The 144,179-nt window shown below is 42.5% G+C and overlaps 2 protein-coding genes across 10 annotated transcripts in view; both read left to right on the top strand.

Annotated features, from left to right (window-relative positions):
* DNAJB4 (DnaJ heat shock protein family (Hsp40) member B4) overlaps positions 1-24,151 on the top strand; it is a 36,723-nt gene extending 12,572 nt beyond the window's left edge. For 2 of the 6 annotated variants that reach the window (XM_053247976.1, XM_053247972.1), the window contains exons 2-4: positions 12,758-13,034; positions 19,962-20,536; positions 22,472-24,151. In XM_053247976.1, coding sequence (XP_053103951.1) covers positions 12,824-13,034; positions 19,962-20,536; positions 22,472-22,705 — 1,020 coding nt within the window. In that variant the 5' untranslated portion in view covers positions 12,758-12,823 and the 3' untranslated portion in view covers positions 22,706-24,151. Of the gene's footprint in view, positions 1-11,576; positions 11,790-11,823; positions 11,968-12,485; positions 13,035-19,961; positions 20,537-21,113; positions 21,257-22,471 lie in introns of those variants that run through there. The other 4 variants (XM_053247975.1, XM_053247973.1, XM_053247974.1 and 1 more) reach the window with 4 other exon arrangements.
* A 13,957-nt stretch (positions 24,152-38,108) lies between these two features.
* On the top strand, positions 38,109-99,660 carry GIPC2 (GIPC PDZ domain containing family member 2). 4 transcript variants are annotated; one of them, XM_053247616.1, is made up of 7 exons: positions 44,762-44,815; positions 76,775-76,922; positions 79,349-79,534; positions 83,824-84,004; positions 84,927-85,036; positions 89,433-89,514; positions 95,720-99,660. In XM_053247616.1, exons 3-7 carry the CDS (start codon positions 79,352-79,354, stop codon positions 95,869-95,871), a joined length of 708 nt encoding a protein of 235 aa, XP_053103591.1. In that variant the 5' UTR covers positions 44,762-44,815; positions 76,775-76,922; positions 79,349-79,351; the 3' UTR covers positions 95,872-99,660. The 4 variants fall into 4 exon arrangements, with proteins under 4 accessions (XP_053103592.1, XP_053103590.1, XP_053103591.1 ...); XM_053247617.1 differs by lacking the exons at positions 44,762-44,815; positions 76,775-76,922 and adding an exon at positions 38,109-38,542; XM_053247615.1 differs by lacking the exon at positions 76,775-76,922 and having other exon boundaries at positions 44,110-44,815.
* Positions 99,661-144,179: the final 44,519 nt, after the last annotated feature.

The following is a 144,179-nucleotide window of genomic DNA, read 5'->3' on the forward strand; positions in this document are numbered from 1 at the left end:
TCTGATTTAAATCAAAAAAATTGGATTTTTTTAATTTAAATCGGATTTTTTTTATTTTTATCCACCCTGCTAGTGATTTAAATTGTGATTTAAATTGTGATTTAAATCAGTTTGATTTAAATCAAATCCACCCTGGCTTGGGGGTACTACTGGACCCAGCTCTGCTTTTGGAAGCTCAGGTGGAGGGGGTGGCCAGGGATGCCTTAGCACGGCTTCGGCTAGTGCACCAGCTGCGTCCCTTTCTTGAGAAGGCAGATCTGGCCATGGTTACCCATGCCTTAGTCACATCACAGCTGGATTACTTTAATGCGCTCGATGTGGGGCTGCCCTTGAAGAATATCCGGAAACTGCAGCTAGTGCAAAATGTGGCAGCTAGGGTTTTATCGAGAGCTGCCCAGTGGGAGCACATCACACCCATTTTGAAAGAGTTGCACTGGCTGCCAGTTCGTTTCCGGGTCCAATTCAAGGTGCTGGTTTTGACCTTTAAAGCCCTTAACAGTTTAGGCCCGGGGTACATGAGGGACCACCTGCTCCCAAGGGTTGCTGCCCGCTTGACAAGGTCATCTGAGGGGGCTCTGCTCCGGGTGCAGACAATAAGGGAGGCTCGGCTGTCGTGCACGTGGGACAGGGCCTTCTCTGTTGCTGCCCCTAGATTTTAGAATGCTCTCCCAGTGGCCATTCGCTCCTCTGACTCCATCACAGTTTTTAGAAAGCTTGTAAAATCTTGGCTTTTTCTCCAGGCCTTTACATGATTGTTTTATTGGTGCTTCTATGTGTTTTACTCATGTATAGTTTTTTATAGATTTTAAATTAGATTGGTTTTATATTTTTAGCTTAATATTTTTATTGTCATTTTTATTGTAAGTTTTTAAACTTTTGTATACAGCCTTGGGATTGTTTTTAATGAAAGGAAGTATATAAATGTAACAATAAATAAAACAAATAAAATTCTTCTATATTTTCCCTCTTCTGCACTGTTGTTTCAGTTACTCTTCTCCTAGTGCAGCTGACTTCCAGTATTGAAGACAGCATGGGGGTGGATGGGAGGGAAGGGGGCTGCAGTGATGGTCCAAAGCCTCTTTTCCATCTTTGGCCTCTGACCTAAGCAAGGCTGAACAGACCCAGTGCATAGACAGGCACTTTACACCAGGAGGGGAGCAAGCCTCCAGGAGTTAAAATGTTGTGGCATGCATAGCTGAGCTGGTGCAATGCTACCTAGGAAAAAGGAAAGCACCCATCCTGAATTCTTTGCAAAGGCCAGATTTCCAAGTAAAGCAATCAAACAAGTCAGGCGTCAGTCAAAACAAACACTCAAGCAGTTAATTAAATTTGGCACAATAGAGTGGTTTTGTTCTAAGATCAATCCGAATAAAGACCCATTCACACATCTCCTCTAGATCCTATGCTGGAACATTTCCCTTTGAAGTTGGAACTGTTCTATGGGGGAAACCCTGTAAAAGCCTCAAACCTGAGTTGGGAGTTTTGTCATGAGAGATTGATGGCACAAGCTATGTTCTATTCCCCAGAAGCCTGCCTGTCCAAATGTCTGTGGTATGCTCTCACCTTTTTCCCTTGAGCCCCCTGACTGCAGAGTCCAGATTTATAGAGGTCACTATCCTTGAGTTGTCCTTGTGTGAGCTTGCTGTTGGGGAAACTTACACAAGACTGCCCTGGACACGCTTGGAACTAGACTCTAGAGAGAGTTTTGGGCCACTCTCTGTGTGCACTTGCTACAGCCTACAGGTTTACCTTGAGCTTCCTGGGCTCTGTCGTGGAACCTCTGAGGCTGGGCCATTCAGTGTGATGCTGGGCCTGACTGCCTTGGATAGTTAGGAACATAGGAAACTGCCATATACTGAGTCAGACCATTGGCCTATCTAGCTCAGTATTGTCTTCACAGACTGGCAGCGGCTTCTCCAAGGTTGCAGGCAGGAATCTCTCTCAGCCCTATCTTGGAGAAGTCAAGGGGAATGTCTTGCAGTGCTCACACATCAAGTCTACTTAGCTATGGGGACAAGTCATGCTTGCTACCACAAGACCAGCTCTCCTAAGTTGTGGGCACACATGTGCCATAGCCTTGGGGCTTGGTGCCAGGCTGGCACCCTGCTGTCAGTCTCATTGTCTGCTGCTTTGGCAGAACTTATGTGGGTGGGACCCTGCATCTCCCTTGGGGATACAGTCATCCTTCGCTAACCACTAGGGTTCCATTCTGGCAAAACCTTGCTGTTGGCAAATTTGCAGTTGGTGAGGCATTAAAGTCTATTGGAAACAGGGTTAGGGGAACAGGGGGGAATTTTTTAAAAATGCTAAAAAATCCTGTAATGTCGCCAAGAGTCAACAAAAAGAATAAGCAGTCAAATCTCTATAAATACTTTGAAAACCCCACCCCACCCCTCATTAAAAGGCATTTTTGGTTGGCAAGGGTTGGCAAGGGTCACCAAGAGGAATGAGCAGATCGAATCGCTGAACTCCTCCATCACTAAAAAAAAACCCCTCGCCAACTACAGATAATTGGGTCGCAAGACCTTTCACAATTTCCCATTCACATATATCCCTATCCACCCCCAGCACAGTACCTCCAGTGACTGTTGCTGGTATCTATCTTATGTTTCTTTTTAGACTGTGAGCCCTTTGGGGACAGGGTTTTATCTTATTTGTTTATTTCTCTGTGTGAACCACTCTGAGCCATTTTTGGAAGGGCAGTATAGAAATCGAATTTGTTTATTTGTTTGTTTGTTTGTTTGTTTGTTTGTTTGAATTTTATACCGCCCTTCCAAAAATGGCTCAGAGTGGTTCACACAGAACCACACAGAGTGGTTCACACAGAAATAACAAATAAATAAGATAAACAAAATAGATCTCTGTTCCCAAAGGGCTCACAATCTAAAAAGAAACGTAAGATAGACACCAGCAACAATCACTGGAAGTACTGTGCTGGGGGTGGATAGGGCCAGTTACTCTCCCCCTGCTAAATAAAGAGAATCACCACATTAAAAGGTGCCTCTTTGCCAAGTTAGCAGGGGTAGTAATAATAATAATAATATACTCTAAACTGCGGTTGGTAAAACTGTGCTTGGCAAAGGATTACTGTATTCACTCTCCCTTTTTAGCTTTGCTCATGAAATAGATTAAAGACAGTTACTGGAGAGATAGTGTATTAAAACTGCTCTTTATCTCTCTGCCTCTTTCTGCCTTCATTGCAAAAGTCCTCCCCTTATTTGTGAATGGAGGATGCACATGAATCTTAGGCTTATGATAGTAATACAAAGCCATGGTTTAATCATGGTTTAGTGTTAATCCTGAGCCTGATTAATATCTTTGGAATAATTGCTTTTTAATGGACAAAAATTCGATCTGGGAAGTTGTGTTCACATCCTAGGATGAACTTTACATTTTATCTTCAGGGATTTATGATTGGATCAAATATACAGTGGTCTTGATAATTGTTTGGTGCCATATGAATAATCTCTGGCTTTGGGTACTGGCGACCAGAAACAACCCCCCCCCCATTTTTGTGCCCCCCCCCAGCCTTCACATTTCTACAAAGAATAAATGCTAATTGAGGTATTTCTTACGGTCCAGGCCTGATTTATATACCAAATATGCTCATTAGCTACCATACAAAATTAGGCCTGTCCCATAGTTTCCAAGTTCTTTTATATAGTGACCAAGTTTATATATATATTTACATATATATATATATATATATATATATATATATATATATATATATATAGATCAAGTTCTTTTATATAGTGACCATGTAGGATCTGGGTGCAAGGAAGAAAGGAGATCAAACCAATCCTAAAAGGATTCAATGGGCTTTATTGAGTATAAAAGAATAACATCAATCAAGCTGAGCAGGAAGCAGAACATCCTATCAGTATTACTAACAGTATTTAAGCAGAACATCCTATCAATATTACCAACAGTATTTATTTCAACCCTAGCCAGCACCAGTATTCACCCAGTGTTCCTAACTAACATACGTGTGTGTTTTAAATCTTCCTAAAGCCTAATATAATTCAGATATAGACAGAAAAGGGGGTGGGGGTAAGGAAGGCTGAGGGCTGGCATGGTTTGGGGGGGATCAGGAATTAGTAGAGGGACGAGGGGAAGGGACGAGGGGAAGTAGAGGGACGAGGGGAAGGGAGCAGAAGAAGGGGAAGGGAGGAAGGGATTCAAGGCTTGTGTAGGCAGCATATTACCCAGAATCAGAGGCTTTGAGAGCGGTGGATCTTTTCAGCTGAAGGAGCGAAGCTTCGGGCTGGAGACAGGATCTTCTGGATCAAGCATGCAGTTTGCTCAGAGCACTGAGAGTCAGAGCACCATGGCTGGGGAAGTCTTGACTTCCCACTGCGCAGTGGAAGTCACAGACAGCTCCTGTCCATGGACGGAGTTCCTGCTTGTTGCCCCGCGGCTTAGCAGCAAACTCTGGGATTGCTTGTGAGCAGACCTTGCATGTAGGCACAAGATTGCTTGTAGGCACAAGACTGTAGGCACAAGACTGCGCATCTTGTAGGCAGCTTGTAGGCACAAGACTGCGCATCTGCCATGTCCAGAGACTCCTTATAGTGGTTCCATCCTCTGATGTTCATTTGAGTCTTCTGGATCACAAAAGGCATCTATTCCTGCTATCCTCTGAATAATGTCTTTTAATTACCAAAATTAGCTCAGGATATTTGGTCAGTCCAGAGAGATCTTAATCCCATCTCCTGTTAGCTGCTATCTTGAGGAGGGGACATTGCCCAAAGCAAATCTGCATCTCTGAGTTGCAAATGGGCCCCTTCCCAAAAAGGTGTTAAAAGTCAGGGGTTAGTGAGAGAATTAGTTCTATTTGTGTGAGACAGCAATTACCTTATTTCTTGTGTACCTCTATCTAGTGTGTAATTATAACAAGAGAATATTCAAAGTAACATAAAAAAGGGGTGCATGTGTGAGACGAGTTAATCAATACATTTGACTGAGGCAGAAGCATCCTGTCAGTGAGGAAAAGGGATAATTTCAGCAGTGTGAGACTGGTAATTAAGCCTGACCCATTGTGTCTCAGTGAGTTTCTACAAACACTGATAAACAATGCTAGATTACCACTGCCTCTACAAATCATTTACCAGGCAGTCATGAGATCTGGGCATCATGTTCACCTCAAGTTCAGGCATTAATTCATTTCTTGATATAAAATGAAATCAGACACAGGCCTATATTCCACATACTTCTGGGCTGGTACCTCTGAGTCTAATATGTTGTGGTGCCCATAACATATTGGGGATCTAGAGCAGTTACATTTTATTAAAACCCTCCTGTTCCCAATCTCTACTAACTTATTCCCTCATCAAGAGCTGGAACCCAGATGCAGTCCGTTGTCACAATTCAGTAAAGATGTGACACAGTAGAATGCACATAGATGTGACACCTTTATTGAATTGTGACAATGGACTGCGTCTGGGCTCCAGCTCTTGATGAGGGTCAAGTTAGTAGAGATTGGGAACAGGAGGGTTTTAATAAAATCACAGTTGGGCAATACCTGTCATTAAATGAATTAATTTAATAGGACAAGTTGTTCCATGTTATAAAACATGGCTTCATAAAGGAAAAATGTTTGTTTATTTTCTCCTCACTTATTTCAAATTAGTCACACTTCTTGAATCTTTTTAAATATAATAGATTAACTATACTATATTGTAGCCATTAGGGATGGGGGATCTTTTTTATATCCCCAGCACATCCCTAGGGCTTACCTTGCTGTTGCTGAGAATAAGTTATTCAAGCCAGCTATAAATACACTTTGAACAAAAGGCTGGTTGCATTTTCATATTGTATTATATAAGGCAACAGAAGCAGCTGCACAGATACCATATTTTAGGAACATATCTACAAAGATGGTTTTTAGCTTCAAAAGCAAGTTGTGCTGATATGCATTGATGTTGATCAGCTGCTTTGACTATTTAATTCTCTTGGGACTTTAGTCAAAGATAGAAAACCAAATTCCTTTAAAATAAAAATAATATTTGTTTGTTAGCCACCCCATAACAAATTGTTCTCTGGGCGGCTTTTAGACAAAATGGTGTTCTAGGAACAAACGATGGGGGTTTCAGATCTATTTCTCCTTTGTTTGGGCTCTGACAACTTGCACTAATGAGATAATACTTGGGTTTTTAGCCTACTTTCCAGTAGGCTTATGAGATCACCTGGCATTCTGTGCCCCCCCCCCCGCCTCAACTCACAATTCCTGGACCAATATGAACCAAATTGGGTACAGTTGTAGGGACACCTCAACAGCATAATTTGATGATGTAATCCACTCCGATTCAAGATGGCAGACATGTAAACGTTTGAGGCACAAGTGGGCTAACTTTGTGAACCGCCTAACCAATTTGAACCAAATGAGGTACAGTTGTAGTGAGTGACACCTCAGTGGTGTAGTTTGTGATTATGTCATCCACCCTGATCCAAGATGGCAGACGAGTGAACCTTTGAGGCACAAGTGCACTAACTTGAGGACTGTCTAACCAATTTGAACCAAATTTGGTACAGTTGTAGTGAGTGACACACAGGGACACCTCAATGGTGTAATTTGCAATGATGTCATCCAACCTGATACAAGATGGTGGATGCGTGAACATTTGAGGCGCAAGAGATCTTAATTTTGGACTTCGATTTGAACCTAATTTAGTCCAGTTGCAGAGACAGTGCAAGGAAAGTTGGCAGATCAGTTCTTACTAGAACAACTTGTTTCTTTCTTCTTCAGTGAATGTATCTGTGGGCCAAGTTGACCACAAATGTGGGAAAGGCTCATAGAAGTTTTCGGCAAGTGCTCAAGGATAGTGGTCATCAAGCACGTAGTTTTGGGAGGCACAAATGGCTGTAGAGGAAATGAGAATTGGCCAAAAACCACACCTCTAAACCACACCCCTCTTCCAATATCAGAAAATTCTGGCTTATCATTATTATTATTATGAATTATTTAAAGTATTTCTATACTGCCCAAAACTTGCATCTCTGGGTGGTTGTCTGCTAGTGAATTCAGCCATATGAAGTTAGAAGTACTCACCATTTATTCTTGACATCAGCTTCCTTCTCAAGTTGTTGGTGGAGTGAGAAATAATAATTGTGAATGAAAGAGACTGAACGCGTACATTAGTGGGCTTTTTGCTTTAAAAAAGAAAAAGATGGGTTGTATCCTAAGGTTTCTACATCTGAAGGCAGAAACCTTAGGATACAACCCTTTGCAATTTTGCACGGCATGTGTATGTTTTCTTGGTTGTGGTTCCCTGGCCTGTTTTTAAAAGAGTAATGTGACCTCTGAACAAAAAAAAATCTTTTGGCAAGGAATTCTTTTTAAATAGTGCCGTATTGCATGCTTCATTGTTGAAATCTTAAGTATTTGGGTGAAAGTTGAACAAGTCTGGAAAAGAATGCCTTATGTATGCTGCAGGAAAGAGATAGTATCCACAAAGCAGAATGGTTTAGCAGTTTTCTGTGTTGTTTTAAATTTGAAACTTTTGATAACAGATACTGAAAAAATACAAGTGTGAAGTGTTAACAGATTGCCTAAGCAAGTGTAAGTAGAACTGTTATTATGAGCACAATTGTGCAAGAGCACCAGAACAATAATATTTCGGAGTGCTCTCCTGCATTCCTCTTAGAGTGCTCTGTAGAAGCAGAAACCTGTCCCTTAAGGCAGGGATGCTTCTACAGAGCACTTCCAAAGTGTGGTAGAGTGCCCTGAAATATCAGCAGTCTTGTGTAGTTTATGCTCAGAAACAATTCAGAAACAAGAGAATAATAATGTGTGGTCTCCACGTCTCTGCAAATGCTTGAAACATTGTGACTTTGTTAGGATGTCACTGTATTTGAGTTATGGGCCGTTTCATATTTAATTTTTTTAATTGTTAGTTTTGGTTTTATCATTGTGACACGAGTGTGGGGTGGTATAAAAGTGTAATAAATAAATATGTAGATGCCTGCCCACCCACCCCCCCGGCTTTTGTCCACCTGGGTTTAGTACTACAGAGCTGTGGTACATTTCTCTAAGTAATGCAAAGCTTTAAACCTAAAATTGAAACTGATGATGGAGCTAGTTGTGAGACACCCCAAGCTGATAATTACAAGGGACTTCCTTGACTATATCTGGATAATTTTGGAGGCTCACCCACAAAATGTGGGGAGAGAATGCAAGAAGCCCCTCAACCTGAGCGATACAGTGAGGAGAGGGGCAATCCCCTTCCTGTGCTATATTGCCAGACCCAGAATGGGTGCTATATTGGGGAGAGGTTTTGGGGCTGGGAGTGCAGCAACCTTCTTAGTCAGCATCAGAAAAAACATTTAACATTAGCCCTGTTGAGGCTGATTGTACAACAAGCTGGTCAGCTAGCCCCCAAGTTGAGCTATATAGCAGAGAGTGGGTTTACTCCTCTTCTTCTACAATGCATACTCTAGAGCTCTGCTCACCCCCGTACCCCTTTGGTCAGTCCTCTTCACTCTTTCATTATTGTTGGGCCTTTGACCTATTTCTGTGCTTCTGCTGCGAGAGAGCTTTATGCATCTTCAGCCCTCATCTAATTGGAGGGACCTTATGTCTCCCCCCCCCGCCGCCTGCCGCCCCCAGTACATTTTATGCATATTTTGCCTGGGAAATCTGTTGAATATGCAGAAGACACTAGTACCTTGTCTGTAGTGTTACTAGCTAGTATGGGCCTCCAGATTTGCTCAGTAGAACAATAATTAAGCACTACCTGGCTGACAACTGGTTTCATTTATGCAGGAGAGAGACATGTGGGATTTCCCATACTCATCTAAAGGTATTCCATTATGTATCTAGTGTGCTCTTTTGCTAATGTTTCTTCTTCTGTTCTTGTCATTCTGTCCCAGCCTTCAGCACTCAAGATTTACAGTGTACAGTATACTGTACCTAGGAGCTGTTTCTTTAGATCCTATGAAACAGCAATATTTTAATATCTGGCAATATTGCAAGTAAGAATTATAGACATTTTTCTGCCCTATGGATTTTGCTTCATTTCCTTGATATTTCTTGGTATCTAGATTTATGTGTGAGATCTTTTTAGAATTTGCCTTGTGGTTTGTTTTGCTTTTGATTCTGCTGTATAATAGAGTACTTTGTTCAGATTTTGATTTATTTTGAGGGCTTTTGGTTGTATGATGAAAAATAAGGTTTACTGTATTTGTAAGTTTTACTCTCTTGTACTTAAAAATACCTCCTAAATCAATGGTGTGTCTGCATATATTGTTTGTAGTACAGAGGAGAGCTGGTCTTGTGGTAGCCAGCATGACTTGTACCTTTAGCTAAGCAGGGCCCACCCTGGTTGCATATGAAAGGGAGACCAGAAGTGTGAGCACTGTAAGATATTCCCCTCAGGGGATGGTGCCGCTTTGGGAAGAGCAGAAGGTTTCAAGTTCCCTCCCTGGTAGCATCTCCAAGATAGGGCTGAGAGAGATTCCCACCTGCAACCTTGGAGAAGCTGCTGGCAGTTTGTGAAGACAATACTGAGCTAGATAGACCAACAGTCTGACTCAGTATATGGCAGCTTCCTATGTTCCTGTGTTTTACAATATCAGATGCTCAGTCTGGTTATAGGGTGTGCTTAACAATAACAATCTGAAGGTAATCCAAAGTCTGCCTTTTGTTTAAAAACAAAATGTTGAACTGACTCCATATCCTTTACATGAAAACCTGTCCTACATAAAAGTATTTGCTTAATCTCTAGAAATCTGCTCTGTGTTCAGAACTGGGAAGTAGTTTATGCACACACCCACACCCTTACACACCCTTCCCATTAGTATCTGACACATGGAGGACACAAGGTCCTTGTTGCCTTGCCAGTATAATGATGTGGAATGCTCAGTCTATAAAGTATGTCAGACCCAAACAGTTAGAACTTCAGAGAGAAGAACCAGCTTCTTGCGTTGTTGCCTGAAGGCTACAGAAAATGCTGATGCTGGAACTGTAGTGTAGTTTGCTGGTTGAAGCCTGCTGCTCTTCCCCAGGCCCCTGCAGACATTCCCCCCCTCTTACTCTTCTCAATAGCTGGTTTCCATCTCACTCTGCAGCCCCACTTGCATCCCTTTATGAGGTCAACTGCATACTGTAGAAGCTTGTGTGAGTTCAGTTGTTAGTTTTAGCAGAAAGAGAGTGCTATAATAAGTGTTTGCACAAAATGATTTGTTTCATAACATGTAGATAGTAATTGTAATAGATAGGCCAGTGCATCAGGGAAAAATGTCAGATGTGACCCAACCAAACAGGAAAATAATTGGAAGGACCAATAGAGCTACCCCAAACTGTTGGAGTTGGGTCAAATATTTTGTCTGACACCTCCTCTCCCTCTCCTCCCCTCCCCTCTCCCTGTTCCCTTTCCTTACCTGGACTTGAGGACCACAGTATGACATTCTCTTCTGAAGAATGAGCCAATAACCTCACTGGTGGCCACTTGCCCCTTCCCATGGCTTTACTTTCAAAATGCCCCTCTTCCCCCTTTAAGATATTTCAGAGGACCCTGGCCTCGTGCAGTGCATTGTGGGGTGTGCAGTTCTTTTAATGGATGCAGCTATGGCTTAAAGAACTACAGACTCCACAATGTACCGTATGAGACTGGGGTCCTCCAAAAGACTTTAAAGTAGGGGGAAAGGGCATTTTGAAAGTCAAGCCACAGGAAGGGATGAGTGGCTGCTAATGTGAGGCAAGTCTGGACTCTATTAGAATTCTAATAGAGAATTTTAGTTGGAGTTCCGACTGCCAGGGCTCTCCTGTCTTGGCAGAATTCATTTAGATAATGCTGGACGTTAACTGTGACATGACTACACAGCCCTAATAGACAGGTCAGATCTAACTAGAGAAGTACATATTCTTCACAGAGAGAAAGAAGCAGTTTAATGTCAGTTTCTAATGTCAGTTTCTACAATAAGATGCAAAGAAATATTTTTTATTAGTTTGGAGTTGCATGAACACAAGAATAGAAGGAAGGACGAATATATAGAGCTATAAAGGGATAAAAGGGCAGGGGGGAAATAAATGAATCTTTTCAAGGACCTTTATGTTATACAGGTCTGAATGAGCAAGCTGCCTCTTCTGGCATGGAACAGCTGCTAAGGGCTTGGTTCCCTGGGTGCTCTTAGGAATCCCAAACACTGGTGGAAAGAAATTCCAGACAGTATGTATTTCAGTGACAGTTCTATTAAGAGCAAATTTAAAAAGATAGTGGATGATCACAGAAGTTCACAGCTTCCTTTGACATTCTAATACTGTCTTGTCTCGAGACTGTGAAAATTATTGATGCATCAGCTTTAGTTGCATCTCTTTTAGCATGTAAGTTCTGAGAATATAAGACCGTTCTGGAGGTAGTGGAGGTCCACAGGTAGGAGCCTATGGTTTTCTTGAATAAACAAATAAATTAGAATGCTTAAATTTCACTCTGGTGGGTTCAGTAGAACAGGTGGGCTTGTCATAGTTTTCTAAAGTGTGTGTAATCCGTAATTCTAATATATCTTTGGAAAAGCGGTGTTTGAACTTGAACAGTTGCAAGCTTTAACAGTGATTCAATGCCATCAACATCACTCAGGTGGCCAGAGTAGTGCAGATGACTTCCTTTGCAAAAGGCACACCAGAATCCCAGCTGACCAAAAACACCCTGAAGAGAGAACATGTAGCCAGACTTCCTGTTAAGAGTTGTATGGACTGTTTCTTGGGAGAACAAAGGAACACCAGTGTAATAAATCTCAAGTTCACTGACTTCTTTAGCCTTTAACGGTAACAAATGTGAGCTAATTGGAAGGTAACTATTCAGTTTACCATGTTTCTTTTATAAGGTTTTTTTCTGGAAGTGGCCGCTATTGAGGACAATTCTCATGATTACCACTGCTACTGATTCTTGTACTGCCGTGGCACCACATGAAGGAGCAATTGGGAGCAGGAAAAAAAGAAATGCAAAACACAGCACAGGTTGACTTTTTGTATGCAATGTTGTGATGAGCTTTTTTGATGTTTTATATGTGACTTGAAATATTCAGTGTACATAGAGCTCTGCATGATCAGACAGCTTGCATTTGACCACTTCTGCAGTACCTAGAAGTGAATGGGAACAGTGGCAGTGACTTACCAAATTGTGCTGTTGCTATTGAAGCAAAATTAAATATTAATATTATTTATAGCTGGAATGCCAAGAAATCATTGTATGGGGAGTGAGAGGGAAGGAGTGGTCTGTGCTTTATGGATATATATTAGTGAATATCTTCTAGAGTCTTAATTTAGTTGCTGTTCATCTCTTTCTAAGATTTTGACTGTTCACACATGACAGAATCAATAGACTTTTATCAGAAACTAAGATTAGCCATAGATTTATTTTCATTGAATAATTCCTGTCATCTTAGATCTTCATCATATGGTCTGCCTTTTAGACCAATCGCTGTAATCTGCCAGTCTAAGTACAGGAGGAAATGCTACAGCATTTTTTGGGATTACAGTATATTCACTGCACTTCCAAGAGAGATGGACGTTGAACAGTTAACTGTACAGAGAAAGCACTGCAGAATTTTGGCTGCACATAGCTTGGGAAGTGACGTCTTGTAGCAGTTGCTGTTCTAGAAAGAGCGGAGACACGTAGTGTAATTGGGACGGCTCTGGGTGGCAGTGTCTCTGCCACTGTGTATATTTATCTGTATGAAGCAAGCAGAAAGTGACAAGCAGTCTGCCTGCTGCTTAGTGCAACCATAGCTCTTGTGACTTCTGTTAATGCTTTTTCAGCTGCACCACATTGTTGAGACACGGGACGCTTGTCTATCCGGGAAAGCAAACTTTTAAACATTCAAAATGGGAAAGGATTATTATTCTGTTCTTGGAATTGAAAAAGCGGCATCTGATGAAGACGTCAAGAAGGCTTACCGAAAGCAAGCCCTTAAATGGCATCCAGATAAGAACAAATCTCCTCATGCAGAAGACAAATTCAAAGAGATTGCAGAAGCCTACGAGGTCCTCAGTGATCCCAAAAAGAGAGAAATCTATGATCAATTTGGAGAGGAAGGTAAGAGCTTTTTCTGTACCTGGTTTTAAGCTTAAAATAGATATTTATGCCCAATGCAGAGAGACTGCTTAAGAAGCTGGTATGAAGGCATTTGGTGGTAGTGATCTAGTTTGATCTCAGCAATTATGCTTCAGGGTCTGTAGTATGTACTTATCTAGGATATGAATTTTGTTTTATGACCCTAGTCATCTTAAAATGCATTATTGCCTTCTAATCCTCTTCATTGCACAAACTTCTGCTGGTGTTTTTTTGCCCCACTCTTTCAGAGACTGACACCAAAAGTCATATGGATGGTGTTGTCTTGGTTTTTAAAATAAGCTTGTATTAAAAGATGGTCATTCTCAGCCAGAATCCAGGTATCCAGACTCCAGCTAATGTTGGCTTTTTGCCTGGAAAGGAAAGAATTTGCCTGATGTCATGAAATACCAGGACAAATTTTCAGCTTAATTGTAAACACTGCTAATGTGCCAAGGAATGAGGTCCAGAAACAGTGAATTTAGCCTAAAAGAGTTACTTAAACAAGATAGGGTTGTTTTTTTTTTTAAAGTCTAGTCAGTTTCTCAAAACTTGACTGAGCTCATGAAGTATTTTCTGCTACCCTGTTACAGCTCTGAGCTAGCTACTGTTCTGCTGACAAAGTTGGCTTTGTGTAGTTATAGGATATCTGTGTTCCAGTAACTGATTCCCTCAGTGGGACAGGACTGTTCATTTTAAGGGAATCTGTTAATGACAGAATGTGCTACTTGCAGGGGTGTAGCTATAATTGAGCGAAGGGTTCAAAGAACTCGGGCCCCCAGCTCCTGAGGGCCCTCCAGCTCTACCCCTCCCTATTTTCTGCATTATCTCCCTCACACTGGGGGGCCGTCAGAGAGAGTGCTGAACACTTGGGCCTCCTCTCCCCTAGCTATGCCCCTGGCTACTTGAAACGGATGGCCCTTTTTGTTTACTGCACTTTGTGATTACTGTCAGAAATCTACACTTCTCATGAACGCACAAATTATATAAATTCTAGTTCTACTTTAATTGATAATTCTGCAGCTCCAAGAGTTCTGGCTTGGGTTTTTTTGTACTCTTGGGAGAATAGAGGACTGTGGTAACAAATGTGTTCTTGCTCTTAAATTGAGGATTAATGTGTTTGAGATATTTGCATTTTCTTTCAACCTCTTACTTCTAGGATCTTTATTTTCCTTTCAGTTTGTGTTCTTGCTTTTGTAACCACTTCCTTCCCAGTGAACATGGACACTGATCTTGTACTCTCACTATTGGAAATTAAGGTGCAAGGGGTAGAAGTTGGTATCCTTAGCCTCAAATATGTTAATATGTATGTGAAGTTTTAGTAATGCCTAATGAGTTGATACAGCTTGGACTGGCAGATTAATGACTCAGTGGCCGCTACAACTCTTTTGCTGTCTAGAACATGGGCAGACTGTATTAAAGCTCTTTTTTTAAATAGCCATGGGACCTGGTGTCCTTTCAGCAAAACCTATCCATTATCTATTCTAGGAAGTGTCATTCCACTAAGCACATGGTATGGTTTGTCATCTGTCTTGGCATTACCAATTAGTTAGTCCTTCAACTGTATATTTGGATGTAAATGGAATCATGAGCGTCATCAGCTAAGACTAGAGTTAAATGCTAATGTTGTCATAACAGCATATTTGTACAATTACTATTTAATATCTTTCTGAATAGTGCGGAAGAGGGCTCAGTGTTTATGTTGGTGGTTATAAACTAATAAAAATCTTTGTTATTTTTAAAGGTAAAATACTTTTAAAGACTTATTGCAGACTTGTACTTAAATTAAATCCCACCCCAGTGTAAATTCTGCTGAAAAACAATTAAAGCATCAATTCCTGTAGGAGCCATATTCTCAGTTTTAAGGAAATCCAAAGATCTTCTACCAAACATGTTTTAGGCTGAACATGTATTGAAGAAAAAGTATGTTCTGCCCCTTCCAAATCAAAATTTTCTGGCATTTTGTATTACTTTGATGTCTATTTCTAAAAAAAAAAAGGGGGGGGGGGGAGGCCTTAAAATGTAACAAGTTTCTTCATAGTTTGTATAGATTGTGACAAACATCCAGCACAGTATTAGGACGGCGCATCCTTACAGAGAGGCTGTTTTGGAGCTAGCCATCATGTAGTTGAACAGTGGAGCACAAAAAGAGGCAGGAGTGATATTTGCTGATTTCTTCTCCCTCCAAAAGTACTTCTTGGTTTCCAAGAATATGTCCCTGAGCATAGCGCAGCCCTCCTAACACTGTGCTGGATGTTAGATATACAGTCCATTCACACGATCATGAAAAAATGGGTAGAAGGCAGTATACCTAAGGATTCGTGGTCATGTGAACCCACGGGAATCCCTCCAACCTAGCTCACTCAAATCTGGGTAACCCAGATCCTCTCTCCTGCTCTTTACCCAGGTAAGATAAAAAGTGGCTCCTACCATGTTGTTTGGGTTGTCTGGGAGCATTTACCTTTTGGTAGCAGCCATGATTGTAATAGAGCACTCGGGAGGCAGCAGCCATGATTGTAATAGAGCACTGTGGCTACAGGGGCTGGCATCTGTGAATGTGCTGCTCTGCAAAGCACACTCTATGATACTTTGCTTGCACTGCCTTCAGTAGGGTTGGTCCCACCTCCTGCCCTTTCATGGCCAATCAGGCAACTGATGATGTAATGAGGGTTGCCAGTCTCCTGGCAGTGTAATGCATGCTGGGATAGCTCTTTCTTTCCTCTGAAGACTCAGCTCTCATTTTTATTAATGGAGACTGCTGCTTCTGAATCGTTTCTGTGTTGAGTTTGCAGACCCAAGCAGAGATTCTGCTCATCTGTGGCTACCAGGGTAGGAGTTCTTTGTTCTCCACCCCCCACAACACACACACACACACACACACCAATCCCATGTCATCGTGTAAAAGGACTCATTATTGGTTTCTAACCATTGGCTATGGCTATCTTTGTCTTGCATAGATAATAGTTACTAGAAAGCATTCACAGCACCATAGCACAATGTGCCAGTGCAAGGTACCTTCCCCACCCACTTGTTCCTGAGTCAGAGGGAAACAACAGCATAGTGTGGCGAGAATAAACAGAAACTGCGAGTAGAGCGGTGCGTCCACTAGCAGTTCCCCTCCTAGTTTCTGGGCATTGCTCCTCACTATGCACAGCATCCCATCCCATTGCTGAAGATCCCCCAGCCAACAGCAACAGCTTTTCTGAGGGCTCAGGAAGCTTCAATATGGAGAAACAGGTAGGGGAAGGTATCTTGCCATGGTGCACTTTATGTCAGCATTATATTGGATGCTATTTGCTGCTTCCAATTTTATATGGCTAGTAATGGAGACCCCGAAGTACCTAGAGAAGAAAATTGGAGGATAATTACACATTCTTAAAGCTGGAAACGTTGACTGCTTAGGTGTGGCAGTTCTTTTGCACAGTTCCTTACAATTTACACAGTTTTGTAGGGACAGAGTGCTCTTTTAGGGGAAGTAACTAATAATAGTCTTTCTAGGGACTATCTTTCTTGGGGGTTATTTACATCAGACCACCTGCAGCATCAAATAAAACACCTGGGGTGGTACAAGGACTGTTGCCATCTTATGCAACCCCTGCCCTTTGCTACCACTTGGAGCTGCTGCAGAGAATAAGATATGGCAGCCAGGGGCCGCTCTTACATCTGTGACCCAATGGAGGAGAAGCACCAGCCCCTTCGATGTCCATCTGCTGCCATGTTCCTTCTAGGGACCATTTTCCCTAGAAAGAGCTCTTCTCTAGGGAGCTCTTTACAACAGTCTTGCTACAGCTTTAATAATCACCTGCAGCTGTAGCCAGAAGTGTGCACGTGCACATTTATTTATTCTGGCTTTTAAAAAATTGTATGTAAACTAGGATCCTACTTAAATTAGCCATGAATAAGTCCCATTGGAATTAATAGGACTTGAGTTAGTAATGTTTCACTTAGCTTCAGTGATACTTTGTCATGATTTAGTATGGATCCTGCCCAATATGTATAATCCTTCTGTTGGTGTATGTGTATCTTCTGTTCATATTATAAAGGATTTGGTGTTATCTTATATTTATCTGCCTGTATGGTTGTAGGATGAAGCAAACCTTTTTAAAAATATTCTAAATTATATTGGGAGACTTGATGGGTTCACAGGTCTGCTTAAGGTTCAAAAAATGCACAAAGAACAATCTAAGTGTCATCCTCTGGGTGTTAATGTGTGCTTTGCACGAAGAATCCCCTGTAGTTGCAGGAGCATTTAGAGGCTGTTCACACACACAGCCTGGGCTAGGCTTCATGTATAAAGAGCACGGATTGAGCACAATCCGGGCGCTGCACCATGCAAAGCCTGTGTTTTTAACATGGTGTTTAGCTATGGTTCACTTAACTTCGGCCAGTAATCATTTGGGTGATTGCCAGCAGGTTAAATGGCTCTTCCCCCCCGCTTCCATTTCCATCAACATGTCGGGGGGGGCGGGAGGAGCGGCCTCGTTGAGTGCGGCGGCTGTTTTAACAAGAGCAGCCACTGCTCTTGTGCCCTGGGATATCTTGGATTGTGGGAGGGGGAAAGTCCTCCCAGCTCCTGCGGTTGCCAAACTGCCACTCGTGTGAGTGTGGGGCATGGTGGAGGGGAGGGTGGTTGCTGCTTCTGCTTGCCTGCCTTCCCTGCAATGCACCCCCAGCGACCTCGAGATGGTGTGAAAGACCTCTTAGAGGCATTCTAAAGGTTTGTCCACACTACAAACTTAAATGGGCTTTCTGCTATTTTTAACTATCATGGCTGTTTCTAAGATCTTGGGAACAGTAGTTTGGAGAGGCTGTGGAGGCTTCCTGGTCTTATTTTATTTCAAATAGCTCTGTCACTCTTTCACTTTTGACATAAGTACAATCACTAGAAAATAAAAATTAAAACATTAGACTAATTCTCAGATTTCCAGGGCTCTCTGAGGAGAGGAAATGACCTAAAGTATTTTGTGTAGCTAAAGTCATTGACCTCAGTGTAATGAGCAAACTTAAATTCTGATATGTACAGATTACACTTTTATTCCTTCAATGGAAAAACATCTGAATTTTAATGAATAAATTTTTAAAGCAAGAAAGGCAAGAGTGGTTGTTCAGTAGCAGTGGCTTAAGGAACCTTAGCAGTCACCTTAATGACATCTATATTCCAGGCATTTCAAACATAAGGTAAAGTGTGCCGTCAAGTCAATTTCGACTCCTGACACCCACAGAACCCTGTGGTTTTCTTTGGTAGAATACCGGAGGGGTTTACCATTGCCTCCTCCCGAACAGTATGAGATGATGCCTTTCAGCATCTTCTTGTATCGCTGCTGCCCGATAGAGGTGTTTCCCATAGACTGGGAAACATACCAGCGGGAATTCGAACCGGCAACCTTCTGCTTGTTAGTCAAACATTTCCCCGCTGCACCACTTAAGGTGGCTACATTTCAAACATACATAACAGATAAATTAAGTATGCTCCTGTTGCTGAGAAACAGATTGAATTTAAAATTAAAGCCTGCAGGGTTAAGATGCCTTTGGCCCTTAAACAGTGTCTGATGAGGTGTGTTGAAGATGGAGGAGAAAGCAGATAAACTGTATAAATTTAGGAAGGATGAGTGGGTTGAATTAATCATGGAAAGTAGGTGGGTGGTGTCATGTAGGAAGAAATGGCAAGCTTGAAATAGTTGAGGTAACTGTCAGCATGAGTGTGATAGCATAACTTTGTAAGATTGCCTTATAAGGCTCATTTTGCATGATATACAATACTTTATTTGAACACTTTTAATTATCTCTTTGACTACAGTCTTTGGCATACTTACTTGGGTGTAAATCTCATTAACCCTTAAATATGTATAGGATGAGACTGTTATTTTTTGTATTTGACTGTATATTTCTGAACAAGTGATCTAAGGAGAGGGTATCCATCCTGTTCTGGAAGGGATAGTACTCCCTGAGGGTGTGCAGTCTTGATGCTCTTGGACTTTCGTCCCACATGCACAAGTGACGGGGATATCTTTTTATTTTGTGTTAGTTGGGCTGGTTCACCAGCTGTGTCCCCTCTTGAAGAAGGTGGATCTAACCACTTTCTTCCATGCCTTGGTTGTATTCTTGCTTGATCACTACAATGCATTCTATATATAGTTTCCTTTGGAAAACTCAGCTGCTGCAAAGTGCATCATCCAGTTTTATCAAAACTCTGGGATAGAACACATTTTTTCTAGCTTGTTCCTGGGTGCAATTTGTGGTGTTGGATACCTTTTTTCAAAGCTCTGAACTGTTTGACCAGCCTACCTGCTCCTTCTTAAATTATCCATTCCTTAAGACTTTCTGGAGAGACACTGTTTCATGTGCCAATGCCTTTGTTTGCAGCCTCAGTTTGTATACACATGGCAGGACCTTCTCGGTGGTCACACTCAGGGTTTGGAACTCTCCTCTCTGGATGCCCACCTTGTCCCATTGTTGCCAGTTTTTCAGCAGTTACTAAAAAAACTACCTTTTAGTTATTAGCAGTGGGGAAGTAACTTGCTTAGGGAGCAAGAGGTTGCTGGTTCGAATCCCTGCTGGTATGTTTCCCAGACTATGGGAAACACCTATATCGGGCAGCAGGGATATAGGAAGTTGCTGAAAGGTATCATCTTATACTGTGTGGGAGATGGCAATGGTAAACCCCTCTTGTATTCTACCAAAGAAAACCACATGTCTCTGTGGTCGCCAGAGTCGACATTGACTCGACGGCACAACTTTACTTTTACCTTTAAAAACATTTACCAGGCATTGGAGCCAGGAATTTTTGAGTAGTTGTAATTATGATTGTGTTTTCTTTGAGGCACAAGTGAAAAATGGCCTAAAAATTCAAAAATCAACAAGTGCCAATATTTAAAATAGGCATTGCTAAATATGTTTGTACTTTTTTCGTAGGACTGAAAGGAGGAGCTGGAGGATCAGATGGGCAAGGTGGCACATTCCGGTACTCTTTCCATGGAGACCCACATGCCACATTTGCAGCATTCTTTGGTGGTGCAAATCCTTTTGAAATCTTCTTTGGAAGAAGGATGCCTGGTGGTAGGGACACTGAAGACATGGAAGTGGATGGAGATCCGTTTGGTTCCTTTACTACTTTTAGTATGAATGGATTTCCAAGAGAGAGAAACACTCTTGGTAGCCAACAACGTCGTAAACAAGATCCTCCTGTTGTTCATGAACTCAAGGTATCCTTGGAAGAGATTTATCATGGCTGTACAAAAAGAATGAGGATTTCCCGAAAAAGGCTCAACCCAGATGGAAGAAGTGTCAGAACAGAGGACAAAATCCTTACCATTGATATCAAGAGAGGATGGAAAGAGGGTACCAAAATTACATTCCCAAAAGAGGGTGATGAAACGCCTAACACCATCCCAGCAGATATTGTGTTTGTTATTAAAGATAAAATTCATCCTCACTTCAAGAGGGATGGGTCAAATATTGTCTACCCTGTTAAGATCAGCTTAAGGGAGGTAAGCACTTTGTTAAGATTGAGAACTGTATTGTTAAAATTTTATGAAGACTGTGCTATGGGCATTGTTGGTTCTGTTTTACTGTGGTCAGATTAAACTTGATGTAGCCAGAGCTGATATGTGGTGTTTATACTTAAAAAAAAACAACAACAAAAAACCTCTGAGGAGTTGGATGGGCACCTATGCTGTGTTGGACAGTTAGATTGCACTCTTAAAAAGGGGGCCGCTGCGCCTTCTAGAACTTAGCATGACACTCAAAGGTGCAAGCTAACTGTGTACAGTCGTTCCTCTCCAACCGCAAGTGTTCTGTTCCGGGAAAACCTCATGGTTGGCAAATTTGCAGTTGGAGAGCAATAGAAATGCATTGGAGTTAGGGGGATCGTGGTCAGGAAAAGACCGAAAAATAAAGAAAAATGACTAAAAACTACCAAAAACACCCAGAATCAGCCATAGTTAGCAAGAGGAATGAGGGGGTATCCCCCCAAATCACCCCTGAATTCCCAGAAATCACTCCTAACCCCTGAAAACCATGGACACACACCCCCCTCCTGAATTGCCAAAATATCTTGTCAAACAGGTCGCAGGTACTTAAAACCGCAATTGGGATTCCCGCGGTTGGCGAGGGATGACTGTACTTGATCATCCTGGTTGCCATGTGAAGGCCCTCTCTTCATTTCCCCCCATTGCCATTGTTGATTCTGCCTGTCAAAGGATTATCGGGTGAGCCTGATTTCAATGTCCTTTTGAGTCTGCTCTGTTTTTAATTCTGTTGTTCCTTGCATTATTATGCAAATTTGAAGCATGAGAGCGTATGCTATTTTACAGCACATTATCCCTGTACAACTGCTGTTCTCAAAGGTTTTAAAAACACAAATGCAAAAGAGAGAGCATATTTATCAGAATGGTAAGCAAGCAGAACTCCCACTAGGAAAAGAAAAGCACACCAACAAGGCTTTTTGACAACAGTAAACCACTGATGTGAACAAAATATTTTCTTCTAATTTGGTAGCGGTTGAGCTACAAAATGGGTGCAGCCCTGAAAACCAGCACTGTGCTAATCTGAGAAGCAGTAAACTCTACTGAAATGGAATGGCTTTAATTTTAATATGAGTCGCTGACATACTGTGCAACATTAGAATGGCAGTGTAACATTGCGTTTGCGCAAGAGCATTCTTGTGCAAATGGAACACTGTGCTAACACAGTTGCGTAGCGTGATGGTGCCCCTAGTATTTGCAATGTGTGCAGCTATGTTAGTGCAACTTTTGCAAGAGCGTTCTTGTACAATGTCGGTCATTAAATAACTGCATTCCATAGATGGCTGTTGCAACACTTACACCTTACGTTGCATCTAGAACCACACAAACAAAATGGTAGCATCTGAGAGCTTGTTGACTGGAGTTAAGCAGATGTGGTCCATATTTCAATGTAATTAACTTAGTAATAATATGAAAGATAAGATGTAAATAATCTTGTCTCCATATAGCAAATCACAGGAAATGTTTTTCTTAACTGTGGTTTAAACATAGCGATGCTATTAACATAGTAATAAATCTTTTTTTTAAAAAGGCAATTTCTTTCATTAATACCAGTGAGTTTGGTCTTTGAAACTGGTGGAACACAGATTGAATCCCAAGATAATGGTCCAAAGTGCTATAGGACTCTGGGTGTACTGGAGTTCCTTGTATGCAACAGTTAGGGATTGCTGCACTTGTTCCTTTAATTTCAATGGGACTATTCTAAATAGTTTTTCTGTCCAGCCAATGTTTTTAGCATTACCACTTCACCAATATATAGTGCACATTCTGTTTATGCATGATAACCGTTTTTCCAAAGTGTGGTTAATAGAGTTGTATGTATCTTTTTGTATAGTGCTTAGTACCTGTGTTTAGATATTGTTGCTGCTCCTGATATAACGTATATTTAATATTTTTTAGGCTTTATGTGGCACCTCAATTAATGTACCAACAATAGAAGGTCGAACCATACCTATGACAGTAAATGAAGTTGTAAAGCCTGGAATGAGGAGAAGAATTATTGGATATGGCTTACCTTTCCCAAAAAATCCTGACCAACGAGGTGACTTAATTATAGAATTTGAAGTCCTCTTCCCAGACAGTATAGCTCCAGCATCAAAAGAAGTACTCAGGAGAAATCTTCCCGTTTCTTAAGGAAATTACTTTCATGAACTGTTCCAAGAGGACAATTGGAATTGAAAAATTTGAAAATGTGCAGGTTTATGCTGTAAAAGTGCAATATCTAACTGTGGAACTTTCTTCTTTGTGTGTGAATGGGGGTGGGATTATGCAGTGCTGCATGAGAATAGAAGAGAAATACAAAGGACTTGCAGTCTAGTATTAAGCTAAAACCACTTGCTGTGTATTGGATCTTCCTTTTCAAATTTTTATCCTGTATTTTGCTTACATGTAAAATGTAATGGAAGGGAGGGAAAGTGCATATTTCTGATGAAGTGCTTGAGTTTCAAAACACTTTGTTCCAGATGTTGGTTTATCATCTATGTGAAGTATTATTATATTGCACTATCAGTATTCATAATACAATTCTATGTAATTTTTTTTTTTTGCAATATTCATGTTGTGTGTGCAATATTCATCTTGCTCTGTTTACATTTCTCAAAGCAGAAGGCAGGAAATATCGCTTGAAATGTTCATGAGCCCAAAGAAGTAGCAGCTTTCCTGTACTGTTGTAGATGTTGATGGATTCCTTTTTTTGCTCAGTACTCTACTAATGAGCATGCTGAGGTTCAATATTTCAAGATGCACCCTTCTTGGCCTAGCAGATTTCCTGACAAAACACCTCTGAGAAGAACAGTTGCTTTAATATCTCTTACAGCATTCCCGCTTGATATAGTTGACAGAAAAAGGATCATTTGAACAGTTGTCTCAGGATAATTGGCCTACACTGAGTATATGAAACACAATATCAGTCTTTTACAGGTTGATCCCTCCTGCAAAAGCCCATTGCAACTGAAGAATCTGAAAGCCTGACATGAATTATCTGAGGGAGAGAAAGCAGTATTCTAGTTTTCTAAAAATCTCTACAGGGCTTGCAACCTTTCGGATGGCAAAATAAGATTACTAAATTTGCTTTCAGCATTTGTCTTGAAACATGCTGCAGTGTGTTAACGTTTGTGATTCCTCTTCTGTTTGTTTATAAGAAAGTATTTGATTTCATTTTACATTTGAATGTGCTAGATAGCTGCACTGTTAGCCACAAGGTGATAAACAGTTTTATATGGTTCTATGGGGAAAAAATTTCTACATGGAATGAGAAAAAAATTCTTGTTTTCTAAAAAGGAGAAAAAATTCTGTTTTCTAAGCACTGGCATGTTTAAAATCCAAAGTAATCCTCTATTTAAAAGCCCATCTAGAAATCAGATAAGTAAATTGACAACTTTTCATAAGATTCAATGAATGGGTATAAACTAATACGTACAGCCCAGAGCTGAAAAGGACCTTAGAACTCTGGTCCATGACATGAGAAGTAAGAGAGAAGATTGCTGCTTACTCCTTATGGATATTGTTGATGCACTTAAATATCCTTTATAGTCTCTATTGCATTTCATATGTTTTTTAATTAAATTTTTTTGTTTCTAACTCATTTCATTTTCTTCTTTATAGTAATTGGGTGGGTAGAACAAATGATCATCCTTGTTTAATAGTGTAGCCTATAGCTACAAGTTTAGTGTTGGCAAAATGTGTTTACTGTTTGCAGAAACAAAGTAAAAAGTTGATGTACAGATAAGACAAGAGATTATGGGGGAAGGAGAATTGGCCTTGTGGTAGCAAGAATGAATTCCCACTTTGATTATCAGGGTCTTTTTTGGTCTGCATTTGGATGGGAGGCTACCTATGAGTATTATAAGATATTTACCCTTAGGGGTAGGGTTACCAACAGTCCCTTATTATCTAGGACATATCTTATTTCAGCCCCAAATTGTCTGTCCCATATGGATGCCATTTGTCCCTTATTTTCAGCTCATGGAAACCTATAGCTCAAATCAAACCAGTTATTTTCACTAATAATGAAATAAAGGTCATGATCATGAGTTCCAACTCCTTTCCATTTTCCCTCCCCATCCAGAGTACTCTGTAATTCTGGTGGCCTGCAGCCTTAGGGTTGCCAAGAGTCCTGTATTAGGGACATTAATTAAAACATTAACAGCCATCATGATTTGCTAACTTGCCATTCTCCAGGTATTGGGATCATGAAAATCATGCAAGCGATGACTTGCACGATTGTTAACCAGTACTCATGTAGTGCTCATGTGTGAAACCTATCTTTACTGGCTAACAATGCTTCCCTTCCTAGAAAAAAAAATTACATCACATTCAATTTGGCTAACCATGGTTATATCGATAAGCAGAGGAGCAGCAATCTAAGTTGTAAGATATAGAAGCTTTTACCACGATCAGTGAGAAGAGCTTTGGAGCTAACTGCGGGGAAGGAGGGTTTACCTTACCTTCCCCGCAGACGATCATGGCAAGGTCCCTGGGCGGGCAGATTGGCCGCCCAGACAAGTGGCAACTCTTCTGCATGCCGCCCACACCTTGCCTGGCAGCTCCAGGGGGTCAGGTGCAGGGAAGTGCTACTGTGCTCTCCAGGGCCCCAATAACGCACCACGCAAGTGTGTGGTGTATTTCTAGGAGCTCCCCCCGACCCACCGAGTGTGCCCACCATGGCTGCTTACGCACGATAATTTAACCCAGTATTTGGGTCCACTCACGACCAAAACCTGGGTTGGGTGGTGGGCTACCTAAGAGGGCTCGCCAGTGGGAGCCGCACAGCTCCCAGCGTTTCTCACGAGCAGCAAAAACTGGGCTGGGCTTCCCTAGCCCAGTGTTTTCTGCTCATGAGAATCGCTTCATAGTTTAAGTTGAAAGTGGTAAAAACTCATACACTACTCAGGCTCCTGCATACTCCCCACCTCATGTCCCTTATTTGGGTAATGGAATGTTGGCAACCCTCCTTGGGGGATAGGGTCATCGCTCAGTGAAAGAGCATCTGAGACTCCAGGTTCATTCTCTGGCATCTCTAGGTAGGGCTGGGGGAGACTCCTGCCTGTAACCTTGCACAGCTGCCCAGGGCTTCCTGAACTGTGGGACTCCTGATGTGGCTGTACTACAACTCCTGTCACCCCCAACTACAGTTTATTGTGGCTGGGGATGATGGGAGTTGTCGTTCAGCAACATCTGGAATACCATAGGTTGGGAACCCCTGCTGTAGACAATACAGTACTGAACCTGATGGGCCAAAGGTCTGACTTGGTGTAAGGCAACTTCCTATTTCTTATGATAACAAATTTTTTGGTTCATATGTAAATGCCCTGTGAGTTTACCTATGACATTTACAAACAAAATGAAAATGCTTAATTTGCACAGGGCTCTATCAGCTATACCTCTTAACTCCTCAGGTGCTGTCTCCTACCTGATTCTTAGCCTACCTTCGAATAGGCTTATGAGATCACCCAGCATTCTGTGTTTGTGCCCCTCCCCCATCAACTTCACAGCACCTGGACCAATATGAACCAATTCAGGTGCAGTTGCAGGGATATCTCAACAGTGTAGTTTGTGATGATGTCATCCACCCTGATTCAAGATGGTGCATGTGTCAACTTTTGAGGCACAAATGGACAAACTTGTGGACTTTCTAACTAATTTAAACCAAATAAGGTACAGTTGTAGGGAGTGACACAAAGGGACACCTCCAAGCTGTAGTCTGTTATGATGCCATCCACCCCAATTCAAGATGACGGACATGTGAACATTTGAGGTGCCAGAGGTCTGACTTGTGTACCACCTGACTGATTTAAACCAAATTTAATCCATTTGTAGGGATAGTGAGAAGAAAGTAGTCAGATTGGTTTTTACTAGAACAACTTGTTAGAGTTTCATTAAGGCAGCAAAATGAGTTTTCTGAGCTGCTAGTTAGTTGCTGTTGTGGCCTGCTTTTGGTGTGAGAATATTATATAAGAGCTTTGAGTTCCAGCCAAAGGTCTATTTAGTGTAGAAGCACCCTGTTTCTAAGAAAAGCCACTCCAATTATTCTAGTGAGTTCTGCCCTTGCTTAACATCTTGCCACTAATGCACTGTAGAACAGAACTTTGCCGGGTGATATCTAGGAACAATAAGGAACATAAAAATGAAGTCCCCCCCCCCCAAGAAATGCTGGACCGGGTCTCATGATCAGTGAGACCCGGTTTAGGGCGCTGAGCAGGAAGAGCGGGCTAAGCCCGCTCTCCCCGCTCATGAGCGGGCAGGGAGCCCTGGGCGGCCGGATCAGCTGCCTACACGATGGTCGGCTCCGAGACGGAGCCGGCGGGTGGTGGGGGGAGCAGGGGCCACGCGGCCCCTGCAAGCCCCAGTATGCTCTGCGCAAGTGCGCAGGGCATACTGGGGAGACCCCCGAGCCGGGAGGCTGCTTTAAGCCGCCTGGCCGGGGGTCTTCTCGTGAGTAGGTGCGGTGCGAAGGCGCGCCGCGGCTACTCACGATCGCAAAAAGCAGGTTTGCAGGAGCGCTCGCTCCGCAAACCTGCTTTTTTCCAGGGGTTCTCGAGCGGGTTAGCCGCTCCAGAACCACCAGGCTCGGCTGCGAGCCCGGTGGTTCTGACGACCAACAAAAATCGGGCTAGCCTCTACTAGCCCGGTTTTTGTTGGTCGTGAGAATAGCCCTGCTATATGCTAAGAGATCACCACACTAAATCTGCCTGAAAGGAGATAGGTGGTAGAGCCAGCAGTGGAGACAGTGAGGCTGTTTTCATGAGCAACCAAGACTGGGCTAGGGCAGCTAAACCCAGACTGGGTTGTCTGTGGGAACTGCCGGGAGCTGACTGGCTCCCTGCAGCATCTTGGCAGCACACCTTGCTAAGAAGCTGGGCTCTTAAACAAGGTTAAAGGAATGCTCACTCCCGTAACTGCATTTACCTGACCGTGTGTCGGTGCTGGCTGCTTTCAGCCGATGCTGAAGCACTGACAGATGCCTGCCCATCATTGGGGAGATCCCACAAATGCACTGTGCACTTGCATGGTGCATTGTGGGATTCCAGGGGGTCAGGATGCACCCCCACACCTCCTTGCTGCCCATGGTAGCTGCAGAACATCTGGGTGTGTGAGCTGCACATCCAGACCCCCCTACCTGGATCGTCTGTGGGGAAGGCAAGTTTCTGCTGCCCTCCCCACTATCCTCCCTCAAGCTGCCTTATGTGAGCGTGAGAAAGGGCTCATTATTGGATTTATACCCACTGCAGCCTGCTCCTGAATTCCACCCTAGTTGCAGCTTCTGAATAGTTTTCAAAGCTTAATGTCGGTCACACTACAGTGGTTGCTAAAGTGTAGATGATAGGTGCTAAATTCTGATGTGAGGGATGTGATACTATATGTGGGCCTGCCTTTGTACGTAGTCTGGAAACTGCAGTTGGCTCAGAACATGGCAGCCAGGTTGGTCTCTGGGTCATCTAGGAGAAACCATATTACTCCTGTGTTGAAGGAATTGCACTGGCTGCCGATATGTTTCCAGGCAAAATACAAGGTGCTGGTCATTCCCTATAAAGCCCTGAATAGCTTAAAGGTAAAGTGTGCTGTCAAGTCGATTTCAGCGCCTGGTGCCCACAGAGACCTGTGGTTTTCTTTGGTAGAAGTCAGGAGTGGTTTACCATTGCCTCCTCTCATGCAGTATGAGATGATGCCTTTCAGCATCTTCCTATATCACTGCTGCCCGATATAATACCAGCAGGGATTCGAACCGGCAACCTTCTGCTTGTTAGTCAAGCATTTCCCCGCTGCACCACTTAAGGTGCCTAAACAGCATAGACCCTGGGTATTTAAGATAACATCGTCTTTGCCATGAGCCCCCCCACCTGCTTATGTCATCTGGAGAGGTTCACCTGCAGCTGTCGCCAACCCATCTGGCAGCTACTCGGGAATGGGCCTTCTCCGTTGCAGCCCCTGGACTTTGCAATGCGCTCTCTGTTGAAATAAGAGCCTCTCCATCTCTGGCAACTTTTAAAAAGGCACTGAAGACACATTTATTCATCAAGGCTTTTAATTATATTTATAGTTTTAAATAATTTTAATACTAGGTTTTAAATGTTTTTAATCTTTTAAATCATTTTAATTGTTAATTTATTTAATGTTTTAAATGATTTTAATTGTAAACTGCCCAGAGATGCAAGTTTTGGTCAGTATAGAAATATTTTAAATAAATAAACAAATAATAAATAATAGTGCCCTTTTGTTCTGTACTTCTACTGAATATCCACCACCATATCCACACTTTCCAAGTCAGGGACCTGGCAATCCCCCTTGGACCTTTTTGTAGTTTAGAATCTTTCCTGCTTTGGGATTTTACACCAGAGCAAACCCTATATAATAGGTTTGCTTTTGAACTTCTGTGTGTATCCTGTTACTTCTTGCATAGGAGCTTAGCAGCAAGCACTGCCTTCTGCTGTCCAGAAGCCTATCTGCCTGAGCACCAACAGTGTGCTCAAACCCTTTTTCCTGAGCTAAATCACTGGACCTCAGGATCTATAACTGCACAAGCTGAAATAAATGTCCTTGAGTGCTCCTTGCATGAGCTTGTTAAGGGGAGACCTGTGCTGGACTGCCCTGGACACTTGTGGAATCCAGAGTCTTTGCGTCGCTTTCTGTGTAGGCTTGCCAAAGGATCATCCTTGTGCCTGATTGCCTGAAAGACTCTAGGGATGTGCACGGACATCAGGGCCTGCAAACCAGTTCGATCAGTGGGCGGTTCTGCCGGTTCAACGACAGGGGTGTGTACATCTTTAAGGGTGGGGGAGGGTGCATTTATCCCTCCCGCCGCATTCCCCCTGCCGGCACTCCATTTTGTTAAAGCTCCTCGGGGCAGCAGCGTACCTCCCTACCGCCTCATCGCTGCCTCTCCTGGAAGTGACCGGAAGTAAGAGACGTGATTGCGCGCACTGGGCATGGGTACGGGCATGCCGTGTGTGCACGCGCTGGCAACGTGCGTGTGCCCATGTCCGGCGTGAGCAGGTGCACCTGTTACTTCCGGTTGCTTCGGGGAGACACAGTGACGGGGCGGCAGGAAGGTACGCTATCGCCCTGAGGGGCTTTAACAAAATGGACCGCTGACGGAGGAAATGCGGTGGGAGGGGTAAGTGCATGCTTAAAGATGCATTCCCCCCCCCCACCGTCGAACCCCCCCCCCACCTGGTTCTGTGCACATCCCTAAAAGCCTCTAGACTCCTGAGCAAAACTTAGAGCACCTAAGGCTGGGCCATTCCCTGTGTGGACCTGCTACAAGCTAACTCTTGTGCTTGGTAGGGGTGTGTCCGAACCGGTCCGGAGGCCATTCTAAAGGCCTCCGAACTGTCCGGACCGGTTCGTACCTGGCCGGTCCGGGTCCGGGCGGGGAGGGCTTACTTACCCCTCCCGCCTCTTTGTTCCCTCCAGCACCCGTATTTTACCGAGTAATTGGGGCGCTGGAAAGCAGCCGCCCCCGCCGCCCCCCCGGGAGCAGATTAGGGCCAAAGCTACTACTGCCGCTGTCACCCACCCGCCCTCCCTCCCAGCAGCCCGTCCTCCCTCCCTCCCAGCCGCCCGCCGCGGTTCCCATTGCAGCACACGAGCAGCAGAAACTGGGCTGGTCTCTCTTAGCCTGGTTTCTGCTGCTCGTGAGAATAGCCTCTACATATTACAACAATTACATATTACAAGTGTGGTAGCACCATCCCTGTGGATAGGGATGAGCACGTTTGGTAGCACCATCCCCATGGATGGCCTGAAAAGGAAGGAAAGGAAAGCCAAAATAGAAAGGAAAGCAAAATATCACACCGCTTTCCCTCTTCCTAACGAAAAAGTAAGGAAGTGACTGAGAGTGTGATTTTAATAGTGGGGCGGAGGGGGGGGGAGGCATGGGAAGAAGAGGGGGCTATCTAATATTCCAGCTTCAGGCAACACAATGTATTCCCCATCAAATATGAACCAATTTGGAAATCTCAGGAGAAACAGCTATTTTTACACCAGAACATTCTGTATTGCTGGTGGTAATCAAGCATGAGGGAGAGATTACTTATAACTTAAAAAACACCGCTGGGAGATGCGGACTCCTCATACCACAGAAACCCTCTTAGGCAACATTGTTCAGCTGAGTTGTGTTCTCACGGCTGTCATGACAGCATCTTGGCCTAACTAAACACCATGGGGAATATATGGATGCTTCTCTGACCAACATAATAACATTTATATAGAGCTTGTTGGGTGTGCAAAGCACTTTATATGCAGTATCTTGGTGTAATCTTTACAACACGGTAAGGTTGGTAATTATTATCTTCCACATTGCAGCTGAGGCTGAGAGGGAGTGTTTTGTCTAAGGCCACTTAAAAACACCATTCATAAAAGAGTCGAACCAGGACAGTCCGATTTGTGGCATGTCTCTTACAAGTGGTAAAACCTCTAGTCCCCTGCTAACTGAGCAAATAGGCACCTTTTAAAGTGGTGATTCTCTTCTATTTATCAGGGGGACAGCTATGGTCCCTATCCAACCCCAGTTCATCATCCATCCCGTGGCTGTTGCTACCGGTGTTTACCTTTTGTTTCTTTTTAGTTTGTGAGTCCTTTGGGAACAGGGAACCATCTTATTTATTATTTGTTTTTCTGTGTAAACTGAAGACGTTTTCTGAAAAGTCGTGTATATATATTGGTAGTCTCAGGAGAAGGAAAAGAAATGCAACATAATCTAATTGTGTTCAGTGTTCTACACCTTCTGCAAGCAGCAGCTAGTGAGTTGGGATGGGAATGGAGAAGCACAGAGTATGGTTACATCATCTCATACATTTATTATATTAGGCATTAGTTTTTGGCAACTGGGGAAGATATGGGTTGTTGGTAGCCACTTTACATTCCCTATAATGGACTTTAAAGGCAGTGAAAACAGAACCTACTCAGGCTATGCTGTCTTCAAATCTATCTGTAATGTGAACACCAAGCCACTGACGTGTGTGTGTGTGTGTGTGTGTGTGTGTGTGTGTGTGTGTGTGTGTGTGTGTGTGTGAAGGGTGGGGTGCCTGTGCCTCCCTGCCACCCACCCGCTCTTTGCCACTACTACAAGAAGGCTGGCCTTGGATGTCTCAGTGGAGATGCTCTAGGTCAGCCTTCTGCTGGCCTCAATATACTTCGGCTTCAGTTGTTGATTTTTACCCACAATAGGAAAAACAGCAGAGCACTAAGGAATGAGCACACACTCCAGTTACAGAGTAGGTAGCAGAGGATGGTTCGGATATTGCAGCTATTTAAAGAAAAGACATGGAGATCCTTGTATGACTAAACACTAAATATTTATTGGTTAAATACACTTAGATAGGAAAGACCTATCTCTAATCTAAAGGACTACATAGCGGATAGGTAAGGAGAGAGAGAGAGATGTTTCCATCTGCTCTCTAGGAGGAAAAGAAGGATTGTGACTCAGCACAGGAAGTGCTGCAGAGTCAGTTCAGGGGTCATAGAGTAGGGACAGATAGGGAGACCCTGACTCAATGTCTCTACTCCCAGTGGCCCTAGTGGTCATTAGGAAAGTTGGTGCAAAAGGTCGATGCACTCGAAGTTCATCTCCAACACCCCTTCTCATCGCCTGTCGCACCTGGTCACGACTCCCATCTTCTCACGAAGCACCTGGAATCTGTCTCTGGATAATGGCTTGGTTAATCCATCTGCCAGCATCTCTTCTGTGGGGCAGTACCTCAGCTGGACCACCCCTTTTTCTTGTAAGTCCCGAACATAGTGGTACTTTATGGGAATATGCTTAGTTCGAGATTTCATCTTCTCCATTTGGGAAATCTGGATACAACTTTGGTGGTCCTCAAACATCACTGTGGGCTTTGGTTCCTCGATGCCAAAGTCCAATAGTAGTTGGTGTATCCATACTGCTTCCCTGCATGCTTCACTTGCTGAAACGTACTCCGCTTCTGTGGATGATTGCCCAGCGAGTGACTGCTTGCGGCTACTCCAAGTTATGGCCCCACCTCCATACAGGAACAGGTGTCCACTTGTGGACTTGCGGTCTGTTCTGTCCTCGCCCCAGTCTGCATCCACATATCCCACGAGTTTGGGATTGCTGTTTGCTGGGATCTCCAATACATAATGTGCTGTGCCTTTCAGGTACCTTCCTAGTCTTTTGACCGCTATCCAGTCCTTGTTTGTTGGCACACTCACTTTTCTGCTCAGGATTCCCACTGCTGAGGCAATGTCTGGCCTTGTCACTGTGGCTATGTACAAGAGTTTTCCAATTGCCTTTCTGTATTGATTGTTGGCTGGTAGAAGCTGGCTGTCCTCATCTTGCTTCCAGAAATCTGCATCCATTGGCGTGCTGACTTCATTGGCATCTATCAGTCCCAGGCATTCTAGAAGATCTTTTATCTTCTGTTTTTGGTTGAGAAGGAACGTTCCATTCTCTTCTCTTTCTATTTGGATGCCAAGGTAATATGAGATGTTTCCGAGTTCCTTCACCTCTATTTCCTTGTTCAAGTGTTGAACAATTTCATGACTGTCTTGCCTTTCCTCGTGTGCAAGAATCAAATCATCAACGTAAGTCAGAATGTAAGTCCACCTATTGTCTCTGAGTCTAGAATATAGGCAGGGGTCAGCTTTTCCTTGCGTGAACCCTTCCTTAAGTAGTAATTGATTAAGTTTTTCATTCCATGCTCTGGCTGCCTGCTTTAAGCCATATATGCTGTTTTGCAGTTTGCACACTAGCCCCTTCTTTCCAAGTTCCTCAAAGCCTGGTGGTTGTTGCATGTAGATGTCTGCCTCGATTTCCCCATGTAGGAAGGCAGTCTTTATATCCAAGTGTTCAACTTGCATCCCTTTGGCTGCTGCCACACTGAGCAATGTTCTAATTGACGTGTGTTTCACGACTGGTGCAAAAGTCTCATCATAGTCCTGACCATAGATTTGGGAGTATCCTTTGGCTACTAGTCTGGCTTTGTGGCGCTGTACATCCCCTTCTGCATCCTGCTTGACTTTGAAGACCCATTTGCATCCCACAGTCTTTCTTCCAGCAGGTAGTTCCACAAGTCTCCAAGTCTCATTTTTGTGCAAGGAATCAATTTCTTCCATTGCTGCTTTTCTCCACTTCCCAGCTTCATCAGCTGGCAACCTTTCTATATCTTGCCATGTAGTGGGTTCTTGCATCTCTCCTCCTTTAGCCATGAGTGAGAGTCTGTTAGGTGGAACCCCTTTGTTATGCCTCTGTGAGTGCCTCAGTTTGGGTTCTGGTTGTCCGGCCCCTTCTGAATCTGGCACTGATTTCTCAGTTAGTTCCCTCATTTGGGAGTCAGTTTCAAAGTTTAGGCTTCGGTGACCCAATTTTCTGTGCCATGAGAAATCACAATTTTTGTGTTGGCAACTACTTGCCATGTTTGCTTGTGCAGTAGCACAGTCTACTTCAAAAAGTTCATCATCCCGCATGTGGGCAGTCATGATTAACTCATCACCTTTAGAGATGTAGCATGCTTCATTTTCAAAAATTGCTTTACACCCCTTCTTGAGTCCATGCCCAATTGAAATCAAGTTGACTTGCATCTCTGGCATGAAAAGTGCATCAGTTATCTTAACCTCATAAGCTTCAGCAGCAGAGCCACAAAGTATCTTTGCTGTCCCCTTGCCAGCCACGCTTAGCTTCCTTGATTCTGCTAAGGTCACAACAAATCTGTGGCTTTTATCGAGTTTGATAAATAGATTGCGATCACAGATTATATTCTGCACCTGAGTCCACGATGAAAGTGTGACCCTTTGTTGGCTCTTTTAAGGTAATGTAACTTTTGGCATTGCTCTCCCTTTCAGATAAGCCACCTTGTCCGTGCTTCTCCTCCTCCCCTCTTTGTTTGTTGCCATGACTCATCCCTGTGTTTACTTTATTGCCATGGTGACCAGGTCTGTGCCCTCTGAGTTTCCCGCTCTTTGAATTATATGCTGATGAAATATATACTGAGGCTATATATACTGAGGCTACTTCGCTTGCTAATGCTGGAATCACTTTGCCTGCTGAAATGTGCCAGAGTGCCATCGCTTTCAAATTTCTCCTGCTGCAACTTTATATTAAAATTTCTCAGACTGGACATGACAGAATCAACCTTCAATTCACAGTCAGACAGTTCAAGTGTGACAATTAGGGGTTCAAAACTTTTAGGCAGGGATTGTAGGATTGCCCCAATTAGAATAATTTCATTCAATTCACATTGCTTACTCTTCAAAAGCCTGTTAATTTCTAAGATATTTGCTATGTGGGCTTCAAAGTCTCCCCCTTCCTGCAGTTTGCTTTCGCATAGCCTTTTATACAGGAGAAGAGCTGCATTTGTAGAGACTTGGCCACATTGCTTTTTCAGTCTACACTTCTGAGCCCACACTTCTGAGGCTAAATCAGTATCCCGCACATAGATCAATAAATCATCACTTATACTCAAAATTAAAAGGCCTCTTGCCTGTTGGTTTTTCTTGTCCCACGAGGCTTGAGCAGCTTCATCTTGGGCTGGCCGTCCCTCCGTGAGCACTGCAAAGATCCCTTTTGTCATGAAGATCGCTTTCATCTTGAGGGCCTAGGTTTTGTAGTTATTGCCATCCAGTTTGGGAAAAGAAGGAGCCATTGCTGAGTAGGCTGTAGTCACAGGATCCATGCTGCAGTTTCTAACTAACTCAGCTGCACTTGCAAAAATGAAAAATGAAAAATAAAATAAACTCTGCTTGTGCCTAGAAGCCTGTTGCTCCTGCTGGGCCCATAACCCTGTTAGAGGTTGTTGATTTTTACCCACAATAGGTAAAACAGCAGAGCACTAAGGAATGAGCACACACTCCAGTTACAGAGTAGGTAGCAGAGGATGGTTCGGATATTGCAGCTATTTAAAGAAAAGACATGGAGATCCTTGTATGACTAAACACTAAATATTTATTGGTTAAATACACTTAGATAGGAAAGACCTATCTCTAATCTAAAGGACTACATAGTGGATAGGTAAGGAGAGAGAGAGAGATGTTTCCACCTGCTCTCTAGGAGGAAAAGAAGGATTGTGACTCAGCACAGGAAGTGCTGCAGAGTCAGTTCAGGGGTCATAGAGTAGGGACAGATAGGGAGACCCTGACTCAATGTCTCTACTCCCAGTGGCCCTAGTGGTCATTAGGACAGTTGGTGCAAAAGGTCGATGCACTGGAAGTTCATCTCCAACAGAGAGAGAGAGAGAGAGAGAGAGAGAGAGAGAGTGTGTGTGTGTGTGTGTGTGTGTGTGTGTGTGTGTGTGTGTGTGAAGGGTGGGGTGCCTGTGCCTCCCTGCCCACCCACCCGCTCTTTGCCACTACTGCAAGAAGGCTGGCCTTGGATGTCTCAGTGGAGATGCTCTAGGTCAGCCTTCTGCTGGCCTCAATATACTTCGGCTTCAGCTCCCTTTTTCAATGAAAGAACAGGAGGCTAGATTGGAAGAAGAAGGCACTGCCAGGGAAGATAGGTCTGTGCTGGGAGGGGAGATGGAAGGACAGATGGGTGGCCAGACAGACAGACATTTGGCCAAGTGAGTGATATGGGCTAGAGTAGGGTGGGTGGAAGGAAGGGAGGAAGGAATGGAGGAAGGCCATAAAGGGAAGGCAGGCAGGCGGGTAGGCAGGTGATTTGGGCAAAGGGGTGGGGAAAGCTGCAAGGTGTTGTTTGTGCTGGAAGTTAAGGACTTTGTGCTGTCTCTTGTCTCAGTGACATAGGAGGACAGACTAGTGAGTCAGAAGGCTAGAGGGTCAAGACATTGGTCATCCCTTCTCTACTGCTCTGACACTATCCCTTTGGAATGTAGATTGCTAATTTCAGGGACACTTCCTCTCTCTTCTCTTCCTGTTCCTTCTACCTTGCAACATGCAAGCAAGCTCCTCTCCCTGCACCATGTGTGCAGAGAAGATGCAGAATCCATCTACATCCAGCTAGATAGATAGATTAGAGATCCTAACTCCTCACTTTCCTATCTAGAAAGGAGTTCTTTAATAAATGCCATATATATTGATTTGAAACTATGAACTGGCTCCAAGTTACTTTACTCTCAGCATACACACATGCCTAACTAAATCCACTGTGTTGTGCCTCTGTGTACTCTGCTATAATTGAAAAAGGGTTTCTCTACCAGAGAGAATTCCCAATAGTTTGTGTACCAACAGGAGGACCAGCACCTCACCACACAGTTCTCAATATGTTAGGGAACGCAAAGAGTGTAGCTGACTGGGTCCAGAAACAAATGTTGACAGCCATGAGGAGGAGTCTCCAGGGGTTGGTGCTTTACTATCTTGCTAGGAGGCCAGAGCTGCCTTTCCCTAGCAGAAGGTAATTTTCTGCAGAGTAGTTTTTTTTTGTTTTTTTTGCAAAGCAGGATTCAAGACTCTTTTGTTAAGCAGTTGAGTGATAACTACCGGTTTAGTATACAATTGGATCCCATGATCTTATAAAATGGGATATGATTCATATAAACTTCTACAAATGGCACATAGAGCTGTAAAAATTTACACATTAAAATTTATTTATTTATTTAGATAGTTAGATAGATAGATTTCTATACTGCCCTTCCAAAAATGGCTCAGGGCAGTTTACACAGAGAAATAATGAATAAGATGGATTCCTGTCCCCAAAGGGCTCACAATCTTAAAGAAATGGAAGATAGACACCTGCAACAGTCACTGGAGGTACTGTGCTGGGGGTGGATAGGGCCAGTTACTCTCCCCCTGATAAATAAAGTGAATCACCACATTAAAAGGCACCTCTTTGCCAAGTTAACAGGGGTGAATTGTTTCTGAGTGCATGTAAAGTAAATGATATATTGAAGTGGTAGCATAAGAAAAGTTTAAGATATTTTTAAAGTGTCCTATTGACCTTAAATAGAATTTATAACTACGTCCTGAACATGCAGTATAAATAATTGATAAAAAGGAAGGTGAGCAAGAATTCTTGTCTCCACAATTTTATATACTCATGCTATTTTCTGTTGTGATGTTGTTAATCAATATTTATTAGTCATCGTGATGTTGTTGTTTTTAAGTATATTTAGCTATACTGCCATAAAATAAAATCCTAGGACAAAGTAGTTCTCTGGTCTATAATTCTTTCATTGAAAATGTGTGTGGTATTTTTAGCCTACTTTCCAGTAGGCTTATGAGATCACCCAGCATTCTGTGTGTGTGTCCATGTTGTCCGTGTGTGTGTGTCCATCCGTGTGTCCCCCACTATCAACTTTGCGACACCTGGACCAATATGAACCAAATTGGGTACAGTTGTGGGGACACATAGGCACACCTCAACGGCATAGTTTTTGATTATGTCATCCACCCCGATCGAAGTTGGTGGACGTGTAAACATTTGAGGCGCATGTGGGCTAACTTGTGAACCTCTTAACCAATTTGAACCAAACTGGCTACAGCTGTAGAGACACATAGGGAATCAGGTCTGTTTAAAGGATCCTCCTTGGTTAAGCAGCTAAGGAAAACAATTTATGGAGAGATTCTACAAGTGGCCTTTTTTAGACCCAATTTAGAATGTAAGCACTACAAACACTGCACTTCATAGTACTTGTTGCAACCTGATCACCATATCGCTCTCTTTAAGGAGAAAAAGGTCCCTTTTAATAGGAAATGAGGTGGCATCTATAACACTGATTACTGCTTCTTAATGTAGCTAAGCCATGGCTCCCAGAGGACCAGCAAGAGTGTCCCAAAATCACTTGCCAACAGAACGCTAGTGAGCTAGGCACGACATTCAGGGAAACCCACTCACATTTCTTAAAAGAGTGTGTGGTAGCTAAAAGAGTGTGGCAGGGAGTAAGCAAGCTGTTAGAGTGGCCCGATTTGGAAAAACAGACTTGGGAAGAACTGACCTCAGGTTTGAGTGATAGAACCTTTTTTCGGGGTCCCAGAAAGAAGCCCTCAAGGAAACGGGATTCAGCCTCAAGGAACAGGTGCCCTCATACTAGGGAATTGGAACGTTCCTCTTCTTGTCATCAGGTTAGTAAACCTTTATGTCATTTATGCAATGCTCCTGCATAAGAACAGGGAAGGAAGACGTGATCAAGAGGTTCACGTGGATAAGACAGTAAATGTCTTCTGGAAAAGTCTGTATGGTTATGTGCAGAAAGACAAGTGTATCTCTTCTAAACAGCAATGGGACAAATTGTGGAAATGGATGTTGGACGTAACCCCCCCCCGATTACCTGATGTACCTTGAAATCCCCCCACCCCTGAGTTACAGTACTGCCTGCATATACTTTATAACCCGGTTGGTTACCAAAACCTTGTGTGTAAATCTTTGTATATATGATGTGCAAACAACCACTTTGTATATAATTGTGCTTTGGTAACGTACTGTATGCTTTGGTAGTTTGTTGGTTCAATTAAAAAAAAAGTTCTCCTAACGGCATAGTATGTGATGATGTAATTCACTCCAATTCAAGATGGAGGTCACATGAACTTCTGAGGCACAAGTGGGCTAATTTGTAGACTGCATAACCCATTGGAACCAAATTGAGTACAGTTGCAGTGAGCGACACACATTGACACCTCAATGTCATAGCTTGTGATTATGTCATCCATGTCAATTCAATATGGTGGACACGTGAACATTTGAGGCACAAGTGCACTAACTTATGAACAGTCTAACCAATTTGAACCAAATTTGCTACAGCTGTATGGACACATAGGGATGCCCCAATGGTGTAGTTTGTGATGATGTCATCCACCCTGATCCAAGATGGTGGATGTGCAAACTTTTAAGGTGCATGTGCACTAACTTGAGGACTGTCTAACCAATCTGAACCAAATTTGGTACAGTTGTAGTGACTGACACACAGGGACACCTCAGTGGTGTAGCTTGTAACGATGTCATCCACCCCGATCCACGATGGTGGATGCATGAACTTTTGAGCTGCAACAGATCTAACTTGTGGACATCAATTTGAACCAAATTTAGTCCAGTTGTAGAGACACTGAAAGGAAAGTAGGCTGATAAGTTCTTACTAGAATAACTTGTTTTCTGCTGCTTTTTAAAAAGTAAGCATAACTTATTTCTTATTTTCCATTAGAAGGAATCTCACTGTTGCTAAGAATCATAATATAATGGTAGAATCTGGCTGTTGTCTGTTGGCCTCTCTGTACATTTGTCACACATTGACTGAGCTGCTGTAATGACTGTTCATAAAAATTTAGCTTCTGCTTGTCAGCTTTCTGTTTCATTGTGTTGTTTTATTCCCAATGGTTTATCCAGAAGAATTATAATGGTTGAAGGATTATGCATGGTGGAGGAGGCAAGAAGCAAAAGGTTAGCTGAGGAAATCTTAGTCTGAGGACAGTCTGAACAATAGATATTAATATGTGTGGTAAATGTGAAGGAGATAGGGGAGAAAGGAAGAACAGAGGCAGGGAGATTGAGGAGTCAGACTGGAAACATGGTCCAGAGGCAGAATTTCTAAAGGAAAATGGGAAATGTTTGACCCCCCCTACCTGACAGTAGCTCAGTTTACTATAATATCTATGACTGATATTCAACAAGTGCTACTTTTAAAAACCATTGCATCACCATGAGCCTTGTCTATTAAGTTACTACATTTACTAGGGGTGTGCGAGCTGGCCCAGTTCAAGCCGGGCTTGATGTCAAGCTGGCTTGGCTTGACAGGTTTGAACTGAACCAGGCCTGGTTCGAACCGAGCCAGTTCAGAGCTATACTGGTAAAGGGGAATCCAGTGAGGATTAGAAGTATTTAAAAAGCACTCACATGTAAGGCAAAGTACCCACTGGAGGTGTCAGCATCAGCTCCCCCAGCCCCTGCCAGCGTCCCCCTGAGTGTCCAGGGCCAACTTGGTTCCGTCCCAAGCCTTCAGTCATGTTTATTTACGGTCATAGACCAAAATTTACATACATAATAATACACGTAATATAGTAATAATATATACATAATATAATCAGGAACATGGACTCATCCTAATCAGCAATTTTCCGTTAGCATAATCTGATTTACCATCTGTTGTCTAGCCTTCTTAGCTGCCTCACAGAACTTAGCAACTTTAAATGTTACTTCCTCCTTCTGATCTGAGAGCAGATAGTTGACGTAAAATGCATCTGTATGCCCTGGGAAATCAGTCAGTAAGGAGGAAATATAACAAGTTCGTAAGTCCCTATAAAAAAGACAGCGGAGTAAGATATGAAAGATAGACTCCTGTTCTCCAGAGCCACAAGGACATAGTCTCTGTTCTTTTGGGATCCCTCTAAATTTACCTTCTAATTCAGCTGAAGGTAGCACATTAAATCTGGCCAATGTAAACATCCTGCGATATTTAGTGATAGTAATCTTACCCAGGTAATTCGCAGGTTTAGTATTATACATTTGTAAACCTAGGAAAACTTCTTTAGAGATTAAAGATCGATCAGTCTGCATTTCCATATCATAGATCCGCTGCTTTAATATCAGTCTCACGTGACAAAAACCCATTTCTAATAGACCATCCAGGCTAAAGCCATATAAACTTATTTGGCGAGATATTGACTGCTTCCAGCTAGAATTAAATTTATCAATAAAAATTAAGTGAGCAAGGCCTGTAGAAAAGAAAGACAATCTCAACCAGAAGCTGAGAATGGAAAACCACATCCGGGGCCGTCCCAAGCCTTTTTCAGCCCACTTCGGGCCTCTGTGCGTTCATGGAGGCCATTTTTTTTTAAATCTCCACACATGCGCATGGGCCATATGCATGATACAAATAGACCATGTGCATGTATGGAGGGGAAAAAAAAGACTCACACACATGTACAGAGGCCTGAAATGTGCCAAAGAAGGCCTGAACTGGACCCAAGCCGGTCCTGGACACTCAGGGGAGTCACTGATGCTCCCCACCCCCACAGCAGCCACCGACAGGTACTTCACCTTACAAGTGAGTGCTTTTTTAATACTTGTAGAAGCTCCCCACTCCTACTGGCCCTTTTACCAGTAAAGGGGAATCTTTGTTGCATTCTCCTTTGTTGATAGGGCTCCAAACCAGGCCTGAACCAGCCAATTGGTTTAGTTCGAGGCCAAGCCCTTTGAACCAAATGCATTCGAGTGCAAAGCAGCTCAATTTTGACCCGGTTTGCACATCCCTATAATAGTAGTTATAGTGAACTGAACAGTAGAGTTCAGTTCAGAATATGATAGCTGGATGTGCTTATCTCATTTTATTTTATTTTTATTTTGCTCTTATGGTTATTTTTATTTTAGAGCAGAAACACTACAAAACTTATTTCTAAAATTGGATGACTATTTCCTCCTCCAAGTAAAACTATATCTTTAATTCAGATCTCATGTGGTCTCTGTGTTGTACTCCCCACCCCACACTTAACTGCCACATCCTTTTACCTAAGTTGGGTACAAGACAGAGGTCTAGAGGGCTGTTTAATGGAGATAGCCAGAGAATAAAGATTTCCTCTTGGTGGCAGTGGTAAAGTCTCTTTAATTAGGGGGCTAGTTGATACCAGGCCATTACAGGGACATGGGATTAAAAAAAATGGAGAGGAGGAATCGGATTATGATGATGCACTTCTTGCATAATTAATTGCAAAAAAAAGTATAATTGCTGCTTGAGGAGGCTGAAAATAAGAAAACAATAACATAGAGTAATGGAGTATTCTTTGAATCGAGACCCATTACCCCCTCTCCCACATTTAATCTGACTTGGACACCAGAATTGTCTGTCAGATTGGTGGTAGCAAGATGGTATGGCAAGAGGGAAATCAGGCCAGAGACTTCTGTGTAGATGGCAAGATCTGAACAGACCAGTGGCTGTGGCAGAGACAAAGACAGTAAGAGAGCCCTTTCTCATGAGCAGAGTAAGGGCTTCAAGCGGGTGAGGGAGAAAGCCTCTAAAAGCTTACTTCCCCCACAGAAGGGCAGGTCCTAGTCTCTGGGCTGGTGGATCACCTGCCCAGATAATCACCAGCTGCTGCTGGTTGCTCCAAGGATTCTGCATCATCCTGCCCCACTCCCTGGAGCTCCAGTAATGTGACACTCGAGTGTGTGGTGCATTATGGGGATCCCCCCTCACCTCTCTGAGTCTGCTAGGCACAGCAGCTTGCATCCGCAGCTGACATGATCTGATGGGTAAAATGAGGTTAAGGGAGTGCTTGTTCTTGTAACCTCATTTTAAAGGGAGGCTTCATAGGTGGGTTTGCGGCCATGGTGCCACTGAGATAGGTCCGATCCCGGTGGTTCACATGCGCATGCAAAATTGGGCTGGGGTCCCTTAGCCCGGTTTTGCACGTGCATGTGAATAGCCTCAGAGTGTTTCAAAGGGAAGGGACAGATCAGTAATGGAGAAAAGGGCAGCTAATCAAGGAAACCACATATCCTCTGCATACTGCCCTGTAATCACTGCTTGATATACAGTTTTCAGCATTCTATCATTGTAAAGGTGGAAAGTTCTATTCATCTTAAAATAAAGGTGATTCAATCACTATAGGGCAACCTAATGGAAGGGGATGGGGCTGGAAGACTAAAGAAAAATGAGGGTGCCTGGAGGCTATGTAAGCAAGCGCCATATATGAGATTTTAGAATGTGTTTTTGCATGAGTGAACTTTAAAGCATCTCCACCCTTCTCTTAAACCAAAGCTTTATGGTCATCTCTTAAAGCTCATGTGAGGTAAACTTTATATATACATGTAGAAGAACAGAAATATATATTGTACAGTACTTAAACACACATTGTTAAGCAGTGATTGCATTTCAGAGAGGGAAGAGAAAGTGAAAAAGAGAAAGGAATACACACGAGCAGCAATAGACGTCATTCAACCAAGTTGCGGAGGAGCGCGCGTTGGGATTAATTCCAGTATGTCAATAAGTAATTTGAACATTTCCAGGGCATTTAAAAGTTCAAACATTCTCCCTTGCATGATGCTCTTGAGTTATGCAGAGATTTCTCCTGTTTGCTTCTCAAACACAATTTAATACTAGTAAGAAAATTAAAATTAAATCTGCTTCTGCGTAAAACTGAAAATCCACTACATTGTTCACAATTCTGCTCTATCTTTATTTAACGTCACTTATTCTGGGCTGAAAGTGAGTTGAGCTCCCAATCTTGTCCGGGTTGCCGCCCCTCGCACTTCATCCTATCTATGGGTATCAGGCGAACAAAGCCGAGAGGGGCCGGAAGTATGGTGGAGACAGAAAAAAGGCTTGAGGATCAGCTCCTCACTTAGATTTCTTGAGGGGGCTGAGGAAATACACTTTCTTCGAAGAGAGAAAAACGAAGGGGGAACTCCTCAAAAGCTTAGGGCGAGTTTGCACCTGTAGGGGCCTGGAGCGAGCGTAGAAACAGCAGCAGGGACGTAGCTAGGGATGAGGTGGCCCCTCCTGGCGGCCCCTTGGAGTGAGGGAGAAGAGATAATGAAGAAAATAGGGAGGGGTGGAGCTGGGAGGTCGGAGGAGCTGGGGGGCCGGGCTCTTTGAACTCATCCGCTCTATTATAACTACAGCCCTGGTCAGCAGATTGCTTAAACAGTACCATGAGATCGCTGGTGCGCTACAGCTTTCCCCACCAACATATACAGCTCTACGCTGTTCACGTTTTCTTGCACTAAGTCCCACTGGGCGCTTGATACCAGGAGAGCGTGTAGAGCTTTACGCGCGATCCTTTTTATGCGAAGCTCCACGGATTTAAATGTGGTGGTCCTTCCAACGGGATCATGAGACAGATGTCCTCTCCGTGGCAACCTCCACAGCAGCGCCCCCTCCGCCCCACGGTCTGATCCGGAGTCAAAGCGCCAGGCAGCAGGCACAAGGCTATCGCTTCTCCGGCCCCCGCAGAAAGCCCGCTGCGATTGGCTGTTGGATGTCATCACCTGGCCTCCTGGTGGGTGAGCCGGGAGGTGCGCTCTCAGCCTGAAGGGGCAGAGTCCAGCAGGGCTGGGAAAGAGCAGCAGCAGCAGCAGCAGGTGGTTGGTGCCCTCGTAACCTCTTTGTCCCTGCTGCGTGCGTTTGGGCGGCCGGGAAAATGCCTCTGGGGCTGAGGAACAAGAAGAAAGGCAAGTCCAAGGAGACGTCCACACTGGTGGAAGGGGAGGCTCCGCTGGCGCGAGGTAGAGGCGACGAGGAGGAGGACGTAGTGGCTGCAGCTGCCTCCCCGCCGCCCCAGGGCCCCATCCGGCTGGTCTTCCATACGCAGCTGGCGCACGGCAGCCCCACAGGGCGCGTCGAGGGATTCGCGAGCGTGAGGGAGCTCTACGCCAAGATAGCCGACGCCTTCCACATTGCCCCGGCTGAGGTACGTGACTGACGCCGGGTGTACTGGCAAGCTGCTCGGAGTCGTCCCAGCCTGGGCTTCCCACACGCTCGAGGCGGCGGGCTTGGGCCACCAGGGGGCTGCGGTCACTAGCCCGCTTCCTCCCCGCGGTGGCGTGCCTCTCTCGGTCAAATTTGACTCAGGAAATTTCCTCCGCAAGGAGAGGGTAAGGCTGCAGCCTTACAGCCCCTCAACCCACTTCTTTAAAAAGCTACCTTGTCACCCGCGTCTCTTTATGGAGATTTTAAACTAAGTTACTGGTTGTGGTGGGGACAGAATCAATGGGACGTATTGATGAACACATTATAATGCTGAGGGAATCAATTGCCGGCAGAGGGAATCAATTGCCTCCCTGGTCCCATATAGATATAGTGTGTGTCTGTGTATGATTCCCTGGTCTCTCATTCCTTCCTTCCTATCTATCTATCTATCTATCTATCTATCTATCTATCTATCTATCTATCTATCTCAACATGTGATTCCCTGGTCCCATATATATGGCAACCACCCAGAGACTTGCGATTTGGGCAGTATACAAATGTGTTAAACATGTGAGAAAAGCACACTCAGTTGGACTTCTCAAAAGATTAAGTCACACGTGTATAGGTCTCAACTTGCTTTCCATTATCCTCATGGGCATCTCAACTGCTTTAAATTCTGGCTCATGACCACCACCCCTCCCCCATGTCAAAGCCTTCTTCAAGATCTGTTAAGGTGATTCCTTAAATCATGACAGGTATCAGGCCTATTCAGTGCTCCTGGCCTGATCCCCTCAGAGGACGGCACTACACTCTATTAATTTAAACAGCAGGTCTGTAATACAGTGTTTCATCAGTGTTTGCTATATTGCCTAGCACTGTACTGCAGCACAAACAAACAGGCATATAATTGCTGTTCATTGTGCTGGGTTTTATGCAGTGATCTGGGCCTGCGACTCCTGTGCTGACCACAATAATCCCCTGAATTGTTGAACAAAGCTCAGCACAGTAAACAGCAGTTATCCATGTACTGTAGGAACTAGGGAATATGGTACCACCCTCTATATTTATTTCTCTCTTTCTGGTGCTGTTTCTCGCATTTGTGGTTTGGCCTCAACGCAGGCAGTCAACAATGTATGAAACTGCTTTCTATACTCTCTAAATATGAGTTGGGTTTATGTATTATGTTTCTATGTGACATTCAGCTTGGTGTTTCTAAAGTACAGTCTTGATCCACTGAACAGCACAGCTTTTCAGAGACAGTCCAAGATATTTTGGTGCCTGTGGAGAAAAATTACAAATCCCTCTTGTAATAAAAATACAGTAACCTAATTAATGGTTAATGGTACTTAATGGTGACCACAAATCTGCCACCTGAGATGAGTTTCATCCCTGCCTAATGACTGGACTGGCCCTGCAGCTATTGTTTTGAATAAAAATATGTTGCACTCTTTAATGGCTATCTGCAAACCTGTTACTAGGTGTGTCCAACTGAAATATTCAGAACTGCATCACTTGTTGCAAACCTTAAACCAGCATAGGGAAACTCTTCTTCGTTTATCCAAGATGTCCTATTTGTGTAGCTTTGAGCACTGCAAAAGAAGCAGGCCTGAACACATGTAATTATACTCCTGGCTACATGGATCGTTTTACCTTGGCTTTGCAGCTTGCCACAATAGTATCTCTTCTTTATTATCTTGAAGAACAATAAGGCCTTTGAAGGACAGTGAAGTTTTTCCCAGTAACAAAGAATTGCAAAAGTTATTTCACACCAGACGTGGTCCAAAGCTGTGCATACCATAGGCCCAACATCATCTTAGACACAGAATGGGACAATTAAAAATGACTTTTTAAAAAACACACCTTAATTAAACCATATTTAGATTTAAGGGTAACAACCAACTAGTCATCTAGTTAACTTTGAATTTTGAGTAGCTATAAGTATGAAAGACACCAACCTCTCTTGTACACCAGTAATTCTGGTTGTTCAGGGATGCAGCAAGACTTTTTTCATTGGAGGAGCAGAGACAAACATTGGAGGAGCAGGAGCCAATGCTACTAACCCTAAAGGAGGTTACTGGCAACCAACCAACCAACCACATTGGAGCAGAATGCTATACTCCTGATAAACATCCCTTATGTGTTTGTCTAAAAAATTAAGAAAACACAGTAAAAATATGATAATCAAATAAGCTTTCAAAGTGTGTGTGTGTGTGTAGATGGACTTTGGGTTAACGTTGTTTTGGTTATTTGAGTTGAATAATAAATAATTATTGTTGAAACTATTAGGACTTCCCTAACCCATATATAACATGCATACAAGGATTAGTTTCCTGTAAACCACTGGTTACCTGCTGTAACACTTTTAATGATTTTTTTGCAAACAAAATCTCTTGTATTCGTGCTGAACTAGATTCTATACTTAGGGCAGAGTCTGTTATGGAGGTATCTAGCAACTCCTCTTATGTGGTCAGACTGGATCACTTTCAGTGTGTGGCTCCTGAGGATGTGGACAAGTTGTTTTGGACAGGGCATCCTTCCACCTGCTCTCTTGACCCTTGCCCAACTTGTCTTATTTTATCTAACAATCAGATTTTTGGAGAGGGTCTGGTAAACAGGGGCATAACAAGGCTGGAGTGGGCCCAGAGATGAAATTTTAAAATGGGCCCCTCGCTGATACACACACACACACACACACACACACACACACACACATCACAATATATAGTCATGTGACTTGCCTCTGGGGGGCCCCTAGAGGCATGGGGCCCCCCGGCAGCCGTCTCCCCTTGCCTAATAGTAGTTACGCCCCTGCTGGTAAACATCATAAATGCTTCTCTGAGGGAGGGTAGGATGCCTCCTTATCTTAAGGAGGCTATCATTAGACCATACTTGAAAAAACCTACATTGGACCCCTCAGAGTTAGGCAACTATAGGCCCGTTTTTAATCTCCCATGGTTTGGAAAGGTGATTGAGAGGGTGGTGGCCTTTCAGCTTCAGACGGTCCTGGAGGAAACTGATTATCTAGACCCATTTCAAACTTACTTTTGGGCAGGCTATGGGGTGGAGACTACCTTGGTTGGCCTGATGGATGATATCCAATTAGGTATTGACAGAAGGAGTGTGTCTCTGCTGATCCTTTTGGATCTCTGAGCAGCATTCAATACCACAAATCATGAGCGGCATTCAATACCACAATCCCAGAAGGTATCCCTCTGGGTCGCCTGAGGGAGGTGGGATTAGGTGGCACTGTTCTACAGTGGTCCCGTTCCTACTTCTTGGGTAGATTCCAGATGGTGTCACCTGGAGACTGTTGCTTTGCAAAGCGAGAGTTACTGTATAAAGTTCCACAAGTCTCCATACTGTCTCCAGTGCTCTTTAACGTCTACATGAAACTGCTGGGAGAGATCATCAGGAGATCTGGTGCAGGGTGTTATCAATAAGCTGGTACCACCCAATCTATTTCTCCCTATCAGCTTCATCAGGAAATGACATAACTTCCCTAAATGCCTGCCTGGAGGTGGTAATGGGCTGGATGAGGGATAATAAACTGGTTGACTCCAAATAAGAAGGAGGTACTGATTGTGGGGGGTCAAGACCCAAGATATGGGTATGTTTTTAATGCAGTTGTGACCCCCTCCCCCCAGATATCAAGTATATAGCTTGAAAGTGCTCATGGATCCAAAACACTTTCTGGTTTCTCAAGTTGAGGTAGTGGCCAGGAGCGCTTTTTATCAGCTTTGGCTGATATGTCAGGTACACCCATTTCTGGAGATAAATGCCCTTAAAACAGTAGTACATATGCTAGTGACCTCCAGGCTTGACTACTGTTATGCACTCTTCATGGGGTTGCCTTTGTATATAGTTCAGAAACTAAAACTGGTACAGAATGCGGCAGCCAGGTTGGTCTCTGGGAGGATCCCGAGGGACCATATAACACCGATTTTAAAAGGACTGCATTGGCCCCAAGTTCCAAAGGACTTTGGAATGCACTCTGCAAAAAAAATTTTTTAAACTGTTTAACTGTTTTGATCCTGTGAAATTATGTTAATTGTTTCACTTTGTGAATTGTTTTTAATTGATTTTATTCTGTGAAAGTGTTTTAATTGTTTGATTGATTGATTCTAATTTGGAATGTGTACACTGCCTAGAGATGTATACATCAGGTGGTATATGAATATGATAGATAGATAAATAAATAAATAAACAACATAGATTATTTTTATTATTTATTTATTTATTTATTACATTTATATCCCGCTCTTCCTCCAAGGAGCCCAGAGCGGTGTACTACATACTTGAGTTTCTCTTTCACAACAACCCTGTGAAGTAGGTTAGGCTGAGAGAGAAGTGACTGGCCCAGAGTCACCCAGCTAGTTTCATGGCTGAATGGGGATTTGAACTCGGGTCTCCCCGGTCCTAGTCCAGCACTCCAGCACTTATTCACCAAAAATTACACACTTTCTTCTTCTACTACTGCTACTACTACTACGATGACAACTATGAATAATGGCTCACTGTTCCTGGTGAGCCATTATTGGTTTATCTTGATTATGTCTATGTTGAATCATTTTGGCCGTGTTTCATATTGTTCCAAATTAGGAAGGGGCTTAGTACTGTAGAACTTTCTGGTTGTATATTTTAATGCTGAGGAAAACCCTGATTTATATATCACATTTTGTAATGGCTGTGGCTTGTTTGTTTTTACAACAATGTAGTGAGGGGCAATTTGTTCAGAGGATTATGGGACAGCTGTTATAGCATAACAACTAAGAGTGTGAGCTGTAAAGTCTACAGTTCATATGACAGCTATGAACTTAATTTGTTGCCTTCTGCCATTGTTCCCTCAGCCCCTAACTTTGCATTATATAGGCAGCCATGTTGTCCTACCATATAGGGCATTTATGACTTATGAGGGTTACTGAAAGGCAACGTAAACCCTATGGTGGCAGTCTGATTTTCATCAGCAAAAGGAGGTGAGAAGTGCAGAAAATTCTTTCCACCTCTCTCCTCACCCCATGGCTCCAGAGGCGTATCTAGGGAAAATAGTGCCCAGGGCAAGCACTGAAATTGTGCCCCCTGTCCAAACATCTGACACCCATCTTTCAGATAACTTTACCATAATATCAGCTGAAAAATACAAGTCAAGCTCATTAATCTTTTAATATTTCAAAAACTATTTAGCAGTAGACGTAGCCAGACCAAAAAATGCTGGAAAACTACAAATTTCAGTATGCTGGGGCTCATGAAATACCCAAATACTATGTGGAGGTGTACTTGGAAAACTAAAAAGAAGTGTCTCTCTAATTCTCAACTATGCATTGTAGCATCACTATTACATAGGTTTTAAAAAGAAATGGAGAATTTGACTTTTCCCAGATACTCTGAAAATAATTAACGTATATGCAGAGTAAACTGTGTCACTGCTTGGAATATAGTCTAGTCTTTCAGAAAGACAGTTAAAATGAGAGAAAGAGAGCAAGAAACTAGCAGTGGGCCTTAATCCTAAGGATTTCACACTGATTCAAAAACAAACTCACCATTAATAGACATCATATTTAACTCACTTATCACAAGCAAAATAAGAGCAAATGAATACAATTCTAGCTCATAAGCTTCAGCTCAGTATTCACAAGCCCTGATTCTCTGTACATAGTGCCAAACTAAATATGTGCACAGTGACTTATATTATACTTAAAAAAATTTACCTGTAGCCCCTTTGAGAGGCTTCCTAAAGGCCATGGGGGGGGGTCTGCAAAGGTTTTCCCTCCCCCTGCTGGCCTCTAGGGCCTCACAGGGACCATTTGAGCATGTGCGGTGGCCATTTTTTAAAAAATATATATTTTAAAATGGCCGCTGAAAACAAAATGGCCTCTGCGCATGCTCAAATGTCTCTGCAAGGCCTGGCATGGCCTAGGGCCTCACAGAGGCCATTTGAGCTTGCGCGGTGACCATTTTGTTTTCTGTGGCCATTTTTTTTTAATTTTAAAAAATGCGCCCCGTTCAAATGGCGCCCAGGGCAAGTGCCCTGCCTGCCCCACCCTAAATACGCCCCTGCATGGCTCATCTCCTTGCAGTTTCTCTTCTCAACTGTTTTCCTCCTCATTCAAGCATACCAGAAGTTACCACTAAGGCTGTGCACGAACCTGTTCCAAACAGGTTCGAACACTAGGAGGTTTGAAAGCTCAAAGATGGGGGATGCCAGACTTTAAGGGCAGGGGAGTGTGCACTTACCCCTTCCTCTGCTTCCCCCCTGCTGGTGCTTGGTTTTGTAAACTCCTTTGCGGTGGCAGCGTACCTCCCTGCTGCCCCTGTCCCCTCTTCAGCTGAAAGTGGCCGGAAGTACCTGGCATGTGCACGCACGTTGGGCAAGCTCACTTCTGGCCAAAGAGGGGACGGGGCAGCAGGGAGGTACGCTGCTGCCCGAAGGACTTTACAAAAACCGAGCGCCGGTGGGGGGAAAGTGGAAGGAGCGGTAAGTATACCCTCCCCTGCCCTTAAAGTCCAAAACCCCACTTTGAAGCACCCTGCTCGGTTCTGTGCACATCCCTAGCTACCACCATTGAGTGAAAATCATTGAGAGAAGTGCTGCAGAGAGGTAAATGGTATTGTATCTCACTATGCACCTATTTTGTTATCAAAATCAGGTCTTCATTTTTCAATGTTATTATTTAAACACTTAGAACTGCTGCTCTCATATGTAGTTTGGCCTTCAGAATATACTGAATATATTGAAGACTTTTGCAGACTTAAAATAAGCCTTATAAGTACTAAGTATTACTATGTTAAAAGTGTGTAATAAAGTATAGGACTAGTGATTTTTATTAATGTGCACTGGAATTCTCGTATAAGCATATCCTTGCTGAGCAAAATGCTATATCCTAGTGATAAATGTACAAATATTCCATCAAAATTCTGAACAAGACTTTTATATACACATTTTGGTTTTTCATCTACATTATGTCTTCTGAATGCTTGGACACTAAAGAACACAAGTTACAAAGGGTTTTTTTTGCAAAGCAAATGAAGTAAATAAATTATGAAAGAAAATTTTAGCTATACTGTACTGAGCTTTTGTTAACCAGAAACTGTGAATTATAAATAAACTGAATTTGTAACAAACAGTTGACAAATGGTTTTACAATTCAAGCTTGTAAAATCAATCATACACAGTCCATTTCATAGTGCAGAAAAATTAGCAACTGAGTGACTTCTTAATAGCAGAGAACTCTGTTATTACACTGTACTTAAAGTTAATCTATAGCCAGAGCTGATAAACTGAAGACATTACAATTATCAGTGTCACTGTCAATGATTATTGCATGGGTTCAGGTACTGGATTCATTGTTTGTTTTTAATCTAGCAGAGCTGTTGGATGGTGCTGACAGCTGAGTTTCCAGCTAAACACACACACACTCATCCTTGAGGCAGGAAGATCAAGAAAATTGGTGTAAGATGTTTTTTCATTCGTATGTTACTCCAGTGATGATTGCAAAAATGGACAATACATACTCAGAAATTTGTTGGAAATGTAAAAATAAAAATGGAACATTTTATCATATGTGGTGAAAATGTTGTAAAGCAAAACAATTCTGGGGAAAAATTCATCATAGGATGCAACGAATCTTAAACATAGATTTTCCTTAATTAATTAATTAATTAATTAATTAATTAATATGATTTGTATAATGCCCTTCCAAAATGGCTCAGGACGGTTTACAATTAAAAACAAACCACTAAAACAATAAAGAGCTAAAACAAAAATTAAAAACAATATGACAGCAGTTAACAATTTTAAAACATTTTAAAACAAGAATTAAACAACTGCAGTAATTAGAATTCCTGAAACCGGGTTAAAATATTAAAACTGATTTAAAAACCTTGGAAAGCCAGGCCGAAAAAATACGTTTTAAGGGCCCTCCTGAAGGCTAATAGAGAATTCAAATTACGGATTTCCGCAGGGAGCGCATTCCACAGCCTTGGAGCAGCTATAGAGAAGGCCCACCTCTGAGTCACCACCAGACGAGCTGGTAGTAACTGGAGACGAACCTCCTCAGATGACCTTAATGTGCGGTGGGGATCATGCAGAAGAAGGCACTCTCTGAGGTAACTTGGGCCTAAGCCATTCAGGGCTTTAAAGGTAATAACCAGCACTTTGTATTTTGCCCGGAAACATATCGGCAGCCAGTGCAATTGTTTCAAAATAGGCATAATATGGTCTCTCTGCATTACCCCAGAGACCAATCTGGGTGCCACATTCTGAACTAACTGAAGTTTCCGAACTACGTACAAAGGCAGCCCCACGTAGAGCGCATTGCAATAGTCAAGCCGGGAGGTTACCAGCTGGTGCACCACTGTTTTGAGGTCATCCTCTTCAAGGAATGGGCACAGCTGTAGAATCAGCCGAAGCTGATAGAAAGCACTCCTTGCTATGGCCTCCACCTGAGAAACCAGGGTGAGGCCTGGGTCCAGGAGTACTCCCAAGCTGTGCACCTGCTCCTTCTAGGGGAGTGTAACCCCATCCAGCACAGGAAGATCTAACTCACCCCTCAGATTCTGAGCCCCCACAATGAGCACCTCCGTCTTGCTTGGATTCAGCTTCAATTTGTTATCCCTCATCCAGCCCATTACTGCCTGTAGGCAGGCATTTAGAGAATGAGTGCCATTTCCTGAAGAAGGAAGGGAGAAATAGATTTGGGTGTCATCAGCATACTGATAACACCCAGCACCAAATCTCCTGATGACCTCACCCAGCGGTTTCATGTAGATATTGAAAAGCATTGGTGACAGAATGGAGCCCTGAGGGACTCCATATAACAGCTCCTGTTTTGAGGAGTGACTGTCACCAAGCTCCACCATCTGGAATCTACCTGAGAGATAGGAACGGAACTACTGCAAAGCAGTGCCCCCTATTCCCAACTCCCCCAGGCGACCCAGAAGGATGCCATGGTCGATGGTATCGAACGCCGCTGAGAGATCCAAGAGGACCAGCAGAGTCACACTCCTTCTGTCAATTCCCCAGTAAATGTAATCCATCAGGCCGACCAAGGCTGTCTCGACTCCATAGCCCGTTCTAAAGCCAGTTTGAAATGGGTCTAGATAATCAGTTTCCTCCAAAACTACCTGGAGCTGGTTAGCCACCACCCTCTCAATTACCTTGCCCAACCAGGGGAGATTGGAGATTGGCCTATAACTATCCATCGCTGAGGGATCCAGGGAAGGCTTCTTAAGAAGAGGCCTACCTATTGCCTCCTTCAAACAGGGAGGCACCCTACCCTCCCTCAGCGATGCATTTATGATATTAACTAGGCCATCTCCAACAATCTCTCCGCTAGATCGAAGCAGCCAGGTTGGGCAAGGATCCAGAGAACAAGTGGTAGGCTGTACCGCTCCAAGCAGCTTGTCCACGTCATCAGGAGTCACAGATTGAAACTGATCCAACCTAACACTGCAAGACGGATCGCTGGATACCTCCCTCACAAACCCTGCAGAAATAGTGGAGTCCAAGTCAGCCTGAATACAGGAGATTTTATCCGCAAAGAACCCACTAAAGGTGTCACAGCAGAGGATCTCCGGGAGCTGATTTGGGGCAGAAGGAGCAGAAATTATACTCCTCACCACCCGGGATAACTCTGCTGTACGTGAACCCGCAGTTTTCCCCAGTTATCTTTGTGTTAAGTATTACTAAACCCTATATACCAGTAAAATATACTGAATTGAAGCTGTATATGATAACAGAAGCCAGGATTCTTTACGCATCTTATTGGAAAACATGCTTAATTCCTTCTTTAAAGGAATGGCAAGTTAAATGATGGGAATATGTATCAATGTTTAATATGATAATATTAAATGATAACCTCATATATAAAAAAATAAGTCTAATGACAGTTTTAATTTAACATGGCATTTGTGCAGTACAGTTTGGTACATGGTACCTTAAGTGGCGCAGTGGGGAAATGCTTGACTAACAAGCAGAAGGTTGCCGGTTCGAATCCTCGCTGGTACTATATTGGTTAGCAGCGATATAGGAAGATGCTGAAAGGCATCATCTCATACTGCGTGGCAGGAGGCAATAGTAAACCCCTCCTGTATTCTACCAAAGGAAACCATAGGGCTCTGTAGGTTCCAGGAGTCAAAATCAACTTGACGGCACACTTTATCTGTACCTTGTTACCACACCCCAAATTTGGTTTTTTATTATAACAAGTTCGTAATTTGTTTTTTAACTTGGGGTATAAATATTATATTAATTAATTATTATCAGGCAGGAAGATATACTGTGGTGAATTAAGTATTGTATAAGATATAGTCCAAGTTGATCTAAAATGCAAAACAGTGAGATTTTTTTTTAATTTTGTATTGGTTAATTTTACATATGTTATTTTTGCTTTAATAATGATTAAATAAAATTCAATAAAAGGGGGGGAAAGAGACAGGAAGATTAGTGCAGGAGTCCTCTTTGGTGACTTCTCTCCTCTTTCAAAATGATTTATTTCTAGTATGGTTACATGAGTTTAAATCAATTTATCTTTTTCTTGAAGACATTTATATGACTTTGATGAGGTTCTTTTAAAAAAATATATTAAACAAATAATTATTTTGCTTCATTATTGGCGTAGTTGAGAGATCCCTACATCCCTTGTAGGGGATCACTTCATTTACTAACATGTCACTAAATCTTTATAAAGGTGAGAGTGACATATTGTGAAAAACAATCTACCTAGCTGCTCAGTTCCATTAGATAATTAAGTAGTATTGTTTCCATTCCTCTACACACCAGTCTTCACCTTCTCTATTTCTGTTGAACTTGTGCCTGTTTCCCCTCCCTTTTGTGGTTCTCTGTCTTGTGATTTATACCTGGATGTACACAAATACCTCGTACAATCTGCATACCATCCTGTTTTCTCTTCGATCAGCATTCCATTTTCATATTTTTAAAAAGGTAGAACATTAGTATCTTATTAACAACTTGTGCATAATAAGAATAAGAACTACAGGATCAAGCAAGGGTTCATTCTAGTTCCTCATTCTGTTTACAACAGCTGTAAGTCAGCTGCTTTCAGAAAGCCAAAGTCAGTGCATTGATATATTGTGCTCCAGTTTAGTTTAACTTTTTAAAAGCATGTAAATTAGTGGCCATTACCTCAGGGTTTGCCAACTTGCAGGTGCTAGGGACCCATGGTGCCTAGAAATTTAACCGTGGTGCCTAGACTAACATAGTCAGATGCAGAGTTAATGTATCTTCTGTTTTGAACCTACTATCAGTCAGCTTCATTTGTTCTAGTATCATGAGTATGATAATGCATTTTCTGCTTACTTGTATGGATATTCCACACTATGCCTCACCCTGATCGCTGCCCTGCCATTTCTCCTCCACTACTGAAATGTTTTCATTTTTAAAAAGTAATATATGATTTGCACGTTTCATACACTCACCCATCAATGAACACCTCATTTATTTTGATGTCGTTGTGCTTTTGACATTGCACACCTATTTGTAGATGGAGAAGGAGCTCTGATTGAGCTTCTGGAATTCTAGCTAAATTATTGACTGGACTGCACATCAGGGGCGTAGCAAGGTTGGAGTGGGCCCAGAGACAAGATTTTAAAATGGGCCCCCCACACACACTGAAGCTCAGCTCATGAAGTGAAGAAATCTTAAATGAGGCTGAATAGTGGTAACAAAAAGCATAGTAAAAACCTATGTGCCACAATAGAACATCATCCTAAATTATTTTTTTTAAGGTTTTGTAAATTGTGGACATGCAAGTCATTGAATGGTACTAGAGAAAGACACGTTGTTCTGGTCGCTCCAGGTCTTAACACTCACATCAGTTTTGGAGGATGAATACAACTGTGAAGGAAGCCCAGGCGGGTGCGCAGCTGGGGGAGTCAGTCATGTGACTTGCCTCTGGGCCCCCCCCAAGGCAGTGGGCCCCCAGACAACTGTCTCCCCTTGCCCTATTATAGTTACGCCTCTGCTGCACATAAAGGAAAAGGTGGTCAGTTGGCAGTGCACATATTAAACTGTACTAAACGTTTTAGTTCATCAAATACTAGTCCAAGAGGAGAAAGTGTATACATATGAGAAATATTCAAGCAGCAATAGAGCAGGATAAGGAGCAACCAGGGACAAACCAAGCCCAAATTAACTGAAAAACCTCAACAAAATCTTGCAACAGAGGTATGCTTGTGCAGGCATATCCTCAAGGATATTCTCATAAGTGGCATTTGAGCTCTTTTTGTGCCAGCTGTATCAATACTGAAAAGGATTGCACATTGTAGCAATATAAACATGTGTTGTAGTTATAAGACATTACAATGCAATCTGAATGCATTTAGGAATAGATTGCTTATTTGAGCTCAGATGTGAAGTGCCCTTTGTTCCTGTAGTCTGGGATGGAGAAGATGTTGGATTAATTTTACCCAGGTTTAGGAATAAACTATGTTGGTTAGTTAGCATTGGTACAATGAAAGTTATTGGACAATAAATTAAAATTAGTGAAGAAATGCTTAGTTGTAGCTAGTAATATTTTACTGCCCCCTTCCTGATGTTTAACCATGCCTGGCATGGATCTTTCATTGCACTGCTTGTTTTAAAGAATGTCTGGTTTGCTAGTAGTCCCTGGCCAAGGCATATTAATAAGAATCTTGTTCTACAGTTCTACCCTCATTCCTTTTCACATGGATTGGACCTGCCTGAAGACTGGTATCCTCCCTTGGAGGTTGCACTGTGAATAGTATTGGAGGAAAAGTGGTTAGCAGAAATTCCTTTTAAGGCATGTAATTTGTTCCATGTGAGTCTTTTATATTACCTGTAACACTAGAGGAAGTGAACAAAAGAGCTTGTTTGCTTTATATCAGGAAAAGTATGAGCAGAGTATCCCCAAGGCAATGCTAGAATCTGAAGAATCATCTTCTGGAATTCTAGAAATAGGATTTTTAATAGGAAAATAAACTGAGCTTTATATGAAAAAGGAAACTTAGTAAATCGCCCTTGATAAATGGATACTGCAGAACACTATAGTTTTAAAATGGGAGGATAGTACAGGGAGCATATAATGCCCATTCTGGCTCAACTGAATTTATTATTATTATTTATTATTATTATTATTATTATTAATAACATTTATATCCCACTCTTCCTCCAAGGAGCCCAGAGCAGTGTACTACATACTTAGGTTTCTCCTCACAACAACCCTGTCAAGTAGGTTAGGCTGAGAGAGAAGTGACTGGCCCAGAGCCACCCAGCTAGTATCATGGCTGAATGGGGATTTGAACTCAGGTCTCCCCAGTCCTAGTCCAGCACTCTAACCACTACACCACACTGGCTCCCTAATTGCTTCCAGGTGCATTGACCCCCTAATTGCTTCCAGGTGCAGTTCAAGGTATTAAAGGCCTACATAGCTTTACCTGTGGGAAGATCTTCTCACAAACATTCTTCTCTACTCCCTGAAATCTGCAGTATAGATTTTTATCATGTTCAGTCTTTTACCCACATAAAATCTGCATGGCTCAACAAGGAGCTGATCCTTTGGGACTGTGGTCTCCATGTGGTAGAACTATTTGCCAACTCAGCTGGCTACCTCCCTAATAGCATTCTACTGGCAAATGAAGATAAGAACATCAGAAAAGCCCTGCTGGATCAGGCCCAAGGCCCATCTAGTCCAGCATCCTGCTTCACACAGTGGCCCATCAGATGCCTCTGGGAAGCCCACAGGCAAGAGCTGAGGGCATGCCCTCCCTCCCTCTGTTACTCCCGTGCAACTGGTATTTAGAGGCATCTGGCCTTTGAGGCTGGAGGTGGCCTATAGCCCTGAGACTAGTAGACATTGATAGACTTGCTCTCCATGAATTTATCTAAACCCCTCTTAAAGCCATCCAGGCTGTTGGCTGTCACCACATCTTGTGGCAGAGAATTCCATAGGTTGATTATACATTGTGTGAAAGAGTACTTTTGTCGGTCCTAAATTTCTTGACAGTCAGTTTCATGGGATGATGCTTGATTCCAGTGCTATGCGAGAAGGAGAAAATTTTCTATCAATTTTCTCCACACCATGCATGATTTTATAGACCTCTATCATGTCTCCCCTCAGATGTCTTTTTTTAAAACTTAAAAGTCCCAAGTGTAGCCTTGACTCGTAAGGAAGGTCCACTAGGCCCCTGATCATCTTGGTTGCCCTCTTCTGCACCTGCTCCAGTTCAACAAAGTCCTTCTTAAGATATGGGAGTGGAACCGGAACTGCACTCAGTATTCCAAATGTGACTGCACTATAGTATTGTATAAGGACATTATAAGCAGTTTTATTTTCAAACCCCTTCCTAATGATTCCAAGCATGGAATTGGCCTTTTTCATAGTTGCTGCACATTGAGTTGACACTTTCAATGAGCTGTCAACCACGACCCCCAGATATCTTTCCTGATCAGTCACTGACAGCTCAGACCCCATCAGTGTGTATGTGAAGTTGGGTTTTTTGCCCCAATATGCATCACTTTACACTTGTTAACACTGAACTGCATTTGCCATCTTGTTGCTCACTCGCCTAGTTTGGAGAGATCCTTTTGGAGCAGCTCACAATCGCTTTTGGATTTCATTACCCTAAATAGTTTAGTGTCACCTGCAAATTTAGCCACTTTGCTGCTTACCCCAACTTCTAGATCATTTATGAACAAGTTAAAGAGCAGCACTGGTCCCAGTACTGACCAGTGCTCTTTATTTATATAATATATTTTATACCACCCAAAACCTATGTCTCTGTGTGTTTACAACAAAACAAAATAAATGAGAGTAGAAAAATTAAAATAAAATAAACAGCAAAAAAGTTAAAACATTAAAATTTAAAATTTTAAAACAATGTTTTAAAACAGATTATTATTAAAACACTATTTAATTAAAAGCCTGGGTGAACAGATGCATCTTTAAAGATTTTTTAAAAATTGGTACTTTGGGCTGAAGAGGGGACAGGGAGGCAGTGAGGTATGCTGCTGCCCTGAAGGTCTTTAAAAAACTGAGCGCCAGTGGGAGGAAAGTGGAGGGAGGGGTAAGTGCATCCTCCCCACCCTTAAAGTCCAACACCCCCTACCTTTGAACATCCCTGTGTTCAAACCTGTTTGGAGGCCCTTAAAAGGGCATCCGAACAGGTCTGTGCACTTCCCTATTAAAGGTTGCACTAAAGATAGTAGTGATTATCACAAAAAATTATAGCATTAATTTATAGTTTTAACATTTTGTGTATAAAACGAACACTTTAGGGTGGGGTGGGTGTCACAGTGGCAGGCTTGCAGTGGCAGGCTCCAACATGTAAGCGTTTGAACATTAATTATTATTTCTTGTTTACACGGTCAGACAGGTGTTATTGACTGGTTTGTTTTATCCAGATATCGAGTCCTTCCCAAGGACCTAGGATGGCTGAATTTTATTGTTGTTGTTGTTGTTGTTGTTATAGATATCGTCAGGGGCGTAGCAAGGTTGGAGTGGGCCCAGAGACAAGATTTTAAAATGGCCCCCCCCCAAAGTCCAGGGCCTCTGCACACCCCAGGCCCCCAAGGATTTAAGTCTGATATTCCAAAATAAGTATGCTGCCTGCAAATACATTTCACTGAATACACACACACACACCACAATATATAGTGATATACATTGAGTACTATACATTTGTATTACTTTTAATGCCTAGAACACACTAGAAAGATGAATTATTAAAATGGGCCCCTCGCTGCAGATTAGCAAAGGAGACTTTCAACCATGCAGGGTGAACCTATGTTTGTTTTCCCAGAATTCTGAACAAATTCAGTCATGTTTGATTGCAGGAGGTTTTTCACAGGAGGCTTTTAAAGCCCTTTAACACACATCTCCTCTGGAATAGAGGTGCTGCATTCACATGTTGGCCAGATTTACCCTGAAGTCCCTGCAAGTTATTGGGGAGCAGTTCACACACAAGAAAAATAAAATAAAAGCACCACACATGCTTCACAGTTCTCACTCAGACCTTCTGGGTTGCAAAACAACTTGAACATAAGTGCATTTATAAATGAATGAATGAATAAATAAAATTAATAAAATACTGTTCCAGACGTTTTTGCAATTTTCTGCCATGAAACAAGCCACTTATAGGACTTTTTAAATAGTTTTTTTTAAGTCAGCAAATTTTCCAAGCTGTTTCAAAATAAATATTCAGAGACTTCTCGGTCCCTCCCCCCCCCATATCCAAGCCCTATGGCAAGCAGATCCCTATATATGGGGGCGGGGGGGGGCAGGAAAGGTAACCACAAAAAGGAGTTCACACTCTACCTGGCAAATGCTGGTCTGGGTTAAGCAGGGCAGCAAGGGGTCTTCTGCTGCAGAGAACACTCTGGCTGCCTCCTCCTTCCTGGCTTGCTTGGGCCCTACTCGAGTTCAGGCTTCACTGCGGCCTACACGGAGGCCTCCGTGGAAGCCCCGCCCACCCGCCGATCAGCTGAGAGGCGGGAGAAAAGGAGCTCTTGGCAGCTTGCCTGCTGCTTCGATTGTGGGCCAGCAGAACAAGCAGGAGAGGCAGCGAAGAGGGCAAGTGGCTGAGAGGCTATGGGGCTGGGCAGGGGGCAATGGGGAGTCACATGAGGTGCCCCTGGGGTGCCCCTCCAGGCAGTGGGGCCCCCAGACAACTGTCTCCCCTTGCCCTATCATTGTTACGCGCCTGGATATCGTCGCAGAATATAGGCTGTTCCCAGTAAAGCTGCTTTTTGTAATTGGCTGATGGTGATTTCTGTGGCCCCTATGGTGTTGAGGTGCTCTTCAAAGTCTTTTGTAATGTAAATGTAAAACTTTATTTCGGTCATAGACCAGCAATACAACAATATTAAAATAATAATGATAATAACAATAATAAGATGATAATATAAAATCAGACTACATTTATATGCATTTGGCATATTATATAACAATATTTGGCCACGATATGAATAACATCCGGATTAGGATTAGTGAGCAAATAGTTTAAATAGAAATCCTCTCAACGACCCGGAAAATTAATCAAAAGTGGGGCAATTTGTTGGCGTCTTATGTCTCTGTAATATTCACAATGCAGTAAAACGTGAGCAGTTGTTTCAATGTTACCAGATCCACAAGGGCATAATCTTGATGCGTATGGTATACCCTGGAATCTCCCATGGAGCTGCACCCAGGGCGCCAATTACCACTGGGATTATTTGGGTCTTCTTCTGCCACAGCCTTTCAATTTCAATTTGTAGATCTTTGTATTTGGTGATTTTTTCTATTTCTTTTTCTTCTATTCTGCTATCCCCTGGTATTGCTATGTCGATTATTTTGACTTGTTTTTCTTTCTTCTTGACTACAGTTATATCTGGTGTATTGTGTGGCAGATGTTTGTCTGTTTGTAGTCGGAAGTCCCATAATATTTTTACATCTTCATTTTCTTCAACTTTTTCAATTTTATGGTCCCACCAATTTTTGGCTACGGGTAGCTTGTATTTTTTGCAGATGTTCCGGTGTATCATCCCTGCTACCTTGTCATGCCTTTGTTTGTAGTCAGTCTGTGCGATCTTTTTACAACAGCTAATTAGGCGGTCCACGGTTTCATCTGCTTCTTTACAAAGGCGGCACTTGCTGTTTGTGGTGGATTTTTCGACTTTTGCTCTTATTGCATTTGTTCTTAGTGCCTGTTCTTGTGCAGCCAGTATTAAACCCTCTGTTTCTTTCTTCAAGTTGCCATTCTTAAGCCATTGCCAGGTCTTGGTGATGTCTGATTTTCCACTTATATTGTGCAAATATTGACCATGCAGGGGCTTCTTTTTCCATTTTTCTGCTCGGTTCTTGACTTGTTCTTTCTTGTAGGCCTGCTTTGTTTCATTGGTGTTGAATAGTTTCGCATTATTGACCATTTGAAGTGCATCTTCTTCACTGTCCTTGATATATTCTTCAAGGCCTCTTTTCTCCTCCTCTGCTGTTTGATGGACTTGCAGCATTCCTCTTCCACCTGAGGTGTGAGGGAAGTAGAGCCTATCGACATCACTGCGGGGGTGCAGAGCATGATTGATGATCATGATTTTCCTGGTCTTACAATCTAGCGTCTCTCGCTCTGCCTGGGTCCAGTCTATTATTCCTGCATTGTATCTGATAACAGGTATAGCCCAGGTGTTTATGGCTTGTATGGTGTTCCCGCCATTGAGTTTGGACTTGAGGATTTTTCTAACTCTCCTGATGTATTCACTTCCAATTTTTCTTTTAACTTCAGTGTGTGCAATGTTATCAGCCTGGAGAATGCCCAAGTATTTGTAAGGTTCTTTCTCTTCCAGGTTCTTGATGTTGCTTCCATTGGGTAGTTCTATTCCTTCTGTTTTTGTTAGTTCCCCTCTGTTCATTATTAATGCAGCACACTTGTCTAGTCCAAACTCCATTGCTATATCGCTACTGAATATACGGACAGTGTTTAGCAGTGATTCAATTTCTGACTGAGACTTTCCATACAACTTCAGATCGTCGATGTACAGCAGATGGTTTATTTTACTTGATGTTTTAGATTTTTGGTATCCGAGGCCTGTTTTGTAATAATTCGATTTCTATACCGCCCTTCCAAAAATGACTCAGGGCAGTTTACTCAGAGAAATAACAAACACATAAGATGGAACCCTGTCCCCGAAGGGCTCACATTCTAAAAAGAAACATAAGATAGACACCAGCAACAGTCATTGGAAGTACTGTGCTGGGGGTGGATAGGGCCAGTTACTCTCCCCCTGCTAAATAAAGAGAATCACCACGGTAAAAGGTGCCTCTTTTGCCCAGTTAGCAGGAGTATTATTATTATTATTATTATTACATTTATATCCTGCTCTTCCTCCAAGGAGCCTAGAGCGGTGTACTACCTACTTAAGTTTCTCTTTCACAACAACCCTGTGAAGTAGGTTAGGCTGAGAGAGAAGTGCCTGGCCCAGAGTCACCCAGCTAGTTTCATGGCTGAATGGGGATTTGAACTCGGGTCTCCGTGGTCCTAGTCCAGCACTCTAACCACTACACCATGCTGGCTCTCCATATAATACTGTATAATACCACGCTGGTATTGTATTGTATACTTGCTTGAGATGGTTCAGCAAGGTGAAAATGGATCTGTATCTGTGAATCCATATCACACTGTATCTGTGAACATGTATCTTACTGCTTACTTTAAAAAAAAATGTTTGTACTAAAAGAAAATTATACCAAATTTTCCTTGAATTGCTGGAATTCCTGTTTAGGAATATAGACAACAATATTTTTTGTTCTAGCATTTTTGACTTGTATAAAAACAGATTCCCATTAGAAAAGTAGAGAGATAATGCATGATTCCAGTTCTAGCTTTACTGACATTCTTACCAGAAGTAGGTGGCAGCTTCATGCAGAGGCTGAAGTCTGTGTGTGTACAGCCAGATGCAGTTCTAAATAGAGTCACATAGAGTCACATTAAGGGAAAGCGAGGAGGAAGGCTGCTTGCACTTACCTTCCCACAGTTGATCCCTCTTCTCTTCCTGGATGGGCAGATCATCTGCCCACATGGTTGCCGGTAGTTGCCAGCAGTGTGGAGGGTTGGGGGGATGAGAAGTGGGCCCCGCCACTCAAAACTCCCTTAATGAACAGTGTGAGTGCGCAGTGCATTGTGAGGATTCCCTCGACACCAGCTGAGGACCCCGCAGTCTCCCAGCCCTGGCTGCAAGCAGCTGCGGCTGGCAGACAACCAAAAAAATGAGGCTAAGAGAGCACTTGCTCTCTTAACCCCATTTTGCAGGAGAGCTCCACAGGTTTGCTGCTGTAGCGGAGCTCTGGCCTGCTCCTGAGAGCAGCCTCATAGTCTCATGTGATATTTATTTTCTGTTGCCAGTTTTATCTAGTCAAAGGTGTTAAAGCAGTTATGAGATTATAGCTGTATGCTGACCAGGTCAAAGTTAGAACAATATGTGTATTTTAAACTGGTAAATGTTTTTGATTTTTTTAAAAAGGAACAAGAATGTAGTGAAGTTGTTCACAAGAATCACATAATATCACTAATATTTAAGCCTTTGGTAATTATTTTATCAGGGTAGTCTTGTTTTATTCCTGCTGGAAGAATATCTCAAATTACCAGAATTATATTTTTAGTGTGGCTGCAAGCTTTAATCAATTGAAAACTGCAGTTGATTTACTGATTAATTGCAGATAAACTTGCCAAGAGTTAAAAGGACATTCTGTATTCAAGCCATAAAGATGTTCTCACTCTGTTCCTTCTGTCCAATATGCAGGATTATGGTTTTTCCTTCTAGTTTATATCCAGAGCTAGCAGAGAGTTTGCATTTCAGGGTGAAATCACCACCGTTTCCCCTTTAGAAATAAAACCACTCTCAATTTTAAATGGACAATGCTCATTTGAAATCCGTGGGTCTCTTAAATTGGTTATCTTCCATAGTGATAAAGGTTTGTGAAAATGAAGCCATTTGGTTATGTTATTACATTAAGGAATTATCTATATTACAGAATCCCAAATTGATGGAAATAAAATATGGCCTTCTTAAGTTGCAGTAACTTTTGTATATTATATTAGTTTATTCACTTAAAAGGAACTTAAGGTTGTTTTTGTACCTAATATCCTCAAGGGCTCCTATATAGAGAGGGTTTAATAACATGCAAGTGTTTACATTAATAAAATAATAATAATAAAAATAAAAAAAAAAATAAGGTTGAGAGACCTGAAGAACATTAATGTCGGTGGTCTGCTGCCCCCGGCCCAGGCAAGGATGAGGACGGCAACAGGTTCACCCTACCTGAATGGGCAGAATCATCTCTCCTGGCCCCGGCACTGGGGGCAGCCTCTCGGTCCACTGCTGCATGTGAATGGCACTGACTCCCTAGTTGCGGCAAGACTTTGCCATCTGGAGACACTGGGGCCAGTTCTCACGAGATCTAGGGCTGAGATCTCGCGAGACCCGGCAATCTTGCGAGAGCTGCCCCATGTGTCAGAGGCTATATAAGACTGGCCTGGCCTATGATGAGGGGCCAGTCAAGGAGGAGGGTTGCCATGGGAAGGAGCCCAGTGACTCCTAAAGGGGGCAAGTGGCAGCAGAAACCCGTGGACCTAGCTGTGACACAACAGGCAGGTTCAGAAGACTGGCGAACACCGACAGCCCAGGCTGAGTACTTTGAGGCCACAGAAGGGGCCTAGCTAGGCGCAGCCCATTTGGAGCCTTACAAGTATGTTCTGAAGTTAGCTCTTGCTACAAGGTTGATGATTACAACCTGCCATCTTGCCTAGGTTGTAGAGAATAGAGCTCTCTGTAATTTCAAAGACTATAAAAGTAAGCCCCTTCCCAATACTATTTTAATTGGTCATCAGTCCTAATGTTTAGGTTACCAGGCAGCTGGATTACTTCTAGCTCTCCTAGGCAGTTGCATTTCTGAGTAAGGGTTAAATGGTCACACTGTCTGCATCATCAGCTATGAATGGAGATGTAAAATTTCTGGAAATTTTCAAGTCATTTTAACCCCCCCCCCTTTTTTTTTTTTGCAGAGGGAGGGAATGGAAATTTGGTGGTGGGGGAAAATTGGAATATATTCAATTCCATTTTTTAGTGCCCTTTACAGGTCTAAAGTCACATTGAGGCTATTAACAAGGGTAGCCCTTCCCAATCTTGCAGAGCCCTACCTGGGTAGGGCTGCTCATGTGCCCTTCTACCCTGGTACCTGGTCATGTGTCTGCTCAGGCTGCCTGCAGAGTGCCCAGCTTGTGGGGAAATCCTCCAATGCACCACGCTCCTCATGCAGTGCATTGAAGGATTTCTGGAGGCTGAGCTGCATTTCCCTGGCCTCCAGATGACTGTGTAGCTCTCAGTAGTGCCATGTTTTTGGGTGCATGGGCCACATGGCCAAAGCAAGAAACAGAATCGCCCGGGGGCGGGCGGCGGGTGGTAGGTGCGATCTTGCATTCCCCTCCCTGCTCTCGCTATGCTGTTCACAGGTCATGCGAATAATCTTATTGTTTCTTTAGAAGCATTTATTATGTATAACATTGCTCATAATCTGCTTTGCTCATCACGTTGATCATGTTTGGTATATTTCATTTAGAAGCATAGATTATTTAGTCCAAATGTAGTAATTTACTTTTAAATGTTTAATTTTTGTTACAAATGGACTGCAGTCTGCTGAACTCCAAGGAATCCAGCATCTCTGTAAGCCAGTTTGTTCTATTTTCAACATCAACTTTTTGCTTGCTTCTCATAAACTGTCAAAAACTGTTTAAGAGAAACAGGCAAAAAGTTAATGTTGAAAACAGAAAAAACAAACAAACTGGCTTACATGCAGTGCAGGCCCCACCAATTGAAAAGTGGTGTGAATACAATTTTGCCACATGAAACTTTGTCTAATCATTCTCATTATCTGAACTATCAGCAGTTTCTGCTTTCTCTGGTCCTTCATTTTAATCATTTTAATTACTTATGAAATCTGAATTGCCTGGATTGAGACAAGCCTCTCTACCTTTTCACATGTTCATTTCTTTCTGGTATATTTCTGGTATATTTCCAAACATAGACCAATTCCTTTCACATGTGCAGAAGATGGAGGAATCTGAAGCAAGCAAGAAGCTTGGGAGTAAAGACCAGAATACCTTACCTTATGTGAATATATTTGAACACTTAAAAAAAAATTATACATAATTCCAAAAGAAAATATTTCATAGTCCATTTTTTCCAATTAAAAAAAAAAAAAAAAGCCCTACAGGCAAAAAAACCATTCCCCTGCCTGAATTTTTCTGGTTTTTTGCTGGGCCTTCACATCTCTAGCTATGAACAAGGAATGTTGAAGAAAGATTTTGGAAGTAGTTTGTATCTTTTATTGGACTTAACATTTTATTGGACTTAACAGGATTAACAAAGAGCTCGTTATGAGAGTCAAGAAAAGAGAAATTTAAGTATTTATCTCTTGATTCACCTATTCAATTAGCATCCCCTCATTAATTGTAATGAATTTTGAGAATTACAAGGAGTTTTACCATAATAAGGAAATGTTAAATGGGAGAAAAATGATAGTGGGGAGACAACAGCATCAGCTGGGGGAATTAAATTTCTGTAGCTGCTGGCAGTGATCATACCAGGGATCATGTTAGGCTGTAGAGCAAAGTCTGAGGATTGGTTGTACATCAGCACAAAATGTTGATGTAACCAAATTGTCAAGTTGTGTGGATTGTACAGTAGAGTTGTGCATTTGCACGCAATTGATATTTGGCAGCTGGCTGGTGGATTTTTTTGTTTTAGTAGTATGGGCACAGCTTTGTTTTCATTTTGACAGAACATTTTACAGAACATTATAATGGGAATGGGCCTGTTTTTGTGTTATCATTGAGTCCAGGAAGTACAAAGTTTATTGCAGATGTATGTCTCTAGTCCAGGGCAGTAGGAACTTGTTTTAAGTTTAACAAGTTCAACATAGGGCTTTGGTTTTTCTTTTTCCTTTTTTCACATCAAAATCTATATATTTAATTCTCTTAGCCGGCATGCGTTTCCTCCTGGATTTGGCGGTGGAACTCTTGCGAGAGTTCCAGCCTTGGGCGGGACTTGAAGTGAAAGAAAAAATGGAGGCGGCAGTGGCAGCACACTGCAAAACGGCCAGAGGAGGTGGCGGTGGGAAGGCCTGGCCTGGCCAGGCTGTCCAGGGTGAGGAGGCGGTGGCGGCGGTGGTGGCAGCCTTGCCTGGCCTCTGGGAGCAAGGAGGCGGCGGGGGCCTCACCTGGCCACTGGTAGGCGGCAGGACAGCCTGGCCCGTCCTGGGTGAGGAGGCAGTAGTGGTGGCCTCACCTGGCCACTGGGAGGCGGCGGGACAGCCTGGTCTGGCCAGGCCACCCTGAGTAAGGCGGCAACAGCGGCCTCGGCTGGGCATTGGAAGACGCCGATGGTGGGACAGTTTGGCCTGGCAAGGCTGTCTGGGGAAAGGGGGCGTCAGTGGCCATGACTGGGTGCTGGAAGGCGCTGGTGGCAGGACGGCCTGGACTGACCAGGTTGTCCGGGAAAAGGAGGCATTGGCGGCATTGGCTGGCCGCTGGGAGCGGTGGGACAGCCTGGCCCTTCCTGGATGAGGAGGCAGCGACAGGACGGTCAGGAGGAGAGAGGAGGAGAGCCAGCAAGGGGGCAGGAAAGCGAATAGGGTAGCCTGTGGTGAGCGTGGGGAAGGGGGGAGGGGAGAGGGAAAGAGAGGGGGAGGGACAAGAGGGAGGGGGCAAGAGGGACATGATGGGGGGACCGAACAGCCGGCCCCAAAGAGCGCACAGATGCTCTGTGCGGATCGGCTAGTAATATTTATTTTGTTCCATTTTTGTTGTCTACCTAGATGTCCTCGATGTCCTGTGTGTACTACCCAATGAAAAACTGCACTAGCAAAACTATAGAATCTGTGTTCTCCTGGAGGTATTAAAAGTTCAATGACATTTGTGCTTCTACTTTTGAAGAAGTGAAGACTTAGGTTTGGCCACCTACCACTGTAGTAATGAAGATACAAGAGGGCCTTGTTAATCATGGGTCCAGCACTCGTGGTTTCGCGGTTGGGTAATATAGACACCCAACCTCGGTATAACAATCTTAAAATGACAAAAAAGGGGTTAAATCTGCCTATGCACAGATCAGAGGTAGCTGGAAATGACTGTGGAGGTAATTTCCGGCCACCATTTTGTGCATCAGAACCATTTTAAGGCCTAATTTGGAAGGAGAAACTGCACCAAAACCACAATTTTCAGCCACTTTTTTTTTACTAGTGGGGGGCATCCATGGACAAGTGAAGAGCAGTGGACATTGGTAGGGCACTTTATATGGCCTGTTTTGCCATTTTGGGGGTGATTTTGGGTGGTGCAGGAACCTAGCCCCCTGATTCCCATAGCTCTAATGCTCCATTATTTGTGGATTTGCTATCCGCATCCCCACCTCCCGCAAAATGGAACCCCTGTGGATAACGGGGGCTCTCCTGTACTCTTAAAGTCATGATTTGACAAATAGTTATATGAAAACTTATATAAAACAAATGGCTGAATACAAATCCAACTCACAGTTGGCAACATGATACTAGCACTGGAACAAGGGGACTAATCCCACAGCACTTCCACTGAAGATGCTGTCCAACTGAACATGGGGCTTACTTGAAATTGCACTGCTGCAGTCTAGAGGCTTTTGTTTACTGTTGAGCACTAGAGTTCATTGGAGAATGTTTGGATGTGATGAGCAGGTGTAACACTGCATTTCTAAGTTTCTAAACTTCTAAGTTTAGAGCCACACTGCACTAGCAATATGAAAAGCTGAACAGAAAATAGAATGGATCCTTTTAGCTCTTCCCAACTTTTCATGTTTAGGATGTTGCTGTAGCTAAATCAACCATAATATGAAGAGTTAAATCTGGATTTAAAATTGAGTTACTCATTTCAAGTAAAACTCTATTTTTATTTTCATAGAACTTATATAAGAATGGCAGAGAAATGAATTTTAGCCTAACTTGTTTGTGAACATTTACAGTGCATATGGCAATTGTAGATGAACATTTCAACTTGGAACATGCCTGTATTTTGTAGTTATGTATTTCTGCTGAGTCAGTTATTGCTATATTTGGCATTTTACTTCCTATAGTTTTACTTCCTTGTTTCTACAGCTACAAATATTTATATATTGCTTTCAACAAACGTTTCCAAAGCGGTTTACATAGAGAGATAATAAATAAGATGGCTCCCTATCCCCAAATAGCTCACAATCTAAACCAACCAACCTTTATTACGGTCATAGACCAGCATAAAGTATTAGTGGTGATTACATATTAAAAGTAGAAGTCGATATTAAAAGCCTAGGGGTGCACAATACAAGCATATAATGAAAAACTATGATAAAAGACTATAAGAATCAGAAGTAGAAGTAAAATTTAAAGTAAAACTATGGCTGTCTAAGACAGAACAAGACCACAAACTAAATGACCTTTAATGTCCAGGATCTAAGAATTGCAGTTAATTGTCATTAATAATGGTAAAAAATTGGTACAAGTATTTGTAGAGGCATAATAAAAACCTCATTTTAAAAAGGTATAAGAGAGAGATGCAAGAATGCATTAAAAAGTTATATGAAAAATATGGAGGCATATAAAATCATAACAAGATGGGTACAGATATTTATAAAAGACATAAAACACCATTTTAAAAAAAAGGCATATAAGAAGCAAGATTGCATTAAAAAGTTACGTGCAAAACATGGAGACACAAAATCACACAAGGGCAACTATTTACATAGTAAGAGTTTTATCAATTTAGGGCAAGATAAAAAAAACACCAGAAGCTTTGGGGCTATAGAACAGCAGGAACACTGGACTGCCATGAAGCGCTCTGAGGCAGCAGGCAAAGGCATGCTCAAGTTAGTCCATAAAGTTGGGCGCTCGGGCACGAACAGAAGATCATCATCTACCAGACTTTAATTGCTGCCTCACAGAACCTATATCCTATGAGGAATCACGAACAAAAAACCAAGCTAGAAACAAAATCCATGAACCAGTCTTGAAAGGTGAATGTATATGACACAAACATATATGTAAATATGCAGTTTATATAACAAATCCCAAACCATACATGGAACCAGCATATACAATGATGGTAAAGATGGAACAATGGAAACATGTAAATGTTCAAAGTCCAATCTTCTCAGCTGGAGAATATAACATGAAAAATACTTCAAAGCCAGAGATGGCAAAAACAAATCTTCATTCTTCACAAATATGAGATATGTGAATCCCTTCTTCACAAATATGAGATATGTGAATCCCTTAACAGGCATCCTAGGATATCTTTGCCAGTTTCAAAAACAATCTTTTTCAGAAGTGTGTCATATCTATATATAAACAACAAACATTAACATAATATACATACCAAATGAACAAACTCATTCCTTTGTTACAATAAAAACAAACTTTCTATCCGGAAAAGCCTTGCTCTGTCAAACCATATGTAACAACTATTTGCTTGAGCATGCTGGACTTCTTACTAAACTCCAAATGCACTCAAGTTTAAAATACACCCCAGCTAAATCATCCAATTAACAACAGGTGGAAAGGATACTCTCAGTATACACTATACTCTCAAACAGTAATGCATCACATGTGTCTACAGAAAACTTGAAAAATCACAATTAACATTTAATCTTGTAGGAGAGCACGGTCTGAATTTATAAATGAACCAAACTTCTTTCTGGAGAAGAATCCTTTGAATATCCTGCTTTTCAAAAGAACATGGAGAATATTTTAATAAAACAAAAAACCTCAGGTCATCCAGTGAATGAGATTCATCTACAAAATGCTGAACTAATGGGGCATCCAGTACTCTATTTTTAATCCTAGACCCCTATGTTCAAGTATATGGTTGTAGTACTGTAGTACTTAATGGTTCTAGTACTGATCCCAATATACTATAGAGCACATGGACAAATGATAGCATATACAGTACTGCATATATAAACTGCATATTTACATATATGTTTGTGTCATATAAATTCACCTTTCAAGGTTGGTTCATGGATTTCGTTTCTAGCTTGGCCTCACAGAACTTGGCAACACTGTAAGTGGTGGTGGGATTGCCATCAGAAAGCAGTAAAGAGGTGTAAAATTGGTTTGTATGATCAGGATAGGAATGCAATAATGGTATAATGAAGGTGGCACGAATATCCCTGTAATACAAACGTGCCCTATTGTTTTTTTACTTGCCTTGAGTCTCAGGGGCATTGACGTTCCGAGAGTGGAATCTTCCTATATCGTCCCTCAAGCACAGCTGAGGGAAGAACATGGCAACAAGCCAGTGTAAGGGCCCTCCTGTGCTTTGGGACTTCCATTTGCGTTAGGTATGCCACAGGAGAGGTAGTATACCTGAGTCCTTTGCTGATGAGGACGTTTGGGGCTTTACCTATATCAGATTGTCGCTCTATGCTTTTTTGTTTGTTTGTTTTTGTTATATCTGGTAGGTTCTTTAGCTCTTTATAATTTTCAGTGTTTAGCTTTTAAAATAACCTTTAATTTGAACCTAATAATAATTGTGGTTTTTAATCTGACAACTTTCATCAGGCCTGTCTTCAGCCACAAGGTGGTGTTAGAGACAAATCTTGGAACTTGAAGGACTGCCCTTAGGAACTTTGATTGCACCTGATCCAATGGAACAAAGTTGGGGAAGGGGCCCAGCTGGGCACCATAGAGTAGCTGTGCTAGTGGCTTGGCTTCTTACAATTTAAGCTCTGTGGGTATATAATGGCCACCTCTTGTCCAGAGAAATTTAAGGATAGGGAAGGTGCATGTAATGCTGCATAGTCCCCATGTGTCTCCCTAGTGTCAGTGGTTGTGTTGCAGGAAGAGTGTTTTTCAATTAGGTGCTGGAATACTAGGCACTGATCAATTGTAGATCAGCCTTCCCTAAAGCCAGCCTTTTTTCTGCCAGCAGATTTTCCTGCTCCAGCCAGTCCCGTAATTTCCAGTGCAGCTGTCCCATATAGAGCTTGCTGATTGTGTTGAGCGAGCTAATGGGTCTGTAACTGGCCTGGCCGTTCTTTCTGCCCTTTTAAAAAATGGGAACCATAATTGCTTTCCCTCAGTCCTTGGGGATATGGCCATGTGTATCAATGAAGGTAAATAGTGAGGCCAGAATGGGTGCCTACCAGTCCAGATAGTTTTTAATGGTTTAATGGTGGAATCAGGTCCTTCCCCGGGGCCTTCCGGGTTCTCAGTTGGGTGACAAGGCTCTTGATCTCAGATGTTGTCACTGGTATCCATGCAGTCGTGTCCCTATAGCTTGCCCAGGGCATCTGCCTTCCACGAAAGAATCCTTGTAGTTTATAGAAGTATTTCCCCCAAATCCCTGGGAGGATATGGCAATTTAGTTGGGTTGTGCTGTTGCTTTGGCTGCACGTGGTGATGCACCAGAAAGCAGCTGAATCATTGGTTTGGACTGCCTGGATGAGTCGTGCCCAGTTGTCTTTCATGGCTTCTTTTTTCTTACTTGCACCAGTTGTTTGTAGCTCCTCTTCTGCTGAAGGAGGTCCTTTGCTGCCATTGGGTCACTGTTGGCTTTATAGACCTGATAGGAGGTGGTGAAAGCTTTTTTAGCATTAACACAGTCTTTATCAAACCAAGGTTTGGAGTGGTGATGACTCTGTCACAGGGGTGCACTACTTTTGCATTTTAGGTGCCGTTGAAGCTCACAGACTAGAATGCTGCAAATGTCCAGAGGTGTGCCAGGGGGTTCGGCTGTTATCAGGGCCAGTTGGAGATGCTGGAAGCACTCTGAGACAAGCAGCCCAGTTATCACTTGATCAAGCTGAGGAGTCCATTTGGCATGACAGAGGGCTCTCCCTGACGAAGATACTGGGGGTTGATAGTGGTCCTCAGTGTGAATTGAGTGGGTGAAAACCTTTAATTGAAGGAAGATCAGAAGGTGATTGCTGTCAAATTTAGGAACAACCTCTAGGCACTCAATAAAAGGAAGCAGATCCTTGGAGATGATTATGTAATCTATAGTACTAATTCTTGAGCATGAGAGATAGGTAAATTCTCCTGGTTGATCGCCATTGACAGTGCCATTTAGGATGAAAAGGTTAAGTTTAGTAGCTGCTTGTGCCAAGCAGAGTCCCACAAAGTTTGACCTCTGCTCCTTTGAAATTTGATTGAGAAGGAGTCCATCAGTCTTGAGGTTGGAGGGGGCATTTATGTTTTGTGTATAGGGTGTGATCATCAGGACTCAACCCAGTGTTGAAATCTCCACCCAAGACCATCAGTGCATTGGGGTGAGAAAGGCTGAAGTAAGCAGAGTAGGTTTCCAGTTCAGCCCAGATGGTTCTAAGCTGGGGGTTCCACTATTGTGGAGAGAGATAAGTATTAATTATCAGCAAAGAGCAGCAACTGAATTGGATTAACACTGTCATTGCAGAGAGCTTGAGTGGTGGGAGAGATCTTGATGTTGCACGAAGAGCAGTGGAAACTAGTACCCCCAAACTGCCTTTGGATCTTCCACGGCCCATTCCTGGCTCAGCTCTAACTGAGAATGAGAGAAATCCATTAAGTTATATTTCCTCTGTCGTCCATGATTCCTGTTATCAGGATGATGTCATGGCAGGCCAGGTAATCAGTGAATTGGGCATCCCTTGCAGATGTTGCCCATCCAGCCACATTCCAGGAGAGGAGGCCACCGATGTCATGGGGTTGGACTGTGAGCTGATGTCAGAGCAGAGAGACTCTGTGAGGGGGGGTATCTTCCAGGATCTGCCCATCTGACCCTGGAGACACTGGTGTTGACCTCAGTTGGTCCTGCACTTCTATCCCAGTGGCCAGCTGGTCTGGATCCAGTCCAGGAAGGTCACAGTAGGAGAGTCCTCAGCGCTTTCAGTCTCTGGTAGACTACTTTAGGTGCTCATCTCAACACTGTCAGAGGGAGTTCCTGGGCCCATATCTTGTGTGTCTATGTCTTCTGGGGCTACAGCAAGGGCCTGGATCCCCACAGCAGGGAGATCAGTGGGAGAGACCTGGATGCACACTGACCCTGGTGGGCTGTCTTGGTGGTTCAACTCATCCATATTATCAAGTTGAGCATCACTGGTCATGGGTACCTCAGTGCCCATCTCTTGCAGAGTGGATGGTGCATCCGTTGAATTAGTGTATTGGTAATATAGGGATGCTGAAGGTAGCGGGAATACTGGGGGCCTTTGTCTTTCACTCTCATTGGTTGCCAAGATGTTTGTGTGAGTCTGGACTTCCATCGTAGAGGCTGTCTCTATAGACTTGAGAGGAGGCACTGCAGGGAGAGCCTGGGGAATCTGTGACGCAGACAGCCTGTCTGGGATGAGGAGAGCAGTAACATTATCAAAGAGTGGGTCTGAGGCAAGAAGCACTCCCAGGCACATATCTGCCATGTCTGGAACCTTTGTTCTTATTTTCCTAAGGCATCCAGTAGAGAGGAAAGCTTGGGGGATCAGACACAGTCACTTTCACAATTACTTTCTAATTCAGATTCCATTCCGGATTCAATTTCAAAATCCGAGGGATGCACTTTAAGAAGCCTTTTTGGAGGAGAGGACATTTCCAGCAGGAGGTTCGGCTGTGGCTATTTGGGCCATGGCCTGATATTGGGGGGCTGGAGTGTCTTGCTATAGCGTGTAATGGTTGAACTTCCATTTCCTGTTCAAGATCGCTTTCAAAATCTGAGTCTAGATACACATCCACTTGTATCTTTGGTTGTGGGCTTAGTCTCTGCATAAGCACAGTGAGCTTATTTTTTAAGTGTAGTAAATGATCTTGGCTGTGGGGCCGGGAATTAGCCATCTATGCAGAGAGTTGGTTGTGGCTTATCTTGGCCGATAAGATTATTATGGCTAGAAGCTTCTGGCCTTAGTTTAGCCTTCAATGGCTTAGCTTGTGAAGAATTGATACAGCTGGGGAGGGGTAATTTATTGGTAGTGTAGTTGACAGGTTTATTTTTGTTAGTAATTAGCAATGATCACATGTCAAAGTCCCTAAAGATGTGATGAGAACTTAAATTAAATTGCCTTAGACGTCAGATTGGGCATAGAAGTTGGGAAGGCACATAGGCAGATTTAAAGGTTAAAAATATTCTTTTATGATCTGATTGAGTTGGCAAGAAGTGAAAGTTCTCCAGCTCTATGGATCCAATTTGTTGTTTTAAGAGCTCCAAGAGAGAGGTGAAAATGTTTTTTCCCCTTGCCCATAAATGAGAGTCTTTCTGAGGAAATTGATTAAGAATTTGGTGGGTCTGCAAAATTCTTTGCAGCTTCATATCCCTGTTATTTCCAAATTCTTCAGGACATGTCCTGTGTAGTGAGTCAGACACAGAGGGAGGAGCTGGCTGGGAGCTGTTGAAGTCGGCTGAGCTTTTAACCCCTTGTTGGTTCATAGCAGTGAAATGGGCAAAAGCCTGTGTTAAATTCTCTAATTTTCCTCCGATTTCATTTAATCTTAATTATCAGAGCTTCAACAGAGATTAAGCAAGCATCACTTAGCTGCTGGGTGACAAGGTCAGCAAGGAGTAAGGTGCGTGGATGGGAGCTATAAGACCCCCCAGCCCCCTGTTTCAAGGAGTTTCCCTGCTTGGACCTCTGATGAGACAGTTTCAAGGTATGTTTGTTTTGTATCTGTCTTCTGAGGTGCCGGCTTGTGTGAAGCCCCCTTCTTGGTTGTGGGAGAGCGAGCTTCTGTGGCCAGGGCTGTGAATCTGTTCTTAGTACTCACAGTAAATGAATCTCCCATCACTGCCTGGGGGCAGGGGGAGGAAGTTTTCGACCCACAGCTGTTTTTTCTTCCCTGCTCTTCCCCCTTCCTCGGAAGGGTTCTTGCTAGGACTTTGCCGTTATCATTTTCTTCCCTCTGGGGGGGTGGGTGTTCAATTCCTTGGAAGGCAAGCTCAGGAAGGGGAAAAGTCCAGATAGAAGCAGGAGCTTGGGAGTTGAGCTGTTAGCCGGTTGCTGTCTTGTTCCCTCCTCTACAGTCTAAACAGAACCACAAGATAGACACTAGCAACAGTCACTGGGGGGGGGGGTACTGTGCTGGGGGTGGATAGTGCCAGTTGCTTTCCCCTGATAAATACAGAGAATCACCACTTTAAAAATGTGCCCAGTTAGCAGGGGATAATAGCACTGAATACTGCGATTGCGCTTACATACTGCACAAAGGAATGCTGATGTAAGAGAGATACCTGCACTGCTATGAGGCACTCTAAAGCACACCCGTGCAGCTGGGAGGCATGCTTGCATGACTGCTAGGCATTGTGTAATCGCAGTTACAACTACTGCCATTATTCACAATGGGAGTAGCATCACAACTGTATTCATGCATTGCTTAGTCGGCATGGAGTAATATGCCTCCACAGCTGTGTGTGACAATGCTTTAGTGCAGCTTGCAGCAGTTGGGTGCCTCTCTCTTACACTGATGTTTCTCTGTGCGGTATGTAAGCTAGTTTTGATGACATGTTCACAGTGATAATACCAGTTGCTCTACTGGATGTCAGACAGGAGCTGCAGCTAAAATAAATTCATCAATTGCAGCTGCCAATCCTTTTGTCAACTTGTGCTACTATAGCTTATGTAAGCAGATGTGAGCCTACATTTGAGCCTATTCCCCAGAGCCAGTGTGGTGTAGTGGTTAGAGTGTTGGACCAGGACCAGGACCAGGGAGACCTGAGTTCAAATCCCCATTCAGCCATGAAACTCACTGGGTGACTCTGGGTCAGTCATGTCTCTCTCAGCCTAACCTACCTCACAGGGTTGTTGTGAGGAGAAACATAACCATGTACACCACTTTGGGCTCCTTGGAGAAAGTGCAGGATATAAATGTAAATAAATAGACTATCTGAAAAGCATTTCCCAATAGCAGTTATATTTAGATACCACTTTCTGGTGGAAATCCACATGGACATAACAGCTCTTGATATTCCTTCCTATCTTCCACTGCGAATTTCCACGAACTTCTGCAGTATGGCTGTACTAGGAGTAGTTGACTGTAAGATTAAGGTTGACCCAGGTTAATCTTTTTTGCTCGAGCAGCTTGTAAGGTATGATACTTACTGCTTCTCCATTATTCTCATATGATACCAACAAAGTGACCAGAGTTTGATAGAAACTAGGAGAAAAGCGGGTGGCACATGTGAGAGCTGTAGTAGGTAGGAAAAACACTTAATCATTCTTTAATCTCTCCTGTGCCTCTCATTCCTCCCATTGTCTTCATTCATTTTGTGTCAAGCATTCATTGCCTCCTTTTCTGTTTAGTTCCCACTTATTTGTACTTTAGGAGAGGAAAGGCAGCAGCCTATGAAATAGATTTGGTCTCTGAATCAGATTTATCCAGTTCCTAGAAGCCCTGCCAAATGAAAATCAAGGTGTATTAAGAAGTTTGTTCACCAAGAAAACTAAAGAAGCTTTCTGATTGTAAAACATAGAGATACTCTGTTGGGAAAATAACATTCATTTTTGGATTTTGTACTTTCTGTCCTGGCTATACCTGAATGTATGTATTCATTAATCACTGCACTAGGATATTGCTGCACTAGTATATTTTAAATCTTATTTGGCTTCTCCTGATCTTCCCGAGCATTAGTTCTCTTTCTGAAAGATCCAGCTTGGTATAGTGTATATATTTCTTTGAGTGTAATTAATATGGCAGTTTATAGTTCTTGCAATATAATGCTTGCAGAGGGAACTGAATTCTAGGAATCAATGTGAAATATGTATAAAGGCAGAAGCATAATATCAGTGTTCTTTCTGCGTCTGTAGGAGGTTCCTGTAATAATTCTGTTACATAGGGATAGCTCTAGGAATCTTTCTAGGGAACAGTTTCTGCCATAAACCGGAGTTTGGGCTTCAGGGAAACATGCCTGCAGCATCCATAGTAGCATTATGGAGAGCATGGTGGCTTTCATAGGATATAAGCTTTTGCCATTGGCACATTGTTAAGACCATCTTGTGAAGGCAGAGCAGGCTGTTCATCATGATGGATGTGTCTCTCCAAAAACCGAATAAAATGTATTTGTTTTTCCCTTGCCTTTATAGATCATGTTTTGTACTTTGAATACACACAAAATTGATATGGACAAGCTTTTAGGAGTACAGATAGGTCTGGAAGACTTCATATTTGCTCACATAAAAGGATTAAAAAAGGAGGTGGAGGTTTTCAAATCAGAAGATGCACTTGGGCTTACCATTACTGATAATGGAAATGGATGTGCCTTCATAAAGGTAAGGAGAAGGGTGGAATGAGCAGAGTAGCACATGAGAGATCTGAGCAGAAATGGAAATGTGGCTAATTTCAGCAATTCAGTGTGTTGGCAAGAATTGTGTATGGCAGGCATGCTGAAAGAGTTAATTAGTGTTCAGATGGGAAATGGTTTGGAAACCTGCAGGATAGTCATGGTAACTCTGATCCACCCTGGGAGTGAGGTGCTTAATCCTGCATTATTTTAATCCTAAAAATCACTTCTGGGAGCACCAATTTGCCTCTGAAGCAACAATTTTAAACAAATCACTGTTTCAATTGCAAACTGGTGGGTTTTGTTTTGTTTTGTTTCTGTGGGGGATAGGGCAGTATTTGATGGAAATATCCCATAGGAAGATACTCACTCCTCACCATGCATCCCCATTCTGGACCAGATCAGGGCCCCTGCAGCTAATTTTGGATAGGAAAAGAGCCACTTCCAGTCAATTTCATCATTAAATATATGAATATCTGTACATGTATTTAATTTCTGTAGTTTGGCCCTTAGTTAGATTCCATAAGAAAGTTAATTCCAACCTTTTCCTCAGTCAACATTGTTCCCTTCTCCAAAGCTGGTATTTGCTCTACCAGGGAGAATACTGATACTCTGCTGGTACCTGCGTGTACAAGTATGGATACTTGTATTTTAGGCCTGTGCAAAGTCTGATTGGAAATGTCAGAATTCATTCGAAATGTTCAAAATTGGTAAAAAAATCTGACATTTCTGATTTTGACAAATGGCAGAAACTGCCACTTAAAAACTTAAAAAAATAAATAAAAAAGAATTTCCCCCATAGAGGTGAATGGGGAAATTAAAAAAAAATCACTAAAAATCACTGGTTGGTCCTAGATCCTTGAAACTTCACCACACATGTGAGGGAAAGGGGTCAGGGCCCCTTGTCATGAATTTGAAGAGAATCAGTCAATTCCATGATTTTTGGTGAATTTTTTGAAATATTTGTTCAGCACAGGCAGTCAGCTATATGCAAGATGTTTACACGGGAAACTTAAGGACTGGTTAGAACAAGAAAATCTCCTTGCACAGGAACAAACTGGTTTCAGGGAAGGCCTCTCTACCATTGACAGGTGCTTAGTTCTTCAGCACCTCGTTGCGAAATACTCCTCCTGCAATGCAACCTCCCTTTATGCTTCCATTATTTCTTGTTTACACAGTCCAGAGTCACCCAGCTAGTTTCATGGCTGAATGGGGATTTGAACTCAGGTCTCCCCGGTCCTAGTCCAGCACTCTAGCCACTACACCACACTGGCTCTCTCTCAAATTGATCTCAAAACAGCATTCTATTTCTTGTATCAAACTGTGGAAGAAGTTGGAAGCCTCCTCCATTGACTGGTGTCTGCTATATTTAATTTGCACCCTGCATGCAGACACATCACTTAAGGTAAGGTGCAACCACCAAGGCCACCTTTCAAGACCAGTCTCAACCAGATGGGCATCAAGCAAGGATGCATACTGACCCCACTCCTATTCAATTTCTACATTAACACAATGGTGGGCCAGCTTAACAACCTCGATTTTCACCCCCTAAACTTGCTTGGAGACACTTTGCCACTCTGCTATACACAGATGATGCAGTAATCCTTTCAAGGACCCCCATCGGCCTTAGAAGAGTGCTGAGGGCCATAAAACAGTACTGCAAGGAAGACCTCTTGTACGTTAACTACTATAGAACTAAAATCATGGTCTTTGCCAAAAGGCCCAAAATTCACTCTTGGTGGCTAGATGGACATACAACTGAGCAGGTCCCATGCTTTAAATATTTGGGGGTAGTTTTTCACTCTGGCAGCTCTAGCAAAGCCCACGGGGAAAATGTGGTTCAAAATGCCCAGAGGAGCTCCTCTGCTATCATCAAATGCCTGCATACAAGAGGAGGACATTATGTGCCCGTGGCCCTCAACCTGTTCATTGCCAAACCACTAGCTTCTTTATGGCACACAACTGGGCCCCTTCCACAGCTTCACTGTGGTGGAATCTGCCCTTTGCCTTTATGAAAAGGGGTAGCAGTATGCCTCATTTGCTCCCTCCCGCTTTATATTTCCTGAATGGATAGGCGTACAGTTATGAAGTCTGGCACACATGAGGTCCACATTGGCAGGACCCTGTGTGCCCGCCCCCCCAGGCTATGAGGGTCTCCGCCTCTGCTCCAGGCATGCCACATAAATAGACAGTAAATTAAAAACTGGCCGAAAAGAATGCTGTTCAGATGCGAGCAGGACAAACAAAGGAAAAGGCACATAAAGAAGAGGCCGATTATGTTGCCAGAGGCTGATGGTGTGCAACAAGATCAGCCAAGAAAGAAGAAGAAGAAGCAGAAGCACCTGCGGTAGGAGCAACCAATCATTCCAGTCCTGCACTTACCAGAACAACAACCTCAGTTACCTTCCCCTGAGCACTCTTCAGGCTCATTGTCTGATGGACCTGATCACCCTTATAGGCCCCTAGGAACGACCAGTAATTTTTAGTGAAATTTTTAAAATGTCCCCATTCACCTCTATGGGGAAAAATCCAATTTTAAGTCAGATTTCCAACTGGAAATCCAACTCCAACCTAATATCCGACATGCTCAGGAGGCAAAGAATCCAATTCAGACATTTTCAGAATTGGATCAGATTCAGATTGGATTCAACTTTTACAAGCGTGCACAGGCCTACTTGTATTTGCACTTGGACCAAACAGTATCTTGAGAGCAGAATACAGATTAGAAAAATGGTTTGGAGGAAAAGAATTAAACTACATCCCAAATGACATGGCCCAGATTTGATTCACTTGTGGCTGCTTTTACTTTTGGGGGGAAATGAAGGAAATCCAATCGTAGATGTCCTGAAGTCGTATCTTGTTAGGCCTTTGGAGATTTAACTCCTATAGACCCAAAGGAGATAACTGAAACTGGAAGAACTCTAGTGTACATTATCATGTTGACAATATTTATAAAAGTTTTCCCAAAATCTATCCAAGAGCCAAAACAGGAACAAAATATTGTGGTTTATTGGGCATTTCTGGAGTAGGTAGAAGAGTAAGATAGAATCACTCTTCTTAACCAGACCATTCAGACATACAGTTCTTTATCCATATTCTGAAATAGTCATATTCAAGGAAGACTGGACCATTTATTCTTTATGAGTATGTAATTAGCCCAGAGTTCTTAACTCTATTGATTTGATTAGCAAAAAATGTCCTGCATTGCATTTGAAATATGAGCTGCATCATCTGCACTGCATACCTTACTCACCCTGTTTGGCAGGTATGGACAGCAGTAGTATTGCAGGTAGCCAAGGCATAAGAGACAAGAGAGAGAGGAGTAGCATTTAACCCTACTAGCCTTGTGCAGCTTAGCCATTCGGTGATCAACAGCCATTGGGTGATCAACAGTGTTGGTAGCTGAGCACCCACCTGTCAGAAGGATTACGAGGTTCCAACTTCTTGGTCTGTATACATACTATTCATGTGCGTCAACACACGTCACCACACACTTTAGTGTGTGATTAGCCAGTTGCTTCCAGGCTAAATAGTGTCGTCCCCCCCACTTGCCTTGGCTATAGGGTTGGATTTTTTTGTTGCCTACTCAACACTGTGGTCCTGGGAAATAAATTTGAGTGCCCCAAAGTTGTGGATTTGCTCATCAGGGGTGATATAGTCAGAACTCACTAGTACAATGTGGATAAGGGAATAGGAAGTGACAAACCTGTGAGGTTCTTCAGTTATCAGTTGGGACGCCACTAGATTAGTCTTTCTCTGAGCTATTGGCCTTTGGAGAGTGTAACCAAACCCTGCTGCCTCACTCATCCAAATGTTTTGAGCCCAAAGAGTGGTGAGGAAGGCTCAGTAAGGAGCTGTCCTGGCAAGTGGAGGATTAGGTTTTATGTTCTCAGGCACATGGAGCCTGGGGTGTCTGTGTTATGCTCATACCATGTGTGTGTAGAGTTAGCCATTTGTAGATCATTTGTAATAAAGAATGCAGGTATAGACCTTGTACTGTGTACAAGAGGCACAGTCCTTGAACCCAAAGCATTTAACAATATGCGAATGAAAATTAAGTTAGTTAAGGACTTAAGGTGTGTGTGTGTGTGTGTGTGTGTGTGTGTGTGTGTGTGTGTCTTCAGCTTTTCCCTTTTTGTTTCCTTGTTCATGACTTCTGTGTCTAAATTTGAGATTTGTGATTTGTATTTGCAATACTTTGCACATCATAGCCCTATGGATCAGACTATTTATTGTCAGCATTTATCACAGCTAATACAATGCATTTTTATCCAACAGAGAATTAAAGCAGGAAGCCTTATTGACCAAATAAAAGTGATATGTGTTGGTGACCACATTGAATCTATAAATGGAAAAAGTGTAGTAGGATATCGTCATTACGAAGTTGCTAAGAATTTAAAAGACTTGGACAAGGGTCAGACGTTTACATTAAAATTAGTAGAGCCCATGAAATCATTTGGTGAGTGACATTATAACCATCTCTCAAACTTTATCTGCAGTTGCTTCTTATACTCTGTTTAACCAATCAAAAGAGGTAATGCATCTTGAAGAATAGGCTTTAAAACAGGCTTATACAACTTTCGACCACTAGTCACAATCAATGTCCATGCATAATAATCTATTAGGGGCTCCATAAACATGTTTTCCCTCTTTGCTTAACTGGGACTTCAAAGACAGGTGGGTTGTCTTGCTTGGCAGGACATATGGTTCTTATGAGCATACTGGAGATGTTTGTATGTTCAAGCCTCTGGACTGGATTTTTAACACCAGGACAACTTGTTTATGCTCATTTTGGGAAGCAGTGGTTTCAATTAAGACCTGGAATACCAGAGTGATGCATAATGGCAGCATACTATGAAGCAGTTTATGACTTGGAGACCCTTTTCTCAGATACTTGCTTCATCTGTCTCTAATCAGACTTGCATATTTTCTTAACATATTTCTCAACAGTTTGGGCTAGTGCACACTTCATGGTTTAGAGTGAAATATGGCACGTCATAGCCTTAAAAATATGCTGGACTGCAACCTTCACTTTCCCCTGTAGCAATATGATTTTTATTTGAGGCTTCTTTTTAAAAAAGTTAATTTGCTTTGATGTCTTTGTGTCTAAATTTACAACAGAGACAGGCACAATAACCACTGCAAAATAAGCTTGCCAATCTGCCTATCTAACGAAATCTTCAGGGTAAAAATATTGAGCATAAGATTGCATTGTAGCTCTGCAACTTGCCAGAGCAAGCTCCAGACTAAAACCAGTTTAAATGTTCATGTTGACTGTTGCCATACTTCAACAAACTGAATAGCTCCTAATTTTGTTAACATTTAAAACAATGATTGTTACTGATGTATTAAAGCTCATGATTGCAGAATATGTCTTACAGAAATGATTGAACCAAGGTCAAAAGGTGGAAGTTTTGCAGAAGGAAAAATCTTTAGGGGCAAAGAGACTCTTCGACTACGATCCAAGGGTCCTGCCACAGTGGAAGAAATGGTGAGTTTTCACTTCATAAAACATGTAACTCTTGTTCCACTACAATTGTATTAAAGCTTGTTTTTCTCCTGTTGGACTTTTCTGCTTATAGAAGGAATTTCCTTGAAATTTTCATATAGAAGGTATAGAATTATCTAAAGATAGTTTCCTATCTTCCGTGTACGTGTGTGTGTGTGTATGCGTGCATTCTAAGTCCATTTGAGTTTCATATATGTATGTGGGATGGAGTCCTCAAATATAGTAGTATTTCAGGTGTCCTGGTTGTACATGTTGCTTTTTTGTATTTTAAAAACATCATATACTGTTGAACCTGACCTGACTATATGGAGAAACATTTTCTCTCTTTCAAATTCCACATTTAGAATTTCAAATTTCACATTCAGTGAAATTTATTTATTTTAATATTTCTATTTTATTATTATTTTATTTTAGCAGATTTATATTATGCCTTTCCAGTCAAAAGACAGGCCAAGGTGGCTCACATCAGGTTTCAAAATAGTTGGGCATAACGCTTCAGCATCAAAACCACACTTGGCAGTGAAGCTTAGAGAAAACCGAAGGTCCCAAATGGAGTTTGGCAGCGCAAAACAAAGTTAACTTTCAGCCCGTAACCATGGTTTTGCATGTACAGGCATACTGCAGTTACAACCTCAGCCAGCTATACAGGCATACTGCAGTTACAACCTCAGCCAGCTATAACCACAGTTAGAGTGTACATCTGAACTCGGCTGGCGTGAAAATGTACTTTATTTTGCCAACACTTCCTAAATTTCCTGGCTTTCAGTTTCATGAGATGATCCCTGGTTCTAGTGTTGTGAATGAGGGATACAAATATCTCTCCATCCACTTTTACTACACCATACATAATTTTATAGACCTCAATCATGTATCCCCTTAGTCACGTTTTTTCTAATCTACAAAGTCCCAGATGTAGCCATGCCACATAAGGAAGGTGCTGTAGGCCCCTGGTCAACTTGGTTGTCGTCTTCTGTAATTTTTCCTGTTCCTACAATGTCCCTTTTGAGATATGGTGACCATAACTGTACAGTCATCCCTTGCTGTTCCTGGAAACCCTAGTGGTTAGTGAATTCGTGGTAGGCGAGACATTGAGAGTAATAGGAAATGGGGGTTAGGGGAAAGTACTTTAAAATGTAGAAAAAAATTAGAACAAATCCTCCCTGAGCCCTGGAAATGACCCCTGACCCCGGAAATCCCCCCCCAACTGCCCAAATTTTTGAAAAAGGTGCCAAATTGCAAATACTCAGGTTGCAGTTGGCGAGGGTGGTGACAATTTCCCAGTCGCGGATACTCAAATCTGCAATTGGGAAACCCGCGATGGGTGAGGGACACTTGTATTGTCTACACAGACTTTCCCAAGTTTGCAGGCAGGAGTCTCTTTCAGCCCTAACTTGGAGATGCCTGGGAGGAAACTTGGAATCTTCTGCATGCAGTTATGCAGATGCTGTTCCCAGAGCGGCCCACCACCTAAGGGGAACTTCTTACAGTGCTCACATGTAGTCTCACATTCAGATGCAACCAGGGCAGACCGTGCTTAGCAAAGTGGATAATTCATGCTTGCTACCACAAGACCAGCTCTCAAGCAGGAACTTTTTTGTTTGCTCTTCGCCCTGTTTTGAGTTGTATTGCATGAATGCTCTTATCTTTGCCTTTTCTCATACAATCTCAGAAACGTTAGCATTTGCAGTTATGAATCATCTGAAAGAACTTTGGAATATTTCAAGTTACTTTACTGGGAATCAGTACTGTTTTCAGATGTCTGTGCTGTGTAGAAAGGTCAAAACACACATAGTGACATATGAGAGAAAGAATAGTCTCAAGTAATTATTTGTTATAAATTTACTTCCCTAAAATTCATTTCTACGTCCCTAAAGTGCTCTTTGCCTTTCAAAAACTTATCCCTAGGAACTGTGCAAACCTCAGGGACATATTTTCAAAGGGACAGACAACTTTTGGAGGCAGATCAGTGAAAATTGCTACCCCTGAACATGCTGTGAAAATGGGGACTTCTCTGGTATTAGAACACAGCCTTCTACTACATCTTTGGTCAGGGTGTCAGCCATTGAGTTGTATTACTTATTCAAATTCAGGGCAGCATGGCGGGGGGAAGGAATCAGAGAAAACTGTTGCCCATTATTGCCCCAAACATTATTAAATTGTTAAATTAAATTAAACAACTTAAATTAAACCATTAAACAACTTAAACACTTAAATTAAATTGTTGCCCAAAACCTTCTTATGCTAGGGCTCCATTAGTTTGCTAACATAATCTTAAAATTTTATTGTGTACTTGGAAGATTAATACATTTGCAGGTGGTGGAAGTGTGAGTGAGTAAATGGGTGAATGAAAAGAAGAGCAAAAGGATCAGGAAATGTAAGTGAAGAAACTAACCATGCATGAAACTAAGGCTGTACCATTGAAAACGAATATCTTTTTCTGAGTCTACATTTTCAAATATATCTGCCAAATATTCAGTGCTAGAAGCACTATTAAAACAAATAACTGAGATGTTTAGGATTTTAACTGAAATATCAGTTCCTATGCCATTTTTCATGCCTACTTATTTACTTATAGTATTGCCAATTGCTGTAGGGCTTTGCATGATGGGGAGAGTATAGTTATTTTGTCTTACATTTCCAAATGCCTGTCTGGATGTTTTACATTGGTAGCTATAGGATTACATGTTTTCTTGACTTTAGTGCAGTGTAAATCTGAATAAAATTCCTAAATATTGATCTTAAAGTCAGAGGCGTAATGATAGGGGGGGCAGGGGGGGCACGTGCCCCCGGCACCATTTTTGTGGGTCACGTGGGGGGCGCCGCCATGACCCCCGCCGATCCCCCCCATTTTTTTTTTTAAATTTAAAATAAAAAAATTCTCCGGCTCAGCAGCAGCAAAGGAGCGCGTCGGCAACCCCTCCCGAGTCCCGAGCGGTCCCTGCCGCGCCTGCACCCCCCCATTGCTTTGCTGCCCCCCCCACTTCTTCTCGATTTCTACAAGGAACCGGGACGAGTCAGAATGAGACATTCAGATTTTGAATGGAGGAGACCTGGGCTAGCCTGATGACGTTGCCTCATCCGATTGGCCCTTCGGCGCAGTGACATCAAGGCTAGACGGAGGAGAATGGGCTTCGGCTTGATGATCAGTCTGAAGCAAGAGAAAGCCGGAGGAAAAAGCCTGAGCGGAGCCCTGCAGCAGGGATTGACATGGGATAGAAATATGGGCGCGGAGATACTGCTCAGTGCCAGTGGCTGAGCCGGTAACAAAAGCAGCCTCAGCCTACCTTCGACCCGAGCAGGGAACTCCAACCAGGTACAGATGCAAAGGGGTGGATTTTTCACACACTTGAAAAATCCCCTTTTGATGTGCTGCTTCTCACTCTGAATTCTGCCTTGTGCTCCGCCCCGCCCCGCCCCCTTAGTAAGCACTGCAGTTGTCCAGCAAGGAAGCCAAGCTGCATCATGGGACGGAGGAGGGAATTGTTTGCTGGGCTGCTCTCAACAAGGAAAGTACAAACGAAACCTTATGATAAAGCCCTTATCTGTTTCCCCCATCTCTTTGTGTGTGTGAGTTTGAGATTTCTACCCCCCCCCCACTTGCTTAGAAGCCACCATTGGGTCTGTGTATGTTTCCCGTGTGTGTGTGTGTGTGAGCAAGAGCAGTACCGCCTCCCACACACTCAAAACATCCCCCTTTTTGTTATGCTGCTTCTCACTCTGAGTTCTGCCTTGTGCTCTGCCCACCTTAGTAAGCAGTTCCCCAGCGAGGAAGCAAAGCTGAATGGGACAGAGGAGGGAATTGTTTGCTGGGCTGCTCTCAAGGAAAGTACAAACAACACCTTATGATAAAGCCCTTATCTGTTTTCCCTGTGTGTGTGTGTGTGTGTGTGTGAGAGAGAGAGAGAGAGAGAGAGAGAGAGAGAGAGAGAGAGAGAGAGAGAGAGAGAGAGATTTCTACCCCCCCTTGCTTAGAAGCCACTGGCATTTGATTTGTGTGTATGTGTTTCTTCCCTTCCCAGCCCGTGTGTGTGTGTGTGTGTTCCTCACTTCCCTCCTTCTTCCCCCTGATTTGGAACTGCTTATTTACTTGGGAGAAAGACCCCCACCCCACACTTGAAAAATCCTCCTTTTTGTTTTGCCTTGTGCTCCCACCCCCTTGGAATGCAGGCTTTCAAGTGAAGACAGTACTGCTCTCGCTCACACGTGGGAGCGAGAAGGGGTGCAATTTCAGTGCTTGCCCTGGGTGCCGTTTTCCCTAGTTACGCCTCTGCTTAAAGTAGTTACTGCCAATTTATTTTAAAATATTAATTCTCAAATATTCAGTTATTCCATTTTGTACTACTAAAGTTTTACATTGTCTTTCTTTGCTTCAATAAAGCCTTCAGATGTTGAAGAAAAAGCAACTAAAAAAGTGGATGATCTTCTTGAAATGTATATGGGAATTAGAGACCTTGAACTAGGTGAGCATTTATGTAACATAGTTTTATTATGTCTAATTCCCTGTCACTGGAGATCTGCCAAAACCTGAGTCTGCCAAAGCCTGAGTCTGACAAGTGGCATAATTTTTTTTTGTTCAGCCAGGAATAACAATATTAAGGAATAACAATGGTATGCATTGTTTGTATGGACTAATATTTGTTGGGTTTCTCTTTATTTTAACTCTTTTGTATCCTCTCTAATAAAAGGCTTGGTGTCCGTCCGTGGACAACCAAGCGTGTGTCCGTGCCTCCCTCGGCCGTTCTATGCATGCACGGAGCGCATGCGCAGAACGGCCGAGTCAGAAATGGACAAAGGGAACAGGCGGCCATGTTTGTGACTCTGCCTGGCGAGCTTCCCTTCCGTTCCCCAGAGAGGTAACTGCTTTCCGGCCTGGCGGAACAAGGAAGCGGCGGGAACAAGGAAGCAGAGGGCCGGGCAAGCTCCGCATGTCACAACGTGCATGCTCGGCGGAGGCGCCGATTAGGAAGGGCTGGGGATTAACCAGCGGGAGCGGGGGTGGTGGTGACGGGTGGCGGTGCTTGGCCCAGCTTGGCTGAGAGGTGGCTGCAGCGCCCTGGGGGTTGTGCGGGTCGTGGGAGCCCGCTGCGGAGATGGCCAACATCGTGGTGCAGAGGATCAAGCGAGAGTTCAAGGAGGTGCTGAAGAATACCTTGCCGTTGCCCCTTCCTCTCCGTCAGAGAGAGAGAGAGAGGAAAAGATGGAGAGAAAGTTCCTTCTCTCCTCGAAAACTGGCTCGAGGGAGGGAGAGAGCGCGGGCGGGAGTGGGGGCTCGGGTTGCAGAATGAAAAGGTGCGCCAGCCCGAGGAGGAGGAAGAGCAGACACAGAGAACGAAAAGGTCGGCAACCGTCTCTCCTCTCTGGAGAGCGGGCGACGCGAGGGAGCAAGCAAGCGGCCACGAGAGCCACTGGAAGTCAGAGGCGGCGCCGGCTCCAGGACCGCCGCGAAGACTGTAGAGGCAGCACTTCAAAACGGCATTTTACACAACGTTGAACGGAGCTGCAAAGCGGCTGCGAGAGCCGCTGGGAGTCAGAGGCGGCGAAGAGTGTAGAGGCAGCACTTCAAAAAAGGAACAAGGGAGAGGGAAGAGGGGGGAAAATGGTGCAGGAAAACAAAAACAAAGAGAAAAAGAGGAAGAGACAGAGAGAGAAAGAAGCAGACAGACAGGTTTAAAAAAAAAAGTAAAAGATGAAAAAGACTTAAAGGGGGGGGAAAAGGCTAGCGCCCTTTATTATAACGGGCTTAAACATACTAGTGTTTTATATTAAACAAGTTTTATATACTATGTACCCAGAACCTTTGGAGTGTGATGGGCTAGAAATTCAGTTAACAAACCACAGGGAATATGACTGTTGGACTGCAGTCTTGGCACACAGCTACCATAAGACAAGGGCCATATAATTCCAAGCACCTAAAGATAAGCAATCCAAAACAGCAATGATTATTAGCACCAATCCCATTGATGGTTCAGATGCCATGTGCACAAAAGAATGATGCAAGGTACTGAAACGCATCTATCACTCATGCCTGCATGTGTGGCAGGCTGTGCTTGACCCAGGTTCCTTGTATGAATCTATAACTTATGGTTGGTGATGGTAGCTCTGCAAGCATAAATATCCTGTTTGGAGTGAGACTGAATTCAGGCCTTCCCCTATAGCGGTTTAGGACTCTTAAAGCTGACTATATTATGCCACTTGTCAGCCCCTGGTGGCGCAGTGGTAAAACTGCCGCCCTGTAACCAGAAGGTTACAAGTTCGATCCTGACCAGGGGCTCAAGGTTGACTCAGCCTTCCATCCTTCCGAGGTCGGTAAAATGAGTACCCAGAATGTTGGGGGCAATATGCTAAATCATTGTAAACCGCTTAGAGAGCTCCGGCTATAGAGCGGTATATAAATGTAAGTGCTATTGCTATTGCTATTGCTATATTGACGATCTGGATGGTGAGTAAGCCCATGCAGATGCAGTTCTTGTACAATACACATGCTGCTGACTATTGCTTGTATAAACATTAGGATCAGGGCCAAGATAAAGCAATAAAAGTCTCTCACCACAGCCAAAGTATGTACCAATTACCAAATGCTTTTGTTTACTGTGAGCATGTAAACATCCCTGTACTCTGCATAATTTGGCATATAAGGCAAGGCAGAAAAATGAGTATATTTTGTTTTGTTGAATAGTTCTTAAATCAAAGATTTTCCTAATACGTGTGTGTAGAAAAACTGGCTATTGCAAATCTTTTACTCAACATAATTTAAGTTGTTTTCCTATGCTAATTGCAGATGCAATCACTCACTCATGGACATTAAATGCAAAAGTGGATTCACTCTGATAATTTCAATTTTTGTTTGACTAGAAATTTCATTTTATTTATCATATCAGATCATCTTAATCTTAATGAGTGTGAGATATATTCAATAGACAAATGGCGAGGAGAGCTGGTCTTGTGCCAGCAAGCATGATTTGTCCCCATAGCTAAGCAGGGTCTGCCCTGGTTGCATATGAATGGGAGACTTGATGTGTGAGCACTGCAAGATATTCCCCTCTAGGGATGAAGCCGCTCTGGGAAGAGCAGAAGGTTTCAAGTTCCCTCCCTGGCTTCTCTAAGATAGGGCTGAGAGAGATTCCTGCCTGCAACTTTGGAGAAGCTGCTGCCAGTCTGTGAAGACAATACTGAGCTAGATAGATCAATGGTCTGACTCAGTATATGGCAGTTTCCTATGTTTCCTATGATTAAGAGTTTAATCATTGTCCCACTCTCATTGTGTTTTCTTCAGAAAAGAAAAGGTGATATAGCTCTTTAATCCCTATTAACTGACAACTTCCATAATATCAATATCGAAAAACCAGTAAAGTCTAAATGTTTAAAATATAAAAATAACTAAGACATGAGTGATAACTCTTTATAATTTTGGTGTTGCTCTATTAAACCGACAGAATATGGGCAACAACTGTAAATGAAACCATACATCTATTTTGACGATTAAATTGGTTTCTAAGTTGTTATGAATGTTTAAAATGATTGACATCTGTTTGCACAACAAACCACTTGATCCAATGGGAGAATTTTTTTGAAGGCAGAAGTCCTAGTGTTTGTAAAAGGTTCCCATTGCTGCACATATTGTGTGAATTTCTCTCACCAAGATTGGAATGCTAAGCATATTTCCCTTGGAAGCAAATCCTATTTGGAACTTGCAGTTAAAGGGCTTAGAATTACCATGTGATGCTAGTTATACAGCTCCTACATGGATGTCATCAGAAACATTTTACCCTATGTATAAATACATGCAGAATCTTTGTAAGTGCATCAGCTGTAATTAGTGATATGTGGCACTGGCACAGAGATGCTGTACAGGAAAAGTGTTTTTGAATGTTAAAAAGCGGGGAGTAATTTCATGTCCAAAGTGGGAGTAATTTTTCTGGTAACAGAAGAAGAGCAGCAGTTTCACTCCCCTGGCGTTTCTCTGTTCACACCATTTAGACTACTTTCAGGAGCAGATCTTTTTGTCCCATATATCAGTTCTTCTTCTCATTAACTACACCCTTAAGCCTGCCTGTAACTGCAGGATTGCATCACATATACTTAATTGCACTATAAAAGGTATATTGAAAACATCTGCTACATTATAGCAGTTGAAACATTATATAGAAGTTAGTCTTAATGTGCACTAGAGGGCAGTACTTGCCCACTGAATATCAAGACGCTACTAAAGTCAGCCCTTGGTGTTGGAAAACAGTGAGAACCTCAATATGTCTGACTAGAAAATGTATTGCAATGAACGCAATCTAAACAATAAAGATGTGATAGTAGTCCCTAGAGCTCTGGTTGTTCTTTAGACTTCTGTTAGAAAAGCTTAATCATATTTTTTGCAATGTCTAGAACATTTATGCTGAAGTCTTGTAATGTTTACAAACTGACAAATGCAATATGTTTGCCTAAAATACATTTGAGTTTAAATTACTTCTATGATCATTCCATTCTAATAATATTTTATTTAATGATATTAGACAATGTATTGTCACGTAATTTCATTCTCTCATACACATGTGATGTGTTATATATATATATATATATATATTTACTTCAGTGGATTCTATACGTGTTTACTCTGAGCATTTGCTGGCACAGACAGAAATTGGACTGTGGTTGTCCTGTTGCTTTAATTTTCTATCTGAATTGATTTCTCTAAATGCTATGGATGATGGCAAGAGAAAAAACTAAACAGAAAAATAGAAAACTTAGGATCAGTCTTACAGGCTTTGTCCTAATTAAACCTATATGTTGTGCATAATGAAGATTAAAACAACAACAAAAACTATATACAAATTTTGAAAATATGTCAAACATATTTTGTGGCTATCCATAAACAGGAGAGAGAGAGAGAGAGAGAGAGAGAGAGAGAGAGAGAGATCTATACAAGCTGTTTAGGCTATTTTAAAATATTTTAAAAGGGGAAAAAAAAGATCCCTAGGGTGTTTATAAAAGACAATAAGAAGCACTGAACAGTGGTGTTCCAAATTTCATTTTGTACTCTTTCAACACGTTTTGTGGTCTCTCGTAGCACAAATTCATACTCTGGCCACCTTCCTACCCAGTAAGGTCCTAGTGTGCTCTTTCTCAGCACCACCTGCTGGTCAGCTCTTGCATCCTATGAAGAACCACACCAGAAAAATAGTAATCAGTTCTTCATGGAATAACACTCTGTATAGAGTGTAGCGGGGAAGCAGCTTGCCTAGCAAGAGGCTGTTAGTTCGAATGTCCACTGGTGTGCTTGTAGTCACCTCTAGCAGGCAGCAGCAATATAGGAAGGTGCTGGAGAAGCATTCTCACTTAAGTGACAATGGCAAAGTTACCATCTCATGCTGCAAGAGAAAGGCAATGGTAAACCATTCCTGTATTCTACCATGAAAACCACATGACTCTGTGGTCACCAAGAATCAATGCTGACTCAATGGCAGAATCTTTTCTTCATGGAATGGAAGAGCTGGCCAGCAGATGGTGTCCTGTTTGGGGCTACAGCATTAATTTGCACTGGGAGGGCTATGAAAGGTTGTGGAAGTGTGTGGAAAGAGTCGGAAAACATGCTTGGAACAGCTTTTCATTGCCATCTGGAAATACCCCTATTTCCAAATGCAGATTTTGTCAAACTATGAATCTCTTCTTACGATCAGTGAGAAGAGCTTCTGGTGGGTCTGTGGGGAGAGCGGGCTTAGCCGATGAACAGCCTCCAAGCCACGGGTGGCCGGGTCGGCTGCCCACATGATTGCCGGCTCCATTACGGAGCCAGTGGAGGCTGCAGGGATCGGGGGCCACGTGGCCCCCAGAAATTCCAGGATGCCTCATGTGAGTACGCGGGGCATTCTGGAGAGACCCCGAAGCTGGGAGGCTGGCTGCAGGCTCCCAGTCCGGGGTCTACTCATGTGTCACTGCATGCTGTGGTGGCACACATGCAAAAAAAAAAAAAAAAAAAAAAGAGGTTATTGGAGCACTTGCTCTGTTAAGCTTAGTTAATGGGAGCGGGAATTAGGCGGGCTAGCTGCCTTGCTGCGATCAGTAGCAAGCAGGCTAGGTCCCCTTAGTCTGCTCTCTCCTGATCATGGGAATAGCTTCAATGTGGTGTTTTGCCAAAGTCCTTTATTATTTTATTACTTCTGTTATACTAATTTGCTCTGTTTGACATACTGAATTTCCAAAAGGTTCTTGGGTTCAGATAAAGAGTGAGCAGAAATCTGAACCTGGGTCTCTCACAGTCAAACTTCTGCGAACCATGCTACACTTAATTAGCTTGCCCGTGACTTGGAGGATCTCATAGTCCACACCTGCCTTTTAAAGCAGAGCCAGCTCTAGATGTCAGACTCATATGCATTCTTTCAGACAAATTTATGGAACTGTATGAGAAACTTCAGTTTTATGTTTTTAAAATATCTGAGTGCTCTTTAGCCTTTCCACTCATATGAAGGGAGTTAACTATGTACAACGCTTTGAGTTTGCCAGCACTTGTGTTTTTAAATCACTAGCTACTTTAGGAATATTTTCCCTTCATTTTTTATTCAACCACTCCACCAAATACATAGGTTGCTAAATTTTCACTGGCCAGCTATTGACTTTTCATGCTCATGCCCCTGAAAATGTACTAGATAAGTCCTTTTTCTCTCTCCTTGTCTTTAGCTGCAACAATGGTAGAAGCAGGAAAAGGCAAGAACAATCCAGATGAGTTTGCAGTTGCGCTTGATGAAGCTCTTGGAGACTTTGCATTTCCAGATGAGTTTGTCTTTGATGTGTGGGGAGCCATTGGTGATGCAGTGCAAGGCCGATTATAATGAACCTTGGGCAGTTTATTAGTGCAACTGTCAGCTGTCTGGGGATATCAAACACAGAGCTATCTACACAGCATGGGATATAAAACCTGTTGGATAAATAGAAGCATCTGAATGTTCATAAGCCTGGATAAATCTGAGATATATTTTTTGAGGCTGATACAAATTTTTGTTGACTGCATTTGTATGGAACTTTTATGCTGCTATGGCACTTGATTTGAAATGCACTCTCTTGAAATCTTTTGCAAAACAGTATTCTTTGGGTACTTGTTCGGCATGTTTGCATTCATAAATTAAAGTGGTTAAAGTTGGTGTATTTCATAAATTATAGTGGTTAAAGATGGTATATTGAAAATTCCATTGAAATGGATGGTATTTCTAATCATGAAAGGAAAGAGGTTGTGGAATCTGAGCAAAACTACAATGCTGGCAGAACTTGCTAACCAACGCTTGCCTTTTTCTCAGTCTCCCACAAACATCCCAGTGGGTATGGTTCTTGCTTTTCAGCACTTCCTTTCTTAAAACAATGCTTTATGTTTGGGATTGTGTGGAAAAGAGAAGAGTTCAGAGGAGGAGGTCAGTGGTAGATTATATCCTTTAACTTGAGATATCAGGAATTGAATTTTCTATATGTAGAGGATATTGGGCACAGATCTTGTTGGGCACATCAACTTTCTGTCAGTCAGGGTAGATTGTGATGAAATAAATGGACTATTAGCTTGACTCAGTTTAAAGTAACTCCTTAAATTTCATTTCAGATGTTGGCTAACATCCAGAACAAAACATAGGTGCTATGTAAGAAGTACCAATGCTTCTGCTGAATTCCTAATTAATCCCCCTGTGCTTGCATGGGTGGTGGTGGTATTTTGATGACCTGCCCTCCCCCCAGAAATATTTTGTGTCACCCAAAAATATGTCCCTTAGGGCTGTGCCACCCCAGAGACATATTTTCAGGTGGCGCAAAGCATTTCCAGGGAAGGGGATTTTATTGAAATTTGCTCCCCCATGCAATTGCCAGTGTTGCATTGGTTCAAACTATCTGTAGCAGTCATGTAACCTTATTTTATGGTAGTGATATGGAAAAGAGTTCCAAAACTTTGGCAGTTTCACAAGTGATTCTTAAAGCAGTTTTGGCATTTTTCCGAGTCTGCTAATAATATTTTAAAAAAACCCAAACCAACCCTACGTATATGGACAAAAATGTACTTTTAAGTTTTAGAATGGCAAATTGCATGAATGGTTTTCCAAGTGACCAATTCCAAACTAAAGGGCATTTTTACTGTCACTTGTGCAAATGTCCTTTGGTGCTGTTGTGGGGGGACATTTTAGATGAGTACAGTACACTCTGTACTATGTACTGTGTATTAGTACAGTACACTCTGGAATAAACTCAGTGTAAAATATCCATACATTGTCTTACATTATTGCCCAGAGAAGAAGAGTATGTTAGAATACGTATATTCTTTGAAGCTTTCTACATGGCTTGTAACCCGTGTAGATTATTATTATTATTATTACATTTATAACCCACTCTTCCTCCAAGGAGCCCAGAGCGGTGTACTACATACTTGAGTTTCTCTTTCATAACAACCCTGTGAAGTAGGTTAGGCTGAGAGAGAAGTGACTGGCCCAGAGTCACCCAGCTAGTATCATGGCTGAATGGGGATTTGAACTCGGGTCTCCCTGGTCCTAGCCCAGCACTCTAACCGCTACACCATGCTGGCTCCAATATTTAAACCAGGTATGGTATGTAGCAGTCTTTGGATACAATCCATTAGGAACTGTTCTTGCATAAGCTCTATCAAAATGAGCAAAAGCATGTATGGAAGCCTTTATTTCAGTGTGGTTTATACAGGAAATCCTCAGAACATCTCAGTACTGTACATTATTTTGATTGTTATGACCTCATGTTGCATGGAAATATAGTGGACAGATTAAAAGAAAAGAAAAGCAGAAGTGATTTGTAACTTAATGTGTTGATGTCATAGTAAGAATGTAGATATGCTTAAGCTGTAGCTTTCATTTTTTTTAGAAAATGCATTTTTAAAATGCAGGTTTTGTAAATCTTGGAATTAGGAATAATTGCTAATGTGCCAATATGTTTAAAAAGGAAGAAAGTATCAGTGGGCAAGTCCTCATTACTTAGTTTTCACTCGAACACTTCTATTTTGAGACTATGAAAACTTTTGAACTACACAAATAACTTTATCTGACAGAAATGAACTAATTCTCATTCTAAGCTATATACATAAGACTGTATATAACAATGCAATCAATTAACATCTTAATCAATTAAAAGCTGAATATGCAAATAAAGTTTTATGACTTACACACTGACTACTTGAAGTGACTGAAAGACACTGGATGTAAAAAAAATAAAAGGAAGTAAAATCTTTTTATCTACTTAATTTAAGGACTCAGGGTAACAGTTTCTTTGTACCAAAGTAGGTTTAACTTCCTCTTGAAACCGCAGAAAATAACAGAGTCATGCAGTTTATTAAACTCCCAGGAGTATTTTCAGACAGCAGGCTTTACTGCAAGTTTTCTGCGACACTTTACTGTGAGTTTGAAGTTGCCCCCCCCAATTGATGCAAAAATGGATTTTTTTTTACTCCGGATATAAATCGGGCTACACTCTAATGCACAATGAAAAACCCAAATCATGTGTGAAGTGATCCCCGATAGCTCGCAGGGACTTTGGGGTAAATCTGGCCAATATGTGAACACACACCCGCCATTCTGGAGGAGATGCGAACTAATAGTCCTGTGTGGAAATGTTCTTGGACGAGGTTTATAATTAATGCATTTGTTAAACTAAAAGTGTAAGTGAAGTAAATTTGATACTTCATTGATCAGAGAGTTTTGAATATTTTATTGTGGAAAAATAAATTCTATCATGAATAGGTCTGTTTGATATCCTTGATGTATTTGAGTCAGACATTAACTGACCCAAGTTAATGGGTCGGTTCACACATAACGTGAAGCCCCTCTGTTGTCTTGGTAGCATGCAGGTTATGCTCTGAATCCTAACTGGGCTGTGCTTTGATAGTTCTCGTGTGAATGTGTTTGCTGATGTTCCCATGAAGGCAGCAGCTCTAAAAATGCAAAACTGAAATAATTTATCCAATATACCTTTAACAGAGTAGAATTCCTGACAGAGGGAAGGTCATCTATTTTAATCTAATTTGGGTGTTTCTGGGTGATTCCTGTGCAACAATATCAGACAATTACTTTTGGAACTGTAGATGTCCTAATTGGCTCAATGCTATTTGAATGTGTATTATAGACTAGAAAATGTCACTTCAAAACCACAGTTCAGTAGATTTGTCACAGGAGAAGGATAGAAGCCTAATCCTCCATTTAAGTTTTTGTTTTGTTTTTTAAGAAGACTGGAATTAAATAGGCAGAACTTATTTTTAGTGAGATTGTTTATATGGATAACGCTTGTCAACTTTAATTCCATTCCCTCTATTAGAAATATTATGTACATTGCTTCGTTTGTTATGATTACTAACTTAAATGCAAATTATTGCTGCTGATACAATATTAAAACTACATTTAAATCTATTAATTAATATTTGGTCAGATTATGCTTCACTTTCAGTGTTTTTTGCTGCCAGGGTTGGATTTAAGCAGTCTAGGATGATGACTTGAGCTATACATTAACAACTGAAGCTTGCTTAAATAATATTTGAGCCAAATGTTTCCCTAGAATAGAACTTGTGCAAATGTATATTTACAATGTTGTTTTGTACTTGGATGCTAAATAAACAAACCCCATTTTCTAAATTACTTTCAAGATTTATTTTTCACAGTATGGGGTGTACATATGTAAGAATCATAGGACTGAAAGGAATGTGAATCTCACTGAGTGCATTGATCTCCAGCTGATGGACTGCAACCTTCTCAAAAATTAAGAGAATCACACGGAGAGTCACCTGCACATAAACATGTTTTTGGACGGGTCTGAGTCCAGCTGCACTTTGAAATAGCTGCTATGCCACTATTGTATACTGTGAATTGGACCTTCATCACAGCAAGGAGTATAATAAAGGCAAGGATGCTTTTTTCCTGCAGGAAATACTTAGAATGACTCTAACATGAATTTACAAGAGAATCCCCATATTTACATCTAGGAAAGTTGAACCTGGACCTGATGTCCATATTCTGCCATCACAGCTCTTACTTCTTCCTCACTGCCAATTGCTGTTCAGACCACATGCGAGGCTTATAAGTCTCTCTGTCTGTGTGAAAATGGACTCTCCCAGCAGTCAGGCTCTGGCACTTCAAAATCTCCTGTATAACCCACACTCTCTGTTTCCACTGTAAGCCTGGCCTACTGAGCGCTGTACTTTGAAGGCAACTTCTTGGCTGCAGTACCAGTTTGAGCATTCAGTCAGCTTGACCCATGGGGCCAATTCTTTGTTATTGGCCTGTCTACTAGGCCCTATAAAACTCTAGCCTTAGAGCTTGATCCTCATCTCAGCAATGTGTGTTTTGTGTGCGAACACTGCAAAAGTTCCCCCTCTTATTCCCTATCCTTGATTACTGTAACTAGCCCCGCCTGTTTGTGATTCTGCAACTATAGTAATTTTGTACTTTCTGGATCCTTGATTGCTGTTCTGGAACTTGCCCCTGCCTTGTTTAGGAGAATGTCTCTGCTACTGGATCATTTGTCTGGTAGCCGGCTGCCCTGGATCACATGACTTATCTCTGTGAAGTCTACCCCTTATTAAGGTCTGACAGGGACCTGAACAGTCTCAAAAATGCACTATGGACTTTTGTAAACATATGTTCATAGGTAAAATACACACAGGTTTGGTCCATCTGTAGTGCATTCCTTAATCTGTGGATATAAATAGTTTATATACAAATGTAACTTAACCAGAGATCAACAAATGTTAAGTTGCGAGTGGTGGCCAGATCAATTCAATTCTGGACGTAAAGCAGTACATAGGAACATCACATTTTTAATAAGCCACTGGAAACACAGGGAGGCAGAGTGTGACTCTTTCAAAATGGCATAGCACTGCTTCTTGCACTGAAAAACAACATCAGTATGAGGGGAGGAGAGGGGTTGCTACAGTCTCACAGCTCATTTCCTCATTAAACTCTTGTTGAGCAGCAGCTGTAAAAAAGAGAGACTGCTTTTTTGGAGCAGGAGGTGCAAAATCTGAGCCGACTTCAAGAAGCAATAGCTGGCTACCAAGTCCTGTCAAAAGTTTTGAACCTGTGAACTTAATTGATGCATAGTTGCCATCTGCCCAGTAATGGGTGTTAGAATAGATTTTGTTATACTAAAGAGATGGGGACATTTTTAAAGGCCAATAATCCAAAATACTTATTAACAAGGTCAATGAGAAGTGTGCCTTGACTATTAATATGGCTTTACACCTTCAGATCACCACTGACATTAAAACACCTTGAGGTTGTTCTCATGAGCAGCCAAGACTGGCTAGGGCAGCTAAGCCCAGGCTTGGCTGCCCGTGGGAACCAGCAGGAGCTGAGCAGCTCCCAGTGGTGCCTTGGCAGCAAACCTGTCTAGGAAGCCCACCTCGTAAACGAGGTTAAGGAAGCGAGCATTCCCTTAGCCATGTTTACTTGACCTTGTGTCAGCATCGGCTGCTTTCAGTCAGTGTTGACACCCTGGTGGGTGACTGCCTGTTGCTGGGGGGATCCTCATAAAGCACCATACACTCATGTGCTGCATTGTGGGATTTCAGGGGGTTGTCCTGGCTCCCGCTCCTCTGCGCTGCATGGGGCAGCAGTGGCTCATCTGGGCGCGCAATCCGCACAACCAGTAACTCTATCCAGATTGTCTGCAGGGAAGGCAAACTGCTGGTGCCTTCCCCATCGCCCACCCTCAAGCTCGCCCAATGGAATCGTGACAATGGGCTCCTTGTCTCATCATCTAAAACCTGCAGATAAGCCTCTGTCCAGTGGTGGTGGTAGGTCTGTGAAGAATATCTTAAGTGGTCATAGCTCTGTCTCCATTGCAAAGATAATTAAAGTATGATGCATTGGCTCTAGGAAATTGTACCACTGCCTTCGGGACTAGTATGATAAAGGTGGAATGCCAGGAACTGTGTAAATTTTAGAGTAGTTGAAGATGTTAGAAGGAAGATATTCCCTCCCAGTGGCTATTGCTGGTGTCTCCCTTGTGTTTCCTTTTTATATTGTGAGCCCTTTGGGGACAAGGAACCATTGGACCGGGTCTCACGATCAGTGAGTCCCGGTTTGGGGCGGTGAGCGGGGAGGGAGCCCTGGGTGGCCGGATCGGCCGCCCACACAATTGCCGGCTCTGTGACAGAGCTGGCATGGGCTGGGGGGAGCAGGGGCCGATTGGCCCCTGCAAGCTCCAGCATGCCCTGCACAAGTGCGCAGGGCATGCTGGCGAGACCCCCAGAGCCGGGAGGTGGCGCTTCGCCTCCCCTCCAGGGGTCTCCTCATGAGTAGGTGTGGCGTGAAGCCACACCGCGGCTACTCACGATCATCAAAACCAGGTTTGTGGAGTGCTCACTCCGCAAACCTGGTTTTAGGGCAGGGGTTCTTGAGCGGGTTACCCGCTCTAGAACCACCAGTCTCGCAGCCAAGCCCGGTGATTCTCACGATCGAAGAAAATTGGGCTAGCGGAGGCTAGCCCGATTTTCTTCGATTGTGAGAATAGCCCCATTATCTTATACCTTTTGCTATATAAACCACTCTCAGAATTTTGTTGCTGAAAAGTGGCGTGCGCGCGCGCGCACACACACACACACACACACACACACACACAGAGGCAAGTGATGGAAGGGGGGCAGTCCCCGCAGTTCCTCATCTGTGGGAGATTCTGCAAGAGATTATTCTCATGAGACCATTCAGGAAGAGGCCATCCTCTATTCACAGGATTTTCAGGTCCTGGAAAATTTTTTCCAGTACATTCTGAGTTTGCACATGCTTTGCTAATCATATGTATGTTTTCTTTTACTACATGTTTAATATTTAGTCTAGTTTCAGGTAAGTTTTATTTTATTTATTACATTTAGAAACCGCCCCATCCAGAGGCTCTGGGCGGTGTACAGCAACTTTTTAAAAAGACATAAAACCCACAATTCAAACACAGTGCTAAAAACAATTAAAAATGATTAAAACTATTTAAAACCAATTAAAATACTTTTAAAAACAACAAAAACAATAACAACAACATTATGGTGTTGTTGATCATGCAAATGGCCTCTGCTTATGCACAGAGGCCAGGTGAGTGCTGGAGCTATGGCAGCTCCCGCACAGGATGTCAGGCAGAGCGTAGCTGTTTGTGATGGCTTGTAGATGCTGGCAGTACCCCCGCTAATCACTTTTTAAAGTTCCCTCTCGCTGCCCCACCACATGATGCCCTCACTGGCCGCCACTGTGTCATAATTCTAGGAGAAATTCACTTTCCATCTCTTATTCTGCTTTTTATTTTCCTATCTTATGTGTGCTGAAAGATCTTTGATTCCATCTTTGCAAAATCCACCTTGGGTTGAAAGGGGTGCACTTGTTTCTGTATTCAAATAGGAAGATGTTTTGGTTACTTAAACATTTCTTATTTATTGGTCATAATGTGTCCTTCGTGGATTTGTTAAGGAAATGAATGCTGTTTTTTTAAATATTCTGGCCTACAGTATTTAAAAATTCATATGGTTTAAAAAACCATTAAGATATTCATGGTTGCTGTTTGTTAAATATTGTGTCCCATTTGTTTCTAAAAGAAAAAGCATTTTTAATTATTAAAAATACTCCATGTTGACCTGTGGACATATTTTTCATTGGATCAGCCATTGGCAATATTTCTCGGTAAGGTTGCTTATTAAAACAGAATATCTTTTTAAAAAGAGGCCACTAAAACATTTATAAGAATGTTAATGACGGCAAAATATTCTGAAACATTTCATTGTGAACATGTGATTATGCAATACAGGCCTTAACAATTAGACCATTGGTCTCAGCAACTAGATGCAGTTTTACTTAGATCTTTCAGGTGAATAAAAGAGCTAAGCCCCAGCCAGCAGAGTGATGTTGGTGGAGGCTTGTGTCTAAATATTTTGGTGGCCCATTGCCACTCACCTGCCACAGCCCCTGCTTACCTGTCCACATGCTGCTGGTCACCATGGCAGCACACTGCCACTGCCAGTCGCTCCTTGCCTACTCACTGCTGGCCTCTGGAAGTGCTGTGATCACCCACTGCTGTTGCCGCCGATTGCTTCCCATTATACTGGCACAACATGGTATAATGATGTCACCGCCGTGGTGTGAGTCTATCCCAGAGATAACAGGCGCCACGTGTGCTGTAATTATACTGTGTTACAGTGATATAATGGGAGACAACTGGTGGTGCTTGCGGTGGTGGGCAGGGGACCACTCTGGAGACCAGCGGCGGTGCCCAGGAGCAATTGGTGGCAATGGTAGTGAGTGGGTGGCCACTACAGAGCTGAATGGTGAGTGAGCATGGTGGCTACCTGCTGTGGCAGCTCCAGCCCCTGACCATAGCATATGAGAATATTTCATATGAAATTAATCCTTAGAAATGTGTAAACAAATGGCAGTCTGGATGCTATTGGACAGGTTCTGTTGGACAATGACCAACTTTAGGTAGCTCCCAGGTGTATCTGAAGTAGCTCTCTAGGCATTATTATTATTATTATTATTATTTAAATTTGTATACTACCCACTACCGAAGTCTCTAGGTAGTTTTCAGCATAAACCGAACCAAGAATAAAACAAACCAGTAATGTAACAGTTAAAACATATACAAACCAGATTAAAATATCCATACAAACACCAACTAACTAAAAAGCTTGACTGAAGAGATGTGTCTTCAGCTGTTTCCTCAAGCCAACAGGGATGGAGCAGATCTAATCTCGGCAGGAAGTGCATTCCACAGTCCTGGGGCAACTACAGAGAAGGCATGCCTTTGAGTCGCCAGCAGATGAGCTGGCAGCCCCCTCAGACAAACCTCCCCTGAAGATCTTAATAGGCGGTGAGGTTCATAACGAAGAAGGCATTCTTTTAAATACTATGGGCCCAAGCCATTAAGGACTTTATAGGTAATAACCAGCACTTTGTATTTTGGCTGGAAACCTATTGGTAGCCAGTGAAGATCTCTTAGAATTGGAGTAATATGGTCTCTACAGATGTCCTGGAGACCAATCTGGCAGCAGCATTCTGCACCAATTGCAGTTTCTGACTACGTACAATGGTAGCCCCACGTAGAATGCATTGCAGTAGTCAAGTCTGGAAGTTACCAGCATGTGCACCACTACCTTAAGGTCGCCCAGGAAAGGGTGCCGTTGGTGAACCAGTCGAAGCTGATAAAAAGCACCCCGGCCACCACCTCCACCTGAGGTATCAGAGAGAGGGTTGGGTCCAGAAGTACTCCCAAACTGTGAACCTGCTCCTTCTGGGGGAGTGTAATCCCATCTAGAACTAGCAGATCCATTTCCTGAACTGCGGATTCCTACAGTAAGCACTTCTGTCTTGTTTAGATTCAGTCTCAGTTTGTTATCTCTCATCCAGCCCATTATTGCCTTTAGGCAGTATCTATCAAATACTGGATGGATTTAGGGAAGTTATGCCATTGCCTGATGAAGCCTGATGAAGCTGAGCTGGAGAAGTAGATTTGGGTGTCATCAGTGTACTGATAACACCATGCACCAAATGCCCTCATAATCTCTCCTAGCAGTTTCATGTAGATGTTAGAAAGCGTTGGAGACAAAATGGAGCCCTGAACCAATTTGGACTTGCCCCCCTCTTGTCTTCTAGAAAATACGGCAAATGTGATTGGCTAGCTGAGTGAGGACTGAGGATGGCATCTGCGACTCTACCATTAACTCATGTGCCCAGCCAAGTCCATTCACTACCTTGCTATCAGTACATATGCCCTTGCAAGTCCATTTGCCACTTCACCACCATCACCCAGCTGCAGTGCTTGCATGCCCATGCAAGTTCATTTGCCACCCTGCCAGCCTTTGTATGCTCTTGCAGTTCACCACCCACCATCACCTCACGTCTTTGCAAGACCATTTGCCATCCCACCATTATCTTGCATGTCCCCACATGTCCATTTGCCAGCACATTGCCACAACCTCACACATCCTTGCAAGGCCCCCCTTGGCCCTACCACTGCCTCGGAGGCCTTCACAAGTCAATCTGTCATGTTGCTTCTGCACTGCATGCCTTCCAACATCCCTTGGCATCTCACTGTCAACCTGCATGCCCTTGCAAGGATCCCTGCCACCTTTCTACCACCTTGTGGAGGAAGGAAACAAGCAATCATAAAGGAAAAGGAGGAAAGGGAACATTTATTTAGCTCACTAATAGACTCTCCTTAATATACTCATCTAATTTTGGAACAGGAACTTGACTGGACTTGGCCCTCCTGCTTCTGGATTCAGAACCCTTAGTGGTAAAGTTGCTGATCAGTAACCTTAACACCCATTACCCTGTTTTTATGGGGAATTCAGAGGTTAATAACTGAGGAAATACTGGATGAATTTTTTCAAAGTTTCAAAAGATTATGCTTCTGCATATATAGTATCTGAATTTTTTAAAAAAAGTTTAAAAGGACATTAAAAATTAAATGTTTTGTTATCTGATGGCTAGAAAGGAACAAATGCTTGTTTCCCAAAGTGTAAGGGTCAGTTTTGGGAGGGTGGCTTCACGTCACCTGATATCTGCAGATTTTCAGGCAGATTGAGAGTATTTTATGACCAATAGAATATTCAGGACTTATTATGGTAGAATTTTGCAGCCACTCCTCTTTTTAACTATAGCTGGCACTACTCAGCCAGTATAAAATGACATGAATCATGCACTTTTGTAGCCTGTTTCAATAACACTTGAATGATAAAAAGGCAAACAATGCACATTCTCTTCGCTGTGGTGAGCTCAGTTGTACAGTATCTTACACACTATAAAACATCCTTTTTGTTGCCCTCCACTCCTGGTTTTGAAACACAATGCTTATTTGTTCTGTCCCTACTACTCAATGTACTGAGTTTGTTACCTTTTAATTGGCTTTTTAAATTTAGTTTCCTTATTGAATTATGTTGCTAGTTTAGATACTTCTCTCCTTCTCTCTCCCATCTCATAATCTATGTCCATCCACATTTGGGGGAGGTTTCTCATTACTAAATTTCTTATTTTTAATGTTTACAATAATTTATCATTGTCATAGATTCTATTGCCTGGTAGTTGCAGCCTTCCATTGTCAGCAAATGACATCAATTTATAGCTGCTGTTTGCATCTTTAAGGCCAAAGAGATGAAGAAAATAAGTTTGGAATCTGACCTTCATTAAGTTTGTAGCTCAGAAGGTCCTAAAATGCTACAGTGTAAAATATTATACTTCCAAAGAGTGTTTCCACCCTTTTCAGCCATAAAAAATGCATTTTAAAGATTTGACCTTGCACTGTATTTCATTTTCTTTTCCCCCCAAATTCAATTTTTATTAATTTTAACAATAATAATATTGTCATTGATTACAAATAAACAAAAGTGGACTTCCCGCACACATCTCTTCGTGAATCATCAGCTATAAAGTTTACCCTTGCTATAATAATAGTTCAAAACATAAATTTAAACCCTTACAAACACAGCTAATCTACCCAACCTGCAGTTTTTTACTAAATTTTGAACCCTGCTGTAAAGTCCATAGTAGGAAAATAGTTCTTTAGATACAACAAGAATGGTTTCCAATCTTCTTTGAAGCATTCCAAATTTTGGTCTCTTAATAGTGTTGTAAGTTTTGCCATCTCCGCATATTCCAAATTTTTTATCAGCCAATCTTCTTTTGAAGGGGTTCATTAATCTTCCATTTCTGTGCATATATAATTCTAGCCGCCGTAGAAGCGTACATAAAAAACGTTGAATTAATTGTAGAAATTGCACCTTGTATTATTCCCAGCAGGAAGGATTCTGGCCTCTTAGGAAATGTCATTTTAAATATTTTCTTTAACTCATTATATATCACACTGTATTTCATTTTCAATGAATTTCTCCACTGAACCATTTTATTTGGTTATTTCAAGGCAGTTACAGACTACATCAGAATATTGAAGACCAGAAATTAATAGGAACATCCATCCAGCTTTGGGTTCATGGTGAACTATTAGTGAAGAAATATAGAGAGTCTGGGGAAAGGGTCCAAGAAACATACAAGCACTTGAACACGAATCCTAAGCATTACTGCTATGGTTATATTATTTTTATTATCTTTATTGAAGTGTGTTTCAAAGTTCATCTGAAAGCAAATGCAAGCAGAAGCAATCAGGAAGGTAAGTGTTGTACCTCCCAAATTATGTGCATGTATTTAGTATGCGTTAATCACCTTTCATTTTGTCCCAAGGTGTATATACTAAAAATTACAATAATAAAATAAAATAAAATCCAAAATATTACATATATAATTTCCAAGTGTGTGCCGTAGGTTGGTTGCTAATGCTTGGAACCCATTCTTCCCTTCTCTTTCTGGTTAGTTAAAGGTTAGGAAATTCAATCTGACCTAAATTCCATTGTTCACCCCTGCCATAGAAAACCACCATCTCAGAAGCTTCATTACCCTTACAATAAGTTATGTTCCTTTCAGTGGATGATCAGACCTGTGCTAAGGCAAGCAGGCAGCAATGTTTCATTTTTCTGTGTTTCCCCTATTGATACTTTCTTTCGTTTTCACAATGGTCATGTTTATTCATTCATGCATTCATTCATCACATTTATATACCGCTCAAACTTTTGTCTATGTTGACCAGTGACATCTTCTGGCCATCTGATAAACTGCATCATGGACATTCTAAACCATAGTTAAAAATGCAGCTGCCCACAATGGAAACACTCACAAAAAACAAAAGCTGTTACTAGCAGTTGAATGAAATCGCAGAAGTGCTGGGAAAGAGGCAGTGGAAGGCAGAAACAAAAATGGAGAGGTGGAGACCAGAAATATAAGCCTGGAAGAGGAGAAGAGGCACAAGGAAAAAGAAAGGAGGGAGGGAAAGAAGACTAACACAAGTAAAGAGGGAATGTTCCCTGTTATTCTGCCTATTTTGATGAGCCTTCATCTAGTAATACAATAAAACAAGAAGTGTAAAAGCAGAAGTTAATATTTCAAGTACAAAAGGAGGGCCAGTTCAAAACAGCAGACGATCCAATCCAATTTAAACATTAAAAACAAAGTGTATAAGTGGTGGAAAACTGAAAGGCAGTAATTTCCACATAATTTAATTGGGGTAGCTTCCTTAAGTGGCACAGTGGGGAAATGCTTGACTAACAGCAGATGGTTGCCAGTTTAAATCTCCGCTGGTACTATATCGGGCAGCAGCGATATGGGAAGATGCTGAAAGGCATCATCTCATACTGAACAGGAGGAGGCAATGGTAAACCCATCCTGTACTCTACCAAAGAAAACCACATGGCTCTGTGGGCGCAGAAGCCCTGTGTTTAAAGCCTCCAGGGACTTTTACACACAGCAGGCTTTACCACAGGCTTACTGGGATGCTTTACTGAGAACTCGAAGTTGTCCCCCCAAAATGACACAAATAGTGGATTTTTTAACTCTGGATATAAATTGGGCTACGCTCTAATGTGCTGTGAAAAACTCAAATTGTGTGTGAACTGTTCCCTGATAATTCATAGGGACTTAGGGGTACCAATATGTGAACCGATATGTGAACACACCACCTCCATTCTGGGGATTATTTATTTATTAAAATTTTATTATATACCGCCTCCTCCAAAGACTCTAGGTGTTGAACAACAATACCAATCACAATTAATTAAAACAACAACTACTACTACTACTGCAAACAAAGGCATGACAAGGTAGCAGGGATGATACACTGCAAAAAATTGTATTTTTCTGCAAAAAAATACAAGCTACCTGTAGCCAAAAATTGGTGGGACCATAAAATTGAAAAAGTTGAAGAAAATGAAGATGTAAAAATATTATGGGACTTTTGACTACAAACAGACAAACATCTGCCACACAATACACCAGATATAACTGTAGTCGAGAAGAAAGAAAAACAAGTCAAAATAATCAATATAGCAATACCAGGGGATAGCAGAATAGAAGAAAAAGAAATAGAAAAAATCACAAAATACAAAGATCTACAAATTGAAACTGAAAGGCTGTGGCAGAAGAAGACCAAAATAATCCCAGTGGTAATTGGCGCCCTGGGTGCAGTTCCAAAACAACTTGAAGATCACCTCAACACCACAGGGGCCACAGAAATCACCACCAGCCAATTACAAAAAGCATCTTTACTGGGAACAGCCTATATTCTGCGACGATATCTATAACAGCAGCAACAACATTGACAATAAGATTCTGGCATCCCAGGTCCTTGGGAAGGACTCGATGTCTGGATAAATCAAACCAGTCAATAACACCTGTCTGACTGTGTAAACAAGAAATAATAAATAATAATTAAAAGGCAAATGCCCGGCAAAACAGGTCTTAAGGGCCTTAAAAGCAGCCAGGGAGGGGGCTGAATGAATCTGGGGGAAGAAAGAGTGTTCCAAAGAAGAGGGGCAGCCACAGAGAAGGTCCTCCTACAGGCTCAGGCACCACGCACTACACCATGGCCTGGAACACTAAGGAGGGCCAGCTGAGAAGAATTCACAGGTTGGTATACAACTGGCTGAGAGACACAATCCTGGAGATATACACGTGCTAAGGCCATAAGGGTTTTGTAGGTGAGAACCAGCACTTTGAATTGGACCTGGAAGTGAACAAGCAACCAGTGCAGCGACCGTGTGAGATGCAAGTTAAAGGGCTTTAAAAGCCCCATGTGAAAAACTTCCAGTTGTATTTAAGAAGTTATTCACGTTCCCTCACAGACAAGTGGGCAAATACAAGTTCCTCATAAAAATTAGTTTAGGATTGCCTTGTCAAGCAATATAGGAAAGTACATACCTACCACCAATTTGATGGTGACTCAGTTTTTTTTAGAATTTAAGAATAAGCAAGGACTTCAATGGCAGGGCAAAGAGGCATCTATTATCCCCTGCTAACTTGGCAAAGAGGCACCTTTTACCGTGGCGATTCTCTTTATTTAGCAGAGGGAGAGTAACTGGCCCTATCCATGCCCAGCACAGGACCTCCAGTGACTGTTGCTGGTGTGTGTCTTATGTTTATTTTTAGATTGTGAGCCCTTTGGGGACAGGGATCCATCTTATTTATTTATTATTTCTCTATATAAGCTGCCCTGAGCCATTTTTGGAAGGGCAGTATAGAAATTGAATCAATCAATCAGTCCATAAATCTTTAAAAACAAGTCCCTATTATTCATTTTACAAAATCTTGTTTTGAAGCAAGTATATAACAACAGACCACAAAATGTACTTTTGGTGAGGGAGAGGGGAGTGCTTACTTCTCAGTTTTGCTGTGTGTAACCTTGTGCAAAAGAGTGAAATAAAGTGGGTATTTCATTCCACTAAAAGCTTATAAAAACAGATAACATGTAAATGCTATCTCTATGTACTGCTGGTATGTGAGTTTTAATTTTCAGGGTGTGTGTGAGGTGAGATCTGATCTGATGCTCCCTTGCCCCACCTCCCCCACAAGTCCACCTCAAGTGGCAAACATTTTCCTGGACTGCACCACCACTTGCATGCATGCAGTTATATCGCATGCGAATGCTATCTCTATGTACTGTAAGTGTACACTATACACTGTAAGTGTAGAGCAATTTTTCTGAAAAGCCATGGTCTTTTTTGAGGACAGCCATTTGGGGGCAGAGAACCATTTTCTTATTCCTTTTGCTATGTAAAATGCTTTTGAGAAGGGTGTGTGTGTGTGAGAGAGAGAGAGAGAGAGAGAGAAAAGCAGTATATATGTATATTAATATACTTAATTATTAATAGTGAAGATGTTATAATGAAGACATGAATAGTGAAGTTGTTAGTGAAGATATTATAATAAAGCAAAAGCACAACAACCAAACACAGCCCAGTTTAAAATTCATAAACATAAGATTCATTCTAAGCTCCATATACCTGCATGTGATAAGAACGACCTGAGGGGCGGGGTGCGTTAGGCACGGGCATAGCTAGGGGAGAGTGAGCCTGTGTTCACCCCTCTTCCCGTGTTCACCCTAACCCTTTGAAGTGTGGGAGGCAATGAAGAAAATAGGGAGGGGTGGAGCTGGGGAGCCCTCAGGAGCTGGCGGGTCCTGGGCTCTTTGAACCCATCCTCTCAATTATAGTTACACCCCTGGTGTTAGGAAAATCACTGCACTGGAAGGAGGGTGCAAGGTGTGGAAGGAGGGGTCTGGAAAGGGCATTTTAGAGCCTAGGGACAATTGCCCTTTCCTCATGTGCATGACAAACAGACCTCAGCTGGTGCTAGCACCTGGAGCAGCAGCAGCAACTTCCATGTGTTGATGCTTCCTGGTTCAACTGTAACAGCTGAAGAACAATACATTGTTCATGTTTTTACAGTACAGTAAGAGTGTATTTGAAAGCTATAGCTCCCCTTAGAATTTTACCAACTCTGAGGATGAATCATCTTCTCTAGAGCAGGAAGGATAGGAGTAAATAGTTGAAAAGTTTTGTTCAAATAAATTGCAAGTGATTTATAAAAAGAAAACATTTATATGATATAAAAATTATGTGAAAGGTGCTCGACAGGAAACTATTTTTGAGTTTATCCATACTTCATCTGATTTATTGTATTTAATCAGAAATAATATCTGTAAATGTGAGGCTACTGTGATCCATGAAGTAATCTAATTCAACACATTTTACCTGGAAGTGGAGCATACAACTGCACACAGTCTGGAGTCAGTTTCAGTTTTGCATTTTCATTCCTGTTCTGAGCAGTAGTCAGAGCAGAATGTGACATCATCACACTGCAGAATTCTAGAACTAAAACTGGCCAAAAGTTCATTCAGGCCAATGTCTTTTAGGGAATACATCAAATTAATCATTTCCTTTAAATCAGTTCATGCAATTGAGATCATGGTGTGCCATAAGAAAAGAGCAGATACACTTCAGAAATGTACTCAGAGAACAAATAACTCTACATCACATTTAATGGGTGTGGCAAGCCCATTTGAACAGGGTATTGACCATTCTGTCCAAAGATAAAATTTTCTTCATATCACCAAACATGGAAATCAGCCAGATTTTCTACATAAATGTACATACAGAGATACATAGTAATGCATAAAGAATCCTCTAGATCAGTGGTTCCCAACCTGGGGTCCTTTAGGCGTTGTTGGACTACAATTTCCAGCATCTGGGAGTTGTAGTTCAGCAACATCTGGAGGACCCCACGTTGGGAACCACTGCCCTAGACCAGAGCATGCAGAATAATCATATAATGAAGACTCTCTAGAGTTAATCTCATATGATGTTGCTTTGGAATCAAATCAGCCACCAAAGCTTTGAACAGGCCTAGTAACTATGCCTGCCATCTTGTTAAGTAATTTCTCTGCTAACCCCCATAAGTTAAACCTTAGTCAAATGTTGAAACATTGAAACACCTTTCTATGAACACTCACTTTGGGTGACCCAGGGGAAAAAAATTCCTGCAATGTCATTTTTCTTTTGTTCATCTTATCCAGTCCTGCTATTCATTTGCAAGTAATTCTCCTTTATATACTTGGCAGAACTGTTCTTTTTCCAGACTGTAGCTGTCCAGTTGATCTTTGTGCCTTTGATTTTTCTTTATTTATTATGCCAATCTTATTTTCCTCGTCAATTTATTGCTTTTTTGTTTGCACTCTCTCTGGCTGCAGTGCATTCACATGACCGTTTCTTTGAAGAAACATGTTGATACTAGTGGGCCCGGGCGCAGAACATCTGCGTCTCTAGTTGAGAGTGCCGCTGCTGCAGCTGGGCCGAGAGTGCCCCCACTGCTGCCGCCGCCGCAGCCGGACCGAGAGTGCCCCCGCCGCTGGGCCGAGAGTGCCCCCGCCGCCGCCACGTCCGGGCCGAGAGTGCCCCCGTCACTGCGGCCGGGCCCACTGCCTTGCCTCCGCCGCGGCCGGGCCCGCCGCCTTGCCTCTGCAGCCGCCTGGCCAGGCAATTCTCCTGGGTGCGCCAGGACCAATCAGGCACCCACGCAGCCCAGCCAATCAGCTGGGCTGCCGGGACGCACGTTCTAAAGGCACACCTAGGAGAATTATATATATGGATAATTCTAGGCGATGCCGGCTATAGGTAAAAATTCTGTAAAGGTTTCAATAGAACCTAGGGTCACCCCGTTACATACACATGCCATTTCACATACTCCATCAAAAGGATTTGTTCAGTGGCCCGGAAGCAACGATTTTGTAATAGTTTATATTTTATATATGTTATGTTTTTATGTAATATTTTATATATGTTTTCTGATAATTCTCTTCAAGTCAGACCAGAGACCATGTAAAAAAGTCAGAACCAGAGACCATGTAAAAAAGCCCCTATATAAATTCTTTACTACATCATCCTTCTCTGAAATCTTCAGACTTTAAAAGCTAAAAATGTGCAGAATGTTCAATAAACAGCAATTCATACAACAAAGCTTCTTGTGCACCTTTGCAACTCACAAATCCATTGTGGCATAAGGTTTCGTGGGCCCATTAAGTGGGCAGAATAAATGTGTTACTTAAAGTGATAGTTTGTAGCAACAGACAAATATAGTTACTCTTCTGCAATAGAAAGAAGATCCACATATCAGGTGATATATAAATATGACAGACAGATAGATAGATAATAACATAAAATAGATGTCTATAGGTCACTTAGGCTTTAAATAACACTATTTCCCAAATGCTGTTGACTAGTGGCAGGTCACTCAGAAAATATGCAATTGTACGAGATGTACATTAATTGTAATGCCATGGCTTATAGCAATAGCAATAGCACTTACATTTATATACCGCTCTATAGCCGGAGCTCTCTAAGCGGTTTACAATGATTTAGCATATTGCCCCCAACATTCTGGGTACTCATTTTACCAACCTCGGAAGGATGGAAGGCTGAGTCAACCTTGAGCCCCTGGTCAGGATCGAACTTGTAACCTTCTGGTTACAGGGCGGCAGTTTTACCACTGCGCCACCAGGGGCTCTGGTGGCGCAGTGGTAAAATAATTTATGCATAAATTATTTATTCTCACAAGGTTTTTACAGGTGTCTGGGGCCTATTTGTATACATAAGGACAGAGGAGGCATTGGATCTACTGATCCTAACCCAAACATGTCCACCAGTGGCGTAGGAAGGGTGTGACTGGCCCGTGTTCTCATGGGCAGCCCTCCCATGGTGGCAGCAGCGGCAGTGGCATCCTCCATATCCTGGAGTTCGGTGGCCTCTGCCAGTGGCAATGATGGCAGTGGTAGCAGAGATGGAGGCACAGCAGCAGTGGCCTCCCCACTCCCAGAAACAGTGGAGGCATGCTCCTACTTCCAGGGCCAGTTGGCTCCGACTCCAAGGCAGCTGTGAACGAAGAGGGCATGCACACCCTCGTTCCCAGCCGTCTTGGGGTCAGAACTCTGAGTGGCTGGGAAGCAGCAGTGGCCTGCAGGAATGCCATGTGTCATAGGGGATGGGCAGCATGGTGTGCTGCAAGGAGAAGAATGGCAGTGGGAAGCAGCAGGCATGGCTGGCAAGCTGGCTAGCAGAGTTGGGGAGGTGGGACAGGCAAGCAAGGTCGCCCCTGAGGCAGGGCGAGGTGGCTCCGGAGGTTGGGCAACATGTGGTCTTTGGATGCATCTGCTCAACTGTAGCTTCATGCCTGATGTCCCCTGTTAGCATAAAAGGGACCTCCACGTGTGCAGCTGTAACATATAGGCTCCATTTACACTAGTGATAAATGAACAGGCCGCAATGGCAGAGTTGGCCCAAGGTATTGCAAGCACCACAAGTTGCCTTGGCCCAAAACTGTGATAGAGTCCAGCAACCTTTCAAATCCAACCTTTGCAAGCTTTGAAAGTGGCACAGAGAGCAGGAAGGAGGGAAGGTTGGCAGCAGCCTTCTCTTCTCTCCTTGCACTTCTTGCAAGCTTTGTGAGGAGAAGCAATCCTTGCGAAAGGTCAGCTCAGGCCAAAGAGCTGTTCTGAAGGCAGCAGTGGGGCTTTTCAACAGCCTGGTGGCACCCCAAGCCGCTCATTTAGCCTTATGGAAAGGCTACCCCTGGGTGACAGAACCAGAAGGAGTGATCCCACTTCCATCTCCCTGTATTCAGTGAACCCATGGAAGGTGTGTGTGTGTGTGTGTGTGTGTGTGTGTGTGTACGTATGTATGAAAATTCCTCTGCTTGTTTTAGATAATGAGAATGTAGTACCAGAATGTAGTTTTAGATATGGGAATGCAGAGAAGTCACTGAAATCCACATCAGTATAAACTGCCCTGAGCCACTCTAGGAAGGGTGCTATATAAACGGAATGTAAATAAATAAATACATAAATTTCAGTAGCACCCTCCAAGTCCCATAGGTAATTGAGTGTAGGTGTAAGCCTATTTTTGAATTATTTTATAGGCAGCTCTTAAATCAGTTAAATCAACTGGTGGAATGGTAAATGCTAAGAATAATGGTATCTGTGATATTTCAGATATGAAAACAATTGTTGGAGAAATCAATGCAGACTTTGCTGCTCAAGTATAAAAGCTACAGTTAGAATGCAACGTTTTGTATTGTATGTTTATCCCATTTTTATCCCCTGGCAAGGATCTCAGGGTGGAACATACAGTTTGCCTTTCCACCACACACATTTTATTCTCCCAGCAACCATATGAGAATGGTCACTAAGTATGTGGGGTCGGTTAGGATGATGTGTATTAACCAAGAGCTCCCACTGAACTTCATGGCAGAGTGGAAATTTGTACCCATGTCTCCCTTGTCTATGTCTAAGCATTAAAACTGATTTTTGTATGAGTAATTGACATATGTTCTTTGTCTCCCCCCCCCCAAAGAATGAATGAATGCTGTGGTCATGTCACGAGTCTTCAGTTCTATAATTTTGTAGTGCAACGATATCACACTCTGTTCTTGCTATTACTTACCAGGTAAAATAGCAGTTCTCTGCTGTTAAAGGTAAACTACTCTCGAGTCAGTGTCGACTCCTGGTGATCACAGAGCCATGTGGTTTTTGTTGGTAGAATACAGGAGGGGTTTACCATTGCCTTCTTCTGTGTAGTGTGATATGATGCCTTTCAGCACCTTCCTATATTGCTGCTGCCTGATATAGGTGTTACCAGCGGGGATTTGAACTCACAACAAAGTGCCTTTTAAATAAACTGATAGTTTCAAGCTCGGAACAAAACAACCCTATTTCAAGTCGAAACTTTCCAGCACCATTTTGGAGGCCTGTTTCCCCCTTGCTAATTGCTAATTCCCCCCTTGCTAATTTATGGCACTGGCTTCCGATTGGTTCGAGATCTCCTTGCATCTTGATTGGCTTGTTATCATACAGATCAAGTATTGTCATGGGCACCTGTACCCCCATTGGCTGGGGGAAGGAAGAAGGGAGGGGGAATACACAAGGAGGGAGCTTTAAAATGTATTCAAAGGGACTAGGAGGCAGAGAAAGTGTGAGCCCTATAGTGTGCCTCTCTTGAATAGGATAGATCAGGATTGTTGTGAGCCCAGCCTGATTTTTACACTAGATATGCTCCGGAGCTAGCATAGGAAATTAGACTTGTTTTACCAGTGTCACAAAGTAACAGTTCTTTATATGGTGACCATGTATGTTCTGGGCTCAAAGGTAGAAAGAAGACCAAAACAATCTCACATAATTCAATGGGCTTTATTGAGAATAAAAGCTTGTCAGAGCAACGACATCAATCTAAATGAGCAGGAAACAAAACAATCAATCAGGGCTACTAGTAAAAGCAAAGCAGTGTTCCTAACTATCATATGTGTGGGGATGCATGCCATCTCAGTAGTTACTTCTAACTAGCAAGAGATAGACTAACTGGAAAGGAGAAGAGGGAGGGAGTTGCTTAGAAGGGGGAATGGCAAAACGCCAGGGCTTAGTGAAAGGGAGGGAATTTGGAGGCAAAGGGTGCTTCTTTGAAGAGGCATATTACTGGATCTCGTTGTGGCCAAATGGATATGGGCGAGGCTAGAATCCGTTGCTGGAGAGTGTTGCAGGCAAGGCTTCCGATGAAAAGCTGGTGCTGGGGTTCACAGACAGAGATAACCCCTGATTCCTCGCCCCACAGCAAGAATAACCAAGAAGTCTCTTGTCTACAAGCCAAGTGTCACACCCTCGAGCTCCGACAGTGAGGAGGAAGGGGAAGCTGTCAACTTTCCAGCCGATTCAGGAGTGTCTGAGGGGCAGAGCCCGGCTGTCAGTGTTCATGAAATGGCTGTGGTAGATCCAGCTAATGATTTAGAGCAGGCACAACAACCTGAGACAGCAGAAATCGTGAAGGACCAATCCGAAGAGGAGCTATGCAATCAAACACCACTGACTCCACAACAGCGGAGGCTCACGAGACGCAGAACTCAATTAGAGACTATTAGGAGCCTAGATTTTTATCATGAGAAGAACTAATAGGGCTCTTTCTGCCTCCTAGTACTTTGAATATGTTTTGAAACTCCCTCCTTTTGTGATCCAATCAGCAAGGGAAAAACAGGCCTCCAAAATGGCGCTTGAAATGTTGAAATGTTTTTACTCGAAACAGGATTGTTTTGTTCTGAGCTCAAATCAAATTGTTTTGTTCTGAGCTCAAAATATTTTAAGGGCCTTTTTTTTAAATCTCAAAACACTCAAAATGGCACATTTCGGGTTGAAATGTTGTGACATCCCTACACACACACACACACACACACACACACACACACACACACACACACACACACACACAGTGTAATGAATCAACAGGAAGAGCTGGTCATCTAAGGAGTCTTCTGGAATTCCCATCTGAGACATTTAAGATATTGACAGAGGTAATTTTATTAGCTGTAACTGAAGTATAGCAGAGTTTAATTACTTTAACACATTGACACATTTCAAAATAGTTGTTCTTGGAGCATTTATACTGTTCAGTACAGATGATTTTGTTTAGGAAAAAAATAAGTCTCTGAAAAGTTAAAAAAAAAGAAAGAAGCTGTGTAATGCAGTGGATGGAATGTTGGATTTGGTTTTGCAGACTTTGGATTAAGCCCCTTGCCAAGTGTACTTGGACAGGTTATCAGGTCTTGGATGCTTCTTAATTGTAAAATGGAAAACTAATCCACATAGTGAACTGCCTACTGGTTTATTGTGCGCATGAATATGACCTGTAAAGCTCTTTTCATGTTAAAAATATAGGCCATGGATCTGAAGGGCAGCACATTAAATCTCTAAAATAAAATAAATGTCTTTATATGTTATAGTCCAGAGACTATCTGGAGACATAGGACTGATTCTACTTTCCCCCCCGAAGCATGGATACCACCAATGAAACAATGAAGATTATGCCATCTAAACATTCTAGTGCAACAAACTTGAACATTTACACGTTTGAAAGAAATATGCTTCTTTTCAGATTTTTGGTAAGTAGGGTAGACAGCCCTCCAGGATTAGCCTGAAGTTTTCAGGAATCAACATCTCTTTCCAAGTGACTACTGAAAGGAAAGCTGTAGACTTTACTTTAAGAGGAGAGCTGGTCTTGTGCTAGCAAGCATGACGTGTCCCCTTAGCTAAGCAGGGTCCACTCTGGTTGTATTTTGAATGGGAGACTACATGTGAGCACTGTAAGATATTCCCTTTAGGGGATGGATCCACTCTGGGAAGAGCATCTAGGATCCAAGGTCCCTCTCTGTCATCTCCAAGCAGGGTGGATAAAAATAAATGATTTTTTTTTTACTTTTCTGATTTAAATTGGATTTCTTTGATTTAATTTTTTTATTTAAATCAGATTTTTTAATTTAAATCAGATTTTTTTAAAAAATAAAATGCTTTTTGAGGAAAAAATCTATCTGAAGATAGTTTTCTATTTAAGATACATTATAGTCCAAAGGTATTCGTAATGAAATAAGGATTAGTTTTTAATTATGTAGCATGAGGCTGTATGTAAGCAATGTTTAAATTTTTTGGTAAATAAATTCCATTGGTCCTCTTCTAGATAGAAAAACTTTCCAAAATAATCTTACAGAAACCTCTGGAAGAGCATGACATTGTGAATGGACTTTCACAATGTCATGCTCTTCCAGAGGTTTCTGTAAGATTATTTTGGAAAGTTTTTCTATCTAGAAGAGGACCAAAAATGAAAACTTCATCTAAATATTAAGTAAATATTAAGATTATACTAGCAAGAATGAGTCTTTATGTTAAAAAACCATGATTTAAATCCAATCTTACTGACTAGTGATTTAAATCATGATTTAAATCAATTTGATTTAAATCAAATCCATCCTGTCTCCAAGACAGGGCAGAGAGAGATTCCTCCCTGCAACGCTGGAGAAGCTGCTGCTTGTCTGTGTAGACAATACTGAGCTAGATAGACCAATGGTCTGGCTTGGTATATGGCAGCTTCCTATGTCCCTATGATATTAATGGTTTGATATTGTGAAAAATGTTGAAGTAGGCTTCAGGAAAAGCTTCAGTCAGACTTGGCTCCTATTGGTCAACAAGGATAACTGCCTAGAAGAATTATGTCAGACCTGCTGTCGCAGGGACATAGCTAGGGGAGAGGGGGGCCTGTGTTCATCCCTCTCTCTGGTGGCCCCCCAGAGCGAGAGAGATAATGAAGAAAATAGGGAGTGGTGGAGCTGGAGGGCCCTCAGGAGCTGGGGGCCCGTGTTCTTTGAATCCTTTTGCTCAATTATAGCTACACCCTTGGCTGTAGGAATGATAGATGTCTACATATAATTGTGGACAGGGAATGCCCAGGGTCTACCCATCCATGAGGCAAGTTGAGGCATCAGCATGAGGAGGGGCTCTGGGGTGGCAAGCTGCCTCCTACCATGGGCACCCTCGAGTTTCCCTCCTGCATGCTGCCACCATCCTGCCTCACCTCAATGGGACATGCTGGGGTACACCTCTACTTTCCCCTCTCTGCCTATGATGCAAGCTAAAAACATCCTTGCTACTACTGCCTGATTTCGTGGCATAGTTGAGAATGCTCATGTACCATCACTGCTGCCTCAGTATCATGGCCTGAAAATGCTGAGCACCCATCCACAGATGGGGGGACATCATGTTGTCCTTAGGGTCAGGTAGCAAAATATTTTGGATTGTTCCTGGGAATGCCACTGATTTTGCAGTTCTTCTAGTGTCTTTTAGATCTTCTGCCAGTTGCATAGAATCTCATATCCTTCAGAGCTCTCATGTGGCTAGTGAAACATTTAAATGGTCCAATCATATGGGTTGTGTAGGTTATGCTGATTTTGTGGGAGAGACTCACATGATCAGCACCTATCCTCATGATTGGCTGTTTAAACATGTTGCCCATTATGAGAGAACTGCTTGATGATAGGCTGCCCCATGCGACTGGAAGAATGCAAAAGGGCATCATGGTTTGATTTTATTAGATGACTGATCTTTTGAGAAGAATAAATTGGAAACTAGAAGTCTGGACTTTGATTCAGAGATCTCCAAGCTGCCATAATTTAATAGATTACCAGTGATTTGCTGCCAAAGATGTTGCTGGTTAATAATATTTTGAAAAATATGTTATATAATCAAAATGTATCTCTAAACAGATGTAAAAACTCAAAAAGGAAATAAATGTATATATCTTACATCTAAACTAAGTACAAACATCTCAAATAACTGCAACACATACATGTGTTTTGGTAACACATACAGAACAAACTTCCCATATCCATTCAAGATGTGTATCAATTATGAAAATAAACTATAAAATTTCATCATATTTTATGAGCTGCCAGTTTTTCTTAAATGGCCCTTATAAGCATATAATTCTGCTACCCGAGCTAGCCAGGTCTGAATAGTTGGGAGTATTACCAGATGTCCACCTCATTAAAATAAGTTTTTTTTTGCAAGAAGTGCGGCTTGCCCAATAAAGGCTCTTTTGTTCTCTGAATCTATTTATTATATTATATTATATTATATTATATTATATTATATTATATTATATTATTTATTTGATTTTTATACCGCCCTTCCAAAATGGCTCAGGGCAGTTTACAATTAAAAAACCACTAAAACAGTAAAGCGCTAAAACAAATTAAAAACAATATAACAATTAACAATTTAAAAGCATTTTAAAATAACAATAAAACAATTACAGTGATTAAAATCCCAAAAGCGGGTTTTGAATTTTAAAATAAACCAGATATTAAAAACTCCCAAATTTAGGAAGCTGAGAAAGCTTGGGTGAAAAGATGGGTCTTCAGGTGTTTTTTTACAATTGCCAGAGATGGGGAGGATTGTATCTCAGCAGGGAGCGCATTCCACAATCTCGGGGCCACAACTGAGAAGGCCCGTCTCTGTGTAGGCACCAAAAGAGTTGTGGGGTGGGTAGAGCAAAAATATCCCCATATCATGGTTTATGTACGGTGGGTAGAGCAAATATGTAGGGTGGGAAGAGCAAAAATATCCCCATAACATGTTTTTTTTTTAAAAAAAAAATCTAAGTAGAATGTTTAAATGCCCTGAATTACATTGGATATATGAGAACAGCAGAATGTACTAGACTTCTAATAATTCACAGAAGACTGGGGGGTCCCAGAAGACTGGACACCTAAACCTTCAGGTCACCGAAAGGAACTGTTTGCAGTTACAATACTTGTCTTTACAGACACACACTGTAACTCCAAACAGCATGGGGGAGGGGCTTTTGAGCTCGTCAGCATGGGGTGGGGCTTGTGGGACACTGTACATGAGTACAGCATCCTCCCTATTTAACATCTGAAGATGGCTAAGATTTATGCTGGATCTGGGGGAGGACAGATTGCCAGTGTAGATATGAAAGTTGTAATGGTGTGCAAGAACAATTCCCCACCTTCTGATGGGGTTACCCATTTTTTGCCAATACAGAAGTAGAATTCTCTGTGTAAACTGCCCTGAGCTATTTTTGGAAGGGCAGTATAGGAATTGAATTAATAATAATAAATTTTCAGTGCTGTGGTCCATGGCGACTCTGATGTCACTTGCTACTGACCATTGAGGGAAGAAGGGAAGACACCAAATAAAGAAAGAAAAGGTTAGAAGACTTCAAGGAAGATCATTTATTGTCTAATGCATTTCAAGTATTGTAATTCTTTGTCAGGGGCAGTTCTAGAATAATTGAATGATAGAATTTTAGAATTAGAACAGAAGGCACCTTGGTGGTCTTCTAGTCCAGTTACCTGCTCAGTGCAGGATACTCCTACAGCATCCCTGACAGATGCCTATCCAGCCTCTGTATGAATATCTCCAGCGAAGGAGAGCCCAGTGCTGCACGGGAAGGACTGTACCTCTGTCAAACCACTTTTACAGTTAGGAAATTCTTCTTAATGTATAGAAGAATTCCTTGCATCAACAGCCTGATGGTTCCAGTCCTTCCCTCAGGAGCAACAGGAACAAGTCCTCTTCTTCTGTGTGACAGCCCTTGAAGATGACTATCGTATCTCCTAGTCGTCTCTTCTGCAGGCTAAACATACCCAGCTCCTCCAACTGTTCCTCAGTTGAAGAGGGTAATAGACGTCTCACCATTGTTATTGCCTTCCTCTGAACCTGTTTCAGTTTATCAACATCTTTGTTAAAATGTGGGACTCAGAACTGACACAGTGGCAGAGGAGAGTGGGTCTTGTGGTAGCAAGCATGACTTGTCCCCTTAGTTAAGCCGGGTCCACCCTGGTTGCCTATGAATGGGAGACTTGATGTGTGAGCACTGTAAGATAGAGGATGGAGCTGCTCTGGGAAGAGCATCTAGATTCCAAGTTCCCTCCCTGGCATCTCCAAGGTAGGGCTGAGAGAGATTCCTGCCTGCAACCTTGGAGAAGCCACTGCCAGTCTGTGTAGACATACTGAGCTAGATGGACCACTGGTCTGACTCAGTATAAGGCAGCTTTCTACTTGAGGAAATCCCACTGAGACATGCCTAAATTGTCCTTTCAATTTAAATGGGACTTCCTCTTATTGAAAGTAAATGGGAGGATTAATTTCATTGCCTGAGATTAGAAGTGCCTGCCAACCATCACGCTTACGATAACTCTCCCTTCAGACAAACAGGGCCATATGCATGAACGGGCTGGCTGGCTGAGGTGAATGCCAGTGCAGAGCAGGATTTCCTTCCTGCTTTTGCAGTTGTAAGCATGAGCTCAGCTGGTGACTTCTTGTGATCTGGACGCTTCCTTCTGTTAATGCAGCCTAAGATTGCATTTGCTGGTTTAGCAACTGAATCATTGCTGGCTCATGTTCGGCTTGTCCCTCAGACACCTAGGTCCCTTAGCATGCTCTGCTGGAAAGCCTGGTCTTTCCCATCCTGTATTTGTGCATTTGATTTTTCTAGCCCAAAGGCTTTACATTTGTCTCTGCTGAACTTCATCTTGAAGTTTTGGCCTTTCTACTCTTTCATCCAATCATTTATGAAAATGTTGAATAAGACTTGAGCCTGTCCAGACAGGGTTGAATCTTGGTTTTGTTTTCTAACCTCTTACCTGCCCCCTCCAGAGGCGTTTCTAGGGAAAATAGCACCTAGGGCAAGCACTGAAATTGTGCCCCCCTGTCCAAGCATCTGACACCCATCTTTCAGATAACTTTACTATAATAGCAGCTGAAAAATATAAGTCAAGCTCATTAATCTTTTAAAATTTCAAAAACTATTTAGCAGTGAACGTAGCCAGACCAAAAAATGCTGGAAAACTACAAATTTCAGTATGCTGGGGTCATGAAAGACCCAAATACTATGTGCAGGTGTACTTGAAAAACTAAACAGAAGTGCCTGTCTAATTCTCTACTATGCATTGTGGCATCACTATTACATAAGTTTTAAAAATAAATGGAGAATTTGACTTTTCCCAGATACTCTGAAAATAATTAAAGGATACGCAGAGTAAACTGTGTCACTGCTTGGAATATATTCTAGTATTTCAGAAAGACAGTTAAAATGAGAGAAAGAGAGCAAGAAACTCCCAGTGGGCCTTAATACTAAGGATTTCACACTGATTCAAAGACAAACTCACCATTAATAACCATATTTTTAAGACACCACATTTAACTCACTTATCACAAGAAGCAAAGTAAGAGCAAATGAATACAATCCTAGGTCATAAGCTTCAGCTCAGTATTCACAAGCCCTGATTCTCTGTACATAGTGCCAAACTGAATATGTGTACAGTGACATATTATATTAAATTATTATTTTTTTACCTGTAGCACCTTCGGGGTGCTTCCTATAGGCTGTGGGGGGGGTCTGCAAAGGTTACCCCTCCCACTGTTGGCCTCTAGGGCTTCGCAGAGACCATTTGAGCATGTGCAGTGGCCATTTTCAAAAATAATTGTTTTTTTTAATGGCCACTGAAAACAAAATGGCCACCACGCATGCTCAAATGGCCTCTGCAAGGCCTGGCATATCCTAGGGCCTCACACAGGCCATTTGAGCATGTGCAATGGCCATTTTGTTTTTGGTGGCCATTTTTTAAAAAAAATAATTTTAAGAATTTGCACCCCCCTTCAAGTGGCACCCAGGGCACGTGCCCTGCATGCCCTACCCTAGATACGCCCCTGGCCCCCTTTCCAGCTTTTTGTCATCTGAAAATTTGATAAACACCCCTTTTACACTCTCTTCCAAATCATTCATGAAAATGTTGAAGACAAGGTCCAAGACAGAGCGCAGTAACACACCACTTAATATATTTCTTTAGAATGACATGGAGCCAATTGTTCAACCAATTGTGATTCTGCCTAACAGTAGCATCACCTAACCCAGGTTTTACCAACATATCAACAAGTTTATCATGGAAGACTTTTTCAAATGCTTTCTGAAATCAAGATATATTATACCCACAGCATTGCCATTGTCTATTAAGCTAGTAACTCTATTAAACTAGTAATATCACACTCACCTCATGTGTTTTCCAGGACTTCTCAAAGGTTATAGACAAGGTTCTGAGATCACACCTGCAAGTTCCTTCAGTACCCAAGGATGTAATTCATCTGAAGCTGGAGACTTAAACTCACTTATGGTAGCTACAATAGGATTATCTTACTATTTCTTTATCTATCTTGAGGCACCTTTCCCCCCTTTTCTTCATTTATTCATCTTCATTTATGCATCCAGCTGGGTCATGTTTGCTTTGTAGGATAAAATGTATGCATAATTGGCATAAAATAGTTCTGCCTTTTCTCTGTCCTTTTTACTATTTCATTATATTTTCCAAGTAACAGACCAACCTCTTAGCCTTCCTCTTGCTCCTTGTGTTTGTAATTCTTGGCATCTGTCACAAGCCTCAGCTCATTATGAGCCTTGGCTTTCCTGACACTGTCCCTACAGGTTTGGACCACTCTTTTGTACTCTTCCTTGATTCCATGTCACTTCTTACATTTCCTAAATGTGTCCATTTTGGTTCTCAGTTCACAGAATTCTCTGTGCATCAATGCTGGTTTCTGATCCTATTTTCCATCCTCCTGTGAATTATTTGTGACTGTGCCTTCAGTGTTTCACTGCTTAGAATCTCCCATCTTTCTTTGACTAATTTTTCCTTTAGGATTTCTAGATTTGGGATCCTATATAGTTTTTCTTTGAGCTCACCGAAGCCAGCTTTTCTGAAATCCAGGATACACATCTGAATTCTTGGAGCTTTTCCTCCCCTTGATATCTTGAATTTGAAGACGGCATGGTTGCTTTCCTCCAGGGCTCCTCCCAATGCCACTCATCAACCAATTATTCCTTGTTGCAAAGGATTAAGTCCAGGATACTTATATAAGAGTAGAGTAAAGTAAAGTAAAGTTGTGTCGTTGAGTTGGTGTTGACTCCTGGTGACCACAGAGCCATGTGGGTTTTTTTTGGTAGAATACAGGAGGGGTTTACTATTTGCCTCCTCCCACGCAGTATGAGATGTTGCCTTTCAGCATCTTCCTATGTCACTGCTGCTCGATATAGGTGTTTCCCATAGTCTGGGAAACATGCCAGCGGGGATTTGAACCAGCAACCTCTTGCTCCCTAGGCAAGTTACTTCCCCGCTGCACCATTAGGTGGTTACTTATATATTAGAGTTCAGCTTTTTCTAGAATGAGAGTGAAACACTGGGTAGTTTTTTGCCATGTCATGCATGATTATGTATGCAGAGGAAAGGTACAACTGAATTCACAGAGTTGTTCTGAGCCTTTGAAGCCTTTAGAGAAAAGGTGAGCATTTAATGAAGTGAAATGTACGTGGCAATAGTTCATGGAATGTGATAAGAACAGGAGCCCCTGGTGGCACAGTGGTAAAACTGCTGCCCTGTAACCAGAAGGTTGCAAGTTCGATCCTGACCAAGGGCTCAAGGTTGACTCAGCCTTCCATCCTTCCGAGGTTGGTAAAATGAGTACCCAGAATGTTGGGGGGCAATATGCTAAATCATTGTAAACCGCTTAGAGAGCTTCCAGCTATAGAGCGGTATATAAATGTAAGTGCTATTGCTAGTGCTATAACAGTGCATCTTCTTTGCACAGGTGCTGCTGGTATTCACATGAAAAGCTGGTGACATTCACATCCTTTACAAGGAAGGATTTCTTGATTTTCATAGATTATTTGACAACATTTGAGTTTTGACCAACAAATAACCAATGCTATGTTGTCATTTATTTCTTTGGTGCATGGCATTCTATAAAGAGTGAGAAAGCAGGGCTCATAATCCAGTCTTCACAGAGACACAAGAGAGACAACTGAGGAAGGAGAAATAGAGAAAGACTGGGGAAATCCATGCAATTATTTTATGTACACTTTCATAGGCTTAATGACAGTAGGGCAGGGTTTTCCAACTGTGGGCCCCAGATGTTGTTGGATTACGATTCACATCATTCATTGGCCATTGTGGCCAAAATATGACAGCAGAGAATAAGGAGTGGGTGAAGTCATAGAGGCAACCATAGGTGTCCTAATTATATCCATGAATCCGTGTTGTTCTCTGTAAACTTGCTTCTGATGTGAGAATACAAAAACATACTGTTTGAAGCTATTATCCCAGTATTCTGTATGGTGTGCAGACTTCTGGTTGTCTTCATGATGCGCAGAACAGACAACTAAAACTAAGGTTGGCTATCATGATTATGAAGCTTTGAATAGCTCTTCTTTGGGTATCTTTCAGTCCAAAGTGAAAGAAAGAGAGATAATTGTTGTGGGCTTTCCCTACTTTACCAGACGCAAGAACAATTCCAACACTAGAGCTCTCTTCTTATATTGGTTTCATTTCAGTGTCTGGTAACGATTACCAAATCACTTTTAATTGCTTAAAAAGGAACTTTCTGCTCAATCCAGTTAGTTTAAGTCTGTTTGCTGGTATTATTTCAGCTGGGTAAATTTACTTTAAAAATTGTTGGCGAGTCTCCTATATTAACATATGGTAGGTGTGCCCTCTTTGATGTGTTTGGCAGTAAAACACTTTTTATCAGATCGTTATTGTAACCAATATGGTACTTTCAAGGTTTATGTGTTTTTCAAAAGTAGACATTAAATTCATATGATGTGCCATTAACATTTCTAATAGCTTTATTTACATATATTTCCTTTAAGTTCTTAAGGGGCAACATGTTGATGCTTTATTGAGTAAAAGAGTACTTAATCTTATAAGATCCATTTGTGTAGGAGCTTCAACTGATATTGAAGCTGCAGTCATTCATCTAGCTGAAGAGAACAACTGCAGGATGAACCTAAGTTGTGCTGTCCAGCTTCCATGGATTAGTTACTGTTTCATCTAGGGAATGCACTGACTGTGTTCAAAAGTAATTCCTATGCTTCTGGATCTGTGCTAGAGCATCAAGCTGCAGGCATGCCCTTAATCCTCCAGAAGAATGGAAGAAGCAAGGCAGTTCGTTACATGTGCATACTCTGTGCACCCTAGAATGGAAGCCTTCCAGCACCCTAGATGTTTAACATTCTTTGGAGTGCCATCTCAGTTCTTTCCTTCTCCTTCCCAGTAATTGCTCTGTTGTGTTTTCCACTTGGGACAAAACAACTGTATAAGTTAAGAGCTCCAAATTTGAATCCTCAGCTGATGACTACAACTTCCCACATCCTCAGCTACAAAGACATTTGGCCTCATGCAGACTCAGACAGTAAAGTATTCTCTGTCAGATATCCTCCAGTAACTATGGATGTTCTCCTACCTTCTGCTCCACACCCATCAGTTGCTGTTGTAATTTTGGACATGTGTTGAACAGAAAGGTGTGCAGCAGTGTGTATGGAACAGTGTATTGGTAAATCTGAGTTGCTGGGAGTTCTATTTTCATCCTAACAACCATTTTTTGTTCTAAATATATTTTTCTGAAAACTTGCAAGACTTGAGGATTGTGCAAGCCTGAAGTTGACTGCCTGAAATCACAGGAAGCATCAATGAAAAATGGAAGAATTGCCAAGGAAGAGTGGAATTATGGTATGTGATACTTCAGGGCTTTTCCTTATGTATAGAAGGAGCATTCTATATAAAGATCCAAAAAGTGTTGTCTTTAGCCTTCTTTAAGATCTTGCCAGTTTTTCAAGGATGATCAGGCAACTGGCATGCTTTGTCTTCAGTTTATATTGCAGATTCCTATAGATTAGAATGATTGTGTGTTCCCATTATAGTCATATCAATCTGTTTGTCCAAACAATGAATTCTGAAGGGTAAAATTGGTACTTTAATTAGGGAGAAGGCGGTCGGTGTGTCTGTCTGTCTCTGCATGTGTATGTCTTAATAAAATTCATAAGCTCACCCCCTGACTCTATCCTCCTCCAATTTAGAGGGGGGGGAGCCTAATCTTCTAAATCTTCTAAAAACAGCACAAACTGGACAAGCACTAAAGTTAAGGATCCTCTTGTTAAGGATCCTATGACTGTGCCATAGAACAGTTGGTCATGGAACCGACCAGAGAGAAGGCGACCTTGGATCTAATTCTGAGTGACACCCAGGACCTGGTGTGTGATGTCAGTGTCATCGACCCTTTAGGGAACAGTGACCACAGTGCCCTTTAGGGAACAGTGACCCTTTAGGGAACAGTGACCACAGTGACCACATGCGGGGAGAGAATCACCAAGGATGTCTAACACAGACATTTTGAATTTCAGAAGAGGAAACTTCTCCAAAATGAGGAGTATGATGAAAAGAAAGATGAGGGGGGAAATCAGGAGAGTCATTTCGCTCCGGAGTGCATGGAGCTTACTCAAAACCACAATACTAGAAGCCCAGTTAGATTGTATACCCAAAAGGAGGAAAGGTACCACTAAGTCCAGGAGGATGCCAGCATGGCTAACGGGTACCGTCAAGGAAGCCATAAAAGGGAAGAAGACTTCCTTCCGAAATTGGAAGGCCTGTCCAAACGAAGAGAACAGAAAGGAACACAAACTCTGGCAAAAGAAATGCAAGGTGACAATAAGGGAGGCAAAAAGAGAGTTTGAGGAACATTTAGCCAAAAGAACCAAGGGGAATAACAAGAACATCTTTAAGTACATCAGAAGCAGGAAACCTGCCAGGGAGTCAGTTGGACCATTAGACAATGAGGGAGTGAAAGGGATTATTAAGGAGGATATGGAGGTTGCAGAGAAGCTGAATGAGTTCTTTGCATCTGTCTTCATGGCAGAGTATACTAAGCATATACCTGCTCCTGAACCAGGCTTTTTAGGGATGGAGGCTAGAGAGCTGAGTCGGATAGAAGTGACAAGGGATGATGTTCTAAACTGTCTGGAAAAACTGAAACCTAACAAATCACCAGGGCCGGATGGCATCCATCCAAGAGTCCTCAAAGAACTCAAATGTGAAATTGCTGACCTCCTTGTCAAAATATTTAACTTATCCCTGAAATCGGGCTCTGTACCAGAGGACTGGAGAGTAGCAAATGTAACACCGATTTTCAAAAAGGGATCCAGGGGCGATCTGGGAAATTACAGGCCAGTTAGCCTAACGTCTGTTCCAGGCAAATTGATGGAAAGCATCCTCAAGGATAAAATTGTAAAGCACCTAGAAGAACAGGCCCTGCTGGGAGTGAGCCAGCATGGCTTCCGCAAAGGTAAATCTTGCCTCACCAACCTTTTGGACTTCTTTGAGAGTGTCAACAAGTGTGTGGATCAAGGTGATCCAGTTGACATAGTCTACCTGGACTTCCAAAAAGCTTTTGACAAAGTTCCTCATCAAAGACTCCTGAGGAAACTTAGTGGTCATGGGATAAGGGGACAAGTACATGTGTGGATTGCTAACTGGTTGAAAGACAGGAAACAGAGGGTAGGTATAAATGGAGAGTTTACACAATGGAGGGAAGTAAAGTGGGGTCCCCCAGGGATCTGTACTGGGACCGGTGCTTTTTAATTTATTCATAAATGATCTAGAAGCAGGGGTAAGCAGCGATGTGGCCAAATTTGCAGATGATACCAAACTCTTCCAGGTAGTGAAATCCCAAATGGATTGTGAGCAGCTCCAAAAGGATCTCTCCAAACTGGGGGAGTGGGCGACAAAATGGCAAATGCGGTTCAATGTTAGCAAGTGTAAAGTGATGCACATTGGACAAAAAACCCCAACTTCAAGTATATGCTGATGGGATCCGAGCTGTCGGTGACGGACCAGGAGAGGGATCTTGGGCTTGTGGTGGACAGCTCGTTGAAAGTGTCGACTCAATGTGCGGCAGCTGTGAAAAAGGCAAATTCAATGCTAGGGATCATTAGAAAGGGGATTGAAAATAAAAAGGCTAACATTATAATGCCCTTATACAAAACTATGGTGCGACCACACTTGGAGTACTGCATACAATTCTGGTCACCACATCTTAAAAAGGACATTGTTGAACTGGAGAAGGTACAGAAGAGGGCAACCAAGATGATCAGGGGCCTAGAGCACCTTTCTTATGAGGCAAGACTACAACACCTGGGGCTTTTTAGCTTAGAAAAAAGACGACTGCGGGGAGACATGATAGAGGTCTATAAAATCATGCATGGCATGGAAAAAGTGGAGAGAGAGAGATTCTTTTCCCTCTCACACAACACTAGAACCAGGGGTCACTCCATGAAATTGATTGCCAGGAGGTCTAGGACCAACAAACGGAAGTACTTTTTCACACAACGCGTGATCCACTTGTGGAACTCTCTGCCACAGGACGTGGTGACAGCCAACAACCTAGATGGCTTTAAGAGGGGTTTGGATAACTTCATGGATGAGAGGTCTATCAATGGCTACTAGTTGGAGGGCTGTGGGCCACCTCCAGCATCAAGCGCAGGGTGCCTCTGAGTACCAGTTGCAGGGGAGTAATGGCAGGAGAGAGGGCACGCCCTCAACTCCTGTCTGTGGCTTCCAACGGCATCTGGTGGGCCACTGTGCGAAACAGGATGCTGGACTAGATGGGCCTTGGGCCTGATCCAGCAGGGCTGTTCTTATGTTCTTATGTTCTCTTCCCCCTTGTTTGCATGGTATTCCATCTTTGTTATCTTTGAGTAAAGTTTTATATTTTAATGCAAGCCATGCATAATGTTTTTCACTGCTTCTCTGTGTTGTGTGCAGGGAATGTGTTTATTCCCATTTTCATGTTTGTAACAATATTAATTTTGACTTTAGACAATGCATTTGCTGCTGCCTTTAATGACCGATTTCTCAGAAAGCAACAATGACTAATTATGTTGAATAGCCTTATAATAATAATACAGTCCCAATGCTATTTGAAATCAACAGCAGTAAATTCATGACTCGACCTCTTATCTAATCATGCCTTAAATATAAAGCCACATAGACATTAAAATATACCACTTGTTCAGTTTTCCTCATTATGCTTTCGACAGTGAAGTAAGTAGAAATGTGTTTGAAAATGGGAGCTTCATGGACATTATAATTTTAATTTCCCGAGGGAGATGAGCTGTTAAAAAAAATGTTGAACTGGCAAAGAAAACTAGAAATAATTATGATTTTTAAACTCTTGACAAAAATATTTTTAGAACAAGGAAGATTAGAACTTCTCTCTATAGGATCCAGGGGCGTATCTAGGGTAGGGCAGGCAGGTCATGTGCCCCGGGCGCCACTTGAAGGGGGCGCCATTTCTTAAAATCAAAATATTTTTTAAAAATGGCTGCCGGAAACAAAATGTCCACTGTGCATGTTCAAATGGCCTCTGTGAGGCCCTAGGTCATGCCAGGCCTTGCAGAGGCCATTTGAGCATGCGCGGTGGCCATTTTGTTTTCAGTGGCCTTTAAAAAAAACCTTTTTAAAGTGGCCACTGCACATGCTCAAATGGTCCCTGCGAGGCCCTAGAGGCCAGTGGGGGGGGAACCTTTGCACCCCCCAGCCTTTAGGAAGCCCCCCAAAGGGGCTACAGGTAAAAAAAAAATACAATACAATAAAATAATATAAGACACTGTACACATATTCAGATTGGCACTATGTACAGAGAATCAGGGCTTGTGAATACTGAGCTGACGCTTATGAGCTAGGATTGTATTCATTTGCTCTTACTTTGCTTCTTGTGATAAGTGAGTTAAATGTGATGTCTTGCTAATATGGCTATTAATGGTGAGTTTGTCTTTGAATCAAGACAATCCTTAATATTAAGGCCCACTGGGAATTTGTTGCTCTCTTTCTCTCATTTTAACTGTCTTTCTGAAAGACTAGAATATATTCCAAGCAGTGACACAGTTTACTCTACATATCCTTTAATTATTTTCAGAGTATCTGGGAAAAGGCAAATACTCCATTTATTTTTAAAACTTATGTAATGGTGATGCTACAATGCATAGTAGAGAATTAGACAGGCACTTCTGTTTAGTTTTCCAAGTACACCTCCACATAGTCTTTGGGTATTTCATGACCCCATCATACTGAAATTTGTAGTTTTCCAGCATTTTTTGGTCTGGCTAAGTCCACTGCTAAATAGTTTTTGAAATATTAAAAGATTAATGAGCTTGACTTGTATTTTTCAGCTGATATTATGGTAAAGTTATCTGAAAGATGGGTGTCAGATGCTTGGACAGGGGGCGCAATTTCAGTGTTTGCCCTAGGCACTATTTTCCCTAGATATCCCTCTGATAGGATCCTTCATACAAAATTGTGCTGATGTTCTGTAGTTTCTATCTGCCTTCCTTGAAGTAAGTCCTTCTGTTGCAGGGAAAACATCTTTCTCAAATGGTGGTATTTTGTTTTGGGGAAATGTAGTTATTCATAAACTAGTGCATCACTTGTAAGTAAAGTAAACAGTGTAGTTGTATAGTGTCATAGGCAGCCACAGAATAATGCTTGTGACATCTCTGATTGTGACAGTTCATCCTTGCATATGCTATTAAAACTTCTAAGAAGTTTATACTTATTTCTAAATTAATTAATAGGCAGAGCATTGTAGAAGCAATATAGGTAAAGGTAAAGTGTGCCATCAAGTTGATTTAGACTCCTGGTGCCCACAGAGCCCTGTGGTTTTCTTTTGGTAGAACACAGGAGGAGTTTCCCGTTGCTTCCTCCCACGCAGTATGAGATGATGCCTTTCAGCATTTTCCTATATTGCTGCTGCCCGATACAGTACCAGTGGGGATTCGAACCAGCAACCTTCTGCTTGTTAGTCAAGCAGTTCCCCGTTGTGCCACTTAAGGTGACTAGAAGCAATATAGACCTCGGGGGAGGTCTATAACGGAAAGATCTATTATTTCAGAAAATGTACTGTTACAATTTTTAAAAAATTAGTTTTAAATGTTGTGTGCTTTTACTTCAAGTGTTGCAGCATCAGTCTCTTCTGATTAAAAAAAGAAAATAGTAAACATAGCCTGCAGCAAGGCTTTGAGCACATCCATGTGGCTGTGGGATACTGTGCACTGGACAGAGGGCTAAGGGGAGAGTAGCATTAGAAGGCAGTCTATTTTCTTAATCTGAAAACAATTCATTTTTGGAAATATATAATTGATAAAATTAAGGATTTAACTGATTAGGAACAGTAGCAGCTGTCCTAATGACACAGAGAGGCGCCAGATAAGGCGCAGCTGACTCTGGCTCCTGGCAGCCCCAGTTGCGCCTCTCTCCCATGCTGCCCCACCCTGGCGTTAATGAGAGCCACATCACCTAAAGCAGGGATTCTCAAACGTGGGTCTCCAGATGTTACTGGACTTCAACTCCCATAATCCTCAGCCCCAATGGCCTTTGGTTGGGGATTATGGGAGTTGAAGTCCAACAACATTTGGGGACCCAAGGTTGAGAACCCATGACCTAGAGCTTTCCCAGACAGCAGGCTTTCCCTTGGTTTACTGCGAGGGTTTACTGCAAGTTTGAAGCTGCCCCCCCCCCAAACTGATGCAAAAAGTGGATGTTTTTACCCTGTATTATAAAATTGGGCTACATTCTAACACACAGTGAAAAACCTGAAAAACCTGAATTGTGTGTGAAGTGCTCCCTTATAGTTTGCAGAAACTATAGCAGAATACAAACATAAACAAACAAATAAATAATAGTGCTCCTTAGTCACTTAAAAACAGAGTGCTAAAGGAAGATCTAACAAGTTATTCTAGAAAGAACTAATCCGCCTCCTTTCCTTTCACTGTCTCTACAACTGTACTAAATGTAGTTCAAATTGGGGTCCACAGGTTAGATCTCTTGCACCTCAAATGTTCATGTGTTTGCCATCTTGGGTCGGGGTGGACAACATAAATTACAAACTACACCATTGAGGTGTCACTTTGTGTCACTCACTACAACTGTTCCAAATTTGGTTCAAATAAGTCATCAAGTTAGTGCACTTGTGCCTCAAAGTTCACACGTCCACCATCTTGGTTTGGGGTGGGTGACATCATCACAACCTACACCATTGGAACATCCCTATGTGTCCATACAGCTGTAGCAAATTTGGTTCAAGTTGGTTACTGTCCACATGTTAGTGCACTTGCGCCTCAAATGTTTATGCATCTACCATCTTGAACTGGGGTGGATGACATCATCACAAATTATGCCATTTGGTTCAAATGGGTTATGCCAATTTGGTTCAAATGGGTTAGGGAGTCCACAAATTAGTGTGCTTGCACTTCAGATGTTCATGTGGCCGCCATCTTGAACTGGAGTGGATGACAACTTCACATATCATGCCATTAGGGCATCCCTATGTGTCCCTACAGCTGTAGCAAATTTAGTTCAAATCGGTTAAGCGGTTCACGAGTTAGCCCATTTGTGCCTCAAACATTTATGTGCCCACCATCTTGGATTGGGATAGGTGACATCATCTCGAACTACGCTGTTGAGGTGTCCTTATGTGTCCCTACAACTGTACCCGATTTGGTTCATATTGGTCCAGACATTGCAAAGTTGATAGGGAACACACACACACACACACACACACACACACACACACACACACACACACACACACACACTGCCAGGTGATCCTATAAGCCTACTGGAAAGTAGGCTAAAAATGATATGTCAACATTAACCAAGCTCTGCAGTGCAGTTTGGTGGATATCGCCTACTTTTCCATCTTTTAAAACAAATGGACTCATTTGCTTTAATATAGCATTAATGATGATAGCATTTATGACAAAAAAAGTACCCATTAGGGAAGGACTATCAACAAATAATGCATTTATTGAAAATTTGTTTATATTTATTTATTTTTAGAATATACCAATTTTCAAAATAATGTATAACCTTATACATTACTTTCACGTAAATGTTTCTATACCTTGTTATCTCTTCATGGTCTTCTGGTCACCAAGTCTAAAAAAGGACATTGTAGAACTGAAAAAGCTGCCGAAGAGGGCAAACAAGATGATCAGGGGCCTAGAGCACTTTTCTTATGAGGCAAAGTTACAACACCTGGGGCTTTTTAGTTTATAAAAAAGATGACTGCAGGGAGACATGATAGAGGTCTATAAAATCATGCATGGTGTGGAGAAAGAGGATAGAAAGAAATTCTTCTCCCTCTCACATAACACTAGAACCAGGGGTCATCCCATGAAATTGATAGCCAGGAAATCTAGGACTAACAAACGGAAGTACTTTTTCAAACAACAGGTGATCCACTTGTGGAACTCTCTGCCACAGGATGTGGTGACAGCCAACAACCTGGATGGCTTTAAGAGGGGTTTGGATACAGAGGTGTATCTAGCGGAAATAGCACCTAGGACAAACACTGAAATTGCGCCCGCTGTCCAAACATCTGACACCCATCTTTCAGATAACTTTACCATAATATTAGCTGAAAAATACAAGTCAAGCTCGTTAATCTTTTAATATTACAAAAACTATGTAGCAGTGGATGTAGCCAGACCAAAAAATGCTGGGAAACTACAAATTTCAGTATGCTGGGGTCATGAAAGACCCAAATACTATGTGGAGGTGTACTTGGAAAACTAAACAGAAGTGCCTGTCTAATTCTCTACTATGCATTGTAGCATCACCATTACATAAGTTTTAAAAATAAATGGAGTATTTGCCTTTTCCCAGATACTCTTAACATAATTAAAGGATATGCAGAGTAAACTGTGTCACTGCTTGGAATATATTCTAGTCTTTCAGAAAGACAGTTAAAATGAGAGAAAGAGAGCAAGAATCTCCCAGTGGGCCTTAATACTAAGGATTTCACACTGATTTAAAGACAAACTCACCATTAATAGCCATATTATTAAGACATCACATGTAACTCACTTATCACAAGAAGCAAAGTAAGAGCAAATGAATTCAATCCTAGCTCATAAGCTTCAGCTCAGTATTCACAAGCCCTGATTCTCTGTACATAGTGCCAATCTGAATATGTGTACAGTGACATGTTATATTATTATTGTTTTAAAAAATTACCTGTAGCCTCTTTGGGGGACTTCCTAAATGCTGTGAGGGGGTCTGCAAAGGTTCTCCCTCCCCCTTTTTGCCTCTAGGGCCTCACAGGGACCATTTGAGCATGTGCGGTGGCCATTAAATTTTTTTTTTAAAAGAATGGACGCTGAAAACAAAATGGCCACCGCGCATGCTCAAATGGCCTCTGCGAGGCCTGTCATGGCCTAGGGCCTCACAGATGTCATTTGAGTATGCGTGGTGGCCATTTTGTTTTTGGCGGCCATTAATTTTTTTTTAAAATTTTAAAAAATGGCACTCCCCTTCAAGTGGCGCCTGGGGCATGTGCCCTGCCTGCCTAACCCTAGATATGCCCCTGTTTGGATAACTTCATGGAGGAGAGATCTATCAAAGGCTACTAGTTGGAGGGCTAAAGGCCACCTCCAGCCTCAAAGGAAAGATGCCTCTGAGCACCAGTTGCGGGGGAGTAACAGCAGGAGAGAGGGCTTCCAGCGGCATCTGGTGGGCCACTGTCCAAAACAGGATGCTGGACTAGATGGGCCTTGGGCCTGATCCAGCAGGGCTGTTCTTATGTTCTTATATTCATTACTTAGGTTATATTGTAAAAATTTATATTATAATTAAAAAAACTGCAAAATAAAAAAATTAAAATTTTCTTATGTATGTATCAAACTTATCCAGTGTAGTACTTCTTGCTAGCCAAAGAATAATTTTTAGACATTTGTTGATGTAAGGTTGTGAAGATATGGGAGGAAATAATGTGGCCTAACCTAGATAAATGTTGAAATAGAATTTACACAAAACTAGTATTATATAGAAGGATCTATAAATATAAGCTCGGATCACTACCTAAGCTTTGATCTGTCTTCCCCTCACCCCCACTCCCCACTCCCTGAGATCCAGCAATTTGTGGTCAGGTGTGGTAGACAATTATTAAATTATAAATTATTGTATTGTTTTAACTTTATATGTGTTTTATGTTGAATTGTTTTAACCTTTATTGGTGTTTTAATAGTTGTTGGCCACCCAGAGAGGTAAGTTTGGGCGGGGTACAAATTCGCCAAATAAATAAATAAATAAATAAATAAATTTCTATTAGCTGGAGGGAAATACGATAACAATGCCCATGAGCACATCCACTTAGTAAGTGTATCTTGCCCCTGTTCAAAAAGAATTAGGGAGAAGGGCTTATAGGTGGATGGCATTGCTTCTTTACATTTCCGATTTCAGAACACCCTGAGACACTGCCGTAACTAACCAGGAACAATTTATTAAATCACATTTGAGGTTTCAGGTTAACAGTACTTCAGCTAATTGTACTTCTCTACCTATATTCAGATGTTCCGCCACAGAGCAGTGTGATTGAAAAAGGCCAAAATGCTAGCATACAGGTGTATCCACTGACAAAAAATGAAGCAGAAAAACGAGAGAATGGCCACCATTCTCTCAAAATACTGAAATGGCTTCATGTGCTCTTTACCTAATTAGCAGAAAAGGAAAGCTGATAGGGAACTGTGATGTGGCATAACAAAGTCGTGAGGAGATATATAAATAGATAAGAGCCCTTTTATGCACTCAAGCCCTCTATACTCCTTTAAAAGGACCCTTCATTTCAGTAGGGCTTAAGCTAGCATTGATTCTTGGCAATTTTTAAATTCAAAGCCATTTAAAAAAAAGGAAAAACCCACTTCTTTCTAAAAGCAAATAAATTGGTTTCAAGTTTTATGTATGTTACTGATTTTCAGGCTTGGTGAGAACAATGCTTTAGGTAGGGCCAGCACCAGGTTTTGGGCATATTTCCAGCAAGAGAGTATGTGGTGGTCCACCTTCCTAGATGCCACTCAGTGGATGGTGAGTTCTAGACTTCTCTCGTAGCTGCATAGAGGGACCCATAGTGCAGTACTGGAGTGTCTGCTTTAGATGCACAAAGTCCAGGGTTGAATCCCTGGCATCTCCTGGTTGAACATACTTCTCCCCGCTAAGGCAATAGAAGAATAATGTGTTCCTTCCCCTTGCCTCTGGCCAGGTGCTCAGGTCACAGTGGCCAGCAGCAGAGAATCCCAAATTCTCTACCACAGATGTGGTGATGGCCACTAGCTTGAAGTTGGATGGCTTTAAAAGGGACAAATTCATGTCTATCAATGGTCTGATGGCTATAGGCCATCTCCAGTCTCAGAGGCAAAACACCACTAAATACCAGTTGTAAGGGAGCAACTGCAGGAGATAGGCCATGCCCTCAGGCCATGCCTGAGGCCTTCTCAATGGCACCTGGTGGGCCACGGTGTGAGACAGGATGCTGGACTAGTTAGGCTTTGGGCCTGATCCAGCAGGGCTGTTCTTATGTTCTTATGAGTGGTGTCTCGTCATGCTTTCCCCTCATGGACAGCACCTATGCCCACAGGCAGTGTCCCAGTAGAGTGCCAAACACTTGGCAAAGTGCTGTCCAGGATGGCCCGGGGTCCCTGGAACTCACCTAGATGGCCCGGGGTCCCTAGAACTCACTTTTAAATCCAAATTTGGGTTTCAGATGAGTGTTGCTGACTGCAAAGCTCACCTGCCTTTGCAGTCCTGGACATCTCCTTTCTGCTCTGCTGCATTTCCCGCTCTGCAATGAAGTGATTCCAGGTCAGGTACATCACAAACTGGCTGACAGCAGGAGGCAGAGAAAGGGTTAAGGTGCTCACTCAGATGCCTACCATGCCTCTCTAAGTCAGCTGACCAGTTCTGGGGTGCATCTGCGAGTGACTGGAGATGATGCAGCCACACACTGTGCCTTCAGGGCCAATGGAATTGGAGCTGGTGACATCATGAAGCGATCAGGCAGGGGCCACTGGGAAAGCATGGGTTCCCTTCAAGGATGAGCCAGCCAGGTGTGCTGCCAGTAGCAGCCTCACAAAATTACTGCTTGACCTAGGGAAGTGATCATATGTGTGGAGTATTTATTTATTTATTTATTGCTTGGTTTCTAAACTGCTTTTCATTAAAATAACCCCAGAGTGGTTTACAATATAATTAAACAATGCACTATTAAAATACAAAAAGTACAGATATACAAATAGAAAAATAATGTATCTCTATTTAAAAGTTTAAAAACCCATATAAAACAGTAACACACACACACATACACACACACACACACACACACACACACACACACACACACACACACAGACACCACACAAAGTAGCAGTAGCAGCAGCAGTAAAAATTGCACTCTCATATAAAAGCCTGGGTGAAGAGCCACATTTTTACTTGTTTTCTAAGAACTGTAATGGCAGCAGAGGAGCAGATGCCCGCCAAGAGAGCATTCCAAAGCTTGTGGGCAATGACGGAGAAGGCCCTGCTCTATGTGCTCGACAGCTGAGCTTCTTTCACTCTCAGCATGTGGAGCAGAGTCCCCTCTGTCAAGTGGGCAGAATCCCTTGGCAGCAAGCAGTCCTTCAGATATCCAGGGCCCAAACCATTAAGGGCTTTAAAGGTAGAAACCAGCACGTTGAATTGAACCCGGAAACAGGTTGGAAGTCAATGTAGCTCTTTCAAAATGGGTTTGTGATTCCAGCAGCAGTTCTGGATAAATCCTAGCTACTGCATGTTTCTCTAACTGCAGTTTCCAAATAGTCTGCAAGGGCAGCCCCATGTAGAGCATGTTACAGTAATCCAGCCATGACATGACTAAGGTATGGGTAACTGTGGCTAGATCTGCCTTCTCGAGAAAGGGATACATCTGGCACACTAGCTGAAGTTGTGCAAAAGTACCTCTGGCCACTGCTTCCACCTGAGCATCCAAAAGCAGAGCTGAGTTCAGCAGTACTCCCAAGCTATGCACTTGCTCTTTCAAGGGGATGCAACCACATCCAGAACAGGTTGAATCTCTTCATCCTGATTGGATCTCCTAATGATCAACAGCACCTCCATCTTGTCTGGATTCAATCTCAGTTTACTAGTCCACATCCAGCCCATCATGGCTTCCAGCCCCCAATTCAGGTCATCCACTGCCTCCCTAGGATCAGGTGATAAGGAGGGATAGAGCTGAGAGTCATCTGCATACTGCTGACAACTCAGTCCAAGCACCGGATGGCCTCTCCCAGCATTTTCATGTATGTGTTGAACAGCATGGGGGACAAAACTGAACTCTGTGGGACCCCACAAGCCAATGGCCAAGGAGCAAGCAGTAGTCCCCCAGCACCATCTTCTGGACCCAAGAAAGATCCAAAGCCTCTCCAATTCAGTGCCTCCAATCCCCATACTCTAGTGGCAGGCAAGGAGGATACCACTGTAGATGGTACTGAACACCGCTGAGAGGTCCAGCAGAAACAAAAGGGACGCACTCCCCCTGTAAAGCTCCTGGAGTAGGTAATTCGCTCTACCAAGGCAGTTTCAGTCCCATATCCAGGATGGAAGACATATTGAAAGGAATCTAGATAATTTGTATCATCCAAGACCTTCTGCAGCTGAGATGCCACCACATGCTCTATCACCTTGCCCCCAAAGGGAAGGTTATAAACAGGTCAGTAATTGTTGGAGGGGTCAAGGGAGGGCTTTTTAAAATAGTGATCTCACCACTGCCTCCTTGAGGCATGATAACATCCTGCCCTCCCTTAATGAAGCATTGATGATAGCCTCCAACCACCTGCCCATACCCTCCCTTGCAGATTTTATTAGCCATGAAGGGCAAGTGTCTAGAGTGCATGACTTTGCCTGCACACTGCCAAGGATTTTGTCCACGTCCTCAGGCTGCACCAACTGAAAAGAATCCAACACAATAGGACCAGATGGTACCCGAGGAACATGTGCCTGAACTGCCAAAATCCTGGTGTCCAAATTAGCATGGATGCAAGTAACTTTATCTGCAAAGTGGCATGCAAACTGGTCACAAGGGGTATAGATGTTCCCTCCCCCATTACACAGGAGGATGTGTGAAGCAAAAGTTCCATTGGCCTACACTGAGCAGATGCAATGGAGGTGGAGAAAAAAATGTTTCTTTGCTGCCACCATCGTCACACAGTAGTCCTGAAAATGGGTTCTAGCCCATGTTTGTTCATTATGACACTTTCTCCACCATCATTTCAGCCATCATCTGAGTTGTTTCATTGCTCCAAGCTCAGCAGAAAACCAAGGAGCCAAATACACTCTACCAAGCCGGAGAGTGCGTTTAGGAGTGACCGTGTCAACAGCCCAGACTATCTCTACGTTCCAGATATTCACCAGGGCCTCAACAGAGTCTCCAGCTCTCTGGCGAAACTCCAAGGGCTATCTGGAAATTGAATAGATCCATAAGCCTCTGGGGGGGCAGACCATTCTAACTGGTCCACCACCCCTGCAGAGGGTAGACGGAGCAGTCAAACTAAACCCCATCTGATAATGATCTGTCCATGACAAAGGAGTTATCTCAAACTCCCCCACTTTCAGATCATTCATGCCTAGTCAGCAAAAACCAAAGTATGTCTTGCCACATGGGTAGGGCCCAATACAAATTGAGATAGGCTCATGGTTGCCATGGTAGCCCTGAGCCATCCCTACTAGGGGGCCCTCAGCATGGAAATTGAAGTCCCCCAAGACAATGTCTTGGGGAACCCAATGCCACCTCTGATACTACCCCTGTCAGCTCAGGTAGGAAGACTGCAGGATGGTCAGTACATCAACAGAATCTCCAGTCTGTCTTAGAGACCCACCCTCAAGGACAAACACTCAAGATCAGGAGATTGCCTAACCGGGCACCTGGAAATGGGAAAGGTCTCATGACAGATGACCACAATGCCCCCTCCCCGACCCTCAAGGCAGGACTGCTGCAGGATCAGGGAACCTGGAGGAAAAAGCTGAGAAACCAACCCCTCTCAGCTCATCCAACCAGGTCTCCCTCACAGATACTAGGTCAGCATGCTCATCCACAATCAAACCATGGATGAGAGATGTTTTTCTATTTACTGACCTGCCATTCAGCAGCAGCGCCCTAATCCTTGAGAGCGTGTTCACAGAGCTCCCTGGGGATGCAGGGTTGGGAGAAGAGTCAGAAAAAGGAACAGGCTTCAATTGTCTGGATAATTTCCCCCTGTAATGGCCTGCCCCACTTCCACCACCATATCTTCCTCTGCCCATTATCTGACAGATCACCACCCCAGACCCTTCCCAATCCTCCACTCTCCCAGACACATCTTTCAGCCGAATTACCTCAGCTCCTATGGGTGTTCAGCACCAAACCAAGATTCCCTTAATCATACACAAAACCACAGCATGGAGCAAGCCACCCCCTGACATCCCCACATCAACCCTGGGCCTAGTGAACCACTACAACTGACAGCCCAAATACCACCCTCTTGAGTTGAAGGAGGGGGAGATAATTTTAATAAGGTTTCCTAGATGAGGCAAGCCCAGAGCAAGAACCCCTCTCACCAGTCCTCATTTTGCCTTCTGCCCACACCTGAAGCAATCATAGACACCCCCACAGGCACCTCCAGAGGAGATGGCCCCACAGACCGTAGACAAGCCACTGACCACACATACCCAAATCGCCAACCCCAAGGAAAGAGCCACTC

The sequence above is a fragment of the Hemicordylus capensis genome, chromosome 4 (assembly GCF_027244095.1).
Source record: "Hemicordylus capensis ecotype Gifberg chromosome 4, rHemCap1.1.pri, whole genome shotgun sequence".
Lineage (NCBI taxonomy): Eukaryota > Metazoa > Chordata > Lepidosauria > Squamata > Cordylidae > Hemicordylus > Hemicordylus capensis.

Coding starts and splice junctions, on each gene's coding strand:
- GIPC2 (XM_053247615.1), top strand. CDS start 44,546: ATGCCTCTGGGGCTGAGGAACAAGAAGAAAGGCAAGTCCAAGGAGACG. Junction 79,535..83,823: donor ATGGATGTGCCTTCATAAAG/GTAAGGAGAAGG, acceptor TTTATCCAACAG/AGAATTAAAGCAGGAAGCCT. Junction 84,005..84,926: donor AGAGCCCATGAAATCATTTG/GTGAGTGACATT, acceptor TATGTCTTACAG/AAATGATTGAACCAAGGTCA.